Raw genomic sequence first — 106,813 nt, forward strand, 5'->3', positions numbered from 1 at the left:
TTAGCAGTCCATCCCCCAGCCTGCTTATTTACCGTCTAATACCGATAAGTGTCACGAACTCCATTAATCAGTCCAATGCCAACTGCTGACATTTCATCTGCAATGTCAATTTTTATACAGTTGAACAGTCTGAGTTTCAGATAATCAGGCTTAAGCATTTTAATGATCAAAGACTATAGGTTTATTCTCGAAAGTAATATACATCACCAAGCTAGAGAAATGGTAGCAGATCACCAAGACTTACACATCACCGATATCACTGTAGAGCGTTCATACTGGTCATATACTACTGTGAAATCAGTCTTGCACCTTTGGGGTTTTATTGCGTACAATTGTCTCATTTGCTATTAAGTTTTAATAGTAAAGCCTAACTGTAAAATCAAGTGCTGTGTTGCAGGACAATTTCAGCTACTGGAATACAAGCTTCTGCCCAGCTGATGTGACCATGGGTAATACACTTCTTAGCTACAGGCAAAAGAGAAAGTACTTCACCCCATTGTACAATATACAAGTACCTAAATTTTGTTGAGTCCATCCCAAGTTAAAGAATTTCCTTCTCATCTTCCTCCTTAAAAACGGGTCCTAACACCATTTTAACAGCAGGTCCCAAATCGCTAACACACACTGCCATCTTTGCTTCTTGAAACCTTTTTTGAAACCACTTTCAACACAAATACGTGTGTACAATGCAAGAAAAAACTGCACGGTGTTACGCTCAGTTCCTACTCTACTGCAGTTTAAAGTGTTTAAACATCACAAATCACACATCAATCCCTGATTGCTCATAGTCTGTCTCTGTAAGCAGCAAACCAAATCCGCCCCTTCAGCAACTGCTACTACTTGCTCATAGTATTTTCCCTAAAGCTGCTAAAATACACACTTCCATCCACCTACGCTCCAACAGCCGCATACAGAAAAAACTGTAGCCACAAATAAATGAGCCCTCAGCAGACAGATAGAAGCATTTCCAATTACACAGGAAACAAGGAAACAGTCAGCTGTGTTATATATCGCACTCCTTTTATTTAGATAAATCTAACTGAAGTGTGATACAACTTTTTTATTATAGAAGTGTGTAATAAAAATAAAGTCTTTGCTGCTGCAATCCTGCAGTTGGGATTCCAAACTTATTCCCACTGGGGTCTTCCAGCTACTGTTGAGGTACACTGGCACATGATTTAGCATCTTCTTTCCTAAAAAAAACCCCAAAAAACCCTGTACAAAGATTTTGCCAGTTGGAGAATAAAACAATACTGAAAAATCATATCTATTATTCCTCCCAGCAAGATTTTGATTATTATCACCTAGTAGTCTCACATAATCCCAAACCATCTTTATTGCCTTCCCCAAATCACACGAAACAACAGAATCCAATTTTGTCGTGAGTCTCCATATCCCAGTGCAGCAAAAACATCCAAACAGTACTATCTCAAATCTAGGCAAACTTAACATATTCTTCTGTGTGTGTATACATACACAAATCCAGGAGTTCACCACTTCTAGATATTTAGGAACAGTTCAATCTAACATTTAAATTTAACATTTCCACAAGTTATATGCACAGAATTTTCACTGAAGGCTGTACGTCTGCTGTGCGTCCTTCACTGAAAGGGTTATAAAAAGTGACCGTGGATCCTTCCTGTTTTTGCGGACTGTTATCTTTCCTCTCAGGGCCTCTCCTGCAAAAGTAAAAAGGAAATTACTAAGCTGGCAATATTGAATTATGCACAGTAACAGCAAAGGTGTATTACATACCGCTGTGTTGCATGAGAAGCTGTTTCCAGCAGTCTTGACAACAAATAAATGTCAAACTAATTGCAATTAAAGCTGGTAAGGTGCCGAGTTGTGTGACATCTTACTTCTCAGGTGACCCACTCAAACAGCTAACATGCCAGTTATTTTCATTGTGATTGGGGAAAAACACTGTACTCCTTGGACACGTTGCCCTCTTATCTATCAGGTTGAGTTGGCTCTCCACATCCGTACCTAGCATCTCCAGGCACACAGACGTCTTCGCTGGAGAGGGACTAAGTGCCATTGTACTATTTCGCCCTCACTCCCAAGCTTAGAAAATATAAGCTATTTTCTAATCAAATTATATACAGTATATTTCAGTTCTTGAACATAGATTTCCATCCTTGAAGCAAATTATTACCAGAAATAAAAGAGTATGGAAAAAGGAAAACTGCTAGTCCAAAAAATTTAGTATTGCATTATTCCTTTGCCAAGCTCCCTCACTTAAATGCATCACTGCTACGACTTTGAGTAAAACCAAATAACCACAAAAACCTATTCCACTTCCTACTGCATATGCCACGTCATTTAATTTTCATTTAAGCATTTCATTTAAGCTGCAATTTTTTAGGTGATGTTTTTATCTGGCAGGAAACATTAACACAGAAACCTCCATGGCATTTCAAGTTTGTACATCCTTTACAAACTACCAGGCTTTCTTGACCATAACACTTGATATATACGTGTGCTTCAGCCAAAACCAGAGAGAACACTTTTCGACACAGAAGGAAAGTGCTGAGAGACATCTAGAGAGGCACAACTCTCGCTTTTGGTGTTCCTAAGTTTAAGTAAAAGCTTTTGTCCTAGAGGAATTCCAGGCCTCAAAGTCTGTTTTTAACATTTTGTCTTTGCCTGCACTGATCAAGCCTGGTTCCGTCCCAACAGCAGCTACAGTTCCACAGTACATCAAGTTCTTCCACATTTATTCTTTATGTAATTCAAACATCTGTTCTAGCTTTTAGAAGCACTTTCAGATTCTAGAAATAAATGAGGAGAAAAAGTAAACTTGCTGTGCCAGCTTCAGAACTTGTATATGTTCGCTAAGAAGAGACGTTTTAATTTCACACAAAGACTAAACATTATTTGTGGACCTGTCAGTCCAATGTCATGATCTAACAGTCCATTTTATCATCACGCAAACATACTCAATGGATACTACGTGAAAAGCCTTTACAGCTATGCGACTTTCTGAATCTTTATACAGGACTAAATGATGGGACGATGATGTTCTCTATGGGCACAGCTGTACCTCACTTCTTTTTTCCCCACATCTAAGATCCTTACAGGACGACAGCAGAAAGCTAGATTTACAGATATTGGGAGCTCCAGGAACTGACTCATGCTATATAAACTTAAGACAAGAGTTACAAGTCTCTGTCCATCACATAACAGTCACACAAACTGAAATCCACAGCCAATTTCAACCAGTCACAGGGTTTACTACTCGCTTATTTGAAAGCTTTATTTAAAAAGCACATTTGAGAGACTAAGCTTTCAACAAGGTTCTTGATTTCTAGATGCTTAAGGAGCTACTTTCATTAAAAATATTCCCAGTTTTGAATATTAAGCCCAAATTCACTGAGAAGGTGTTAGAGGAGGACATTAAAGAGGATTTAGTTTTCTTTTTAGCTTTTACCTGCTTCTCCCCACCCCCATCCCAACAAAAAGCCAACACATTGCTTATTTCCTGGGTTGTGCCACAAGGTTCTTCCCGACTTGCGTGCCTGGCTGGGAAAGCAGGGGGGTAACAAAAAAAAAAAGCCTCAAGTCTCTACAGAGCAAAGATACGGGACAGAGTTTCATAGATTTCCCTTAATCACTTGGGCTACACTGCCCCCCCCTAAAAACTGGAAAGAAGTTAATAAATTTCAAAAACATTAGTGTGGCTATGAATCTAGTACTTGAAAGTTTTGGCTTCGTACCTTCAGTTTCATGGAAAGAGGATAACAGAGATAAAAGACGTGGAAGCAAACTGCAGACATATGCAAACTGAAATTTCTTTGTTCATACAGACATACATGACCATGTAGCAGTGTCAATTATGTACGAAAAGATTACTTTTTCAATACCTCAGTGTTTGAAATATATACACGGCTATTTCAGTAAGTCCGTATGAAGAATGGCTTCACAGTTTTGGCTTCTAGACTAAAAGCCTGAAGTCAGAATGTAGCAACAACCCTTTAAATAGAAATGGCTAAATTTGTACGCGTTTTGAACTACCTGAAATACTTCTAGTACACCATGCAGCAGAGATTGCATCAAACTCAGATTAGCACAGGCATCATTTCAGACTTGTCACATAAAGAGCTCGGGATACAACTAGAAGCTGAACCCAAATACTTTCAGGTTAGTATTTTATATTTTGTTTCTTTACAGACAAGTGAATTTCAACAGCCTGGACCACAGACAGGCAGAACAGATTTTTACTTTTTACATCTGACAATGTGTGAGGTTTTTAAATAATACCAAATTTATATTAGAAAAAAATCCCACCTTTAGGCTAATAGCATTAACATTTTCAAGTGAGGTGTCTGAAATGACGTTCCCCAGCAAAAGGCTGATTTTGAAGTTGGAGGATCTTTGTCTTCTATGACCAGTTGGGGGACCACACAAGAATCAGGCTATCGTCTTTGGTGGCCTTCAGTCTAATACTCAAAAGGTCAGTTACAGCACAAATTCTTATGCAACTTCTATGTCATTGCAAAAACTCTGGAATGACAAATTCTGTTCCCATAGCCTGGCTCTGGCTTGATGATCAACATACACACTACATTCTTTTTATCTTTACGAAACTACACGCTCAGTGAATATTCTAATATCTGAAGAAAAAATAATCCACAAATACCGATGTTGCCTCATATTGCAAGGAAATATTACCTATACAGACTTATTAGTCTCGGTTTTAATGAGCTTATTGGGCAGATGTGTCTTTATTTCACTACGCTTTTGTGAAGACTGCTGCTTGTGGTTACTAGAAAACACTCATCTCTATCTCCAGTCCTTAGTAAGACCTGTAATTTAAGCTGAAGTTTTCAATATTGCAAGAATGAAAACAATTAGTAATCTTCAAACTAAGCTGGTTTCAAATTCAGTAAGAATTTTACAATTCTGCATTTGAGACAAATCTCAGTGGCATCCACAAACAGTAAATTGATAGAAGACCCACATTCTAAATAATAAATGCAGGACATTTTGTCAAAGGCTGCAGTATAAACATTAAAGAAAACTTTTCAAAAAGAATGACTGTGGTACCAATACTGTACAAAACATCAAAAAATATATGTATTCTTTGCTAATTTTGTATTTTTTTTTCATTATTTAACAGTTCATTGGAGATTCCACTTCAATTCTGATGCAGCTTTATTATTAGGTCACAAATGACTCACATAAAACAACATGTTTTGCAAAGAAATGCAAAAATTAAATAATCTGTGAACCCAGAGACGGGTTTGCCAGGTAGAAGGCCAAAGTGAAGATGAAAGGGTGCTATAGCTTCTCTCCTACTAGGAAATATAGTCTAGTTTGTACATTCAGATTTTCAGAACTGCTACAAAATGAATTATTTGATCTATTTTAACATCCTACGACAACAATTTTTAAAACATTCAATAAGCCTAAAGAGCCTCTGAGAACTAAAATTCCACAATCTCACTTAATCCATACTTCAATCTTACCATTTAGAAGATTAAATACAAACCAATAAATGAAGTAAAAAAAAAAAATCTAATTTCATAAATTACAGCTGACTTCATACAACGGAACCCTCAGATTCTGTTTGCAAAGGCAGTTAATGAAACAAAACATTCCATTTTGCTCAGCAATTTCTTGTGCAGTAACCACATTAAATTTGCCTTTCTAAACAGTCTTTTCTGAGGGCCAAAGCAAACAACAGCAGTGCAACCAAGTAACAGAAAGGCAGTTCTGAACAATTAATCAATGTCATGTAGATGGAAGAAGACTGATGTTTTTTCACCATTCTGCTGTCCTGTGAGCTGTCTGGAGGAAGCCACTTCTGGGACTCAGCTGCATCACCTTGCTCTTATCACGCTCAGCTGAATCCGAGTAAACTGCACAGTGCCATTGCAGTTTGATTAGGACAAAACCGAATCCATTACAAACCCCTTCCTGCATTTTTATTACCCCTTAGGGAGTCCTGGAATTTGTGCCCCCAAGAAAAAACAAACTAATTCAGCAGAAGTGCTGCACAAGCTTGCTAGCCACTGGAAAAAATGCATCCCTATGTCCATACTGACCCACTGCCAAATAATACATGTCTGATTACCTGCTCTACAGTACACGCTGTATAGGTGGTTTGTAGTTAATTTTCATTCTAACTTTTACCATCAGTGGAACTATAAGCAGTTTTTCACTTACGTTTGTGCAGTACAATCACCCATACCTCCAGCCTGCCATCTGTGAGCTAAGGTGCCTCTCAGTGCAAAAGCTCTATTGCTACAAATGCTGAGGCCCAACAAATCCAATATTCTCAGTCTATAACCTGATTCACCTAAAAGGATTTGACTGAACCCAAAGATTCCACGCAGTCTCCTGCATACATACTCATAGCATCTACTTAAAGCTCAAAATGATGCGTGGCAATGAGTTTGTGATGTGAAGAACTACGCTGCCTTTCAGTACAACTCTGTGTCCCCTCCCTCTTTGATTACAGAGGAGACTGAAAGAGTTAATGAAGGTAGCCAGCAATCAAGGTCTTCCACGTTTCCTTCTTTTCTTCCACTTACGAAGTTAACAGTGAGACAAGCAAGAACATGGTACTCAAAGCATTCTGTATCCAGAACCCCATAAAAATGTTAAAACCTTATAAATGATCTCACAAGAGTTGTTTCAAAGGGAGCTGCTAGAAAACCGCAGTGGATTTGGGCTAAAGGCACCTTAACCACTGAACTGCTGGTGAGAAATACCTTTAAAAATCCCCTAGACTGAGAGCCACAAACTTCTAGGTGGTAGTCATGCATGCGTTCAGTTACACAACAGTAAGCTTTGACACCACTCTTCACTATAACGTTGTCCTCGTTTGTGGCTGACAACTGAAACATTATCTCGTTTTCCACTCTGCTTTAGATGAGCTGGACCCACTCCCTTACGCACCACTGAGGGCTAGCGTGCAACTAAACCCAGCGAGTCTTTTCTAAAGCATTACTCCAGAAGAGTTGGTTAGTGAGTAGTTTCCATACCCCATCTACCTTCTGAAAATGAAAAGGAAAAATCAAAGACAAACAATTCGTGGTGGGACCAAGAGCATTTCCCTGAAACTTAGTAATTTATCCTTAATCCTCCCATTCATCATCTTAAACTGCAGGCACCTGCAGCTGTACATGGACTGCCACCTTCCCATTTGGCCACTTCTCTTACTGAATCCCCAGCCCAACGAGGTCCAATGAGCAGTTTCTGTACCCAGCAGTAATCACTGCCTGTCTGCATTGCCCATCTGATCTGTGACACCCTTCTTCCACCAGCTGGCTACTTTTATTAATTAAGAAAGGAATGGCAAACAGCTGCCGTTAGACCACTGTTCACCCTCCTCTGAAACTATGGTAAGGTTCTGTCTTTTCCTTTCGTGCTCCAAGTATATTCTATGAAGAGTTTTTGTACCCAATTAGCATGTTTCAACTCCCCGAGACAAACTATGAACCAGCTACCGCAAAGAAGTCTACACAGCCAACGAGCGAGGCAAGAGCACCGTATGGCTGCCTGAGGTAACGTGCACACACAGCAAGTGACCAAAATTCCCAAGATAGCTCAAGTACCAGAAACAGTTGCGCTACAGGGAACGGTGAAGGTCAGACATGTGGTCCTCCAAAACGTTTAGCTGCAGCAGCCAAACTCTCTCACCTAGAATTAGTCTTAATTTACTACTGTCTGTAGTAGAGATGCTAAACCGTATAGCCTTGTCCCAATCTTTCTCAGCAGTTGTGACAAAATTCTGAGAAAGCTGGGGTTTTGTTGCTGTATGAGCCACATCCCCTTGCAGTCGCAAGACTTGGGGGGGGGGGGGGGGGGCGGGGCACAGAACGCCACAAAAAATGCAAGTTTTCCTGCCTAGGTATAGAACTTCTATTATATTCCAATGATATAAAACAGCCATGGGAAGAGATTCTCTCAATTTAGTACCTGAAATACAAACTTAGAAACGCTTCCAAAAAGTCAGCAGGATAATTTTAAATCACCTATTTCCAATGATACAGCATAAGACATGAATGATTTAGTGTGACCTCAAAGTTCAAGTTTTAACCATTCCTACATTTTAAAAGCAAGCACCATTTTTGGATGTACCACTTCTAAGTAAACAAGTGACAGCATTCTATAGACACCATGTTGCAGCTGTAGACACACAGAACATACACTAAAATCTCAATTAGGAACCAAATTATCCTATTGGGACGCACAATGTTGAAGTATTTCAGTGTAAGATCACAACATTCAGACAGATTAACTGTGCCTGTGTTGTTTTCCTACTTTTAAGAAAGCTCTCTAGGTAAACAAATTAAAATTTTTCAGTTTGTAAATTTACCAACAGCTACCCAATTATGGAGGCTGGGGAGCTAAAGATAATCAAGGATTTTACAGGGGCTTAGTCATGTGAATTCTACTTCAGTTTTGCTGTGCTAGTCCCTTTTAGCACCACAGAAAAACAAATCAAGGTTTTATTTCCACTGCAAGGCAATATCAAGAACACAGAACACTGGCAATATGCTGGTTTATTGCTAATGGAATTTGCTTGCATACAGATCTGGGTTTTAACTTAATGCACTGTTACTGAAAATATTCTGTAGCCCCTTTAAAATACTTTTAATAAAAAATTTATTTATATAATATATATTATATATATTATATATATCATATAGATTTATATTATATAAATATTTAGTAAATGCTTGAGACAACCAAATGAGAATGATATTCTGTATGTAATTTTTTGTTTATGAAACTTAGCAGGAATATTTCAACAAACAACCTAAGTGAAAGACTTACATTTGGACTGTTAACAAGAACAAGGTACTGCTTTGCATCTCAATTTCAGTTTTCAAAATAAAGACATTTTCAAACTATTAAAAGGGCTGCTAACTGAAGCCTTGTACTCTGTAGGGAGTCTACAACACAATACCCTTTTGTCTGAGAAACCCCAGTTGTTCTGGCAATAAAATTATCATCTGGCTTCTTTCTCCAGTTTCTTTAATTTCACTGCTTGCTAAGCAGTTAAAGCACATGCAACACACTGACGCCGTTTTGTTTTCCTTCATCGTACATCCGCTTCAAGTCTCTTTGTCAGAGGCTGGGAGGAGGAAAACCAGCTTTTCAGAATATAAGAGGAGTAAGAGTCTATCCCCCACTCACACATTAAATTGAAACCAAATCATCCATCACACCTATAGACCAAGCTGTCTATCATAGTTAGGTATCAAGATGAAATTCAGTGGTAACTCCGAAGTATTAATTAGGTGTAATTTCTATTGCCTCACTTTCCAGATCTCTGGACCTAGATTAAACCTCTCCCATTTCATCCCAGAGAATTTGTAAACATTGCACATGTAGCACAGGCTGCAGAGGGAATGGCAAAGGAGGAAGGATTAGTTGCCAGCCACATCTTTTGGCCCGTGACGGCTTGATTCTGTTATCATTAGAATAGAGGTCAAAACATTAAATCTTTTTTATGGCTGAGAAACTAGATCTATTTTTACAACAAATAACCTGGCATCAAAGAGCTGAGAAAATCAGCTAGTTCACGCTGCTGGAGTAAACTATTTTGCCATGGCTAAAGGAGCCTTTTCCTGTTAAACACCCAACAGGTTCAGATATCTGTAAGCTCAACCTCTTTCACAGAGCAAATCCAAATACAATCAGCGCTTTATAATGACTTCAGGCATATCCCCAAAAGCCATAAAGCATCTCATAAGAGATTTTCTGTCAGCCTCACTGTTTTACTCGAACTAGAAATCTAAGGGAATCATTTTCCTTTATGAAGGGAAAAACCCCACTGCCCTGTATGAAAGATGCTTTCAAAACAAGAAAACATTTTCAATGCACGTTACACGACCAAATCTTTCTTTCACAGCCTATTAAAATACTGAAAGCAAATGCCACCACGGGTACACTGGTCAGATTACTGCAAGACTCAAATCATACTATTTTCTATTTATTTTCCAATACTTACCATGAAAAGCGTGTGGCCAGCAGGGCCAGTGCCCGTCCCCCTGCGCTGGGCACTGGGGCGGCCGCCCCTCGAGCCCTGGGCTCAGCTCTGGGCCCCTCATGCCAGGGGTCATGGAGGGGCTGGAGCGTGTCCAGAGAGGGAGAACAAAGCTGGGGAAGGGGCTGGGGGTCAGGGGGGAACCTGATGGCTCCCGACAGCTGCCTGGCGGGGGCTGTGGGCAGGGGGGGTCGGTCTCTGCTCCCAGGGAACAGCGACAGGACAAGAGGGAACGGCCTCAGGTGGCACCAGGGGAGGTTCAGGGAAAATGTCTTCACTGGGAGGGTGGCCAGGCACTGGGACAGGCTGCCCAGGGGGGTCACCATCCCTGGAAGTGTTCAAAAAAACCATGTAGATGAGATGCTTAGAGGCATGGTTTAGTGATGGACTTAGTGTTAGGTTTACAGTAGCACTCAAAGATCTTAAAGCTCTTTTCCAACCTAAATGATTCTATGAATACATTTAGTCACAAGTGGTTTTTCTTCGTTTTATCTCCCAGTGCCATATATACATTTCTTATTTTAAGTATTCATACACCAGGTTGATGAATATTGCGTAACATAGGATATAAAGGCTGAAGCCTTCAAACAATGTATAAGTGTTTAATCTTTTCTTGAGGAAAAAAGATCTGGGGAACAACAAAGGAGAAGGATCAGAAATAATATGTTGTTTTGTTTTTTTCTTTTTTTTTTTTTTTTTTTAAATCCCATACGTTCAGAAACATTCCTATGTAGGTACCAGGAAACACATTCTGCCCTGATAGGCTTGTGTCATCCATGAATAACTGAGATCCCACAGAAATTAAAACTGGGATTACAAAGGAAAAGGAAATTACATGAAGAGTTTCTCTCAGAACCTTCTCTAACACGAGAAATAACAGGTAGAGAATCCCAGATTAAAGTGATAATTATATGTAAGATAAAACCAGACAGAATGGGTAAAAGGATGGGAAAGGGGAACTTAAATTAACTACAAAAAGGAGACAGGTATAAAGAGAAGAAAAACATAGCTGTAACAAGGTTTGTTACAGAAATAACTTTAAGTAATGTGAGCTGATAAAGAGAAAGGAGTTACAGCAAAAATGATCTTCAAGGTCAACTAAGTTGCGTTCACTGCCGCAAAGACACTGTTTCTGCAGTTGTCTTCAGAAAGTCACTGCACTTAAGACTAGAATTCTTAAGCCAGGCACACCTCCCAGTAATTTCACACATTTGCTAAGTGTCAAATGATCTATGTAATATTAAATAATGTGCATATTCTAACAAATGTCACTGCACTTAAAAAAATTTCACTTCACACTCTATGACACTGAAATTTAATGAGTTGCAGCAAGGAGACCTTAGCCAGCCTTGTCTAGAAAGAGAAGCAGAACAGAACACAAGCCAAGTACAAATGCAGCAATGCGTATGTGCATCCCAAGAATTAACAGATACTAAGAGTATGTAAATAAAAAAATATTTAGGAATATAAATAATTTCGCTGCTTTGACTTAATCAGGTAACATAGACCATAGTGCTGTTAGGAAAGAAGCTTCTGGGAAAAAGTTGTCATGGCGCTTAGCTGGAAAAGGCAACAGTAGAAGCAATTTAATTAAGCGCATACACTGCTTTCACCACTGTACATTCATAATTAGGTCTGTTGAAAGAGACAATATTCCATCTACATCAATACATCTCTATAGCATCTCTAAGCCTCTTGATGTCAGGTTTTATTGCAGCATCCCCCTAAGTTTTTGTATGCTTTCCCCCCATCTGTGCAATCTATTTACAAACTGTTCAGGTCAGGGTCATGTATTACCATGAATTTACTAAGTAATGAGCAGAAATGAGCCCCATTCTGGGGTTCCGCCCGTGGTCCTGCTAGCATGTGAAGAAAAATGGCCCTCAATGACAACTATTTCACCACTGGGTAAGAGCTCAACAGGACTGAATAAATATCTAGTGCTTAACTGGACAAAAATAAAAAATAATAGAACAGCATAAAAAATTTACTTCATCTCCTTTGATTACAAAAGGAGCAGAAGAGTTTGAAAGAAAAAGTGCAGTTCTACAGGAATAAGAGGGCACGACTTAGAATTCTTGACCTGTTGTATGCCCATCCTCTTGCATGACTGTCCTGCAACAGTCATGGACCTATTTCTATGTCTATAAAGCACGGAATATTTGACTATTGCATAGAAACATATTTTCAAGACCTACCAAACAGAACTAATCAAACCCACTAACAAGCATCACCTGAGTCTTCAAAGCCTTACTTGAACAATTTAGCACCTGCATTTTGGGTTATCCCTAATGACAACAAAAGCCTTTTTTACTTGCATCACATTCGAGGTGCAACTTATAAAAATTTACAGCGCATCAAATTAACTTCTTCCATACTTTTTCAAAACCGTTTTCAATTTACATAGTAATCCCACAGTGCCAGGTACAACACCCATGCATATATTCATGACTCATTTAACAAAGACAGCGTAGTTCAGGTGCACTACAAAAAAAAAATCGTATACAATCACTTGAAAAATGCAATACTTGAGAACATTCGTAATGTTACAGAGTATAGTAGAGTTCTGATCTTACATTTTTCTGCCTCAGAAATGCTTTGATACAAAAATTCTCGTCAAAATTACAGTATGGAGCTACGCAAGTATAAGACATATGCCCACTTACAACGTGTACCTATGCAGATATTTGTAAGTATTTTTTAACATGAACCTTGTATAGACAGATATATCCCAGTGCTTTGCCAAGACAAAAAATTTAACAGCAGCTGAAAGATTTACTTGCTAGTTCATTTTCACACATCATTTCTAAGGTATTTTAGATTTAAATTTTAGGACAACAGCAGTGTAACACAACCACTGTTGCATCACAACTGAATTTAAACATACCTGCTTCTACAGGAATTGGTTTCTCCAGGAGAAAAACTGTCTGTTTCCAGTGTGTTCTGGTACACTGGGGACCAGTTGAAAACAAGACCTGCAATGGAAGAGTTCAAGAGTTTGATTAAGAACAACATTTTTGATATCACACCACATCAATCAATTACTGAACACACATGCACATGAAGTGTTTGCTACAGCGAAACAGACTCACTGCCAAACACCTTGAGGCAGAATAAAACACAAAACCACCCTCATTTCTCAAAGAAGTTTTTAAAGTGCATAAACCCCAAATACTCACCTTGTTGTGACAGTTTTTCTCAAAAAATATATCAAAATAACCAGCAACTGCCTATAAAAAACAGAGGAAAATGCAAATAAGATAAAGGAATAAGAGTGACAGTAAAGAAAAAGTATCACTAATATATACATTTTTTGGGATTTCTTCTCTCTTTCAAGCTTTTACCAAGAGCAACACGCTTAGAGACTTAGGATTTCTAGCATGCTAGAGATCCTAAGTCAAAAAATAAGCTGCCATCACACCTTTGACCTACTCAAGAATACTCAGCACACTAACTGCATTTTATTACATAACAAATATTAGTCTGACTTTCCAAAATAACCCACACCCCCTATCTGCAACTAGAATTAAATACAAGCAAACAAACTTTTGGCTGTGAAACCCACAAACATAAAATTCCATCCTTGTCTTCTATGGCTCCCCCACCCTCCCTGAGTACGCACGCAACACAAGGGATGCTGCGTGACGTGTTCACTCTTGGTGGGGATGAACACCGTTGGCCACAAAAGCTCCCTCTGAACAGAGGCAGAGCATAACCAGGCAGGGAATATATTTCTCCCTCTACTACACACACAGATAAGGAAAATGATTCCCAAATGCTTCATGCTGACCTTTCCAGCAGTTAATAGTTTCCAATAGTAACTCTCCATGAGATTCCTTGCAGCACTTCTGCCTCTCCTGCCATCTCACTCCTAACCTCAAAGACAGCCTCTCTCTTCCAAGTTCAGTAATTCACTAGTGGTACTCCTCGTTCAGCTTGAAGAGAAGAAGAAATACAAAACGTTCGCAGACAGAACAGCATACTGACACTACTAGTTACACAGTCTTTTAATACCAGCCTGCTTTTCTGACAAAAAAAGCCTTGTGAGAGTCCCGGAAAGGTAAAGAATTCAAGAACTGGAAGATGCTAATAAAAGACCATCCACTCCACAGTTTCACCTCTGAAATCCTGTCCGTGATCACGTTTATTTGCTTCCTACTGTCTCCTACAAATAGGCTGAGGAAACCAGACCACAGGCCCAAGGCAGTCATGCTTTTCTATTACATGTCAGCCTGAAGAAATGACCCAGAATGGAGCTGTTGAGTAACTTCAACTACAGCAGCTGAGGGCTCTATCCCTGTGACAGCAGGAAGAGATTCTCCCCACGTCAGCTATAGCACATTCGAACAAGAGAAGTACCAATTCAAAGATGGCAGGCCCGTTGCATGAAAACTCATCGCCAGCATCTGATTATAAACCTCCTCTCACAGAGCGTGTTTTTCTCTAAGTTTAGGAAACTGGTGGCTCTGAATAGTTACCAAGGACAAGTTCTGCAGCACGCCCTTCGTACTGACTCAAGAGGTAAGAGTGAAGGAAAAAAATAAAGTCAAACACGCTTATAAAATTAAGGTAACAAAATGAACGGCATAGGGCTTAATCATGATGAAATACATCATCTGAATGATAGCTGAACTATTCTGGTCTTTTTCCTCTCTAGCCTACATCCAGAACAGATTTCAGCAACGTGGTAGAGAATACAATGTGTTAAAACAAGTAAGCGTAGATCACGCTTTTCATCAAACGTAACTTTTTCAGATAAGGGCGCTCCAGAGAAGCCTGGCAAGTTCCAAATTCTGATGTGCGCAGATATTCTTAAAAAAAATGATCCAAGGACACACGGGGGACCTTCGTGACAAATGAACACCAGATCTTGTAAACTGTGACTCTTCCATCCCTTAAGTCCTATCACTCAATGCTGAGAATGTCGTTCTTAAGTAAATTACAGCCTTGTCTCTAATATGCCTTTTGGAGTAAAGATTGAGAAGCTTTTGACAAAGTTTTATTGACCCATCAGACTACTTTTGTTGACGCACAACCTCTTCTGGACATTAGTCAGAGATCTACTATGTCATAAACATATGGTCAATCATCAGGTCAATACTGTTGATATACTTACAAGACAGACCTAGGATACAATCATAGGAGAAAGGAGAAAGGCTGCAACAACAAAAATACATTAAGTAACGAGGGGGAAAAAATTGGCTTACAGAGAATACGGGACTATCAAGCTGTATTTTGGACTAGAAAGCTAAAAGCTCTATGCAGATGTACCATAGCTAAGGTGGATGCAGTTATCTATATAACAGAAACACTCTACGCGCTACCCTGAGAAGACAATCCCCAGAGCTGCATTTTTTGGGGGACTGGATCAAGTTCAGGCTGAAAAGAAACTGCAGTTACAAGCAAGAAACTGTCCCTCGCTGTCTGCTGCCTCCTGTGCTCAGAGAAACACGATTTGTACACATCTTCTGTAAACAGCTAGGATAAATACCCACCTCATGCCTTACAGCATCAATCATTTCCCTAACTGAAACAACCCGAAACACTGACTTCGAATATCTAAATCAAGAAATAGTAACAGTAATTATTACACATCACGAAGACCACCTTATGCAGAGCTCCAGCGACTACAGAGAACAACAAGTTCTACATCAATACAATACACTCCTTTTGTTACATTCTAAAATGGATTTATGTCCTTTAATATTGATACTGAAATAACTGTTGATCCAGAAGGATAAAAAAATATCAAGAAATATTCTAACAAGATAAATTCCTCACATCCCTAAGGATAGGCTCCTGTGAACAGCTTCAGGTGTTCCCAAAAATTTGGTCAGAACTGGGACAGCAGGAGCACCCCAAAACCAAAACACTCTCTAGTCAGCTATGTCCGCAGGCAACTCCAGCCCTGCGTAGCTAAATAGAGGTTGTATGCCTAAATACACACAGCACAGAGTTTGAATGATGTTTTGAAAATTACCTGTAAGAGCACAGAGTGCAATTTAGAAATCTATTAAGTGTCTTTCATTAATACATTTCCAAACCATTTTTAAGCCAACTAACCCCCTCCGCCCTCAAACACACACACTTGGTTTAACAATTTTTCTTTGTTAAATTGGTTACAACTATGTAATTTGTTTTTAATAAACATTTTTAGACAACCTGCCACCACTTACCAACACTGTGTTTAATCTCCAGAAAGAAACCTCTCCCCTCCTATTTCTCATCTTTGGGAAAACAAGACGAGTAATACCAAACCCAGGAGCTACAGACCAGCTGCAAAATTTGTTTAATAGACTGTTGGCTTTTTGAGATCTTTCTGCTTTTGAGCTTGTTTGTCATTTGATCTGCCCCAGGCCTAAGGGATCTCGAGCCAGCTACACAGATACCTACAGACTAATTAATAATGAGCACACCCAGCCTTCCTAAAAACCCACCAGGCGATTTTGTAGAACAAGAAAAGCAGTCAGTAAGGACAGGCGTAATGAGTTTCAAGGCTGAGGTGGTCCCAGGCTCATATTCAATTGTTAAGAAGTTCGCTACCGATACCATTCTTTATTTCTTTCAACATTCCTTCCCATCCATTCCCATCTGTGCATGGAACTGATCACTCAGAAGTATCATCACAAGAAACAGGCTGGGTTTTCTCTGTGCTAAAATACAGGGAGGGCACACAGGGATGGGACCTCAGCATCGCGCTCAGACCTTTTGTAGAAGCCAGGCAAGGAAGGAACCCAAGAGAAAACGAAGCCTCAAATTTGCAGTGAATCTAGTAAACCTTAGCCTAAAGAGTGGGCAGGTCTATGTCAAAGAGGAATCTTACTCTTTACATCCAACTAAACACTTTCTTCATATCAGAAAACAAGTTGACAGCTTCTTACAACCACTCAAACTTGGCTTTAAACAATCGAGTAATTTGAAGAATAGACCATTACAGCCTTACTATGACGGTCTGGTTTTATTCATCTAGCACAGAACAAGTACACATGTTAACAATTAATTCCTACCTTGACATTTTAAATCCAGAGTGTAGCTTTTTTTGTTAAAACTCAATTTCGTAGATCTTTTCACATTCAAAAAAATCAGCTATTCTAGGAGTAGCAAAACAATAATTTTTAAAAAAAGATAAAGGTAGTGTCATTCACTGATTTTAATACACAAAGAAAGTTTTCTTTGCCATGTCAAAGAATTTAATTAAATAGAGTTTACAAATCTAGCTATAAAATTGTGGGTTTGGTTACTAGCTTCTTTTTAGGAATTTATATCTTCCCTTAAATCAAATTTTTTTTAATTCATTACTTGGTACTGGTTTTATACTGAAATGCACAATACTTATCTTTTATATTCAGGCACACTGCAGTAGAATAATTCTGTAGAAGTGATGTTCAAAATGTTTTTCCTTTCATTTCACTTTTGAACACTACCACAAATTGCAGTAGCTGTGACAGTCGATCACAAACTTCTATTAAAATGCAATACTATAAAGACAGACACTTCCAATGTTTACAGCTGGGAGAAATATTAAGTCTTCCCCTCTTGTTGTAAAGTTTAACACATGCAGCTAAGGAGCAAAACATAAAGAAAAACAAACAATCACTTACAAGTGGCATACAAAAAGCAATCACAGGCACAAGCCTATTAAAATGGAATATAGCGCTGGCCAGATTTTTATTAAAGGTGGCATCTTCTTCATGACAAGTCAAACTACAGAAAAAGAACAAGCAAATAATGCCCCCATAAATTCTAGATGATGTTTTACAACTGCTGCCTTGGGTGATTTGTTTTGCTTTTTTGGTTGGTTGTTGTTTTTTTTTTAAAGCATAACAATAACAGTTACTTCTACTGCAGTTTTCCTCATCTTTTTGCTCCACCTTTGACAGCTCATTTACAACTTCACCAGCAACTAATCTGCAAGAACTTAAGACTTCTCTGGAAGAATCTTTCAAGTGCCAGTCTCTTGACTAGCATGAAAAAGGAAAACAAAAATAATGACTTCTAAACCGGTAATAAATAACTGCAACTGCAGCCTGACACATCCTCTAGCCTCAAAGGATGTTAAATATTGGGAAACACTACAGAAATATTATTCTTCCTGCTCTCAAATAAACTGCCAGGAGAAAAGCAGAGCTATGAAGACTAAAACTCCAACCCCAGAACAAAGCCTTCATGTTTACTGAGGGAACTAAGAAGCTTAAATAAAGAACTAAGGAAACATTTAGGAATATATGTACCTTAATGGGAATGCAAAGCATCATCTTACAAAGGTTAAAGAGTTCACTCAACTAAGAGTAAAATATTCCTGAAATTAAAACAGCAGCTGCTAACTTCTACCTGGTTTTGTCAAACACAGGTTTTGATTAAGAGTTCGTGTAAAGTAGCTTAAAGTTTTCATTCATCACCAAGGGTTTCTAAGGTGTTCATACAAACACACAAAAAAACCTGTAAATGAAACACGTCCTCCCAGTAAGGTTCACTGGTCTTCAACATTTTTCTTCCCTATCAGATAAATTATTTGAGTCTATTTTTCCCCTGTTCATTCATGTAACATGTACCAAATACATAAAGATCACAAAAAGCTGTAATATATGTAGTAGATCAACATTAGTACATATTATCTGTTCTTTTCCACTTAGAGCCCTTAGCTGAAATGGCAAGAGGAGTTTAAATTTTAATTCAAATCTATCTGAATATTGAGGCTGTTTTCTAAAGAAAATGGCTGCTCGTACATGCAGCATTTTAACAGGATAAAACAAATGAGACCGCTCGACTCCTTATGAGAACTCATAAAGGCAACCTTACCAATTCACTTAGGAAGAAGGAAATTAAAAATTATCATCATCGCTATCACCTACAGTGAGCAATTTATCATTCTTGCTCTTCACTAGTATCATGTTCCAACAGTGAGTGGCTACAACAAATACAATTAGACAGCTGGCCACAGAAGTGGGAGATAATGTGCTTTTGATGGAGTTTATCCAAGCATGGAGATGGAATGTTTGTCATCCATGCAGCAGAGTTGCTACGTTTTTGTCACAGGGAAACGAAACCCCTTGCTATTAAAACCCAGTAGTTTTGTATTTTAAAAGGACTACGAATCTGGAGACCAGTGTATAGGAGGCTACCAATAACCAAGTAGATCTGAAGGAGAAATCCTGTTTCGTAACATGACAGAGTAGTCTTTCCTTTGAACAGAAATGGGGTATTCAAGGTGTGTTTAATCATGGTACCCAAAGCCAGATTTCCAACTTTACCTTAAAAAAAAAATAATAATCTAGTTTCTCACCTAAGGTTGGAATTAAAGGCTTATATGTTAATACTTATTGCTGGCTCCCAAGTGGAAGATTGGACATTAGGAAATGAAACTGTTGACCATTTAGGAAGATTTTAACAAGCACAGATTTTTCCTTAGTGAAAATAATTTTCTCCAGTCAACTCAACTTCCTTTTTCCTCCTTAAGGTTTTAATACATCAGTCACGTCCTCTGGTTCATTATCCCTCTTTCACCCCCTTCCTCCCTCCCTCCCTCCCTCCCACTTTTTATATACATCCCCTGCTCTTTGACAAGATCTCCTGGGAGCAATGAAGAGATACTGCCATTTTCCTCCCAGGGGATATTATTATTCAGCTAGAACAGATCAACCTTGATGGACTCACAGGGGAAACGCTTGCAAACAAAAGAGAAAGTTTGTCAATTGATTTCTACACTGAGGGTAATCACCATTATATTTTATCTCTAAAGCTCACACAGTGATCAACTTAGAATACAATTAATGGTATATTTTCCTAGCAGCATCTACTAACTGTTATTAGCCAGATGTCTAATTAAAATCAGCAGTGACAAACTGTAGCTCTTTATTAGGAAAATGCACTTTTGCAGGCTAATTAAATTTATTTTTGACCATTATCTTTGTAAGACTGAAATCAAGGCAACTTGCACTAAAAGTGCTTTGAAACAATTTCATATAATGATTCCATGCAACCATTTCATGCTTTGAAAATCTTTGATCTTTGAAAGCTAAAATAATGATAAACTTAGTGCTAAAACACACTACTTTGTGGTAAACAACAGGAGAAATAAAATTAAAAAAAAATCACAGAAAGAATACATGCTTTGAAAAAAGCCTTGACACACGTTCCCCTCCCCAATAACTTCTGAAAGACTAAACACTACATACAAGGTCACATTTAGAATTATTATTTTTGCTCACTCTTTCCATATTTCTCAGTTTTATTAGGATTTTTTTCCTTGAAGAGTTATTTAATTGCTTGAATACCTGGAAGGAAACCTATTTAGAGCATTAAGCATTTTTTTTAAGGATATGGCTCAATAAAGGCATTACAGGATCACCTGCAATACAGTCAGGATGCATTTACAGAGTCACATCAGGCTGATCTGATGTTACCAGCATGAGTTAATACTCTGCTAGGGTTTTTTTTCTGGTCATACAAAAATATGAGAGTAATTTAAAGTAATTTACAGGTGGAAGAACAGACAAATCAGGTACATGTCAATTAATACTATGCTCTTAGGTTATAGGAACTGCATTGGTTTTCTGTTTTGCACAAGCACAAGCTCATCACTAAGTCTGGGCGTTTACGTCCTTAGTCCATTTATCTAAAAACCAGAAAACAGTCAGCCTATTGCCTGCTGAACTGCTATGGTTTTCAAACAACCTCTAGTACAATTAAGTGGCCCTATCATACAACCAGATAATTAGCCAAGAGGTCAGCAAGAAGGCCTTCCAAGAGCAAGAACAGTGAGAATATTTAGGAAGATGAGAAAGAGATATTTCAGCACTCGCATTATCAGTTTCAGGAAGCAAAAGATTTGTACTAAAAAGCAACAAAGCAAAATGGAGTGGAGTTACAAAAAATCAAAGGATGATAAAGAGGTGGGTGGCAAGTCCCAAAGGTTAACATTAGGCTTAAGAGACTAATCTTTCTGTGCTCCCACCAGCCAGAGAACAGGGAAAAAAAGCTCTGTTCCTAACTCTCTCCTAGGTGAAGCTTTCCTGCAGCGTTTATGACATCCTCCCAGAAACATTTACCAGAACAATTTACAAGAAAGAAATAAAGCCTGGGGAAATCATGAAGCGGTCAGCTTCTTTGTTGAGACTGAAAATAAACACAGAATTTCAAACAGTATCTACAAAGAAAGGGGGAGGAAGAGAGACTGCGGAAAAAGCAAGGTCAGATTTTAGAGGTATGTAACATCTTGCCACAGAAACAAGCGCAGCCTCTACTGCCCAAGGCATCCAAACAGGTTGATCAGAGGAAACAACCGACCCCAACGTATAATGCCTCCAGAGTCCTCAGCTCAGAAGACCTCAGCTTTGAGCTCTTCAACAATTAACGCTATGCTGCATCCTACAAACAGCCGAGGCCACAACTCCTTCTCCAAGTACTTGCTAAACTACTTCCCACCAGTTTCAAGCTTCTGTGAAAACAAGTTCAGCAACCACACATTCTGTGATGCTGCTATTTTCCTCTAAGAACACCTACCATATACTCCTCTGCACTCATGCGGTGCCTTGGAGAGAAGCTGCATGGAAACCCACTCCCCACAATGCAATGACACTGTGCAAACTGGTAGCTGATCTGCAGTAAGATCCACAAAGCAACTCACATACCGCCCAGCACCTCAGTTTGGTTTTTGAAGACAGACCACGTAAGAGAGCGAGTCCTAGTTCTCATGGTAACACTGGTCTGAACTTACCTTTGCTGTTGATAGCAACACGAGGAATAGAACAACTAAATCTGTTTTCCCAGTTTTATGGCACAGAAAGGGCTCAGGAAAAAGCTGCTCTGAAATGAACTTTAGGTTGTGAGCTAAACACCCCCGATACATACAGACATAAAAGGATGGATTTCCAAGCTGTTACTTCTGTGATTTTTTTTTTGTAATTAAACCAGAAGTATTTTAAAATGTTTGTATTTTAAAAAGACAAACATCAGAACAAACAAGTACAAAAAGCTAGAATTTTGGGTAAGCACCTTTCTCTTTGGGCGAGAAAATGAAAAACCAGTAGAACAAGAAAGCACGGATGCAAACAAGAAAAACATCAAATGTTATTTTCAGAGGCCAAATTGCAATCTTAAAGCATCTCCGCAAAAATTCTCAATATAAATAATGGACTTTTATTGTTCATTTACTGCAAGGTTAGGCAGCCTGATATGATGGATGAACTGTCAACCCCCAACTAAACTTCTACAATCCATCATGGAAAGAGTGGAAATTTCACTCAAAGTGTCAATAAACCTAAATGATGAAGTGCAAAATAGTTTACAGAGTTCTGATCATTTTTTAAAACCTGCATTCACTGCAAAGTTTCAGAAACACCGCTCTTCCCCCATTTCCTTCCCCTTCTCCTTGCAAGTCATAAAATGAAGGTGTACATCTTGGTTTGTAAGTCAATGATACCAAAGAATCATAGAATGGAAATGAGGTTTTCTTAAAGCTCTAGTGCTAGGGAAAACAACAATTACAAAATAAGCTATTTTACCCAAATATCAAAAAGATAGCCAAGATTTTGTAAACATTTCTGTTTAACTAATCAGTTATTCAAAAGTGGCCACATTTAGAAAATTAACCCAGGGCTGCACTGGAGCTTCGTCTGAAATCAAAGGTGACCCTGCCCTGAGGCAAGTAGAATTCTTCTATGATTCTATGACAACTAAAGCCAAGAGGTTTGGCCAAGAGGTTTGGGTTTTTTGTGAATGCACAATAAGCCACATAGATTTCCATTTAATAAAAACCAAGAGGTTACTGCGTCTTTACTTAATTTGGTGATAACTGATAAATAATGACAAAGTATTTGTACACAGCTACTAACTCACATTAATGACAATGGGAAAACTGCACTTTATAACACCAACAAGTTCTTTTGCATCCAAAATGCAGCAGAAGTGGTGGCAAATGCAGCATCCTGGACTGACACACAGGTCCATCCAAAACCAGGTATCCAAGATTGTTACCAGCTCAAGTGTTTACATTACACAGCCACATATTCTCCGTGCCTGTATCAAAGGAAGCCTTTGTCTCACATGTAGACATGCAAAAGCCAAATAAACCACTTGTAGCAGACTTATCACAAGCTATTAAAAATCAGCTACTTTGGACTTGATTCTGTGATGTGTTGTGAATTAAAGCTAAGCATGAAATTCCCAGCAGAAGTATCACAATACGCTAGGCTACAAAGACTTCAGGTTTTACGACAGATCTCAGAGCCTAACAAACTTTTGTCAAATTTGATGAGGGTATTTAAATAAATTGGTGGAAAGCATTTGTAATTGATGTTGAATGTGAAAGCATAGCACTGCAATCGTAAAATCCGTAACAATTAAGGTCATCCTGCCTTTGCTTATCATTTAGTGTTTAAAAACTCAGTGCATTACTTCAGTCTACACCACCATCAGACTTCCTCATCTGTACCTCATTTTTACCCCACTGCCCTGCCTAGTGCTAACATTTCAAACACTCTTGTATTCAATTCTTTTCTTCCGTATTCCAACAAAGCAAGCAAGCAGCACACCACAACTCAGTCAAATCGGAAAGGTATCCTTACATAGGTACCAATCTAAACACTCTAAATATTTATGTTGGAATACCTGATTTGTTTTAGCTTTAAACACATTTGTAACATCTTTATTTCAGAAGTCACTCACATCCTTACATGAAGTATGTTAAATAAAAATATTCAGTTATCTTCCTTGACTTATACTTCCAAAACACAACACAAAACACAAATTGCATGGGCCTTTGCAGAAAAAAATAAATAGGGGATACTTTCCATTAATCCAAAAATCAGTGCTTCTGTTTTCTTATAACTACCAGATACCATAATGATCACCAAAAAAGAGCCACAAAATGAATGTGTATTTATGTAAATTCATACTGAGCAACATAGGCACAACTTCAAAGAAGCGTTTGAAAGATGCCCTAGTACTGAGTTTTCATTTAACTCTAAAGCTTTGACTGAAAACTTCTTTTTTCCTTCTTTTTTCTTTTTTTTTTTTTCATATTAAAGAGTGTTTGATAGACAAATAATACTCAATTGAGTGAGATCGCCAACTCAGATTTGCTGGAGAGTCTTCACTCAATTTGATGCAGCATAGTCTGTAATACTAAGATGAATAAGCTTCCATTTGCTGTAATTATAACTCCCCTCCAATCATATTCCACAGCCTTTCTAGAATTAGTGTTCTTTTGAATAAAAATCACATGAACTTACAGAAAGTAAAAATATTATCTTGCATGCAATAAATATAACTGATGCAGTAAGCCCCCAGTTATTCAGATTCGAATGTTGTATTTGTTCCCCCTCAGCCTTCACATGGAAAGTTCAAGAACTTCCCTACATGAGAACCTGTTTGCCATACGAGCCACCATATGTTTATTGCACGAGCTATAGCCTACCTTTCCCACATCTGTCTTGTTTTTCACTTTTTTTACTGAACTCAGAAGAGCTCTTCCGAGAACACTGACTGCTGCATTATTCTTGAGCACAGTGGTCACAACTCATCTGAACAGAAAACTCATTTCAGCAAACGGGCTAGTGAACACAACAGAATGAGCCCAGTGCTCAGGCTCCTTCTCTCTCCCTTGCCTCATCTACCTGTATTACACTAACACCATTAGCGGGGTTTCACATCCATCTCTCTTTGCAAAGAGGGTTCATTTGACACCTCTGTACTGCAGAAATGAATGTTTCAAGGTAAGGACTGATGATAAATGAAGCATAATTAATGCATTGTCGATTAGTCCAATGCGATATTGACCATATATGAAGAGACTAAAATTGTCTTACCGTACACTTTGTGCTCATTGTAATGGTCAGGGTGAAATCCGAAGAGAATTCTAACTCTGGAGTGGATGCGGTATTACAGTCGATACGCTATGAAAAAGAATAATACAATTCCATCAGTAACAGAGCTGAATTTAAATCAAGATCTTCCTTTGGATGAAGGTTGTTCAGTTGCTCTCGTAATAAGACTGCCTTTCTAGGGCAATATTCATTCAGTTCTCCAAAGATGTGAAGAGACTTAAAACCCAATTAATCCTATCTGCACACTGAAAACACACTTAAGCCCTCTCTTCCCCAAATGCCAAAATAAACAGACACCTTGACTCGCAGAGGTAAGGAACCAGACGTAGTAGCTAATGCTGGTCAGAAAAGTTGCTCTTGATGATAGCTGCCTGTTGTTGAAATTGAAGTAGCTTTCACAGGCATCATCACCTGTTTTACCTCTTGTTCATTTAGTTCATGCTAAACGACAGTATGAAACTGATATAGGTTACAACTGGGCCTTTTTGATTTGGCAGGTTATTTTTATATTGATCATAGAATAATTAATGGTTGAATGGGACCTCTGGAGACCATTTAGTCCAACCCCTGCTCAAAGCAGGGTCCACTGAAGCCAGTTGCTCAGGACCACGTCCAAATGGCTTCTGAGTATCTCCAGGGCTACAGACTCTCCGGGCAACCTGTGCCACTGCTCCATTGCCCTCACAGTAAAAAAACAGCGTTTACTCATCTTTAAAGGCAATTTTGCTATTTTGAAATGAACGTAAAATAACAGCATCCAGGATAACAGTGGTAACATTGTCAACTTAAATTGCAGCTTGCATTTCAATATTCTGATTTATTATTTCTATATATATAAAATGAGAGTTTTTAAGAGCAGTAAGCTTCAGTTTTCAGTTGGTCTTAAAAATTCCACCACATTTTTTCACTCTATGAAATTCTTTAGTTTATGTATTCAGTTAAAATGCTTTATTGAAGAATGTCATATACCGCTGAAGTTTAACGTCCTATACATCATTCATCAATATTTCTTGATGCTGTCTCCTCCTTCTTTAGGCAATGTTTTCCTTCATGAAAAGTTATAATATAAACTATACAAAACAAGCAGCAGCTCATTTGAGCCGACATGCTAAAATATCTTCTATAATAACCATATGATAAATAGGAAGATTTTTAAACTTTCCCTCAAAAACATAATCCATTTGTTCCGTGGAGTGGCTATCGATGGAAACAATTTACCTATAATGCTACTGTTACCAAACTCATTAATTTTAGCACTTTGAACTGTAACTTTAGCAAACGAGCTCAGGCACTGACTTTAGGTTATTTTTAAAAACCACGACTGCTACTGAGAACAAATAAGTATAAAACCATTAACCACAACCATAATGGAAAATGCTGTGTGATGACAAAACTGGCTAGGCATGTACAGCTCAGCTGGACAGAGATCGCTCATGACATATATTCAAGGGGCACATACAGTACTGTACACTGTAAAGACCAGCAAAGCATTTTCCTTCTAAAACTGCAGCAGCTTACAGACTGCATTGGGCACCTTTTACTGTAGTTATTGATATCACTTTCCAGGTTAAGATGCTGTTTAAATTTGTTTGCCTAACAAACTGACAGAGCTCAACTTATCCATGCAGCTGTTAATTTAGATCACATTATCTGTTATTTGTTTTCTGTATAACAAACTTGACCTATTTGCAAGAAGTATTCAGCTGCATTTCCACTTGAATCGGAACATGCAAAATGTTATTAGAGAATGGAGGTGGGAAGAGCACCCACGCCTCCGCTCACTGTGCGATCAGACCTGTCAGACTGCTAACAACTACGGCCTCCAGTTCCTGACCTCAGTACCTCTGGTTTGTGCACATTCATTCACTAGGGGTGGAATTCACCCTCCCCTACAATGACAAGTGTACAAGGTATATTTCAGCAACTGAGTCGATTCACTACCCTCTCCTTACACCCCAGGAAAACAGAGATTTCTAGGCCTCAAGGCACACAAATTATTATAGGTGTCCTTAGTGGTTTTATTTCACTGACTCTAGAAGTCTACTCAACAAGCTCAAAATAAAAACCTAAGACATCTGTAATGACTCCATCATCTTTGCTGCTATTCCCCATCACGAAGCTGCAATAAACAACCAAGACAACACAGAAAAGCATGCATAAAATTAATTCAATGAGTACTGGAGAAACTACTGTTGCCTTTTCAGACATGGTCATTCTGTTGGATGAAGCTATGGGTGATAGTGAGTGACCCTCCAGTCAATTTTAATCTTTAAAGCCAGCTATCTTGGCACAGAAAGAAGTAAGAAGTCCCCCCGTGACTCAGTAGGCTGACTGCGGTGAAGAGGGAAGCAAAGTAGAAGAAAAGACTCCAAGGGTTTGGGTTTTTTTGGTACAGTTTAAATTTCATTTACGGAACTTTTAACTTACTGGAATACAAGTAAATTTGGGTTTGGATACAAACAAATGTACAACAGAACAATCTAAATACGGACCAATTACTTTAAGAGCTCAAACTTGATAAAAAAAGGCAATAAATACAATCAATACAAGTCTTACAGTCTTAACGCCAAGAACCTTACTGCAGTCATATAATTTTGAAGATGTCTAAGTTTGTGTATGCATGCTTGTGTGTATTTTTTTCCCCATCCTCCATAAAATAATGAAACTTCTAATCCGACTGTTAAAGTATGTAAGTACCACCGTACCTTAATGACACTGGCTGTAGATATCAGTGTGTTTGGGTCCAGCACCTCCACAACAGCTTCTGGAATTACAGCCTTCTTCATGCAAGACATGTCAAAGCCATATACATTTTCCCAGAAAAGCAGCTTGTCCACATGTTTATTCATATCCCCAACAGCTACTAGACTAATGGTGCAAATGTCAGGATAAACTGTAACAAGAGAAACAGAGTAGTGAAATCTTATTTTAGACATGCATAAAGAGGACTTTTTTTTGCCCCCTCTTTAAGATTAACATCTTAGAAGAAGAAATAACTTTCTTCAGCTCTAAACTCAGAAGTATCTATCTAGGACAAGATACTTCTTCTGCCGCTTTATTTTCTGGTGTCTCATTTGTCCACAGAAGAGACTAGACATTGGAACTTAATTTTTCCACACTACCCTGGTAGCATGTTTATGTTCTTGACAAAGTATCTTTGCAGTTGAATCCCACTGCCAGGAAATGACTGGAAACTTGGTGCCTGAAGAAAATTATTTGGAACAGCTTATTCTGGCTTCTGTCAAAAACTGACTTAAAATGTATTAAATAACTGTAGACACCCATCCAAAGGAAAATTCAGGTGAGGGTTTTGCAGTAAGAAAAAACCTCTGTGAAAAGAGGTTATTTCCAGATAGCGGCAAATATTCTTACTCAAGAGTTGTACTCCTGTTTCTTAACAGCTCTGACTGGTACTTGCCTTAAAACCTACAAAAATATTATTGAGTACTGGCGAGAATAACCACTCTTCTATCTGCATCTTAAAAGTATGGAAGTCACCCAACAGACAGAAGAGAACTTCCTCATTGATTGCTTCCACAGTTTCAGGAAGACAGCTATCATTTGCATACTGTCTTCACACTCGTGCTTTCCCCTCTCCCAAGAATATCTTCAGAGCAAGTACCTATTTACAGGTTTTCCAAATTGTAGTGGAAAACTGGCATTTGCCTTTTTAACAGCTGCCTACAGCCAAGCCAGCCAATCTCTTGGCTATCTCTATCCACTATGAGTTGGAAAAGACATAAAGAACAGCTGCTATGAACATGGCTGTCTACAGCAATATCAAATAGTAAGAGAAACTCAGTTTCTATTTAGCTAGACTTCTTTCCACATAAAAATTCCCATATTTTGTTTTTAAGAGTTTCAAGCCACATACATTGAATCCTTGATTTGGCTTCAGAGCAAAACACCGACTAATAAACACCTTATTTTATTTTTTAGTGATACATGAAGGTGCCAGCATCTATAAAACTGAAGCTAAGTTTCTCTTTTCTTCTCCAAAATCTGGTGAACTGTAAAATTCATATTGTCTTCAGCTCTGCTTGAAATTGTAGCTTATCAAAATGAGTATGAAGAAATCATTGGTATAGCATGGTAAGTCAGAACAGCTGAATTTTTTGCCTTGTAAAATACCAAAGATAGAAACAAGAAATTGAAATTAGACCTTTTATATAGAGAGTCCTTCATCCTAAAGGAAATCATCTTATACATATTAATGATAAAGAAGAGTCTCTCCTAAAGCAGCACTGTTTTTTTTTTTTCCCCCCATATGAAGGCATTAAGCAGCCACCTCTACTTTTAGAAGGAGTAGTTCATACAAAATATGAACACATTGTCATTTTTCTCCTTTGACTGTTTAAACCAGAAAAAAATAAATATCAGCAAGCTTAAACTGGAATCCCATGGGTAAATTATCATTCCTGCTTTGCAGATGAGGAACTCAAACCAGAAGGTTTCTCCAGGAACAGCCTACAAATAACTCAGCAGTAAAAAAGGCAGTTTGATGAGTATCCAAACAGACAGGCATCAAACTGTCTTGTCTGAAACAAATCATTTGGTTCCAAGTACACCTGAAAGCTGTCACACACGCAGCAACGCCCCCCCCCCCCAAACCAAAATCCAAACAAAACCCCAACATCTGGTGGTAGGAGTATTTGCAAGTAGTTTCCGGAGCCACCAATAAGAGATTTCCATTTTTTGAAGATTTCATATTGCTGTTTACTAACTAGTGTGACAACTGCACTGTATTTGGCTTTACCTCCCAGCATTTCAAACCTTCAAGAGCCACCACTGATGCTCCAAAAATTAATGGACAGTGTGAAACAGACAACAAAAGCAAGCAACTACAGCCTCTGAGGCAATATTTTTCAGGTAAGGCTCTTCATAGGATGCAAGGAGTATGGTGAGAAAAGGGATAAAAAAAAAAAAAAAAGACTGAAAGACCCCAGTTACAAAATACACTTAGAGAAGCGAGCTAGCAATGCTGCAATCAAAAAAATTCAAAGGAGAAAGTAATCAACTAGTTCATATCCTTCCTTCCCCAGACTAGCGTGCGTTTCTGCAACCGTCTTAACAGGAAAAAATTTACCATGTCTATCGAGTGTGAAATATTTGAGCAGGATCAAAATCAGTCTTTCTTTAGTCTTTTCGTCCTCACAGCAAATCCTTAAATCAGCAGCAAAGCTCACAATCAATTATACAAAACATTAAGAACATGCAAAAATGTAAACATTAATGCTCTAATCTAATCTGCATTTTTAGTTTAGCCTATCAATAGCAGTAAAAAAGTAGACAATGCCTTGTTCAGACTTCACAAAGAAATTTGTGGTCCACCAACAGGGTGCAGGCGAAAGGCTACCGCAATACATTAAATTCCAAATTTACAGACCCACCCGTGGCCAGAAGCATATGCTATGCCTAAGTTTGACTGGCAAAGTAAGCATCTTATCTAAATATCAACCTAAATCATCTAAACTCTGTAGTGTTTAAGTGTTTAAAAGCATCTGCTTAAAACTGCATTTGCCATTTCACCCGTTATCCTCGATTCCCCTGGAAATCCTCTGCTCCTTCTGGAGCATCCCATAACACTTCCCTGTGTGATTCTGACAGACTTGTCGTCTTTTTCTCATTAAGCCTATAATTTAATAATTATTCCTTCTCACAGGTGAAATGAACAAAATGCTGATTGGACAAAAGCACATACTCCTCCATGCTCTCACAGATTCATTGTTTTGACCATCTGTGTCCTTCTCGACTCAGTGCCCACAAGTCATCTGTCACTAGTAACAGCTCACGTGGTGGACAGAATACGATGGGAAATCCTTTATCTATCTCTTAGCAATGCCTCACAAACTTCAGGACACTGAAGGGTAAGGCAGCAATCCTCCAGATACACGGAAATAATTCCAAGTGAATACCATCCTCATTTTGACATGAACAAGCAAAAAGTATTATGCCTTGAACGATGCCTTCCTCACCTATGTTGCTCCTCTTCAATGTGCACGGCGCTCAAGTGCATGCAAAAATCTATACTCTAGCAACTAATAGCTGTAAAGAACAAACAGATGGGTCCTGGACAGCAAGAATTTTATGTTCCCAAATAAAGCTATTATATACTGTACACATTCCCCTAGACAGTTTTGATATAATCCACTTCAGCATGCCAATAGGCTAAATTTAAATAATGATGAAATGACTGACTGAACGCGTATCTAGAAATTTGGATTCTATTCCCGGCTCAGACACTGGAAGATTTGGCCAAATGGCAGCCGCTTCTATTGCTTTTTTCAGCTTTCACACAGTCCTTGTAATAATGATCTTGAGCTCAATAGTATGGAGTGGCTTGAGATAAAAATCAAACTTAGTGGCAGATCCAGGAGTTTCTCTGGTAAGACTGTGCCTCAGAACAAGCTGTTTTGGCTCACCCAAATTTGAATGCGACCACAGTTCTGCTGCTTTTCACCCACACTGCAGAAGTGTCTGCCTGGCTAAGCTGATTGCTGAGCAAGTTGTCACCAGTCTTCGGCACAACCACGTACAGGCTATACAAGCTGGCAGCAGAGCAGTAATTGTAAGCGCCTTAAGGAAGCAGCGTTCCATTTAAAATCTGGCCATACCAATGGGCAGCCGTGCAATACTCAAACCTCCAAGGATAAGTGTACTGCAGAACCAGCACACACTGTCAGAGCAAATGTTGGGAGGCAAGGGGCCCTAGCAAACGTACCAACCTACAAATAGAGAACAAGATACTACTGCAGTTTCAACAGCAGTCCAAAATTTCCGGCCCTTTTCAGGTGGCTTTGGAAATCGTAGCTGAATATGAAATGATTCCTTACTATTTTACGGGATGTCCCCAGATCTAATTATATTGCAACACAAAGTTATCAGCATCTATCTATATAAAGTACACCACAACTGCGTTCCAGATCTGACCAGACTATTCTACATTACTGAAAACAAAAAAAAAAAAGCTCTTAAATCTGTCACATTGTTCAAGTGGATTCTGAATATGAACTGCAGTCTTTTGCCTGTATATTTGGCTTTGTGACCAAATGTTGAACAATTGCACAAACCCCCTTTTTTTCTGCTGTGCTCTGTGGCATACAGAGCTCACTGCAATCAAAGGGAAGCACTGCAGCGAGCAGTGTTACACAGCCATTAATCCAATCATTAAGTCAGCGTAGTGAAACTAACTATGTGCACAGTTAGCACAAAAGAGGAAAAAAACCCCAGACTGATGACTATGATTGAAAAGGTCAATATGAAATACAATACTGACAAAGGAATTAAGGACAAGGAATAAAGCATATGCAGAACTCATACAGGAAACCACACCACATGAGGAATAATATTTACAGGCATTTAAAGACTACTTAAGATGACACTATCCAAGCTACTTAAAAGGATAAAACAATTCTACTTCAAAATAAAACCTTTTTGTCCTGTCACTTCTCTGCCCTCCAACCACAAATAAGTCCCACTGGGACAGAATAAACATGCTTAACTGAAACAATGCAATTGCATTAATTACTTCATGTGGTTTGTTGTGTTTTAAACTATGTCCTCCCCAGAAAACTTCCCTCCTCCAGGAAAACATCCTCTCCACTTCTCCTTTTAATTCACAGTAGCTTACTCAAACAGTATCACATCTTACAAAATAGAACTGATTTTCCTTTGTTTGTAGCTAGGCAGAAACTGGGATTTTGAGAAGGGAAAACAAATACCCACATGTATGGGAAGAAGTAGGGAGGAAAAATTTAGACTGTATTTAAGCATAAATAACCCCCTTTATTCTTAAAAACACCATTAACTTGAGACCTTGATACCCCATCAAATGTTCTTCTATTACCCATACAGTAAATTAATGCCTTCAAGCTCCAACTAATGGAAACATTTTTCATTTAGACTGGCAACTTTCTCATCCATGCATAGCTTATTCTATATCTCTAAGATCATTTAGTTTCCCCCCAGAGCTAAATTTATTAAGAGAATTATGGACACCAACCTGAGCCTCCCTCTGCCAGGTATTTGTCCTTTGCATAGATGACAGAATCCAGCATTGACTCAAAGAGGAGGAAATAACCCTGTTTATAGAAAAGGGAAAGAATTTAGAAATAGTTATGCTTCTTGTGTAGCCTATTTAATGAATCTACTGATAGACTTCATCAACACAGTTTAAGAACTTTATGTGGCCATACACCTCTGTAAGAGCCAGCACCCAGTGAATTTCTCTACAATAGCATTGTCACTTCAAAACTTTAGTTACATAAAGCATCATCTTTAACGTCCCAAATTGCAATTATCTAGCACATATTAATTTAATAAATTATAGGCAACAAACATCCAACAGATATCAGCAATTAACTGATAGAGTCCTACTACATCCAAAGAAATCAAATTCAACTCAAAGTGAAAACCTATATGTACTGATTTTTTACTAATAACTCTGACGGACTATGCAGAAAAAAACCCAAAGAACAAAAAATCCCCAAGAAAATCCCTTCCCACTTAGAACTGCAAGTTCTGACCATGAAAATCATTGTTAGAGGAACACCAAATGGAATACATCTCTGCTACTTCACATTTGCGACCTCGTGGTGCCCAGTCCCAGCTTGGGCAATGCTAAGACAAGTGGAAATTAATCATACACCTAAGACGCTGGTTCTCTGGATGTTCTGTCATTTAGCAGCACCTGAACATAACTTCTCAGGATAAAAATAGTTCGAACTAGATTTATGTAGTTTTTCTGGTGCTGAGATTAATTTTATAGCAGGTTATTCATACTGCTATAGATGCTTAGAACAACTTCTTGCAACCTCAACCGAGTCAGCCATTTTCTGAAATGGAAATATTTCCTTAAACATTTCTGAGATATAAAAAACATACAGTAGTATTACATACAATAAGCATTTTATATAAAACCTCTGGTTTCACAACTACTTTTAAGTCATATGCAGATTTCTAAGAGATACACAAGTTCTTTGGTTTAGGATTTACTGATTTTACACCCCTTTGTATCTTCCCAGTTTGAGTACAACCTGTATTCTTACTGAATTTTGCATCACATTTCACCCACATATACATTCTTACGACAACAAATCAATTCAGTTCAGACAAATCATACCAGCGTACATTTTGGTTTTCCACTTAGCGTTCTAATTCTTATTTTGCCTAAAATGCAATTTATCCACCTGCCTTGACTTACACACTGATTGCCACTAGGGAAGGACAAAAAAGACAACTGGCAGTCCAGAGTTTGGACCTGCAGTCCTACAGGTCCAGTCAGCAGTAACCAAACACGGCAAAACTATGAAGATTTTTTCCTTCATCTTTCCTACACTTCCACATTTGCGCAGTCGTAGGGATTTCTTTAAATTTTTTTTTATTTTTATGTCTTCACACCACACTACTGAAGATAAGACAGCATTGCATGGGAACTGCACTCCTAAGACCACCGAGTTTACTTCAAGTTTACGCAGTCTTGGATGTTTATTTTGCCTAAGGCTCTTGGAACAAAAAGTGCCTCAAGTTCAGAATTGCTTATAAGTGTCACTGTCCACACTGCAGCCTTCAGAACGGAAAACAAAGCTAGAAACCGGAAACTTGAAGCACAATGTATTTGTTTTCAATAAGAACATGGTCTGGCAGTAATGAAAATGCCCTTTTTTCAGCCTTTTCTTTGGCTAACAGGACAGTGCTCTGCTGGACACTTTTCTTCCAAACACTGCCTGTTCTCCCACCTCACTGTTTTAACTTTTGTGAAGTCCTTAGAGCAAGTCCCAGAATGAAGGCTACTGGTCTGTGAGCAATATGATTTTTAGTAAGCTTTGCAAAATGGTTGGACAAGCCAGGAGCTCCAGTCGCACCAGGCAGAGATGATTTTATGCCTACCGCAAGACAAAAGCACAGAATGAAACCAGAGTGTTCTTTTTTTTTATTCTTATTCTTGCCATTTTTAAAAAAGAAAATGGTTAGTTCATACAAATAATTTTGCTACGCTTTTATCTCCAAGTGAGTTGTTTTCACAGTGTTTTAAAATATAACTTCTAGGACTATCTTAAGACTAGTTACCAGCAAGAGTCAGTAAATTATAAAGCGATCACCTCTTATTTCTTCCTGCCCAAAATGCCCATCACCTACAACATCTACCAAACAAGTGGAAGAAATACAGCTGGAAGATGCACCTTCTCATGAGAAATACAGTGAAATTCTCACCGTCCTTTCCTCAACCTTTCCACTCTGGCACTGTTGGTTCCCCCCCACACTCCAAGTTCTATCTTCCCCCCTAATTCATTACAGCATTCCTGTAAGTTACATAAACCGTCAATGGTACTGAATCAAGTCATTTATTACTTATACCAAAGCGTTTTGCTCAGTGTGCTCTGCTCATCTGTAGTGTAATTTAGAATGTAATTTCACAGGCTGCTGCCTCACCTGTAGGGGTGCCATCTGGAAAGAGAATTATACCTGACTTCTTTTCCCCATGATGCTGTGGGGCACTCCTGCTTCCACCCCAATAACGTTCAGGGTTGTTTTTTCTTAAGCACGCATTAGCATCCTCAGAATTAATTACTGTGAAGAGATCTCTAGGATACAAATCTGTGAGCCGCATATTAATAATTCAATCTTGCTAGTGGCTAAACTATGACACATTAAAGGTGACACATTCTCTGTTAGAGACAAACTGAATCCAACCCGCATCTTAAATGTTACAGTGTCATATTATGCGTTTTCAACTAAGAAGCTGGACATTTCTTTCTCAAAATGAACGTCAAGTTTCTTATTTTTGTATTTTCAAAGCTGAAACAAATTGGTTGCTCTCCAGCTAATGACAAAAAGACATATAAAACAGATTTGGGCAGGAACAGAAATACACAGCAGAAACACACAGCCCTATTGAGTTAACTCTGTTCAAGCATACGTCTGTCCTACGTCATGTCTGGCAAGAATTCAGCTATCAAAAATGCATGAGCACACTGACAAATCTGAATCCAGAAGAATGTGAATATCACTACAATTCTTATATATCCCTTATATTTTTATTTTGTGTTTGTAACAGAATTGTAAAAGGCTCACAGAAGTCTGACAGCTTAATATCCTGCATTGTTTCGTTTTCCTCTGGTACTCAAATACAACAGTACTCCAATATTTATTTTCATTTTAATTCAAATCTACATAAAAATATTTTACCAATTGATCAAAATGTAAGTATAGGAAGCTCTTTGAACATTAGTGCTTCAGTATTCATCATGATATTTTTCATGGAGAAAAAGAGATTAAGCCTTCTATTAAATAGATATTTTATTATTTTCTGTAACATAACTGAACCTGGTCTGGTACTCCAGATTCCTAAGGCCCAACACTGAATATTTGATCAATCAAAGGCAGCTATGAAGTCAGTGGCCCAAAGAGTGGACTTTTTTTGGTACATTATTTTCTTAAACTGAAGTTTCTAACTACAAGGTTTCTACTGGACTACAGAGTAAAAGAAGCCTGACTTGTAAGAACTTATGTAAAAGACTGGACAGCGTATTCTAATTTAAAAAACAATAAAATGTAATCTTGATGCACAAGCAGATGCACAAAACTGATGTAGCCCCTATTTTGTGAAAAATTACTTTTACTTGAGAAAATCCCCCCAAAACCTGTGGTGCCTTTAAGTGAGAAGCAGCAGCTACATATAAAGTCCTCTGCATGCTCTGCTGCAGCACCATTTCCCTCACGCTAAAGTCAGTCTCCGTGCAGATCTCTCATGTATGATTCAATTTTAAAGAAAAAGGAAATAATTCATTACTGACAGAGCAAGCCCACACATTTCAAAAACACAGCTTGATTTTGTTATTATGCACACCCTGTTGTGTCCTTAAACAAGTATAAGGTGACTGAGAACACAAAATGGGAAGATCTGAACAGCAGAAAGCAAATACTCATTATTAGTGTTGGCAAAAAAATTAAAAAGTCATGCAAGGAAATAATATTCCTTTATAAAAACCATTTTTCTGTGAAGAAGTTAAAGCATTCAGCTATATAGTATGTTCTTTACACAACATTAACCACACAAAAAAAAAAAGCTCGATTCTTATGTAGAAGTATAAATAATTACTCTATTATAGGTATAGAAACTTGTATTACTGTATCTCCTCTTCCTAATAGGAACAATAGAGAATATTAAGATTACAGAGAGACTAGCAAGTGTTAAAGCAGCACCATCACTGTAGAGCCGTCGAAGGAATAGGGGAAGGAGGAAGGAGAGAAAAGATGGTTTCCAGGGTTTCTGACATGCTCACTTCCTATTTCTTTTCCCTAAATCCTGAACATCTCCATTCATAGCCTACCCTGGTATCACTTCAAGATCATCTAACAAAAAAAAAAAAAAAAAAAAAAGACAAGGGGAGGGAGGAAAAATACTGGCTACCTGAGCAACGATACAGTTAGACAGGAGCACTGGATTCTGTCCTTGGTTTATTTTAATTTGAGAGTCCATCTCTTGACCAGTTTTTCCTTGTGAAAAGCTCTATTGCATATTCAGTATCATAAAGCACTGCATAAACCACAATTTATGAGAACACACTGTACTCTAACACTGTATTTGAGACAGCCATCTCAGACAATCACCTCCCGCAGTAAAACCACTTATAAACAAGAAATGCGGATATTTTTCAAGTGAATATAATCCTTAACATCTAGCTTTATAGTCTTAGCTATAAGTAAAAATGTACAGAGAGAAAAAAGATCTGCACACAGACACAGCTGCATAAGAACATTCCGGAAAAACGTTAGATGCATTTTGTTTCTTTCTGCATTCACCCTTTCAATAAGTAACCTGTGGCGTTTACAATTACACTACTAAAAATCCATGTGCAATCATACAACCACCTTTGTATGTTCACAGTAAATCTTTTCCTGCCCAACATCCAATTTAACGAAAAACTAGCACTTCACATAGCAGCTTATTTCAAACAAATATACTGTATATAAAATTACTGTGTTTACAGTAAAACATCATCCTTTCTTAAAATTCAGTATTGCTAGGGAGAACACACAAATGTGATCCTGACTGACAGCAAGTCTATGGTGTATACAACTCAAAAAGTTTCCCACCACCTGTACAAACAGCAGCACATTCAAGTCAAAATTCTGAGCTTGCAATGAAATTTGAGAATTTGCAAACCATTTTCAGATCAAGCCACCAACTGACAAGTGTCTTCAGTCATTACACCAAGGTGAAAGCAAATCACTGATGTGTGTTCAGAAATGATTTGCATCAGATTGCCACTAGGCAGTGTATACAAATACTCAACTAAATGTACCTTTGCTTAGAAACATAATTCATCTAAGTCTACGGTTCAAATAAGAAGCTAAGAGATCTGCTTTTAAGTGCCCTGTGGTACAAGCAGAGAAGTAAAAAAAAAAGAAAAAAAAAAAAGCTAGAGGTTGGTACCCATAACCACTAATAGTTTGTAGTTTCACAAATTAAGGCTTTGGGAAGTTCCACACATCAGAGCTCCAGGCCACCAAGTAGGCTGGGTCACCAGAAGCTTACAGCCCCGCTACAGAGTATCACCTGATCCTGGGCAGGGAAACCTCTGCAAAACCAAGACCAGCACTGAGATCTTGATGCAATTCACCCATTCTTACATTTAAATAGCCTTGTAGGTTTAAATGAGATATATGGCAGAACTTCTTCCCTGTGAGGGTGGTGGGACACTGGCAGAGGCTGCCCAGAGCAGCTGTGGGTGCCCCATCCCTGGCAGTGCTCAAGGCCAGGCTGGATGGAGCTGGGAGCAGCCTGGGCTGGTGGGGGGTGTCCCTGCCCCTGGCAGGGGGCTGGAACGTGCTGATCTTTAAAGGTCCCTTCCAACCCAAACCATTCTATGATTGTCCAAGGACTGCAAGACTTCCTACTTACAGAATCAGTTTGGTTAGCAGAACAGTTATTACTTGGCTATTCTTGCGTTATTTCTTAAGACAATGTGGTTTATTGGGGAAGCGGCTCCTCAGTCCGCCTGTTCTCCCTTGTGCTCCTGGTTCACAGCACACGAGCTTCTTGTGCCAGGCTGCATACTTGACCAGTTTTGCTTAAAGGAATGCATAGCTGGCTTCAGACTGAAAAGGTCTGCACAGATGTTTTTTTCTGGGTCTTCAGTAGCCTGACAGACCCTCAGTCTTCAGCACTCTGCCTTTTGGACACTGGCTTATGGTCTGATTTTAACTATGTCAAACACGCATACTTCAGATGTCACAAACAATGCATTTAGTCTCTTTATTAAAAGCAAGATCACTGTTTATTTCTTTCATAGGCTTAAATAAAGCCACTGAAGTTGCTCATCACTCAGCCTCTAAACCTACAATTTGGCAAAACCAGATCCAGATGAATTTAAGTAGATGGCAAATACACATTTGAAATATTGTTTGAGATATATACACACACACTCACACACCCCTACTCACCATGTAATATTTAGGATGCTTCTCCCATTTTTGCATATTTTAAGGGAACAAATTTAGAAATGAAAGAAGAAGGAACAGCAAGCAGTTTGTGGAAGTCATAGGTCACTTACACAATGAAGAGAATGATCATCAGAAACCATTATGGTGGAGATGCTTATAACGCAACACCACCTTCTACAATACCCTGTTTTATGTAACATCTTTCTCACGAAAGACTGTTCTAGAAATGTTCCTGGGGGTGCAGTATTTTTCCTCTGCTGCCTCAGGCTTGTTTTTAAATTTTCTAATGCTCCAGTCACAGCTCAAAAAAAAAAAAAGCTTACAGCATACTGGTCTTAAGCACTGTTTTGTACCAAGCAAAACAACGCTATGGCTCCACAAAAGGGTTTAATGTTTACTAGTCTAAAAGCAGCTTGTTTTCTGAACAGAACAGCAACTTCTCATATTTTTGTTACTGGAAAAAACAGTTCCCATGATAGTTTTCCTGCTAGTCCATACAGATTCTCTAAATGAAGAGCTGAAAACTGGCATATATTTAATATCTTTTTGCTCTCATGCTTCGCATTTGCAACGTTTTCAAGCACTTACATTCACATATTAACAAAAGATTTCACACTGGTCAGTATCACGTAGTGAAGGAAAATAAAAAGCAAATTCACACAAGCCAGCCAGACAAAGAAGAATCTTCATTTGCATCGAGGCAACATAATGTTCCTTTTTGGACAGTGTTGAACAGTGCGTACACTGTTCGGCTATCAATCTTCCACAGCATTGTCCTCTTTATCTCTGTATTGCAGCAACCTATAAAAATGCTAACATTCCTAAATATTTAGAATACCTAATTAAGTGGAATGCACATGGCTATATAATTATGACATTAAAAGGTATTTACCTTTTTTAGCACACAAATGGGAAACACGGAAAGTTCAATACTTTGTTTCTTAAAAGAGCTGCTTTTCAAAATCTTTTACTTCACCTTAGAGGCACTGATTTACAACATGACTTAAGCTCTCAAGTGCCCAAGTTGCTTTTAAAACCAAATCCCAGACTCCAAAATGAGACAAGTGATTTTGGGAACATTATTCGTGGCGCACATATTAGGCAACTGATCAGAAGATTCCCTGAAAGAACTATAATTACTTCTCTAGTGAAGTCATGACACTCTCACAAATCACCAACCATAACGCACTGGTTTTAAACTGCTAGTTTAAGCCAATGGCTTAAACCTTCCTTGAAACTAGTGACGTCAACTCTAAATTAAGCTCATGCTTCAAACAGCGTTCATTACAGCAGTGGAGGAAAACCTTTTGCAGATTTCCAGCTCACTGAAGTATGTAATACAAAAAAACCCACACAGAAACCCAAACAATTTATTTCCACCTTTACCTGGAAACCAGTTAGATACATACGGATCCATTGTGACCATGTGACCTCTCTCCCAAAGGCCCTTGGATATAGCAGAATAGCCACAGTTTGTAAAAAATACACCACAACCAAAAAACCAACCACCACCAAAAAACCCAGAACAAGTAACTTATATTCAAAGTTTTCATTATTGATCTGAAATTTGAAGGGCAAAAGAATTTTTCTTTAAGTGCAAACAGCGGGAACTAACATGAAGAAAACCTGTACTTCGAAATGTTTTTTGAAGGTCTGAGATACGAGGAGACTGAACAGAAGTCCACAAAGAAGTCACAAGGGGTGTTTCCTACCACATTTTTGACAAGGAACAGACTTCCTCAGTTCTTACGAAGTTCAGCCTGGCACTGGGTCTGTCACACGGATTTCTTTATTAGGATCAGCGGCAGGTAGCAAGCACAACTGTGTGACAGTCATCAGCCAGCACATGAAAGAAAGGTAACAGGCCAACAGCTGAAATCCAATGGATTCCAGAAAATGGCTCATTTACACACTGCATTTCCTGCTGGGTATCATCTTTATTACATACTTTTCATATCAGCTATTTTATTCTTACACTAAAAAGCTGCAATGAACAGTAACACTGTTTTCAAGCTCTACACATTTTTGCTGATTTCCTGGTGTGCTCTTCACCTCCTTATCGTCTTTTCTGCACAGTCAGGATAGTCTTTAGCTGCCTTTGCAGACTATGGGTATTCTACTTATCAGAATCATCTAGCTAGATGACTAAGACAGTATTTCTCCATTACTTTCACCTGAGCAGCTACAAAAGCTTTACTGAGTAATAGAGTACATCTGTGGATTTGCATAATAACTACGTAACAGAAACTTACTGCTGTACCCAAAACAGCTCAACTGCACTTAGAGTACCTTGACTTGAAAGAGCATGAACAAGGCGGCTCAGGAATTGTACCCCGGTACCACATAAATCAGGACTGTCATCCCATCTCCCACATTGTCAAAGACACTGTTGCAAGCACGATAGCTTTTTGGTTAAAAAAATAGCATTGTTTAAAGAATAATTTTTCTAATGAAACAACACATTTTTTTCCTGAATATAACTGTCTTGAAAAGAACATTCGTGCACCTTACCATCCATTCAGATATAATTACATCCACTTTTTCCAAAGGCAGATCTACTTCTTCAATTCTTCCTTTGACCAATGTAATGATATTTTCAAGTTTATTTAATCTGCAAGTCACAACATAAATAAATTAGTTTATATTTCTGATTTATGCTGTCAAGAGAAATATACTGATGTCTTTATTTTGCATTCTTACCCCCAATAACTTTTTTAACTTATCAAGAAAGCACTACAATGTAATATTCCTCTTCTCAGTTATACTTCAAAGGGAATGCTTCTGAGTAGCCAAAAATTGGAGCAGATCAAGTGCCAGGCAAAGACGGAGGAGAATAGATCTGTGTACCTCCAACGCGCTGTGCATGCACATATGTAAAGCTTCAGAAACCAGGAAAACAGAGACGAGGACAATTTAAAATGACGCTCCTCTTTACTCAGAGTTGCTTGCTCTCAGTTCTCCTTCTTTGACCCCTGAAGCACAAGTCTATAGTGATTAGAGCCTACTCATCACACTAGGAGAGCAATGGAAATAAACTTCCTTACAAAGCTGTTTTGCACGACTTGTTTTTTTATTTAACAACACTAGCTGCAAAGTCACTGAGAACAAACATTCCCCCTAGATCAGGGGGAATGTGATTATTACTGTGATTTTGGCCAAAATCATCTGCAATGGTTAATAACTGCAGTAACCAGGTATTACCCCATACGCAAGTAACAGTATAACCATCCTGTGTAAGGAGGAAAGTACTGTGACGTGACTAGTTTTTGAAAGAAAAACTGCACGACAGTGAAATTCCTGAATAGGTAAATGCTTGAAACATAGCAGTTTTCAGTTTTTCTTGCACATACCATTATTAGGATAACTATTCTTATAGAGGGCAGAAAAGCATTCCCACCAAAGAAATTTATCTTTCCACTGCAGTTCTTATCTCTGTCCCCTCCCTTCCTATCCTGATATCTTACTCTTACATTCTGTCTGGCTTTCAATGCACACAAGTAATCACATTAAAAAAAAAAAAATCTATCTAAAAGACAATGGGAGAACAATCAGAATGAAGAGAGGGAAAGGTCAAAAGGTTACTTGAACATGTTGGCTGTTGGAAAGGTATAAAAAACACAAACCAACCAATCTAGTTTACTGATTGCAGGAAAAACTGCTGAGATACTATTTAGGAAGTATTCTTCAAATTTCTGTTCTAGCATAACAGTAATGAATAACAAAAATCAAGCTAGTTACTGCACTAGAAATTTTATGAGCAGCTATTCACAGTAAGAAAATGAGAAAGCAAGTGTTTAATTAAAAATGAGTTTACTATGTAACCTTGGGAAAGAAATATGTCATTCAGGCCACTTATTCCAATTTACTTACACACATGGATTCCACTGTTTCCAGTAATTAGCATGCTAGAAATGAACCTGAACTCTGGGAGGGACAAAAGCTCTTGAGCGCATGCTTGAGTCACAGGTGGAAGCACACTGCAGCAGTCATTGTTAGGCTACACAATGCTGCTTAGTATTCCAATAAATATCTGTTACTCCATTACAAGTTTGTCAGCTTTATTCCTTCAGGAAAAGTAGGTTTAACAAGACAAATATATATTGCTTTGAGGTGAACCGAAGACTTCAGTGTGAATTGAACGCGTTATAGCAGAAGGTACCTATAAACGTGTAGCCTTACTGACGGTTCAGTGTACTTCAAGTGGCAATTCGTCACTCTTAAGAGTTTAACAGTTTTGATTTGTTGTTTTTCTTAAAGGCCTGCCCTTCTCCTCATCAAAGGTAATACATGTTGGCTGATACTTCTATCCTCCTCCAAGTATAAATAACACATAAAGGACTTTGTGCACTTGTTGAAAGATATGAACTATGTTTGTCATCCTAGTACATCCGAAATAAAACACTATTTCACATTTGTAACCACTCTGAAGATGTCAAGGTCTCTCAGGAAAGGTTCTTTAGAGAATGATTTCTTGTGCCATAACAGCATTTTAGTTTCAGTTGCATCTACTGTTTAACACTGTACTTTCCTGAAACAGGCATTTGTTTAACAGAATAATTTTACAGCATCCAAGTGTGCAGTGTTGCGTCTCCAACGGGCAAAGTGGTATCTAACCTAAAAATTCTGCCTAGACAACCTTATTTCTGTGCAACTTAAGTCTGCATATAAACTGTCGCTCCCAAGTTCCTCAGTATCTACCTGGACTTTCTTTTCCACCGTTGCTCCTACAAAACGGTGCAATCAACAGTACACATTTATACCTGCATTTCTCCTACCTCATGCTAAGAAATCCTTTTTACCTTTTCAGATGCCGTTGTTTCATTTTTACATATACTCACAGTCTTCCTTAATACCCCTATAGGTAAATTAGTGAAATGTGGAGTGGATAAATTTATTTGACAGGTAGAGAGCTGTCTAGACCATGAGGTTGAAGAGGTGAGAGGACGAGTACAGAGTGTAACTGGTAGCCGGGTACCAGCAGCATCCTTCAGGGTTCAATATAGCTCTGATACTAATTAACACCTTTATTTGTGACCTGATGGGACAGAATGCACCCTCAACAAGCCTGTGGATTATGCTGAACTAGGGGGGTCCAGTTGATATGCCAGAGGGTAGGGCTGTTGTGTAGAGGGACCTCAGACTGCAGATATGAGCTGATGGAAACTCAGAGATCCAGCAAAGATAAAAGTGAAGACCTGTGTGTCAGATGGAATAACCCCAGGAAGCCAGTGGTTCCTGCTGGTCAGCCATCAGCTCCGCTTGCTGTTCCCCAACCTGCCCTGACCCAGGGGTTGGTGAACAAGTTGACAGAAGTCAGCAGCAGGCCCTTGTAGCAAAAGTGGCCAACTGCCTACTGCGTCACATATGCAGGAGGGTAGCAGCAGGTCAAGGGAAGTCATTTTCCCTCTCCATGTGACACTCGCAAAACTGTGAGTATGGCATCCAGTTGTGGGCTCCCCAGCTGACAAGAGAGTTGTCAGTTGACAAGATACAAGAAGAAGAGAGACTGACATACCACCAGAGCAAGTCTGGTGAAGGGGCCGCCGAGATGATGGGGGACTGGGGCAGATGACATACGGCGAGAAGCTGAGAGAACTGGGTTTGTTCAGCTTCAAGAAGGGATGGGTTTCTGACGCCTACCTCTGTCTAGCAGAGGGGTGAAGAGATGACTGAGCCAAGCTCTTACCTTGTATCACAGGGACTGGATGACAGACAACAGAGAAACTGAAACAATGGACGCTACAATTCGATATTTCAAAAATAAGAGTGAGGCTAGTCTAGCAGGACATTTTCCAGAGAAATTCAGACAGAAGTGCAGTGTTCAGAACTTGACTAGTCAAGCCCTAGGCCACTCATTGCAGCTGATTCTGCTCTGATAAGGAGCACTAGACCAGACACTCCCCACACTCCCCCAGGATCCTGTACTACTCCATGATGGTTTACATGGCATGACACATCTTTGCAGTTCTCCTGGAAACAACTGTTCTCAGTGACTCTGCAGACTGTGCACGTATCTGTACGCGTGCTCTTCTTGGGTTTGTGGTTTGGTAGTTTTTCTTTTGGTTGGTTTGCTTCCCACCACCCCTACCTGCAGGAAAAATACTGCAGTGCAATGGTAATCACTTTCCAACTAGCATGAAAACCAGAAGTCAGTAGATTTCTAAAGGAACAAAACGCGGGGTAATATACATTTACTATTCCTTAAACATACCAATGTACAGAGAACCTTACTAAAGAACAGTTTTCCACAAGTTGAAACTAAAATACCACATAGTTACAGGGTCTGATTGCCAAAGAAAGCTGCATTACATGTCTCCTTTTTATGTGCTAAAATTGGTAAAAACTGAAGCATGACAAACCTTTGTTTAAAACAGTTCCAACAAGATCTAAAATGTATCTGCTTTTAGATGAATTGAGTAGAAGTTAAACAGAACATTTTTCTCTAAAAATAAAATGTCTCTTTCTATAGTCCTAATTTCTATACTTCTGCAAAATACTTACTATAAAATTAATTTTAAGTTAACATAGAATATTAAATTCTAGAAATTGTATTGTTATTTAAAATTCCTATACAGAAATAGAAAATTAAACAACTATATATACACACAATTAAACAACTTTTATCAGGTTTATCTAAATTGGAATGTTTCTTTAATTCAAAATAGTGCTGCCAGGAAAAGCTTCTTACATCCTTTTGGAACACGTCTCAACTCTCCTGTTTGTTGTCTGAAAACTTACAATTTTATCAGTACTGACTTTAAAGTGCAAGAATGGAAACCAGACTGGCAGCAGTCAGTTAGAACCTCTGCAGCCAGGCAGCAGTGGCCCTGTGCTAACATTAGGAGGAAGGTCTGAGAAACATCCTGCCTTAACTACAGCCCTGTTTTAATTACCCCTACCAGAGGAGCAAACAGCTTTAGTGCACATCAAAACTTGTGTTAATTCTTAGGACAAAGAAGGACTTCAATGAAACACATACTATGTGATAGGGGATCGTTAACTACTAACAGCATTTTAATAACTTTTTACAGCAACATTTACCATACTTCCCTGGAAACTTTTCTTACCTAATGATGTCCATGGCCTGATAGACAATTTCGGATTGGTCTACTCCAATCACTTTCTTTGCACCTGCTTTGGCAGCAAACATGGAGAGTATTCCCGTTCCACAGCCAACATCCAAAACCACCTGAAACAAATACACAGAGGTAAAAATAAACACCTTATTCCCCTTGCTAGGATTTTTCTACTTGTTCTGCTGCTACAGTGAGATACCATATACAACAAATGGTTGCATATTCAAAGATATTCAAGTCAAACCGCAGTTCTAACTCCACACCCTCGACTACTTTTCACAGGTAGACAACAAAACAGACTAGCTCCAGCTGCAGATTAATTCAGTGAATATTACAAGCAATTATTTGGGCAACAACTAAGAAGTTACATGAATAGGAGAAACAGGAAATTGTAACCTTAGCAATTTAACTTACTGAATCACTAATAACTGAATTTAGCACTGAAAAAACATACTCTAACTGCAGTTTCTCATTAACAGTCTATTCTGAAACTTATCCAGGAATCCTCCGCTGGAAATGGCCACAGTCCCTCCAAATGGCTATGGCTCAAAATGACTGAATTCCAAAATGGTAACTGGCACAGTTTTAACATCTGGAAATATCTTCTGCCCAACACCATTTATAATCAAAATAGGACGAAGAAAAAAAAAAAAATCCAAGAAGATGGGATCCCCAAGTTTCCATGAAAAAAGACTGAACTTCATCACTATGCTTGAAAAAAGTACACCCAACATAGCAACAAGACTCATGCGAATGCTTGGTTATGACATCTCACATATTAACATATTAGCTACTGTAGGAAGACAGGAAAGTTTAAAAATGCACAGCGCTTAAGAAATAGTACCAAATATATTAACAAGTGGAGTTGAGCTGCCAGCAGTGTTCATAAAGCAGAGATTTTACAAAGTAGCCTTGTTCAGGCCTCAATATCATTAATATTTCTTCTAACTGCTGGAAACTTCTCAACAGCTTAAAACCAGACACTTTTAATCTTGAACGTGTTACAGTAGATTTTCAGGCTATGAGTTTCATATTGTATGTTTTCACATAAACACAGAATTGTTGAGGTTGAACAGGACCTCTGGAGACCACTTAGTCCAACCCCCTGCTCAAAGCAGGGTCCACTGAAGCCAGTTGCTCAGGACCACGTCCAAATGGCTTCTGAGTACGTCCAGGGCTACAGACTCTCCGGGCAACCTATGCCACTGCGCCACTGCCCTCACAGTAAAAAAAACAGCGTTTACTCATCTTCAAAGGCAACTGCCTGGAGTTCATCCTGTGCCTGTCACTTCTTGTCCAGTCCCTGCGAGCCACTGAGAACAGTCTGGCTCCACCTCCTGTCCTCCCCACCACCACCAGGCAGGTACACACCCCGAGATGATGTCCCCTGAGCCTTCTCTTCCCCAGACAAAACCACCCCATCTCTTTCAGCCTCTCCCTGTATCACAAATGCTCCAGTCCCTTCATCACCTTTGTGGTCTTTCACTGGACTCGTACTGGGGTACCCAGGATTGGGCACAGCACCCTAGAAGTCATCTCCCTGGGGGACAAGAGAGGGTGCATCTCTCTTGACTTGCTGATGACAAGCCTTCTTCCCAACCCAGCCCAGGAAGCTGGTTGGCTGCCTTTGCCACAGCAGTGCATGCTGCTGGCTCGTGGTCAACGCCTGGTGTTGACCAGACCCCCAAATTCTTCTCTGCAAAGCTGCTTGCCAGGCAGCAGGCCCTCAGCCTCTGTGGGTGCGCGGGGTTGTTCTTCCCTCCCCTCTGCAGGGTTCTGCATTGCCCTTTGACTGCCCCAAGCCCTCCGCACAGCAGCCCCGTTGGCCCATTTCTCCAGCCTGTGGAGGTCCTGCTGAATGGCAGCACAACCACATGGTGGTTGTGCACTCTTCCCAGTTTTGCATCACCTGCACATCTGCTGAGGATGCATTTTGTTGCACTGGCCAGATCATCTTACTGTTAAGACTTCCACTTCATATAATTAAGCTTTACTAATGGCATTAAAATATTCTAAGCACTAAACCCAAAAATGTTCTGAAACCAGAAAAATCAAAATAAAATCCCTAAGCATTAAGTACATTCACTCATATCCTGCATAGCATTCAAGCATTAACAGAATCAGAACTGGAAAGACAGACTTCCTTTCTCACACCACAAACCTAAACAACAGAGTAAGCACAATTTACTAGAACACTTGTAAGATAACAAGAACATTGAGTCAGAAGTACTAATCATAAAAATCAATTATTAGAAAGGAAAACTTATTTCACCGTCTCTCCTTACAACGCTGGATGCTGTGCTAAAACCTGTCCTCACAGCTTTCATGTCATGAATTTTTTTTTCCACAGGCAGCATCACTCAGTAATCAACCCCATACTTGAGAATTATAACCCCATCTTAGAAAATGTTTCAAGGCAATAATGAACCCTACTAACAAACCTTCTAGCGCATCAGCTGTAGAGCATTCTTGCTTTGGCACAACAAAAAATTGCATGCGGACTTTTAAATTTCACCTGACAAACAGCACGAAAGTAAATACTTGAATGCTCTGCACATTAAGTCTGCTTGCCTTCCCTGGCACACAATTCTCTATGTTCCAATGATGGATACAGAACAGTGATTCTGGAGCCAGCATGAACAAAAAAAGCTATTTATCCTTAGTGTGAGTTTCTGCTCTGGTGTACTGGGAAGCAGTGACTGAGGAGTTGACTGCCACCTGTCTTCACAGAGCAATTTCCAATCTGGAATCAGACTGAGAAACCCCCACATTAGTGTGATGAATATTTTTACAGCATCTTGCTTAGAGGCTGGCTGTGGAAGTTGCAGACAGTTACTAGTTCTGCTTGCAACTCTTTGCAGCTACGTTCCAATAGCAGTCAATTCTACAACTCATTCACGAGTTATATATGAGTACGCAATGGCTACAGAAATCCCTAGAGTGAAGTCTTCTAGATCCAGGAAAAAAAAAATTAAAAAAAAAAAAATCAATGTTCTTACAGCTGCTGAAATCTCACCCCCCCCAACATCATCTATTCTAACACTTTACCCGTGGTAGTTAACAAAATTGCTGAGCCATGAAAACTGAAAGTTCGAGCCAAAAAAAAAAAAAGCTGTGAAAGAATGATCTTGATGTGCAGTTGTATGAAAGAGAGCAATCACCAGAAATTGGAAAAAAATCAAAACAGACACCACTTTGGACAACTGCCCTGGTCACTTAAAAACCCAGATGGAACACATCTAGCCTTCGGCAGGGGATGGGGTGGAGAAAAAGGCAAGGGAGAGAAAATGTACAAGCTGGAACACATCTGAGGAACAAAAAGACAAGCAGAATGATCGCCAATTAGCCTAAGGACAAGGGTCTACAGCTAACGGACTCTTGCGGTGATCGCATATGGCCTCTCACCAGAGATCTGGAGCAGCTGGACTGGCGATTTGACTATACCATAATACACTGCAGTATCACATCTTTCTCTGCAGTCTAATCAAAACTGATATTCTAACTTTTATTAACAGAAAAAAATTACTTCAAATTCAAAAAAACAGGAGGTCAGGTAATTTAGCTCATTAAGTCCATCAATGAATTTCTAGGAGGAACAATGTTTAAAAACTCATTTCCCCCCCTCAACATGACAGTGATGCCTGCCTCAGACGTCTATTCTACAACAAAAGCTAAGCATGGCAATAGCGCTTTAGTAACCAATTATTTTTCCACCAAAACACTGCTCTTGCTGTAAAACTGATCGTATTTCCTTTTACTGATTAAGGCCACCTTAACTACTCCTGCCAGGTAATCTGAATTGTCCTGTTCCCAACTCAAGTATATCTGACAGGCTGAAAATGAAGGCAGCCATCAGAACTTATTCAAGTTTTAAGAATTTCTTTTCAAAGCTGAGAGAGAACAAACAGATCTACTGGTTCTAAATAAAGTATGTACAATAAACCTACATATTCTGTCACCATCTCTTACCATGCAATCATACTCTTTTGGATACTGCAGATATGCATCAAAAGATAGTACAACCAATTAAGCTATCTGAACAAGCTCCTCCCAGCCCACATCACAAATGTCCTTTCAGGAAAAAAAGAGCATCACTATGTATTTTCTAGGGAGGAATACCATATGGGAGTTCTAGTAAATATGGTATCAGAGTCATGCTTGTTGGTGTTTTTTTTTAAAGTGTAATCAGACATTAAGGGAAAACAGCTAATTTCCTCAATTTGGAAGTTTCACTCATCAATATGGTTCTGAGACCATTATATAATATATAAATTAAGCAAAACATCTTAATAGTTCCTTCAGCAGAAGTCTAACACGTCACTTCAAAGCTATATCTCTGAAAGAAACCCCATATATCCTCCATAACAGCGTGCCAAGTGAAAGCTACATCAACATTTCGTCAGACACAGGAAGTTAAGTGGTGGTTAAGTTAAGAAGTTAGTAACCTGGATGGAAGCAGGTGAGATGGGATGTCAAAGCAATTGAGAATCTTCCCTTCCACTGAACTTCAACACACTATGACAGGCTTGAATACACTATGAATTTGAGGTAATCTTGATCAAGACACTGCTGTAATAACACCAAGTTCAGAAACCACTTTGTAGATGTTGCAATAATAGACAAGCTTTTCTTTAGAAGTGGAATGCTTTCATGTGAAATAATAGAGAGTAAGCACACACATCTCCCGTTTCCTCAGCAAATGCATCTACAGTTGGGGCTGAAGCAACACTGTCTGTAACAGTTCATCCATGTTTTGTTTTGAATATTACCAGTATACCCATACAGCAGAGGGGAAGTACAAAAAATGCTGAAAAAAGTTACTGTTCCACTAGGACAGTCATTCTACGTAACTTGAGAACGGCCCTGCCCTGCAAAAACCAGCAGTTATCAATTTTAGGGGCAGCTGTGAGACTATAAATTTCTCCTACAGAAGTTTTTTCCTTTATTGATCTTTCTGCTTTGTTGGATGTGCCACCCACCTATGCAGTCACCTTCATCTTTTAAGTACCTGGCAGCATTATGTTTCTACAACACTTGCTTGTTCTCTCATAATTCAAGAGCTTATAAGTGTTCAGTAGAAACAGGCTTATGACATGGATTAAAGCAAAAAAAAGAAGAAAGCTCTTTTCTTAGTATCTTTTCTGCTGTAGTCACCAACAGAAAACCAAGACAAGACATGCAAGGACCATGCACCATATCTAGCAAAATTTCCAGCTGAAGAGTTAGCAGATGGGTGCACTTTAATTACTTCCACAACCATTCTGAAGCCTTCTACTACCTCTTACTAGCAAAGTCTCAATCAAAACCAAATTAAAAAAATCAACATCGATTGCCTTCCATCCTGATTTCACCTTAAAAAATCTCCATACACAGCTTAAGAACAGTAAACACTAAGCAGAGGAAAGCTAACCCAGCACAGAAGGCTGCACAGCATAACTCAAAACAACAAACTCATCAGAAATAGCCAGCAGAAATACAGAAGACAAGTAGAGCATCATAACTGTGCAGGGGTCATAACCATAGTAAGATCATAAAGAAACGTCAGTGCCATCTCCCCTCGCCACAAGTGAAACACTCATTCCTGGTTCGAAGTCCCTTAATAATAATAACCGCCTCGTCTGGAGAGACGAAACATTAATTCAGTAAAGATCAGTTGCGTATGAATTCTTCCCCAGTTCCAATCACACAGTGTTTCTAGGATGTTTTTACTGTATCGGGCACAAATTAAAATCCACTTAAATTCTGGTAATAAGGCCCTCTAAGATAGATTCCACTTCATATACTGGACAAGCAAGGCTCATCCCCACCAACATAATTAATGAGCATCCCGACATGGCACACAGAACAATGACAATAGCCATCAGCACTGCTGTTATCAGCACTTCACACCCTCCAGCAGTTGAATAGCACTCTAGCACCTAATAAAGCCGGAGTACCTTAAATCAAATCTTGTCAATGTGATACTCTGTTACCAAAGCTACAAAGCAGCCAACCTGAAGGATTTCTACCACCTGAGAAAAAAAATAAAGCACAGAAATTATTGTATTTTCTGAGCTGTTTTACCTACCTTGTCCTTGAAGATATGTGGGTTTTGATAGATGAAGTCACGATAGCTTTCGGTACGCACTTTATCCTATTATTTAAAGAATAAAAAAAAAGCATTCACTTTTTCTACTTAGGTAAAGCATACTGTTCAAAAAATGCTCAAAAAATTGCTTTTTAACTTGGCCTAAAGGTATTTTTGTGGCTACTGCACTTAGAAGGGCTCTGCAATCACAACACTTCCTGTACAATATTCTTTCAGAATTTATTGTCTTTGCAAGTGAAGCCAGTTAAAACCTCTGAAGCAAAAATAAGAAAGCAGCTTACAGTTCCCTGATCTGCTGCACTTGATTTTGGATGTTTCAAAGTTCTTAATACCTCTATCACCACTTTCCAGGAACAGCAGTAATAGAGCGGCAACAGGGCATCAGCTCTACATAGCAACCTTCTATACCATGGTAAAAATTCGAGTCACGAGCTCAGAATGTTTTGTATCATCTCATTCTCTGACACTCCTGTGACACACAGATTCCTTCAAAAAAAGTTATGGATCAAATTAACTTTTCCTATTTCTAAACCAACTGCAAATTTGCAAACCTGATAACAAGCTAGTAATTGAAGCTGTACAGCCTATTCTATGAAAGTCTGCTATAATAAACAAACTTAACTGTAATACAACACAACCTGAGAAGCTGGAATGTTTTCAGGTGTTTAACTAAACATTTATAGCATCTTAGTATATGAAAGCAAGCAATATAGCTCAATCTACCAGCAAGGTAATCTATTAAAGCATCTATTATTTTAATATGCATCAGGAGGTACACAAATTGAGAGTCAAGTATATGTTTTGGAATTGCAACAGCAATTCCAAATACAACCAAATGCAATTCAAGTGTTAAAGCAAAGTAAAATAAAAATTTTAAGCCATTTTTATCTAGTAGAGACAAGTCTATAAATAATACTGTATAGTATAAAATCCAACTGCTTATATTTAGTTACTGATTTTCTACTATGGCAGGTAAAAATTTTTAGAAACAATACAGACACTAAAGAAATTTTCTCTAGTGAGAAATAACAAAGTCTTTGTTATTATAAAAAAGACGACCAAACCCAGAGACTGAGAACAAAGGATATGTTCATAAAAATTCTGGGGACAAATTATTTTGAGGCTGGAAAATTCTGAAATTCAGTTTCAAGTTTAGTAGAATTATCACACACAGTGACTCCAAAGAAATATTTAGGGATAACTTCTGATAACTGTGCTTTAAAAGTACACATAACTTAAATGAATTAAAAAATTGAGGATCCTTTAAAAACATACTGGCTTACTATGATGCTATATTCAGAACAACTATTTTTAGTACTTCACCTCTATTGCAGTATGTAACAGGATTTGCTGAAACAACCAAAAAAAGTTTTTTAAAAAATAAAAGATTTGGAATATTCAGCATCAATCGAGAAAGCAGTCAGCTGCAAAGCTTTCATCCTGCCCACTCATACTGCCTCAGCACTGCCCCAACTTAATCAATACAATTCTAGCTGCTGTCACTACTATATGCACTGCTGCTCGAGTAAGGCACCGTTGCTCACTTCAGGCATCTCTAGCCATTCTCTCACTAGCCATTTCAACGTAATGCTTTTTTTGTTTTGTTTTTAAATAAAATGGTAAGGAAACTTATGAGGTTGATAGTCAAGAAATTCTTGAACAATAAAAATAGAGCAAGGGAAACACGAGCCATTCGGCCAGTGTAAAGTAACAATACCGTTCACCCTCTCAAGTGTTTGCAGCAAAAGAAAATCAAATTGAAACTTTACTGTACCACTACCAGGCATAAAGAAAAAAAGGTTTCAAAACTGTCAGAAACAGACTTAAAAATCAGACAGCAAGACTGCTTCCTTAAAAATTCCAATGTAATTAAAAAAAGTGAATACCTAGCATATAGGAAAAAACTCAATGCACACATGATAAAAAGCAATTGTTTTCGTATGTTTGGAACATTAAAAGGCTTCTTAAAAGCATTCTGACAAACAACCCCTGAAAACAATAAAATATTCTTCTCTACCAATCTCCTTGTTCAGAGATGCAGAATTATTATAAGCTTTACTAGGAAACTGAAAGGTTTTTTCATCCTATAGCATCTCAAATGACACCTTTATACAACCGCAAAACCAAACTTTTATAATTTTTATTTATCTTCAGGACTTAAATTATATTTCTCTAGATTACACATTTTGGAAAACGTACTGCTGCAGACATCTCTGTGCTTCTTTAAAATCCTTCCTCTTCAAACTGACCTCATGCTTATAACTACTCTTACAACAGATTCATGCATATTTCTACATTGGGGCGACTAGATTATTTACAAAGCATAAATTCTACCTCTATGGATAAAGTCACTTCAGAACTCCATATTCTATCTCCATATTAGGCAGGAATTTTATTTATTTATGCCTTAAAATGATAAAACTCTCTTTTCTGATTGTCACAACTATGACACTTTCTCCAAAAGGAAGCATTAAGCAATTTTGATTTACATGTCAATTATAAGCTGTAAGGTTTTGTGGTGGGGTTTTTTTTTGTTTTGTTGGCTTTTTTTTAAGTTAAAAGGGCACACACAGGTTTGCCTTTGAAGAGTTTTAAGCATTTATTTTTTATCTCATGATATAAAAGGAGCATACAATTTTTCCAGCTGTTCAATGTCACGTTATCAACACGCTGCACTGTACACAAATATCAATAACTTCTGTTTACCTAGTGCAATAGGAAACCACAATATTTGAGAAATGTGTTTGCCTATGGAAAATATAAACTCAAGAAAAATATTCACTGTCTGGACCATGTTTTATCCTTTCTCTTAAGCACCCAGGGAAAAGCTGCTTTTGGCAAAGTAAGGTTGGGGTACAGATACTGTAATATATCTTCAAGCATATCTGTAGATTAAATGATTTTATGTTCCTAATGCTTCCTGTAAACAGAATTTATACAAAGGAAACACAACTGAAAAAAAGATCTCTCAAACCAACACCTAAGAAAAAACTATCGTGTACAGAAAGGGTTAAAAATGCAGCTGCTCTGCAGTATATTTATGGGCACACAGCCCATTTCATTCCATCTCTCCTCTTTAGTCCTACTAAGATGCAGTTGACTTTCTAACCTTTAGCATCTCTTCGTGTATCCCATAATGCCCATAGGAGCCGAAGTAAACACCATCCTCATCCTCCTGAAGGTCTGCAATGGCGCTGGATGACGAGCTGCTCCTGACATCTGCGTTCATCACAAAATCCTGTGCAAATTGTCTGTAATCAATTTGAAATATGCCCTTGAGACATGTTTATGGGACCGTGAAAAAGAGGCGGGGGGAGGGGGGGAGAAGGGGCTTGAAGGGGTGAGGAATCCAGCCTGCACGGGGGCTCGGACAACAATGGGGCTGGATTTAAGCGTGCACATCTTCCCTCTGCCGGCTCCTCCCGGCTGCTGCACTGCCGTTCTCCTTCCCTCACCCTCCTGCAATACCTACTGTCTGCCTTCAGCCAGCAAATACCGGCAGTGCAACATTTGGACTGGGTTTCTCGTTTCAAAGAGGAGTTACTAATGTTGCACTTGCTCGTACAAAAGCTAGTACCGCAGCGGTCAAAACAACACGTGGTTTAGGCTGCGTGATGCACCGAGCACAACAAACAGCCTAAGACTAACAAACCACACCATTCTGCGTGACTAGCGGAAGGTACAAGACAGCGCTTTGCAGCGGAGGCGTTTGGGTGGAAACAAACCAGAGCTAAATTTCAATTCCTTGAATTTCATGGTGCTTATTTTTCCACCTCCACGGCCTTGCATTCCTAGTACGCATGTTCACTTCTCGTTTTTCAAAGCCGTTTTGATGACAAACTACACAAATCAAGGGGTTTATCATGAAAACGCAATTAAAAGTTGGCAAGCAAACAGCTCATACTATAGCCATAATGAAATGAAAAAGCATACATGCTTCAACCAGACAGTATTTCTCCATGGTCTACAGTGCAACGTCAACACCACTTGCATCCTAGATAGCTCCAAGACAGCCAAAGCTGACCTTCAGGGGCCGCCATACTTTCTTAAATAGGAACCTAATTATAGAAGCCGTCAGTAACATCTCATCACCAATACTATCCTTATAGAACAACAAAACCAAAAATACTATTTCAGTTCTGACACCTCAAACACACCTCTGCTTAACTAGTTTGGATGGGGAGGAGAAGGCGGTAAAGGAATTCGTATTAGAAGTTTGTCAACATTAGTCTGTCAATTCATATTGTAAGTCAGTCAATAAGTCTGGATCTTATTTTTAATATTGCTTTTGACCACAGCAGTTTGCATTTTCCTTACCTTTAAATAAGTATCAAAATTATATTAAAACTTACATGAAATAGATACAATTAAGTATAATGAGCCTTCTGTAACATTTAAACCCAATTTTAAATGTAAAATCAGTTAAAAAGGATTCAAGCAGTAGTTCCCCCAGTCTATGAGTGCAGCACAAGTACCAAACAAACTCTAGAGATGTTAAGTAAAACCAAAAGCCATAACCTCTAACCAGGGGGATTAAAAAATTCAGGATGTACAAGCCATGCTCTTAAATCTAGGCCTCCAACTACCTGCCTTTGCTTTGTACCCCTTCCAATTCTCATAATTCTACAAGTCTACTCAGTCTAGCAAACTTGGAAAAATGTTTCTGCAAAAATTATTTCATATTCAGCTAGTGAGTATCCTCACACTATTATTCCCAGGCTCAGGAGGCAACAACCTCTAGGGTGCTGCATGACTGATCCTGAACAGGTAGTCATTAAAAAACCTAAAATATTTTTTCCACATCTTAGAGATCAGGACCTGCATAATGCAACCACGTTGTAACTCAAGTAAGTTACAGTTCCTTAGTCTCCCAAGAAGGCTCTGCAGATGGGTATAGCATGAGAAACTTCCTGGATCTAGCTTTTTGACTCCAGAAGCTGAAGTCAGCTGATAAATACCAGTACAAACCTATTTCCATGACAGAAAACAAAACAGGTTACCACAGATTAAGGTCCTGTACAACATTCTTGCCCCACATCAGACTTCCAAGCTATCTTTATTTCACAGAGGTTTACCTGAAATAAAACATCTATAGATGGTCTCTTTCAGTGGAGTAACCTCCAGCACAGATCAGTATCGCTATGATTACATACAGCATGTAGACTACTACAATGCGACTGGTTCATCTGTCCATAATTTAAAACTGTGCTACTTCATCAGGTCTGTATCTGGCTATTTTTGCTGCCAGCCAATCCCTGCTGAATTGAAAAGCCTGCACTGATGAAGAAAAATTAAAGGCTCCCTTTTACAACAGCAGACAATTTGATATACCAACCTCAAAAAGAAATCTATACAAGCCTGATTAAAGTTTAGAGAGCTGAAAAGAAATTACTACTGATGACCTGAAAAGATCTTTCTTTTAAATGAAAATAAGCATAAGAATAAGACAAGACAACACACAGGAAAAAAATCCAAGTTTTCCAAGTAGGGTCACAAAACTCTTTCTTTCTTATTATCTATGATGAACTAATGCATAATGTACACATATCAGAAAAGTGCTGTCCACTATAAAGTACAATTTGCAGTAAGCTAAATCCAACTGAAGACAAAACTGTTTGGTTTTGACATGCGTAGTTGTTCACAGCCAATAGGACTGGAATGCATGAATTTATTTTGGTACACTTAGTTACTACTAACATAAAGTATGTACTCTCAAAACATAGAATGAGCCCTCAAATCTGTTGCACAAAACAAGGTTTTTGCTGCTTTACATTTCCACAAAAGAACGCAATTTTTTGCAATTCACTTAAACACAGTTTCAGTTACTTGATGCCCGATCAGTGTGATCTTGACATGACACGTTTGTACAAGATTTCATCCTGTGTGGCCCAGATGAGAAGTTTATGTTCCCATTTTATCCAGCATCATCAATCCCTATTTTGAAGACTTCAAGATTTATAAGTAGCATGTACAGCTATGGGGATGTCCTGATTCCTGATTGTGATGCACTGAATAACCTAACTAACAGAACCCGCACTTGAGACTGAGAAGTTGTTTTATTAATTTCATTGAGGGTTTCTGCAAACTGTAAGTTGATCTGCCACTAACAACCACTGTTTGCAGGCATCTCTGAACACATTTAAAGTCCTGTATTTAATGTCAACACCTCTCTCTTCTCCATTGTGTACGTCTTCAATGTTTAAATTCATATCTAAAAGGACTAGTAGAAAAAAGTGTCTGAAAAACAAAGAGTGGTCTGAAGCAGAATACATGTTTCCAGGCCATGTGCTTATTTAGTATTCCTTAAGCATACTTTGCTCTTTCAATTTGTGCAGTTTCTATTAATCAGCTACAAGACATTTACTAATCATCTACAAGATAAAAGTCAAACCTGCAGTCCCAACACAAGTCATGAGTTTCCTTCCATAGTTATGTTCTACCTCTCCTCTGAATTCGTATTGGTCTTTAAACATCAACATCTCACCTCACCTAGAACACATCAAATAAAAAACCCCAAAACTTCAGTTTAAACACTTACTTCATTTTTTGAAGATCATCGTGTGCTCTAGCCAAGGCTGCTTCTGCAAGTCTTGCTCTGTGTTCTGCACGTTTTAATTGTTCAAGGAGCATTGTGCTATCATTTATACCATTACAAGGCAAAATGTTTGCAGGTTCACAAAGGTCTTCTATATCTGATGAAATGGGGAGGAAAAAAAAACCACAAACCTACCAGTCACATACTGCTTCAAAGCAGCTCATAAACATATGGTGGCTTCAGTGTTGCCACTTCTGTGTTTGGATGATTTGTACAAGTCTGTTTCACAAGTAGCATCACTGAATTTGATGACTAACTGCAGAATCCAACACCACTCAGTAAAAGCAAGTATGCTAGAAGCAAGCTATAAATTAACAAAGCAAAGCAATCAGGCTTCTTTAAATACCAGTGTTTGATTATCAATAAAACATTATGTTTAGACTGTCATTAAGTTAATTACAGTCCTATACTCTACTTTTCCAGTTATGTTATTCTGAGGCCAAAAATAATGCTGATGGTAGAAAGCAAGACAGTATAGAAATTTAACATTTTTTTAAATAATTAGACTAACTCTTAATTTTTAAACTAATTCTTCAGGGTTTTATAAAGCTTTTGAACACACAAAAGTCACAAGAGCATGAGTAGAGTAAATCTAGATGAAACATTGCTTTTTAACTACCAAATCTCAGACTCAGCACTATTTCCCATTCATCTCTTGCTCAATCCAACTGGTGATTTCAATATATGTCAGCAGATTAAAAAAAAAGGGTGCTACTGTGGTTTTGGCTATAATAAGAAGTTACTGACAGCTTACTGGGTAAAAGACTTCATTTAAAAAACATATATCTACTCCTTTTAATCGTGGAAGACTATTTGGCCCATGGTACTGAAACAAAGCACAGATACTTAAGATTTCAGAGGTTCAGATCACCCCCATAACACTTCAGCAACTGTGATGGTGCCTCAAAGCATCTCAAAAGCCTATAGCTTGGGCAAAAAGCACACATTAGGCAGGAGCTGATACAGTGAAATTCCTCAACTAACCAACCAATGTCCTCTACCATTTTATTTCTGCTATCATGCAGCAGGGCTCACTTAGAACCACTGTAGAAGCAGAATTCTATGCACATGCAGCATGTTACACCAGGTTGGTCCAAAATAGAACCTGTATAAAAGACCAAGATTATTTTCAACATGGCAGATAACTTGCTCCTTACTTATACATCGTGGTTTAACCCCTGCCGGCAAGCAAGTACTACACAGCTGCTCGGGACAGGGAGAATAATCAGGAAAAATAGGTAAAACTCAAGTGCTGAGATAAGAACAATTTAATAAAATAAATAATATGAAAAAATAAAATAATAATAATGAAAAGGAGAGGGAAGGAGAGGAATAAAATCCAAAGAGAAGCGAAAAAATAAAATAAAATTAAGTTACGCACAATACAATTGCTCACCCCCTGGTGACTGATGCCCAGCCAGTCCCTGAGCAGCAATCGGCAGGCCCCAGCCAGCTCCCCCCTGTTTATAAACTCAGCATGACATTTTCTGGTATGGAATATCCCTTTGGCTAGTTCCATCAGTATGTTACCAAAACCATCCTCACACCAAATCCAAAACACGGCACTGCACCAGCTACCAAGAAGAAAGCCAACTCTGTCCCAGCTAAAACCAGGACATTATAGTATACATTTTTAAATGAATGCATCTGATTTTAAATACCTACATTTAAAAGCTGCATAAATCTTCTAATGAGGCTTAGGTGGAGAGCCTCTTCAACCTGCTTCATTACTACATACAGCATCTCTGCTGTGAACACCGTATCTACAACAAGTTAATGCAGATAACAAGACAGGGCTATGGAAATTTCAGTCATGAAAAACCAACCCAGAGTAAAAATTTCAGAGCATGACTTTGTGTCATTATTTCAGCTAGCATGCGGACCTTCTCATGTATGTAAGCCAACTGAATAATAGTGATGATGCTTCATATGACAAACTCTGTCAATATGACATTCAACCCAGAATTCTGCACAGTCATACTGAAATGTATTTATTTATTTACCAAACTGAAGGAGGAGATCATCTTCTAACTCCGGTTTCAAATATTCCTCTCCTTCCCAAGGCAGCGGGCTGCTGAGAGAACTCAAATATGCTCCTGTTGGTTTCTAGACAGAATGGGAAGAGCGTATAAGCTACGCTTCTTTAAGAACACCAGCCTTTCGTTTTCATTCAAGAAAATAAGGCAAAGATCTGTTCTTCCACCTATTGAAATAAACAGGGTAGCATCAAAGAAGTTTTGTAGCAAAGGGTGAAAAAGCCTACTACTTTTCTTAACTAGCAAGAACAGTGAAGAAATGAGCTTCTGGCTTCCGTCCTGGCTCTGACAGCAAGTACCCTTCTTAGCGTACTGACGCTGCAACCACGGTGACCAGAGAACAGCATCAAACTACGCCTGTGAGCTCGTCTGGGTCCCAAAGCCCAGGGAGCTACAGGATCAAGGAATTCAGTACAAGCAGCAAAGCACAGCAGATAAGACAGACATTGAAAAACACTTTTAGGATTACACTGCTATTAGGAACTAAGTTTAGCCAGATGCTTAACTATCAGACTCATAGCTTACAACAGGGCTAATCAACAAAACCAAGACACGAATCATGCTAAGTATTTTTACACAAACAGCGCTGTAGAGGCAAATGTCAAGAATGCTATATTCTTTCCAGTTTGCATCCAGCCAGTAAATACTTTGTCAGGAAAGGAGAGGTCATGTTGTGGACTTCAGTTTTTCTATTTCTGCATTTACTTTGCATAGCTAGTGATGCCCTATCTATTTGAGGATTCAGGATTTGAAAATTTAAGTAAAAAATTATTAATTAGGTAAGATGATATTAAGTCTAAACCTGAACAACCAAAGAACATTATTTCAAAGTCACGTAATATAAAAAATATGTCTAGGTCTAACAACTGTAGGTTCCCATCAGCTTTCTACAATCTGGTGTCATTTTAGCCGAGATTAATTTTAGGTTCTGTGACCTAAGGGAGCAGGTGTAGACCTTACTAACAGCACAGTAGGGGTCTGGCCAGCTCACATCCCCAGTAAAGAGTCTTTTATACCAACACGCTGGCAAGGACTGAGAAACTTCAGTTATCAAGAAGTGAACCCATTGCTGGAGTAAGACAGCAGAGTCAAAGGCAGAGATGAATTAACAGAACATGATACTACATAGCACAGGCTTTTTGCAAGTCTAAACATCCTCTTCTGGAAACAATATAACTCATGTTAATTAAATACATTTAAAATGAAAACAACTTCACATTTAAATAAACCAATCAACAGCTATTTCAATTCCCATGTATTTTATTTCTAGAAATAAGAAATCAAGATTTCATATAGTTACTAAAAACGGGCAAATTGGAAGCACAGCATCTTGATTTCTCATTCTCCAAACACTGATCGTAAAAGCAACATGGCACACCTACCTTTAATCTAATAAAGTTTATTAGTTTAATGTATCCATAAAAATCAAGTCCTGAAAAGAAAGAGAGAGTGCCTGCGTTACAGCAAACCACACACATTTTAAAATTACTTGAATACTAATTACTTGTTCAGCTGGGAAGCTTCTCCTTGGAGTGTACATCATTATCTAGTGCAGTCTTCCTATCTTGAGTTTGCCATGCACATTTCTCTTCTTAGGATTCAACTAGGAAATTCTCATCCTCAGGACAAACACATTTGCCACAGATTAAGAATGGAACACATGCCAACATGGTTATGAACAAGGATTTAATTCATCTGGCAAGTAACTACACCAGGACTTGCTGATGTTTTAGGCTGCTGTGCTCCTTTATTCATATTTTTAGCTTTCTACTTACTAAATTTTAAACTTACCCTACTCATCAAGAATACACACCAATATGGGTCTAGAACTGCCACCTTGCTCAGCAGTAACAGTAATTTAAATATAATTATGTAGCCTCCTCAAGAACGGTGACTCAAAATGTCTTCCATTGGATTTTAGACAGAAACCAGAGCAAATCTTACAATTTTACATACAGATTTTTAAATGCCTCACATAATTCCCATCCTCTTCTCTCTCTCTCCTTTTTAGCGCGCACTCTTAAAACAGCAGTTCTCCAACACTGTTTCCATTCACCTGCTTTCCAGTTTTCTTCTATGTGCTATAAGATATGGATTTCAGGCTCAGCAGTTCAGTACTTACCTTAGTCTTTCAAAGCCCCCTCCCACTTCACATACATCCTCCTATATGTACCTTTCTTCAGTCACCACCTTGACCTAAATATACGACAGCTTCAAGTGAAAGCCAACCTTAAGCTCCACTTGGAAAGAAGGAAACAGACACTGTAGGGTATGCCTTCCTATGATCACCTGAGGGTAAAAAAGCCAGACTACCAACAGCCGTTTAAAGGACACCAGCCGTATAGCCCAGTTACTTGACCTCTTGGTCTCTGTTAAGCTACTGACCCAACACTACAACTAGTCAGACAGGAGTTCCCAACTGATCAGGTAAGTAGCTCTTACTCCAGCCTGCAGTAGGCTGGCTCAGGTTGATCAAATAGGCAGTGGGGACTCAGCACAAGCCAGCAGAGATCAATCTTACTTTTGCTACTAGTCAAGCGCTTTACCAGTACATAAAGCACATGGGAAACGGTCCATGTAAAGATAACACATAAGTGTTTTTCTACAATAGCTTATCTTTTTTAATCTTGGAATCTTCAACTACAACCAGGAAATCAGAAACAAGCTGATCTTCACAATTTTTTTTAAACAAAATGCCGATACGCAAATGGAAGTGGCAAGTTGTGAAAAAAACTTACCATGTTTCTTGACCACATCACAAATACTGAACTGATGCTCTGTTTTGCAGTGAGAGAACACGCATTCGGCAGAACTAAAGAGCCTGTAAGTAACAATTAAATACACAGCATTAACGTGTTTAGAAGCCATAACACTCTTAAGCATTTTACATGCTCTTTTCCAGCCCACTAAGCAACACATTCAGAACACATCATTTTTACCTTTAAGAAAGCGCCAACGGGCACCTGTTTACTCTCATGCCTCACACAGAAGCTGCTACCTTGTTTGCAAACTGTTTTGTAGCAACAGGTAACAAACAGAAATTTTGATGGAAAAAACTACAAACGAGGTTAACTTTCATGAACTCTTTGAAAGCAACGACAGCATTAAACCTGAAATCTACAGGCCACACATATAGGAGGGGAGCTGGCCAGCTACACCTGCTGCATGAAAATAAAAATTCACAGCAAGTTACTAACGATGGGAGAAGATGACAGAGAACTCGAGAGGAGCTTCAGGGCGAGGAGAGGAGGATTATCTGCTTTCTGCTTTACTCCCTCCTTTAGTCTGGATGTAACAGACCTCTTGGGCTCTAGAGGCCCTGCACCAGACCAGGCTGGAGAGCGCTGTTGCACACCACGCGTTACTGCCTCCCCGCGGCGGCCCCGCCCGCAGGCCCGGCCCGGGCCCCGCCCCCCTTCCCCGCGGGGCTGCGCGGGTGGGACCGTGCCCCGGGAGGGCCCCGCATCGGGCGGGGAGCGCAGGGCCAGGGCCAGCACGCCGCGGCAGGGGGGCTGCCCCCGCCGCCCTACCTGTCACAGAAGAGGCAGCGGGTCTGCAGGCCCTCGGCAGCACCTTCCTCCTCCTCCCAGGCCCCCTCGCCGTCGGACAGCTCGGGCATCTCCTCCTCGGCGGGCGGCCCGCTGGGCCCTGTGGAGGCCACAGCAGGGGACCGTTACTGACCAGCGCAGCTGGGTGGGTGGGGGAAGAGAGACAGGGGAAGGGAGAAAGAGGAGGAGGCGGCAGCCGCCCCGGTACCCACCTGCAGAAGCCGCGCCGGCCGCCCGAGAGCCCATGGCCCCGCCGCCGCCCCACATGCGCCGCTTCCGGGTGCCCGCCCCGCCCACTACATCAACGCGCAGGGGCGGGCCCGAGGGCGTTAGCGCGCGCCCTGGCGGTTCCCGCCAGCGGCGGCACGTAATCGTTCACACCGCTGTGAGGGGCTGAGGCGGCGCCATCTTGTGGGGGCTGCGCTGAGGGGCACGGCGAGCTCGCAGCGTCCCCGCCGGCCCCGCTGCCACCCGCCGGCCCCTCGCCGAGGCGGCCTCCGCTGTTCATTCGGTGCCCTGCTAGCCTCACAGAAGCGAAAACCAGGGGAATGGTTAAAAGGGTCACACCCTCCGCCAGCCGAAAATACAAGAGATTATTTCTCCTCGGAGCTCAAAATCATAATTTGAGTGCTCGACAGGTGGCTGGCCAGACAGCCGGGTGTCTCTTCCTTCCAAATAGCGTGGTTGCAGTGGGGGAGTTAAAAGAAACGACACATGCATATCAGCTTTTAAACAAAGTTTAGCCACGGCCTTTTGTAACGGAGGGCCTCATTTGGATGCAGAGGTTAAGAAATGGTTTTAAACAAAAAATATGTAGAAAAACTAAGCTTGAGGGTCATCATCTGAAAAAGGTATTGGTTGCCATTCTAGATGGGTTATCAAATCTCCCTCGTTCTCTTCATTTTGTGCCTGACAGAAGGCCCCATCTCTGCAGAACCAAACAGTGCCTTTCCACAGATTCGCAAGGTGATCCTAAGTGGGATGAGATGGAAAAAATGTCAGAGCCAGAATTTTTCCAATTTGTACCCTCAAAGTACAGATACATTCACATTTGTGCTACTACAAATATTTCCGAAACTACTGAAACAGCTGTTTTGCCTTGAACCTGACTACCTTACGTAACTGTGAGAACAGAGGCCTGCTGTCCATCCTGCAAGCGCTGGCCTGAATCAGATGGCTAAATACCGTATTCGTGCAGTGTCTTATAACCAAACAAATACAGTTTATTTCCTAATATGACATACATAAGAAATCTATTTATCCTCACTGCTGTTAGATAACTGCATCTGCTTAGGCGTCATACATGAATTAATGTATGTCAAATTAACAAAACAAATGATCCAGCCTTGCAAAGAGTTACAGTCATTTTTAAATAGCATCTTGTACTTTTAGATCAAATCAGGTATTTGTGAGTAAGTTAAAAATAATCCTTTTTTCTTCACCCATTCAGTTAGCAAAGTGAGGGTGCCTCTGACTTGGCACTTCAGGAGATCCAAAGTGTCCTTTAGAAGCCGATAAACAAAACTCCCCAATCCCCATGCTTTGCTTCACATCACACCATAGTCTCAGAATGCATCGAGTGAGTCCCTTTTTCAAAAGAAACTACCAGGCTGCTCCAGGACTGCAGGCCACGGGGCAAAACTGCAGCTGCTGGCCCAAAGTTAAAATCTTGAAGCACCCAGGTACTGGGTTTTCAGCACCAAATATTTTGCTACACTTGCTGGACCACACTACATGCCAGAGCAGACATGGCACTAGTCTCCTCCATTTTCATCTCCAGTCTTGTTTTTCATAAGAAGCTGTTCTACATTAGATTCATTTTACAAAGGCTTAATCTGGAACAGCACTCAGTCTTGGTTGTAGCACTCAGCATAAATGGATATAGCAAGTGCTGGTTAGTACAAGACAGATAATTGCAGAGGGACCACCAGCATTATCATCATCATCGCAGTTTTTGGTCATTTCTAGAGGGGTGGAACAAAGAGTCAGATTCTAGTCTCATTTTTAGAGTGCAAATTCAGTGGTCTTTGCTGAATATAAAAATACAGATATTAGAATTGACTGGTAAGAAAAAAAAAAAGGAGGGGGTTGCAGAATGCAAGAAGGAGCCCTGAAAGTCTGAGTTTGCTTGTCTGGATTACAATCTCTGATTTCTAATCTGTACTTGTAAACCTGTCCCGTGTAGCTTAATTTTCCCGTTCATTTACCCTCCTATCTCTCAAAGCTAACAAAGATGGCTTTTAAGTATGGTACTAATTAAACAGATTAGTCTTGCCTAGTTATCAGCAAATCCAAAGGGACATGAAAACTCTAAATACAGAAGCTGGTGTTAGAGAAGACCAGAATGACAGATTTGAAAAAGGATCTAAGAGCTACTAAATCAGATACCTTCACAAATTCTTATTCGTGGTTTGCTTTTAAATTCCATATCCATTCAGAATTACTTCTACAGGTAGAACAATATAACACTGATTCTGCAAATGCTACTTGTGGTATAAACCAATGCGCTGCATGAATTTTTTCCCCTTACATAGTGACTCAGTGCTATTCATTGTATTAGTGCAGAATGCTGGCAAAATGCTGCACACCCTTAGTGTACAGAAGAAATCCAGGCAAGTCAGATGCTTCTGACTTATTCTCCTAAAGCAGGGTCTGGTCCTGTGGAAGAAACAGAAGCAATGCAGAAGGATGAAATACGCTTTTCCTCTACCGTTGTTCAAGTGGCTATTCGCAGAAATAGATTTAACAGCCACAGCTCTGTGAGTAGTGCCTGGGCTGATAGGAGCAAAAGCAGAAACAGCAGCTTCTTTGTGTTTTACTGAAATTCTCCCCCACTGAAGGGGCAAGGGGTCACTGATTGCATAGTCTTTGCTCCATTGCACACCCTTGGCTATTGTTGAGTCCACGCAGAGAGCAACAGACTGAATGTGCCGCACAGACTTGGAACCAAATCTTCTTTTTTATTATTGTGTGAACTAAGATTCTCACTAAATGTAAAGCACCTGTTCATTTGGGTCAGTGTACGTAACATGTTGGGTGAAGACTGTATGAAATCCTGCAGCAGAAGTGTATAACTGGTAGCTCTTGAAATATGATCATCTTTGTTACCATCTCCTAATCCTTGTAAAGGGATTTGCATGGTACAGGAAGATTTACAATGTAATGGATTACTATTTCATAATCCGGGCCAAGGGGAAGAAACTTCAAATATTTACCATTTTGTACTGCATTTTCAAACTTTTTTTCCAGATCTGCAAACACAACACTGGGGAGGCTGTTCAATATGGTATCAACATATCGTTTGTGGGCTTTGTTTCATCTGGCTTTCCAAGCCAACTTTACTCTCTACCTGCGTCACTCTTTTGTGACCACAGTGCTTGTCATTATTCAAAATCAAAGAGAGTACGTTAATAGCAGTTGTGTAGGAAGCAAATGAAACATTTTTTTAGCAAACTATTATTAAATGGCTGTGACTTTACCCATGTAAAATATATTAGAGAACAGAGAAAAAAAAACTTTAAAAATTAATATTAAGAAACCAAATAACTTCTTAATCAGTCATGTAGTTGGAGTTACTTTTTTCTTTTTTTTCACTTCTAACCACTCAAGGTCACCAATAGAACAGAAAACTGTACAGAACCGTGAAACACAAGACTGAAGACACTTTTTCAAAAGTGTTTTCTATCTAAAAGTCCAAACCATCTGAAATTTTACACTACACTCCTTGGATACTAATCCCAGCCTGCTACATGTGAGTGCCGAGAATGACACTCCCAAAAGCACAGAGTAAGATCGCAAATACCCTGTTACGCGCAGTCCTCCCAGCCCAGCTTGCTGCATTTTTTATTAAATTAATGATGCAAACTCTTTGTAGCAATCTGAAAGCAGATAGTGGCTTTTTCGTTAAGTCTTTCAGATGTGCAGCGATGAGGAGGTTCTCTCAAAGCTGTCACTGCCTAACATCACGCAGCAATGAAAAGCATAGCTGCAAGTGACGGGTGCAACAGAGATGGTACACAAGCCACACATTTTGCAGAGGGGCATCACTGCAAGTAAAACATTGTTAATGCCAGTGATCGATCTCCTTTACGACCTTCTCAGCTGAAGGGTGAATTTGGACTCCATTAAAATAATTAAGGGCTTGGAAAGATATAAATGAAACATAAATCAGAAAATTTGAGTGCCAGTTAGTGTACAGAGGGAACAAGATATAGTCAAAAAACATTTTCTATTCCTATCACCAGGAAAAATAAGTCATTAAAAGCAGAATTTACAGGCTTAGTCATCACGCTCAGTCAGCTTAAAAGTTTCATACAATGATGGCCATTTTCCCTGTAATGTAATTCTGAACTGACTGAGGTATTTTTTGTCACGGCAAAGCCCAGGAGACCCTGTGTAGGGCTCACCCTGAAGGGAGATTTAGGTTTAAGCCTGAGAGAGAAAGCAAGCCTAGATCTGCAGCTGATAGCTGGTGTGAGGCTGGCAGGGGCTGTCAAAGGAAAGCATGGGCTGCAAAACAACTTTTTCACGTGGGCAGGGGCGGGTTGTGGTTGGTTGCGATTTTTGGTTATTTGGGGGTTTTGGTTTTTCCTTTTTGTTGTTTGGTTCAGTTTGGGGATTTGTTGGTTTTTATTTTTGTTTTTTGGTTTTGTTTTGTTTTGTTTTGTTTTTTTTGTTTTTAACAAAAGCTCACCCTCAAACTAGGGTTAGGGTTACATTCTGAAGTATGGGACTCTATGTTACACAGATAATTTTTAGTCCCCTCCATTCTTTCTCTGTTTTCTCTGCTTTAACATTAAAACAGCATTTCTCAACCTGTCAGAAAGGCAAAGGAAATACAAACACCATGTACTCCCCCACTTTCTTGCATCTGAATAGCAAACTGATTAGGTGGGCTGTTTTCTTTCTGCTGATGTTTCATCCCTATCAGACAGCCCAGTTAAACTAGCGCGCTTCAGCACTGCTCACTCAGCAGCTTTGAGGAACAGCAAATAGCAGGAATGTCCAGCCAGAAATGTGGCACTGCTGGTGCAAATGCTGTGAGTGACCATTTTCAATGAAGGATTGAGCAAAAGCGATCTCTGCAATTAGGGTCAATCTACAGTGCAGAAAAAGGAGTGATAGCACCTTGAGATAGAAGATATTTATGCACCTACAGAAGTGCCTCCCTAAAATGTGCATTGTGCAGCAGCTTGAAGAACACGGGACAATGTCAGGAGCTACAGAGCCCTAGGATCCCAACTGAGAAAATTCCAATCACATAACGTTAAAAAAAATAATAAAATACTAAGAGCTTAGAAAATCACTGATCTTCAGAGTTACTTGCACTGTTGATGCCCAAAAGGTAAATGCAAATAAAAGAATTCATAAGCATCTTAAGGGTAAACCAGTGTTCACAGAGAAAACATCTGTAATTCATTCAGAGCGTTCTCTATCTGTTAATATCTGTGTTTCTACAGGGAAAAAATATCTGGACTTGAAGTAAATGATAAAAATTGTAAAGATAAACTACAAAAGCAATCCTATCCCCATGTGAAGTAAAATGAAATGTTTGACTTAGACTATGTCTTTACCATGAAAATATATGATCTCTAGTCATTCACAGTAAGAAAACAAGGAAGGACAGGCAGCATACAGATCAGCTAACAGGTCAAACTAGTGGTACAGGAGGGCTGTGCATTAAAAACAAACCCTCAAAAGCAACTGTTTGGCACATACTGTTTTTTAAAGGTGTACAAGATATTTAGTGTCACACCAGTGGGTGTCAAGCATTTAGTAAACCCGGTGTAAATACCTGGATGAGTTACTTTGAAACCAAAGCCTGTCTTGTTGGGGGGCTGAGCATCTGAGAACATTTCAGTCCACCGGAACCAGCTCTGATCTGTGTTCACCAGTAGTAACAGTCTGAAGACAGTGGAAACGAAGTGTGCCAGAAAAAGCAAGGGTCAAATTGAGCTCGAAATAGTTGTATCATAGCTGAAGCAAAATCTAGAAATCATAAATGAAAAGAGCATTAGCAGATGTTTTTATAGCTATTTAAGGAATCTGGTGCATAGTGCCTAGATTTCCAAGAGCTTGATGAGCGTGTCTTTAAGAACAGAACTGAAATGCAAGCAGAGGAAGAATATGAAATTTTTTAGATTACAGAATAATATGGACCAACAGAAGACAGTCATACTTCTCAAGTCTGTTACATGTGCAGTGTAAATGGTTTACCTCTAGCATGCATTAGATCACAGCCCAGACCAGTGTCTCCATTTTGATGGATGTAACAAAAATACAAGTCTTTCTTTGTTCGGCTCCACTCTCTCTAAGTTAGGACGTCCCCAGCTAAATGAGGAACCATACTGATGACCACGAACAGACCTAAGTTAGAAGTCAGAGATAAAAATCAGAAAGTAGAATCAGGCTTAGGACCACATCCATTGACAGTGGTTTTCTTGCAAAATTATTTTTACTTTTTCCAACAAAGATGGAAGGGAGTATCCATCACATTTAATTTTCTAAAAATAAATTTCATAGTAAAGAATTCAGTTAGTTGCTTGCAGCAAAGGATGTACTATTTTACTTTTGTTTATTTAGCAATCTGGAGACACTTACACAATGATTTTGACAATGTACATACTGGGAATATTTCAGGAGTCCAATGTTTTAAAAGATTCATTGCAGCAATTCAGTTAAATCTGTAGAGGATCTATAAACAGAGGATTTCTACATATTATGAGCATTGCAAAGATAGTTACCATCTCTTGCTGTAAACTTCTAACGAAAGCACTTTGCAGGAGAAGATACCAGACTACTTGGGAAAATTTTTTTGTCAGAGGTGATCTAGCTAACCCAAAGTCTTCTCCAAGAGGTCTGAAGAATGTAGGAAGAAGGCAAAATAATGACTTACCCTGCACAAATAATCCAAGTAAACCACAGCAAAGCATAAATGTGCAATCAAAAGATTTTTAAAGCAGGTAAAACCATCTATTGTGAATCAAACAAGAAGTCACTAAGTAGCATTAGGCGAGTGTTTCGATTTTTGTGCCAGCTTGTAACAAGTTCTCTCGGTTTAGCTTTTTAGTTGACAGATTTTTGCCTCATTGTCAATTCATTTCACTGAACAAAACTAACGTAAAAATGGAAATATCCTTCACTAAAACTGCAAATTGTCCTGATAAATATTAATCCCCACTTCTTTAAAAGGTGCTTGTTTGAGGTATTATGAGTAGTAGCTATGTGTGTTAAATCTCCCATTCTTTGTACCAGCTTCTTTAAAAAAAAAAAAAAATAAATCAGCCAATCAAAAGTGCCTAGACCGACGCTGTCTCCCTCAGTTAATCCAAGGCCAGTAGAGGGATAATTTGATTAAACTGAGACCCTAATTTATTTAGCTTTAGTTCTGGATCAACCTCTTCTTAATAGAGTGCTGTCGTCTCCAATTGTTTGATGAAAATTAAAGTGACATAAATACCATGGGACTTTTTCAATCTGATTAGTCAGCTAACTTGCATCAATACTACCCCAGCCATCAGGCACTGGCGTCCTTCCTTTCACCAGCCTTACTAACAACTGACAAGTTCTCCTTGAAGACCGGGCACTCACGCTGCCACTCAGACCCCCACACTTAACCCATCATCCGTCCTCAATGGGTCTTGTTTGACAAGGTGCCCACACCTTTTTCCATTGCTGTTCATCAGACAAAGCTAAATATTGTTTTATTAGCAATCAATAGCCTGTTAATCCCAAACGATTTCACAAATCCACTGAGCTCTCAAGCTGATTATAAACGTTTGGTGTTTTTTTTTTTTTTTTTAAGCTGCTAAATTTCAGATGGATTTTCTCCTCTCCTCCCAACCCTCCTGCTCCGATATGGGACATTGTAGCTGGTAAGCAAAGCCACAAAAGTGAAAGAGCTCTGTTGTCTTTAATGTTGCCTTTAACTGGACACTTAAAAATGTCAAAGTTTTGCCGTTTAAACATGATCAAACCTATGCCACCACACCCTCAGCAGATTTACTAGCTCCTCCACTTTCAATCCATCAGTTTGAAACTTAAGAATAAGAAAGCTTCTGAGCCTTCCCTTTTTTTTTTTTCACAGCCATATGGTAAATTCTTTCTTAGTCTGTAGGCTGGGGCACTACAGAGTGAGGGAGAAAAGTAAGCTTCTTTGATTTGCAATATATAAAATGCTAACAAAGCTAGCTGTTGCACTATTGAACGATGTACCATTCATGTCCAAGTCACAGACACAGATTTGGGCAAGCCTGGTACACTCTGATGATCCCTTTGTTTGCACATTGGGTCATGGAGAGATCTCCTGTGAGGCACAAGGAGAAGAGCATTACAAACGTGCTTCCTCTTGGATTTATCCATCCTCTCTTATGCCTACTTGTCTGCCTGCCTTTGCCCTGGAGATGTGATCATGTTAGCTGGAAATATAGTGATAATTCACTTATGTGATGTAGTATAAATCACCAGGTCAAGGCAGACAGGCAGTATCGATAGGCACACGCAGAGTGTATGAAGCTCCCAGAAACAAGATGCTGCCTTTCGAGGCCTGGTGTGCCAGCTTTGCAACTCTGGGTTTATTCTCTGCACGTCCCCGCCAAATTGTTGTTCCTGTAAGATGTGCTCCCTCTGCAACAATATGGGAAGAAGAGTTGCTGGCAAGCTGATGCCTCAGCAATGTTGAAGATACCCTGCCTGAAACAAATCTTGACATGGGTGGCCTTGACTCTTCAGTACAAGACAACTCTAGTAAAAGTTCTTGTTGACACTGAAGGTGTTAACTAAAACCCAAAATGAAACTAAACACACATTTTATGTTTTCTTTGCATGGATTAACATACCTAAATTGTATGTTAAGTAGAAGAGGAAAAGTTATTTCAGCTGATAAAATCCTCTGAGATGTCTATTGAAACAAAACATAGGTTTCCTAAGTCATCAGCCTTGACAATAGAGTACCAGTTCAGAAACAGAAAAAGTTTCAGAGGCAACATTTCAAATCAGTAATTCCCAAAAGTTGGCACAATTAGTGTGAACGTATCTGCTTGGAGCACAGTGTTAAAATAACTCCAAATGTGACTGTTCAGCATCTGTTTTAAATGGCCCTTTCATATAAGCTCAGATCTTTTATGGGCTTATTTCAAACTCTTCTTACAACAGGTTTTTGCATTAGAAGAAATATTTATCCTATCAAAAATATTCATCAAAACACTGGAACATACTGACAAAAAATACACCTACTCAGAATTTTCAAAAAAGCTTGACCTTTTAAGTCTCAGACATTTTAAATGAAACATGCAAGTTTCTGCCAAATCAAATAAAACAGCAACCTTTTGTTACCCTTTCTTTGGCTACTGTGCATGACTCTGTTGCATTTGTCAGGGGCAAAACTAGGGCCTAAAATGTTGAAAAGTGGTTTTCAGTTTTGTATTCTTAACAGTAAGAATTAACAAGAAACAACAGTAAAATTAATACTCGCTAGCTCTAGTAAGTACTTAGCGTAGATCACAATTCCTCTCCATAGCTACATTTCTAAGGCCAACGATGGTAAACTTTAGAAAACGATTGCTGATTTAAGATTTGAACACTCTCTACTACACTTGAATTCTAGGATAAAGCAATACATATTTTATGTCCAATTTCTTACAAGGTTTCAAAGCTGTCTATTCTGCACAGCAGCAATAGTGTGGTTCTTTTTTAAAGAATCATAATTAAATCAGCTGTTGCATTGTGCAATAGCATGCACTGCTTGAAACAGACAAAGAGTTTGCTGGTTTTTCATACAATCATTTTTGTGTAATAACAAAGAAAAAAATGCCATTGATATCTTAATCTTCACCTAGTCATTCTGTAAGGAAAATTAGAATATCTAAGACCACACAGGGAATCAAACCTGGAAGATTTTCTTTGCCAGCACAGTAAGAAATGCACCATCATCATAAAGAGGTGCTAAAGACTGAAAATGAGAAGGCGTTCTTGCTGCACTGTGAGGTCTGGGTATGTCCAGACTGCAGCAGTCTCTACAAGCCAGCTCGGGTATTGAAAAGGAGTCTGTCCAGAGCTGCACAAAACTCTACACTCTTTAATCTACCCTAAAACACCAAGGACAGATAGCTTTTCAGTTCTTGCTCAGAATACTTGTCTTAAAAGTCCTTAAATTGTTTGCTTTTAACGCAATGTTATCTACAGGAAAAAAAACTTAATTCATTTATTCCAGAAAGCAGAAGATACAAATTTGCAAGTACTGTTTTTGTCCAGCCTATTTTAATGCCAGGTTGCAGCCTCAACTGTATGTCAAGACTGCAGTGGCTGCATCTACCAAAGAGTTTTGTTTTGTGTTGGAGCAGCATTATGGTTTTGAAGCGATTCCCATTTCTGATTTGTCATTTGGATCTGCAGATGACTTTTGGTGGACACACACTAGATTCTTTTCAGAAGACACTAAACCAGAGTCTGCCTGCTGGGTGCACACCAAATATACTCCACGGCAGAACAGAGGGTCTGAACCGATGACTGCTTGTTCAGACAGCTCCACAAGTGTGGTGCAGGTAGTGAATCCAAGGGACCAGACTACATCTGATCTGCTGCATAAACTTCTTCAACTCAGAATCATCGAATGGATTGGGTCGGAAGGGATCACAAAAGATCATCCAGTCCAACCCCCCTGCAATGAGCAGGGCCATCTTCAACTAGATCGGGTTGCTCAGAGCCCCGTCCACCCTGATCTTGAACATTTGCAGGGATGGGGCATCTGCAGCTTCTCTGGGCAACCTGGGCCAGTGTTTCATCACCCTCATTGTAAAAAAATGTCTTCATTATATCTAGTTTGAATCTACCCTCTTTTTAGTTCAAAACCATTAGCCCTTGTCCTGGCGCTACAGGTCCTATTAAAATGTCTGTCCACATCTTTCTTATAAGCTCCCTTGTAAGTATTGAAAGGCCAAACTTGATGTGGTAAGAGCTTCTGCATCTCTTGCTTCTGTTTATTGATCTGCTCCTAAAAAATCACTGACTGATGCAAACACACATTTTTTGTTGTCAGGCTGAGCACACTATTATTCCAGAGTTATTCCCCAGAGGAATAATCCCTGTGAATCATTACAAATTGTCACAATTTAGAGTATTTCCTCTAACATTTCATTTGGTACTAGGGGTCAGCTGTCTCTGCAAACTGAGCATTAGTGTTCATTGGTGCTCACACACACTGGTACAAAATTCAGGTCACCCAACTTGTTTACTGGAACTCTTTGACTGGTAGCCAAATCATACAGCTGAAAGTTGAGGCAGATTCTCAGCAGCTGTTGCCCAAGTTACACGAGCAAGAAGGGGGTTTAATGCTTTGCTCAAGTTCCCCAAACCACTGGTTCATTTCTTTGGCATCACACAGAGCACACAGAAAATAGCAGTTAGGCAGTTTTGGGTTTAAGTGATCAGGCATTTTTGTTTCTTGACCATGGGTTCAGGCAGATATGACTTGGTTTCTGTAATGGCCATGTCATCTGGTTGCTGAAGTTTTGTCTTCTGAGCTTTAAAACCCCAGAACTGAATAACATGACACTCAGAGAAACTTGAGACCAAATCTAGACCCAGATCCAAGGTAGAATTTGAGCCAACAGAGAATGTAATTCCCAAGCAGATTCATCTGGATATACAGTAATTCAATAAAATTAAAATTGAGTCTCAGTGGCTTTAAAGATAGTAGCTTATTTTGACTTTCAGCTTCCATGCTGAGGAATATCTGACAAGAAATAATTCTATTACTATTACTTTCACTTTCATCCCCTAGAAGAAACCTGTGATTGCAAAAACATGAAAGATTATGTCTTCAAAATACTTCAGAAAATTATAATTAACACATTTCTGTTGCCGTTGCCATTTCAGTAAACCTGGTACAACTCTGTTGACCTAATATTGTCCTATTTTATCCAAAATCTGCCCTGCCCAGCAGCTGTCCGGTTTATCCCTTAGGAACACAGGACAAAGTTTTGTACTCAGTCTCCTGTTTCCCACTTTCATTGCCTGCACGCTTTGTTTCTGTGCTGTTTGGTGCAGGTCTCTGTTCCTGCCTTCTAGGAACCAACTCATTTTGAAGAGACATTACCAAAATACAGTGGCATAGTAGAAGGAGGGAAACCCTACTCAATGCGTGTCTTGAACAACTTAAATGAGAAAGTGACTGACCCTCCAGTGAACCCCTGATTTGTGTACAGCACCAGAGGGCACTCCATAACAAGCAACAACTTTCTATATAGTCGCATAGATTTCCCCGTACTACTTGCTCTTGCAGGTCACTGTGTTCCCTTTTAAGTGCACCAACCCTCATTTTAAAGTGAGTTGCTCTTCTTAGTCCTAGTCTTTCATGAAAATATTGGCCTCAACCTCGTTTTTCTGATGCTCAGGAACCATTTTATTTCTAAACTAGCAGGTGGCTGGAGCTGCCGTGCGGGTACAGAGGCAGAGGACAGGACACTTCCCAGATAGTGCTGCCGTGGGAGCCCGCAAGCCCGCTCCGCTGCGAGCAGGACGAGGGGAAGGGGCTGCTGGCACACCCACCGGCACACCAGCCCACCCAGCCGTGACCCGGGACACACTTGGCTACCCAGCATTTCATGTCCCTGGCCAGCTTGGCCAAGCCCTTCGAATTAGCCTCCAGGCTGTTTCATGTAGCCATAGCTGACACAGCCAATGCCATTGCCATGCGTCGGCTAAACCCTGCAAGCTGGTGGTGCCAGCTCTGGACAGGTGATACGAAGGCTGCTTGGGTGTCTTGGTGTTGTACATCCTCGTTTTCAGAGGTTTCAGCCTGAGCCCCTCCTTTCTGCTTTCTAGAAATTTCTGAATTTGCTGAACCTAGCATTTGGGGTGGTGAAAAGAAATAACTGGGCAACCTCTTTTGTTAGGAGCTTTCTACCACTGGATGTATTGTCAGCGATGGCTTTGGAAGGTGAAGAGCTATAAAATGGTCAGAACCCTTAACATCTTCACACACTGGCACCTGTGCTGGCTGCCTGTAAAAGCAGAGCATCTTGCAAAACTTCCAAAATGTTCAGGCTATGAATGCATTGTTGGAAAAAACACTCCAAACTTTTTGGACTTTCTCTGTATGTTTTGGGTAAAACTGAGAGCATAATCTGCCCTGAGCAGGCAAAATTAATTTGATTATATGCTTTTCTAAGTAGCCAGGCACAGAATAGTATTTTTTTTCTTTTTGTTTAACGTTCATGGTACAAAACTAGACGCTTCCTCTGTAATGGGGATGTGTTTCCCAAAACCTTTTCCTTTCCACACGCGATTTTTCTGCTGTGGACACAGGAGGGCAGTGCAGTTCTGATTTGGGTCCAAACATCTAATAAGCCGCAGCCCAAGTCCAAGCAAAGCCTCCATTCCAGTTAAGGGATAGTTTCTACTCTTTCTACACTTGGCAACCCACTTGTAGTTGCACTTTTATAAATATATCTTCCTTAACCACTGCATATGCAGCAAACATCTGTACAGCCAAAGAAAGGCGGGGGGGGGGGGGGGGGAGGGTAGGGGCGGGGAAGGGGACGAGAAAGGGGGCGAGAAAGGGGGAATGCAGCAAATATTCCCTAACTGTAAGGAAGTGGATCTACCCGTGCTACTGGGGACTAAGTTCTGGAAGGTGCTGATTTCCCATAATTGCTCTGGAGACCTGTGCCATTTGTAAGTGCTCAGGCTTCCCTGGGTTGAACTCCAAAGCAGACCAAGCGTGTCTAAAACTGGTCTTTCCAACGGCACCAAGTAGTGGCTCTGAAAGCTCTTCACACTTCTTCCGGACTGCAGTCAGTATTAATGTGTAATAAATGGGCTGAATACCAACTTCAACTAGGCAGGGGGTTAGCGCGGTAGCCTTTCACCTGTAGCAAAAGTAGCCCAACCTGGGTTTGAGATTAAAATAAAATAAACTGAGTTGCTTTCTTACATGTCTCAGTCTTTTCCAAAATCTTAAGAACGACTGTATAAGCAATGCTAGGCAGAGCCTTTCGAGAGACTAAGTTTGTAGTAAAAAGGCAGTGCTAGAGGAAGCAAATGTACTGATTTTTTTTTTGGGGGGGACCAAAACCTCATTGCTAATGGAATTAATTGCTTAATGAAAACAAAGACTAAAAGTTCCACCCACAATTTAACATCATCTTCAACAGGGAATTGAAAGATCCTGTTATGAATAAAAAACCAAAACGGCAACTTGTAAACTAAACTGAAAAAGAGGGCAAATTTCCACAGGCAAAAGCTGGTTTCACACATTTTGTTTCTCCCATCAGTGCAGACTTTTGGTTTCCCCCTGTAATGCTCTCCTCAAGCTTTGTGAATCCGTCTTGCTCTGCAAGTGTGAGCGTGCTCGTTTGGTGCATTGCCCTTCTTTGTACCGCACGTGAACAAGCTGCTGGACTCAAAGGCATCACAAAAAAGTCGTCAGGATGCCAACTCATGTACACCTCTAAATATGTCTTAGACATTTTACTTGAGGTAGAAACAGTAGCTGCATAGTTTTAAAATGTGTGAAATAGGTCAAAGAAGTAACCACTTAGAAAAAGAATTGGTGATTACTTTTTCCTGGTAACCCTTTCAGGAGATTTGTTTGGATCCCTTCTGAGGGGCCAGCCTCCTTGTCCTTCCAACCAGATACCCTACTGAAAAGGCATTTTGCAAGGTAAATGACTAATACCACCCAAACAAAATAGTCACTGAAGTAAATAAGTAGCTTGGGGCAATAAAGATTTCCCTGTTTGGTGCAATAATTATGGGTTTCTTAAGCACATTTTCCCCCCTGCACGCTGAGGCGAAGTCAGCTATTTAGCATGAACAAAAGTCTACTGTTAGCAGGACAGTGATTTTAACCAGGCTCCTGCCTTGTGCAGAACCTGCGGAGCAGGGTGTTCTTGAAACCTCCCCAGCACTGCTAAGGGTCTGGATCCCATCACGAACCACACTGCCAAGAAACACGTAGAGCATACGGCTACACAAGATGGGTGATATTTTACCAACAGTCCCGTTTAGCATGCACAGAGTATGGGGCATTACACAAGGTCTCACAGAATCTGTTGTAGCCACATCAGCAGAGAAGATCCTCTGCTAAAATATTATTCATTAGGAAAACATTACATTTGGTGGCTCATCCATTTGTGGCACTCCCTAGTCTTTTTCTGTTTGATCCTTTTCATGGGTGATTTTGTTCCTTAGGAATATATATACTCATAGGGAGATGTACAGAAATTGTAGAAATCATTGATGGTATCTGTGGCCATCATTTTATACTGCTGTTTTATGAGTATTTCTAGCTAACATTTAAGTGAGCTGCATTCTATCTTAACATGTATGTCTGCATTTACTTTTTCTGTATTTCAAGTTTCAGCTTACTATGTATTAAGACTGAAGTGTTGTCAAGAAATCACATGATCATGTAGCATGATTCATTTTGGCTCCTTGGTTCATCTCCAGCATGAAATAATGTTATGATTCCTTAAAGGCAGACAAAAAAATAAATCAAGTAGTTTCAAGTAGTTCATTCAATCAGTTAAAAAATGAAATAGAAGACATACTTGTAGAATAACCACCTTTACAAACACCTCATAAGTTAAAATAATAATAATATTAATATTATTATTAATAATAATATTAATAATAATATAATTCAAGTTTCTGACAAAAGAGGAGGTACCCTGCTTCTGTTTCTCATTTCCTGTTCGGACCACACCCTAACACATTCTTAAATGAATGAAAACCTAATTCATCTGAAAAGTAAACCTGCAAAAAATGCATCAGCCAGGTTGTTATTTGCACTGTCTCAACATGTGGCTAAAAACATCTTGGTAAAAGGAGCAGAGGTAGGGGGGTGCTGGTAAGGGCAGGGAGGGAGGGGGGAACTGCTCTTACAAGCAACATCTTAGATTTGGACTGGTGTAAACCTGAGACCAACTTCCACTGAATTCAAGTGAGTTGCAGCATTCTGAGGGCCTTTCACTGGGGCTGCTGTCCTATAAAGTCTTTCAAGACAATACTACATCCATCAAAAAGACCCACCCCAATTTGAAAATATCAAAGTAATAACACAGTGTATATACCTTATTCTGATGGCATATTTTGCCAGTGAAGGTATATGTGACATAAAAAAGGGAAGAAATGGCTAAAAGTGAAGTGGTAAAAGAAAAATCACAGCAAAATCAAGAACCTAAAAAAAAAAAAAAAAAAAAAGACGACTAAAATTGAGAAGATCCACTTCAAAAAGAAAAACTTCAAGGAACAACCGAAAAGCAGTCATGGAGCCAATACTTTGAAACTCAGTTGCACTGGTAGAAAAATATGAAGCAGCTCCCTCTGCCTTTCCTTTTCTAACAGGCTTGTCACACAGAATCTAACAAAATAATCAAAGCAGTCACTGGAAAATTGTAAATTAATTTTGAAAAGGAAGGAGCCACAAAATATTAGTAGTTTGAAACATTGACATCCTGCAGTTTAAAATATTATTTTAAAATATTTAATTATTTAAATATAAATTTAAATTTTTTTAAAAATAAAGCATTTTTAATCTGCTTTCCTATCAATATATGTGTTACGACTGCAATATATGCTGCTAATTAATGTAACCTATATAGCTATTTACATAACCAATACCATTGCAATTAATAAGTACTAACCTATGAAATCTGTGATTCCTTTTGAATTTTGACTAAAAGCATCTTGCCAAAGAGAAAAACGATACAAGGACTTACAGCAAAAAGCGTACAGCAAACCATTTGAAATGTGGTTACCTCAGGACTGTATTTTTCCAGCAAATTAAGTTTTTGTTTTTTCTCAGAGAAAAGAATAATGATGCCTCTGGGCTCCCCCCCCCCCCCCCCCCCCCCCCAAATAGCAAGCATAAAAGTAGAGGAAATTTGATCGAGTTCACATAGAATCTTCATCAACATTTACTTCAGTTGCAATTATCTACTAAACTATTTTCTTTTCTTCTGTATTAATGCAGCTAACTATGAAAAATTAGTGTGTTCAGTATTACTGGGTTGGTTTTGGAAAACTGTAAAGACGCCAGGGTGGCAGGACTAGGTTTTGGGTTAAATCACCTTTATGTAACATCTACTTTTACTGTGAAAAATTTTTTTAATAGACAAATGCACTTATTTGTGCAATTAAAGAGCAGAAATCTTCAGGGGGATGCAATGGGCAACGAATCACTGCAAATAGTTTTCCCCAAGAAAGTTCCTGAACTGTATAAAACATTCAGTACATTCAGTAGTACTAAAGGATAGAAAATTATTTGAGCTTTTACAGTGAGACTACATTCATACTTTTTTATTGGTTTCTGTCATTCTGTTACAGAATTAACAACATTTTAAATTGTTAATCAGATTTGGAGAGTTGTTCTTTTTTTGTAAAAAGAAATGTGAAAACTAATTTTTCACTCCTTCCCTATTACACTGGCCTAATTCTGCTTTCATTTGCAGTCTCTGTGAAACCCTTCCTGACATGTAGGAACACATCAGAAAAACTCAAATTCATAGAGCCTGTTTTATTAAAGTACTCTTCTAAGAGATTATTCAAAATGACAGGATGGGATTTTTCTTTTGGTGTTTCAGGCAAAGCATTCCTGAAACATCCATGCCCTCCCACCATCTTCAGGAAGCTGGTTGGACAACTGTGAAGGTTAGCAAATAATAAATGTCAAGCATATTAAAATCATGAGATCATTGCCTGGCAGACAAACTGTTTTGAAAACTAAGATTCAAGATATGTCTCTTGCGCAGCCATAGAATATGACTGGGATAAAGGGATGACCATCCAGAAATATACTCCAAAATCCGAAAATCCATTTCTCCATAACTATTTCCAGCCACCAGAATCAAGAACAAACAAAGCAGTCTGTCCTTGGTAGAAAAGATAAAGTGAACTGCAAACAAATCTCAAATTCCATCTCCCTCATCAACATGCTCAAAATGCCCACTGCAGCCTGTGCCGAGAGGAGCGGGAGAGCCCAGCCAGCGAGCCAGCTCTGCAAAAACACCCTTGGGACCAAAACAAAGTCTCAACAGAGGGATGAAAGAAAGTGCCATATCAATTTCATTTCCATTCATCATTGTTAAGCTTCAAGTTTAAGAAAGTTTCATTGCCCATAAATACTCAGATCATAAGCAGCTGCACATGATATCATTTAGAGCCCAGTTGCATAACACGTATTTCCCCCGAGCTTTGTCCCTAAGCTGCAGCCTGACAGGCATCAGCGAGATCCAGCTTGCTTTTTTAAAAAAGCCTGCGCAGCGTTTTCACATTTAGCAGCTGAACCAAACTTCACAAAAGCAGCCGAAAAGAATTGGTAAAAGGTTAGGATAGATTGACTGTTTCCAAATTGGAATACTAATGATGATCTTTAATGAAGCCTGACAGTACAATCTGTTTCTTATTGTTCCCTAAGTGCTGGCTACTGATCATATTCACTGGCTTTAGGTGACGGGGACAGACAGGGACAAATGGGCCCCACTGGTGAGCAGGACTGTGCACAGCTGATCTTCCAACAAGGATTAAATTAATTAAAATTATTCTCCCATCAGAAGAATCAATCTTTTGATTTGTTATTATCATAGTGGTTATTAATTTTGAATGATGTCTAATTGGTACCACTGCTGTTTGGGTCAGCTGGCTTAGTAATCTTCTTAGAAAGCAGTAAAGAATACATAATTTTAGTAGCTCTGCCAGGGAGCAGGGGAGCCAAAGGAGGAAAAAAAATCCCCAACTTGATTTAATACCTCTCATAATGTGGAAGAACAACAGAGAAAGCAAGCAAAATACCTGCAAGACCCAGCTGGTGAAAACTGACTTGCTTTATTTATTTCACTGCTTTTAGTACAAAATGAAGGCACTTTCTTACAACGGTAGCCTTAAAGAAATGTTTTATTACACTGTCGTAACAAGCACAATTGGAAATACTTCATTTTCTGGACAAATACAGTATGCTCAGGGCTGGACAGGACTTGGGGAAGTTCAGTGTGATCGAGGAGGCCACCACTAGACTTCAGAGACAGAACCTGGCACGAGTTGCGAGGTGTCTGGCCCAACCGTGTCAGGATTTGGCCCTAGCTCCACAATGTCTCCCATTTCTTCACACACTGAAACCAATGTCATAGACCACAAGATTAGGACCAGGAGGATCTGGTCTCCTATTCAAGTTTTTAAGGTGTTTAAGCACTTTAAAACATCAGTGGGAGCATAGAAGCAATCACAGAAGCACCTGCATGTCGAGCAGGGTTGCCCATTGTGTGGGTTTGAAGTTTGGGCTGGATGTGTCAACCCCACAGCTGTAGGCTCCAATGATGCCAAGATCATCCCTGCAAGTGGCTGTGGGGCTTCTTGTGTGTTGTTTAGATTAAAGTGACAGAGTAAGAGAAAGGCCACATTCTGTGCCTTATAATGACAAATTTCTTCATGACGTGAGGACAAAACTGCTCCTGACAGAACTGCTATACTGCAGCCCTTTTCCTTTTGTTCACTTTTGAAACATAAATATATGACTGCCGTGGGCAATCAGGAGAGCTAAATGCTGAATCTTGAATGATATTCACACAAATTAAAGCCCAGGAGATTTCTATTGAAGCAAATGATACATAAATCTCACTCAGATGAGAACAGGGACATAATTCTTACTTTTTGTTAGTTTGTCTTCTACACATGCAAAATTGTTTTTGTCTTGTCACTGTAAATGTACAACAGCAATAGCATTACTTTATGAACGGAGCAGTTCATCTGGGAAGGCATCTATTTCAGCAGTGGAATAGGTGTTTAGATGATACAGATCTCTGTGTTACCTCCCTCTTCCCTGCAGCTGGCAACAGGAGGCGTCACCCTCTTTGCAAATCCACGGTTCCACTGGACCTTCCTCTGACCACACTTCTCCAGTTCCACAACTGGCTGTCTTATAGGAAAAGAAAATACATTGCAAGACAAATAAGAGCGGTCCAATCCTGATTTCTCTTGGAGCGATCTCTTCTCCTCTAGGAGGATGCACAATTGTTGTAATTCACATGTTTTATCTAAAACCTCAGGCTGGCATGATAACACTTGGGTAAAAATTATTTCATGCACATGAGCTCTTTGAAGCGAAGAGCAAAACCCAGGAGCATCCATCCACTGCATTAGATGAAAACCAGACCTTTTACAATCTTAGCTACGTTTTGCAAGAAATTCTGCTTAACTTGTCAGGCTTTACTACAGGCCACAATTCCCACCAAACCATCTTCATAACTCAAATAGTAAAAAGATGTTTTAAAACCCTGGGTTTAATTCTTCATCCTCCAGATGGCCATTCTTCAGCCATAAGAAAGAAAGAAAAACCTAAACCAAATTACAGGTCATCATAACAGAAGACATAAAAAGCTTTTATATGATAGACCCCAAATCTTCATCCAAGTTTAGGGAGCTGGAATATCCAGACCCGGGTCCTGTTTCACAGGTTAAAAGCATTAATGCTTGTTAGATGAAGTTCCTTTTTATCTTTTCTCCAGACACATTCCCCCTCCTTGTTCTGCTGTGTTTGGTTAGACTGGGCGCACTGATCTTATTTGTCACAATTAATAGCTGTTTAGACAAGGAGTATGTTACTGATTGTAAAATCTAGCTATTGCTCCTGGCCCCAGCACTGATTTGAGATAGATAGATAGATAGATATAAAGTATATGTGTATTTGAGGTATATATATATATAGATACATATACATGACTGTGTAAATAACACCTCTGCCATTCCTTTGTTTCTTTCAATGTCCTCCTCTGCAAAATATTTTTAAGTAAATGAAGATAAATATCATTAGTAGTGCTCCTACAAATACACGTTTTTTAAACAATCACTCTAGCTTTTTTTTTTTAATTAATCTGTTGAAAATGGACAGCATGCATTTCAAAATTGGATGAAACCAAAGGCTACTGAGGAATGCCCAGTGGGACAATACCAGCTCTTAAATGTCATATCTAAGACTGGTGTTCTATCAATTTTTTCACATCTGCAGTCAGAAGAGATAAGCAGGTTAAAAGAATCTCATTGAAACGCATATTGGGAATTTTATTTCCACAATGAGAAGAGTCTGAGACAAAAAAAAAAAAAAAAAAGAGAGAGATTAAAATGTTTTAAAAGCTACACAAGGCTGCCATTGTTTAGTTAGTCTTTGAATCATGTGTGAGCTCAAATCGTCTTCTTATATTCTGTTTAGAGACACAGCTGTCTTGACTGGGGTTTCAAAATTCCTCCAAGTACAAAAGCGTGCATTAAAGCAAGCACATTAAAAAATCCACCCAATTCTAAATTCAGTTCTCCAAAAGGTATGTGTTGCATTGCTATCAAGTATTGCTTTCTGTCCAAACATATCTAAACTAACGCTTCCTCCTCTTCCTTACAAACATGATGCCTTTAATTTAAGCCTCATAATTGCCTTGGAGCTAAAAGCTATTTTACACACCAGGAGGCTATGGCATAGATCCACCACAGAGAAGGCAAAATGCAACCAGTAGGACACCAGCTGTTTATCTCCCTGAATCAAACCAGGGATTTAGCAGAAGGTGGAATGTACATCTCCCCCCACCCCGCATGACAGTAGTGGAATGCAATATTTACATTTTTGTAAATGTATTACTGGAATCCAGTATGTTCACCTTTATACACACACACAGTTGTAGTCCTGAGAACTGTATGAGTCCCTTAAGGCTGCAAGAGTGCCTGCCTTTTCTTTAAATCTCACTCAAACCCACTGTGGATGCTTTCATATCCAATGAAGAGGACAGCTGCATTGTGCATAACAGTCAATCGCTCCAAAAGCCAGAAGATCCAGGAACACACACAAAAAATTTAGAAAAGAAACCCTGCAACCCAGAACAGAAAGGAGATCTGACAGCTGCACTCACTGCTTCAATAATACAAATATTTCTGGCTACCTACACTATAAACTCTTCTTCAATATAGGACAGTGCAACCTAGAGAGTTTTTGTTATTTCAGGATTCCCCCAAGTAAACTCCAGTCCCCAATGAGATATGGCTTCAAACAGTGCAAGATCAGGAGCCTCCAACAGCTCTTCCTTTGATTCAGATCTGACTGTAAAATTATCACTTACTTTACAAGCTCTAAAAAAGAAGCCAGATAGATCTTGAGAGGCATAACTACATCAAAGGAAAGCAACATGGGAAGAGAAAAGTCGCGTATACATTGACAACAGAGCTTAAATAGAGCCAAGCTAAAGTATTTGTGGAGAATGCTCTCATCTTTTTCTAGCAACCACAATTTCCATACAACGTATTTGGATACTGTCAGATTTTTGTAAAGAAAACTCAGCTTCTAATAGTGGTTTGTAGTTTATATGGAGACAGGCTTTCTGGAATTCCCCATCTCCCACACTCTTTTTGTTCCCCTAAATACTTTCCCTGCTGGAAAATGCACTGATTTCAAACAGCTATAATGGCTAAGTCCTCTAGCAAATGTCTTAAGGACCTGATTTTGAATAACACCTTGTCCAAGGAATTGGTCAGTTGTTAACCTTTAACCCTATGTACTGCCATGCAGGAGGAATCCGCTTAAAATTCTCATTGTAAAGATACACAAGGAGTAGCATTAAGGCTATTTGACTTCAGGATTTTCTGAAGGTAACTTTTTGAGGTAATTTTCTCACATCTTTTTGCATTTGCAAATAACTCCTTAAACAACAATCCAAACAAACTTACTTTTCATGGTACATTTTTTTTTTCCATTTTCTGATCCCCTTTAGCAGTGAGAGAAACTGAGAATTCTTTCCAGAAAAAACTTGCAAACAGTTTAGGATTCAGAAGGGCTTAAGAAAGAAGCCATATTTACTTTCCCTGGCATGGGGGACGTAAGCTCTCTTTGGCAACTGGTCTTTCTGATAATAGTTTTCCCAAGAGACCAGAAACCATTCACTGGGAAAGGTGAAAAGCTAGGTATAGACCTCCCTTATGCAGGGAACTAAAAAGAAACTTATATAATGCAGACAGATGCAGTAATACTTTTATGTAACAGAAAATGGCCATCTAGAGTACAGAATATAGCTGCTGTAGACAGACAAGGAAATGTGCTTGAAAAAAAAAGCAATCATAATTCTACCGTACCACTTGAGGCTCTCTGAATAAGAAAAGTCAGACTTATCAGTTATCTTGCATCTAGGCTGCAAAAGTGAAAGTGCTGAGAGGGGCTGTGAACCGTACATGAACTAAGTTACTATGTAGGCTGCAGAGTTACAACTTTCCTCCAGTGGTACTGGAAAATACCATCAACACTGCAATATATTTTGGTCTCACCTTCTCACGAACTGTATTTCCAACTGCTCTGTTGAAACCACAACATGGAATGAGGCCAAAGCAAGTGGGGCAGCTGGAAGCGTGGAAGTTCCCAGAGCAGGTGAGCTGCTCTGCTGATCCCTCTCTGCCACCTGCTTACGGGCCGCATCAAGAGACAGTTCAGGACAAAACGCAGCTGGCTCAGGCAGGACTCTTTGTCAGGATCTCCAACGTTATCTTAATCTCATCTCTTCATTTTTTGTCTTTTGTCAGAACTATTTTACTGTGTTAGTGAGCAGACCATAAGATATCTTTAAGCAACATACAATCGCTTCTGATGGTCCTACAAAGTAGATGTTCTTAAAGACATTCTGGTAGCCTGGGAATAATATATTCCCCTTAGCATGGTGGAGTTAGTAACCTCCAAAGTTAAGGAGGGCAAAAATGGATTATCTTTTCTATGAATATGTCTGTTTCCATGAAATAATTTTAAAATTACTCGCAGAAAAGCCAGCAGCCATAGACAGATCCCAGCATCTGAAACTCAAACTGAAACTCTCAGGGAGTCCAATTCATACAAAGCTAAGTCTCCTATTTATAAGGGTGGTTTGTGTTTTGGTTTTTACTATTATTTACTCTGCATATATGGGAAATAAATGTTATACAGTGAGTTCCTGAAAAAAGATGGATGATTCATCTAACCACCAACTTCTATGGGCAACAAATATGACTTCAGGGGTGACCAAGGAGAGACCTATAATCTAAAGCATAAGTAAAATGGCAGGCTGAAAAACTTACTTCACTGAAATCTAGAAAAGGATGCTCTTTAAATGAAAACTTCTACAAAGCCTGGCAATATCACTGTGCCGTTTCTGTTTTAGAGCCAAAGAAGCAGATTTCAAAGAGCATTTGCAGTAAAGCAGGATAAAATTAAATACTTGAAGCTGCAGTATCACTGTCCATTGGTTACAACGTATGTGGCAGTCAAGGATGCTTAGCATTTAAAGGGTTCATTTCCATAAAACAAATGAACATTACCTGGCAAATTAAACTGCTGCTAGGCTGATGGCGGGGCCTGGACAGAAGCTGAGGCATATACTCCTTTCTCTTCCAGCCTCTAAGACTTACTCTTCTGGTGGGCAAGACTGGCAGCTGCCTAAGTTCCCAGTACCATATTGGGTTTGTTTGCAAAGTATGGTTACTAACTTCTTTACTGCAAGCGATTGCTACGTGTCAAATCATAAAGATAATCCGAGGAGCCTCATCGTGGGGAAAGTCTCAAGGGCTTAACTGCAGTGGAAAACAGACCCTGCTGTGGAACACATATAACAGCAAGCTGGAGTCATACCTTCTATAACAAAATGTCTCTATCTCCTATTTGAATAGACCTATACATATTCAGCAAACAAGAAACACTGCATGGCAGTAATTATTTTGTCCCTTAATGACTCTGAGTGAAATTCTGATCCCAGCAAAGTCAAACCGATTTTTTTGCAAAAGACTTCCACAGGGGCCAGCATTCATCTTTCAAGCCTGATGGTCCTTTTGTTTGGACCAGCCTCAGAACCTCACAGACTCAAATTGTTTGTCTTTGCCAGCGGTGCACTGCTGGCTGCACATCACCTGGCAGCTGGTTTTGTCATCCAGTGGAAATCAGCATGGATTTCTTCCTAATTTAATTTAATTACACTTTAATTTAATATTTACTGCCACTGTTTCATCCCTCAACACGTATACATTCTTAGTCCATGCGTTCCTCTCTACAAGACACATTTTCACACACACATTCATTTTTGAACACCATATTGGTATACTTTCTTGACCAAAGCAAGGAATAACCTTTTTCTTGGATGCAGTGTGTATTTCCTCAAAGTGCTAGAAGTAGTCAAGTAATCATCCTGGTTTTTAAAAAAAGAAAAAAAGAAAAAAAAAAAACCAAACGGAAAATTTATTGTTTAACTGCACTCTTAGAAACACCTCTTTTGCTCCCACTTGTGGCAACTATTACGAATGCTATTACCAAATTAGATATTTTTCTTTAAAGTTTCAGTAATATTTCTGACCTGGTCTGTTCAAGTACAAACAGGCTTTTTTTCTGCCATGTCTTTCGCACTCACTTAAGTACATTGCATTTCATAAATTAGGTATCCTTCACCCTCTAGCTCTCAAGTAGAACAGTCGTCAGCACCCAGAGATGCAGTTGTTTCACTGAAATATCTATTAAAAGATAAATATTTTTCCCTTGTTCTAAAGGGTTCCTTAATCTTTCTGCAGATTTATGTCCTTTGTGAACATTCAGGGATTCTGGCTCCTGGGATTTTGAATAGGTCCAAACCTGATAAACTTTCCTCACCTTCTCAATATTTGAAGCAACTGCATGCAGATATAGAGCATAAGGATAAACAGAGAGTGGTCCCTTTGTTATCTACAGAAGGCACAACAACATTCTGTGGGCAGGACTCTACTGGGCTGTGAGCAATGTGATTCAAATTCTCCTTATCATTTCCTCCACGATATTTCAAAGGATGAAGGATGAGCAGGATGGAAGAATGATAAATAATTCAAAAAGACATGCTCCATTTAAACCATTCCACTACGCCTGGCTTTTCCCCATCCATCAATTGGTGCCTTTTAGCTTATAGAAGATCCAGGTCACCATTTGCAAATTCATTACACACAGCAACAGGTTATCCCAAGCACAACCTGAACAAGACAGTGTCCACAGGCCACCTCAGGTTCCAGTTTACAGACCAGGAGAGCAAGGCGACTTTAATGTAAGTGCCATATAAGCAAACGAGCCAGCCTCATTTAGACAGAATCCTTAGGTTAAAGAGATTGATCACTGATCTAATTTTGAAAATTTTGGACCTGTGTTTGATTTTCAAACATCTTAAAGTAGAAAGGCACAAGAAAAGTTCAGATGCAGAACCTTCCTTTAAAGATACACATTTAGTTAGGGTCAGTCAGAGCAAATAGATGAACAATAGGTATGTATGCAGTAAATCTAAGAGGCTTTACGTATTTACATTTGTGGACCCACTTTTGAACACTTTACCCTTTAAACCTTTGTCTCAATCTCCCCACATAAAGTGATGACAATTCCAACTCAGTCATTTTGAAGATGAAATCAAACCTTTGAACTCATTAAAGACTACCTGGGCCCCTGAATTTCTGGCTTCTCCTGGGACAGCTCAACACTCTAGTGAGGTCCTTGAATTGTAAGTAATATTTAAATGAAGGAAAGAGTCATTGGAGGTATTACTATTGTAATAAAACCAAAATCCCACAACATCCCATCTTTTTCGGCAAAATCTTCAAATGGGCCTTACACTGAGATTTACTTTAAAATACCTCCTTTATCTGCTGACAGGAGAAAAGCTGTCCTTCATTGGGCATCTTCTATTTAATTTTGGCACTTCTCAGATGATGTGTTTGTGGATTTCTGCTATATTCTGGGTCCCTGGTACATGGAAGCAGCTATGCTTCTGTACCTCATTGCTCATAAAGCAGAGATTTTAAATTAATTTGCTAATCCTATCTTAATTTCTACTGTAGGCTTGTATAAACTGGCACCAAAGCCCTTTGGGGGAATATTGAAAATTGCTGTAGACTTGGCAACACATATTTATGCATATGGAATATTTGCTGTTTATAAAATGAGTATAATTAAGCAAATTTTAGACAACCGCATATATGGAGTATGAGCTAACAAATTGTTGACATCACATGCTGTGGTCTGTGAACACCTTACTGGTGTCACACCACTTTTCTCCACTGACACAGCGAGTAAATACACAGCAATGTAGAATTGCTTGCATGGTGAAGGAACTTTTTGAAGTAATATCACCAAATAAGAAAAACTAAAAAGCAGAAAGTTGTTCTGAACCACTGCAACAACCAAAGCCCCGGAGAGATCTCTTATCCCCAGAAGCAGTGTGTTTTGTTCCCACCATATATTTCCAGGCTGCATGTTTTTTTTCAGGGAAGAGAGTGTTGGCTAGTTGCGACCAAGAGAAAATATAGGTTAATCATACTGCTATGCTTTACATTTTATTCAAAAGTATGTGAAAAGTTCATATAAATGTTAGCTGTTAATTAAACTCCCCCTTTGCCCTCCTGTGGCAATTTCCCAGGCAGCTGGGGTAGAGGGGGAAATCCCCATTGCGGTCATGAGTTGTTGTGTATGGCTAAAGACCAAACCAACCGGATTTATTAACTTCATATCTAGCAGCGAGGAGTTTGTCAGACCCACCACAGCCCTAATAGATCTCCTACTGGGCCACAAACACCAGTACAAATGACAGGGCTGCCAGCACAATCCCAGCATGAATGGGCCTAAATTAGCCAGCGCCTAATAACCAGTTTACTAACACCTGTATTAGTACTGTATCACTGTGAGGAGGGCTGCTGTTAGACAAGGCATAATCCCATAAGCTTGTCATTTGCATATCCCTCATTAGCTGATTAAAACCTGAAGGAGGCAGGTTTTTGCAGCCGGTGGGTCCATTCCGATGCTCCGGCTGCCTGGGTGGCTCGATAATGAAGTAACGGTGGTGAATGTGAGGTTTATATGTATGGAAGGGATTAAGAGTATTAGAGTTTGTGTGAACCGATGTTGCCATATTCTCTCTACTGGATCACAGTAATTGGATGGGAGGAGCAAGAGTGGATCCATTAGTTTTGTCTGTTTGCCCAGGAGCTGGGTGCTAGAGATTCAATTTTGCTTCCTTTTGCTCCTTCGCCTTTGTGAAGCATGGCTGCTTTGTCTAGGCGAGCCCTTAGCACCTCTGTACACTACCCACGCTAAGGCGATTCAGCCACAAAGAAGAAACCTCGGAGACAGCCAGCATAAAATGCAGCCTAGGCTCAAGTACTACTTGAGGGCAGCACAATCCTGCCTAGCCCAATCCTGGGAGAGAAAGCAAGAGATAATTGAAATCTATAAACACCTCTGGAGCCTTTTTATTATTTTATTAGTTCTCCACATTTGGGCTTAACAAACCTCATCATCAAAGAAGCCGTGAGCTCCTTACAAGAAAACTGAATGGCTTGAAATTTCACTGACTTAAGGAGCAATTGTTGAGAGTATTTGCTGGGCTTGCATAGTTCTAATGCAAAAAAAAAAAAAAAATCCATTTCCTACATTATTTGTACAGCTGGAGTAATTACTCTATGTGACCAATGATGTAAAAAAAAAAAAAAAAAAAAAAATTTGCAAGATTGTTTCTCCCATAGCACCAACACTGCACCTTCAATGGCAGCACAGAAGAAAACACACTGAACAGTCCAGGAAAGCCTGATGCCAAAGACAGGCTTGGCGGGATATGAAGGCACAATTATACACAACAGACATTAATTAGAGACACAATGGTTTTTGGGGGGGAATATTTGAGATGTTCTAACATGGTCGCATCATTTCAGCAAAAACTTGGAGAACACTTTCTTCTGCTCTTGATAGTTTAACATTTGAAAAATTACTACATACATGAAGCTGTGGGGCACAGAGGAGATGGGACTATTAAAACATAATAATAACAACAGAAGCGATACCCACAGGTACCATGTTTTTCTGATTTTTTTTAAATATCGTTTTGTCTCCAAAGCTTAACACCATCATTCTATTAATCACACTTCCTTGAATTTTGGTAGTAAAATCTCAATTTGTTTTACATCACCTTTTTATTATGTGTTTTTATCCTAAACAATGGCAGTTAGTTATGAAATAAGACAAACTAGAAGTTCGTTTAGTTAGAGATGTGAGAAAACTGAAAATATTCTAGTCTTTATGACTAAATAAGTTTTAGAACCACCAAATGCACAGCGGCAGTGCAACGTTAAGGAATAATGTGTGATTTGTCCTTTGTGATACTCCAGGATTTCCTCATTGGAACAGTTTTATCAGCATGAAACTATAATGACACAGACCCTATTAATTAAGCAGCAGTTGAATCTGTATTACTGACTCCATGTATGGTCAGTATAGTGACACACATTTTAATGAACCTGTGATCATTTATTGCCTTTCACCTGAATTTTACAAAGCCAGAAAACTCTACCGTATTTCTAATTGGATGCAGAGGGGAACGTTTAAATCAGACACAGCCCAACGGCTGTGCCTTTCCAGAAAATAAAAACTCAGACTTCATGGAGTTAGGAAAACTATGTAAATTAATGAAATGACTTTGGGGAAAACAAGTGTTCTTTGTGTCCCAAAGTGAAGGAAGTTCAGCCCCTCTTCATCATTTTTTGTTAAGAATTTACAATGACTTTGGAGTAGCTTAGTATTATTACTATTTAGGATCACACACTTTATTCGTGGGATACATCTTACTATCAAGCTGATTTTCTATGGAAAAAGACCCACAGCCTTCTAAAATGACTGCAACAAGCTGCAGGAGAAGGCTGCCAAATAAATCAAGCTGTGGCTGCACTGTGGTAAATTCCAGAGCACATAATAATGCTCCCAGTTGTTTGTTTGAATCATCATATGATGCTGCATGCACATTTAGCTGATGTACCAACACTAATGTACCGTGCCATTCTTGGAGTTGGAATTATAAAATGTCTCATAAAAATAAACAGCTTTATTGCTGGGCTCATGAATGATAATCCCACAGACGCAAATCATTAATCACAGAATGTATCAAGGTAATTAACAAACCAAGGATCTGGTTTATGGAGTTTGTGTGTATGTGGTTAGATTATCGTCTTTTTGCACAAAGCAGACAGCAGCTGCCTGCTGCTGAAATTCCTCTGTACCCACAAGGATCAGGTCCTAATAAAACAAGAGTGTTCAGCCAACTCACGTTCATCACAGCGCTATCAATGTACCGCCTGCAAAGAACATTTTCCTGTCATTTTTGCTTAGCATACATGCAGACATCTCAACATCGATGATGATTTGAAAGAGAACCAAAAAGAATCCTGATTGCATGCTTGTACTTAACAAGGCCTGGTTCTGAAATCGGGAGAAGACCCTGACTCACGTGGAGTTGTTACCTATTTGTCCAATTTGTTCCCTGTGAATAATGACAGAATAAAGTACAGAATGAGGGCAGTGGGTTGCATTTTTCCTCACTTCAAACCTTTGCGTATGAAGACTGGAATCACTTTTAAAAGTGGAAAAATTTAGCACTAAGTTATTTGCTAACATTTTTAATTTCTACCAGCTTTGACAATTTATTTTGATTCCAGTCAGCCTCACCATCCCATTTTCAAGCACTACTGTGGCATGGGGTTTAACAACACTGCAAAAAGCCATTCATACCCCTCAGTCCCAGTCCACTTCATACCTTCTTCTCCCTTTACCTCCACGCAAAAAATACCCCATTAAAAACAGAAGTGGGGAAATACTGTGAAAAACTCTAGCCTAGGCATGTCTCCAAAGCACTGCTGAGCCCAGGGATTCTGGGCAGCCAAGAAACACACATTGGAAGAAAGCTCCACTGTCTCAGTAAGGGGGGGGGGGGAAGCTGCGTAAAGATGAAGGACTAACATCAAGGACATTGGTCCAGAATCATTAACTCCCACACTGTTGGAGTAATTCCAAGCATTTATCTGGCTTTCCATCACTAATGTATATAGCCAGGTATCTCTACGGTGGCCTGTGGCTGACATCTAAACGTGGGCAGAAGGCTCTTTCTCCAGGTTACCCTCATTTTCCATTCTTATCCTGGAATTCTCATGATCAATAAAACTGGCATACAGCAAAAGTAAAGGGATCCTGCACCACGCAGGCCCCCAGCAAGCTCCCCCTGGAGCCTGTACCCCTTGGTGTGGCCATCAGAGAAGGGCTGCAGAGCACTGCCTGGAGCACAGGAAACCTCCCAGTCTGAGCTAGCCAGCATTGCCACAGCCCTGCAGGTTTTCCCGTGAATGGCTTGCTGTGGAACAGGCAAGGCGGCTGGAGGCATGTGTGGCAACCTGAATTGCTGGAATGGTGTATGGAGGGCACCTCTGTCTTCACAGTGGTGAGAACCACCCGACCCGCACAGCTGTCTCCGTGCAGCTGTTGCTGGCCCCTCTCCCCTTAGGAAATGGGCTCCCACTGCTCAAGTCCCCACAGCTGCACGAGATCAGCTGTGGAGGACACTCAGTGAGAATCATTTGAGCTCTAAAAGGAAAATCAAAGTGTCAGTCCAGGATGACACTAGAGAGAACAGCTGAGGCTCAGCTGCACTTACAAACCACCATCAAGTCACCAAAGCTGATTGAATTCTTTGGGTTGACTGTTTCTCCCTGTCCCTTTAGTCTACCTACCAGTGACTTCTAAGGGTCTGCGTTTCCTTTTGCCTAGTGAAAAGGAATAGACTTTTATACACCTTTATAACACAGAAGTAGATTCTATGCCCCATTGCACCACTGCAATTTATTTCTCATACCCTGGGACATTTTGGTTAGTGACGCCTTAAAAACTCAGAGCACTTTACTGTTTATTGTACAGCACCATTGTTTTAATATTAGGCAACAAGTACAGGAAATAGTGGAAAGGATGGGAGCTGAGGCCATAGGACCTATGTGATCTACTAGACTAAATGCAATCAGGAGAGCCTATTTGATGAGGTCTGGCAATTACCCATTTAAACAGAATTACAATGTCTTTAATCATATTGCAACAACAACTAGCAGAAAATAAGGTTAATCAACTTAATGGACTGGAACAGGCAATTCATATTCTTTGGTTTTTGAACCATAATGCGAGCTGAGAGTGCCACAAGGTCCTAGCCCACTGAACATGTGGCTTGCTGACACTTAAGCAGTTAAACTGCATGATTGTTGTAGGTCCCTTCCAACAGAACTATTCTAAGACTAGTAATACTTCAAGTGAAATTTCCCAAAAGAGTGGGCAATTCTGGTGGCCTAAACACAAGAACAAGGGGCCTTAGCAAAGTTATAAACTTACAATGCATTGTATCACCTTCCTCTATACCAGAGGTCCTCAAACTTTTTAAACAGGGGGCCGGCACGTGGATGAAGTGGCAGGCAGTCATCTGCGGCTGCTTGGTTTCCCCCTCAACCCCTCGTGGGCGGGGGGGGGGGGCGCGGGGGGGTTCTGTAAATACCGGGGGCCGGATTGAGGACCCTGGGGGGCCCTATCCGGCCCATGGGCTGTAGTTTGAGGACCCCTGCTCTATACCTATGTTTACTCCGGGGTTTCCTATTGCTAAACACCGCGTAACTTCTCACTTGTATGCTGCTACCATAGACCAGTTGAAGCACAGTAAGACACATCACCACTGGTATTGCAGTAATGGTTTTACCTGCCTCAACCTCAAATCTCCCAGAGAGAAAAGCACCTCTTTTTTGGGGCATTAGAGGAGAGCAATAGACATACTGGTATTAAAAAAAATAATTCTTATTTCGTCTGGGCTTGATCAATTACATCAGTAGCTTCTTTTGCAGCCGTCAACAGGTAGAAGAACCTTCTTCGTGGCGCAGCCTACTGATACATAAACCTGCACAATCTTTCTGCAGCAACTCAGCCATGAGCTTTTTTACACTGAATGTGAAGCAAGACTGTAGATTGATTTTTAAATCTTCTTATTGAAATATAGCAGGGTTAGAAGTCTAAGCCTGAAGTCAAGACTTCTGCTAAGCTAGGCAGAAGGACAGCACAAAAAAGAACGCCCTTGAGATGAAAAGTGTGATAGCCAGCTAAAATAAGCCCACAGTTTTGGATCACTTAACTATCAGTCAGCTGTCAAAGTGCTTCTACTTATTCTCTATCAGAACTTCATTGCTCCTTACTGTGCTTTGCCTTATACCACAAAGGCGGGAGGTACAAATGGGTCACCGACTCAGCCCCAGACACAGACCCCTTTCTCTTCCCCTTCCTCACACTCCCGCCAAGTACCAACCAGCACAGCTGACTCTCAAGTTCCTTATACTGGGGAGCCTGTATGTGTCTACAGACACTTCATATCTACCTAAAACACAATCAATGAACGCTGGGGAAAAAAGGCTCTTTGGGGAACAGTACATGGATTTGAAAGTTTGAGTTTAGCTGAACACACACTTGCATTATTTAACACACGTTCGCTCCTTGTTCTGTCTGCTCTGTCCTCACCATTTACTGCTAAACAGGTCCCTTATCTTTATTGATCACTTAATTTATCTTTTCTTAACTCCCCTTGCTCCGTCTGGTGCTGTGTGTCCAAGGTATTGAGGCTAAACATCCGTCTGTTCATACTGTCATGACTGGTTTGCCTTTGAAAGAATAGGGGGAGCAGGTGGTGTGACTAAGTAGACCCTCGACAGAATAGGGGCACCATTGCTGTGTCCTGTCCCAACCTGCCAGCGATTCCCCACCCTCCCAACTGTTCCACATTAAAGCAGTCAACTGTGGCTTTACAGTCCAAGTTTTACACAACTGTTTTACAAACCAGGAAGAATTTCTTTTGTTGAAAACCCTTTGTTAGGCAGCACAGAATGGGGGGGGGGGGAAGCGGGGTAGAGGGAGTGGAGAAAGCCCGTTCTGAGACCAAGTGCATTTTAATGTGTATGTAGATATACACCACGCGATGTGCCAAGCCACTGAGCTCACTCACTCTCTGTTTCTGTGCTGCTTTTAAGCTCTCTTTGAAAGCAGTTGCGCAACCTATCTTTCAAATACATCCATCTTTTTCCATTTTCTTGACGTCTTCTAGTCATTTTCCTTTCCTGCTGTTTATAGTACAATTTTGGTTTATTAGAGCGAGTAAGACTGAAAACAACCAAATAACATCAACTCTTACATGCTTTTTCTCAGTAAGAATAAATATCCATTTTTCAGTGTTGCAAAATTATTATAAACCCATCTAATTGGGTCGACATCGCCAAAGAAAAGTCCAGATGATGCTTCAACCACATCCCAGTCTCTGAGCGACCCCGCTACAGGAACCATGCTGCTTCTGATGTCATGTACCATTTATTTCTTCACAGCGGTGCGTATTTCAACCCAGGTGAAGGAACACCCTGGTACACATGGGTTACCTCTGAGATAACATACCCTGAAGAAATTCAGTCCATAAGAGATAGAACATTCAGAAACTCACAAAACAGAACCCCGAAAGAGCAAATATTTGTTACAGCTGTGAAACTAACTGGTATCACCACCAGAGTGCCACAAACAGTTGCATACAAAAACCGAACCTACCAAATTCTGATTTCCTTCTTTTCCTACTCGCTGTGATAAGTAACACACTTTAGATCAATCACAGATTTTTCAAAGGCAAACACAAGATTTGAGTATTTTCCATATGTTCAAAGAAAAATGACAAGTTATGCATATTCACATCTTGTACCATAAGCTTTTTTCCACAGGCAAAAATGTATTGAAAGCTCTGTTTCAGGCTAAATTTCAAACCAAGAAACAGAGATCCTGCCCCTTTTGTAAAGATATTTCAGCCAATCACTCAAATCTTATAACTGGACACACCACCTCCCCACACCCCTCAAAAAAAAAAAAAAAAAAGAATTGGTGTTGTTTTTCTCTCCTTCAGAGACTGTCTGCCTTCCTGCCCTCCCCCTCCCCATCAGACTGCAGAGGAAAGACAGAAGCCGAGACCCTGCTCCTGGAGCAGTCAATGGCAAAATTTCTGTGAGGGCTGAATTTCACCCAAACTGCCGAGTCCCGCAGCAAACACAGAAATCAGTGACTGCTGCATAAAGATGGAAGGATCCACATTTGGTACTAGATGGTTGGAAAGGTGCTGAGAATTAATCCTACTAAAAGCACCATTCACTGTTAGGAGCCTGATCCTCTCAAATACACAAGTAATTGACTTTTCAGTTTAACTGATACAAAGATACAGTTCAGATTCATGGGGTTTTCTAGCTTCCTGCTGAAAAATAAAGCATAAAAATATCAAAAACATTAACAGCTAAATGATTTGCAATGAAGCATATGTAAGAAGGAAGAAAATAGGAAAGAGAATGAATCTGTTCAGAGAAATCCTGACTGACAAACATCTGCAGCCCCTTCAGGAGCCTAGTAGGTCATTTACACAGAAAACTTGGTTTTAGTCCTTCCCTTTCTTCAGAAGAACCTGAAGGGCTTCTACAGAACGCACTAAACACACCAGAATATACGACGACATGGGTGCTATATGATTGCCAGTGTCTCATATTGCTGCAGTTCCATTGTGCACGGAGTCAGAAGTATCTTTTCTCTGAGATCAGTGCCCTAATCATGAGGTTCTTCAAGTCTTATTTTACATTTCCTATCTCACTGAATATTTAACACATAGTGAAGCACCACCTGCAAGAAACAAGGGAAGCTCAGCTCACCTCACCCTCTCCATCGCTTTATGCTGTGGTGCTTAGGGCATAAGCACCTTCCTTCCTCTGCAGAAGGAAGACAAATACTTGATTTTTTCCAGATTGAGGAAACTCCGAAACCAGCACTCCAGAAATATGCTATTACTACAATATTGAATAAAAAGGAATCACTATAGCTTAATTTTCAGTCTAAACTTCTCAAATGCAGCAGCCTTTTCAAATATTTTCTTGACAACCAAGCCTATTCTACAGCCAAATTTGTAGACAGTAATACACCCCCAAATGTTTATCCAGACCTAGAAGTGATTACCAAGGAGATGAGGATCAGCATCACCAAGAATGAGACATTCTCAGTGTTTTCCTCAAAAATTTGTGTAACGTTCACAGCAGAAAAGAGAGATCAATATTCTAGTATTGTAGATAAGCAGAGAGAGGAGATCTACAGACATTGACAAATCTAGAGTTTCTGTAATTTAAAAAGCGTACCTAGCCATTTTCTCAACACTAAATTAAAATTATATTAAAACTTCAGGGGAAAGAAAATGTCTTATATCTCTGTTCATTTTAAAAGTATTGCAGCTACATAGCTGCTTCAGAGCTCTGTCACATACACTGCATTACTTGTAAATTACCAAGCTGCCTTCCAACTGTAAAATCACAAAATCTATTCATAGATTAGAAATCCTTCTGGACTGTTCATTTTGAATATTGTATATGATCTCTCTACTACCATGTTTAACAATACTGTATTGTTCCTAACTAACTTCTTAAATGCTAACCTTTCTCCAATTTGTATACAAAACATCCATACATTTGATGTATTTGAATGTATGACATTCCAAAGGTAGGCGCAAAAGGTGTGAAGTCCACACCCATTCTATTTTATCTGCTTGTGCAGGTTAGTTTGTGTGTCTAGAATCCTTTTTTCTACAGAAATACTTGGCGAATTACTGAATCAGTTATAAATTTAGTCATATTATACTAAGGAGAGACAGAACCAAATAGATAGATAGAAAAAATGTGAAACTAGACAGGAGATGACATGGTGCAGCTAGCAACCTGTAATGCAAATCTGAACTAGATCACAAATGATCTAATTAGGTCTGAAATGAGTCCTGTGGTCTTTCCAGTCCTTGATGGATGTTTGTCTACATCACAAAGGTTTGGCACAGTTTGACAGAACAGACATTTTCAGAAGCGTATGACTGGCAAGGCACAGATATTGTAGGTCAGAATAAGTTGTGTTGGCTGATCTGCTGTAGCAAGGTTACACGGCAACTGTCAAAAGCTGTCCAGAATCAACAGTGCTTCCTTCCCAAGAAAAACTGAATTAAATTAATAAAACATCCCAGCATACAGATAAACAAAAGGTAGTTTTACAGGACAGTCAGCCGTGTGTGCTTGTTTATTCAGAGGCAAGAACAAGCTTTCTGCACTGGTATATACAACCCTCAAAATATTTCATGTAGATTTTGCTGCTTCTGTGAACCAACGTTGTCACTTGCTGCACACAACAAACTCAGTTTAACTGGCATAAGAGTCACATACTGGTATCCTTAATATATATAATACCTTCATTTTATTTTCCAAATGGATGAACAAAATTAAAAAAGGAGAGGGGGGGAAAAATAATATCAGCTTCAACTTATCCCATTGCAAATGCAATATCTGTGTAATTGTGTATAATCGTTTAAAGTATAATTTAATACATCCCTTTAACAACCCACAAATTATCACTTGACAACTTGAAATAATAGGTCTTTTTGTTAAAAACAGAAAGCATGTGAAGACTAAAGGTTAAACAGGTCTTTTCATCATGATAAATCACTGGTTAATGAGCCTGGTATTGTTGGGTATTATACTTGCTCACTTTAACGCCATTACCTTCTGGTTGTAAAGCTGACACTACTAATGATCTTCATTCTTTGAACTTTTCCACAATATTGACTGGTTGCATAGAGCAGATGTTACTTGGATTTGACTGCAAAAGTGGCAATTCTTCTAAGGCTTGGAGTGGCCCTGAAAAGAATGATACTGAGCACAATGTATTTTGATATCTCTAAGTCAAAAGAGATACTTCTCTACGTGTCAACTATTGCTCTTGCAGTCTCTCACTTTCACGCAAAAATCAACCACAGGTAAGAGATAAATATTCTTTATCTATTTTCCACAGTTCCTTTTTTTATAAAAAAGTCGTAATGATGTAAGGGACCAACACAAGAAAGTTCATATCTGCTCTCTGTTGTTGCACCTGTAACTTCTCCTGCATTACAGCACGCACAAGTTAAAAACCCCATTCCATTCTGTATTTCACAGCTTTTTGTGGTCTTGATTGAAGGACGCCGAGGTCACCAGGAGATGTATGAGCGAGCCAAGTGCTGACAAAGCAGGATGCAGAAGGCCTGCATGCATATGTTTGTGTACCCACATCCATCACTTTTTATTCCAGAGGGAAGGAGGCCCAGCAACCTTCCAAAGTAGGCAGTTAGGAGAAGCAAGTAGTTACTTGACACCTCTTTAACATAAGGGCAGTCTTTTTTTGTGTGCGGGACTAGGTTCAAATGAACTCACAGGTCCTTGGGAGTGGTGAGATGGAAAGACTTCAGGGTAAGAAAGCAGGGATTGCTCAGTTTAATTTAAAACTGAAGTGTTGTGGAAGCTTTGTGTTTATTCCCATTCCTTTCTCTTCCTGACCTTGCCCTTTTCTTGTACCTCTTCTTGCTCTGTTCCTGTCACCACTGGATTCTAGAAAATGTGGACCATTGGGCAAAATTCAAACCTTAAGGCGGCAGGGGTAGTTTTATCTCAATTTACATCAAGTTGTGGACCAGCAGGATTTTGCTGCATCATAGAACAGAAATGAGGACAACTGAACTCATGACCTCAAAAGTCAAACCTCAGACCACCACACTCTCCACACACACATTCTTTGTATACTTCTGTGCAGTGGCAAGCACAAAAACTGCAGTTTAGTTTATATAAAGGCCCATATTCTGCTCTCTTGAAGGACTTCTAGATGCTTTTCTACTTTTTCTTAAGTAAGGGGTTTGGGATTTTTTCTTTCAGTGAGTTTGGGGAGAATGAGGATGTGACTGATTTTATAAATACCGTTCTGGTTACGGTCTTAAATATCATGTGAGGTGAAGGAAAAAAAACCTGAGCAATTTCTCAAAAGAAAATAAATACGAACATGTCCATACTAAAAAATCCAGGCTCCAAAAGGCATTTTGCATGTGCTGCTAACAACTCAGTGGTATATAAAAATTATTAAACTCTTTTCTTAAGCAATCCATGAAGTTTAATTCTGAAGGTTTAATCCTTAACCTGCATGGGTAGCTTAAGAAAATTTTCAGTAATATTAATCTCACAATATAAAAATGTAAGCACTAACATATATCCTGCCTGTCACCTCTGATCCTACTGAACTCAGCTGGACTGAGAGAAACATTTTCCATATAACAATGATACCACATCAGCTCCCAGGGCTATCTGAGCTGCAAAGAAGGTCTCTCACTTAAAGAACTTAGTGCTACTCACATACAGGTTAAAAATCCTGAACAAGTCAACCAAAGCATCAACAAAATAAAGATTTCACAGAAGAAGTAAATAGGTAGACGCAATTCATTGATTTAATGGAGGGGTGAGGCATGTGACATCGTCTTTAATAACCACACAGGCTGCAACCTAAGTATTTCTCATCTGAAAGATGTCATCTCCAACGTATGTAATACACCCGTGCCTACTATGGGCCCTGTCCTAGTGTCAGAGGAAAACTGTCACTTGTCCCAGCTTGCAGTTAGGAGAAAAGTTTTTAAAATAATTTCCAAAGTTGCTGTTAGATATATCTAAATACCTATTTACCTATCTATATGTCTTTACACAATCAGAACTGCAGTCTTGCAAAATACAGGTTGGCTTACATTGCAGAGAGATAAATCCTCTTGTACTCAGAGTTTATCAAACACACCAAACAAGAATTTTAATTTAAAGAATATTTACTTGTTAATGCAGCCAATTGTTTTCTATCTTTTGTCTATCAAGTGTGTTTTTCATCATGTACAAAGTAGTCAAAAGTACTTTGAATGGTCTGTTTCTGTTAAAATAGCCTTTAAAAAAATCATTTTTACTGTGGATAGTATCAACATTTTTTTCCCCTTTTCCTTATCAGTGTCAGCGTTTCCCATTTTACTGATCAAGCAATAAAAAGAATAGTGACTATTGCCATGAAAAAATCCCTTTGAATCTTGTGGACCACACACAAGTGCTCTGTGTATTTTAAGATTCTTTTTCAACTGACTCCACTCATATTCTTTGACGCCAGTATTGCAGACTGCACTCCCACTCTCTGCGCTGTGTTCTCGGACAGCCTTTATTTTTGCCATAAAAACCCTTCCATTTTTAAGAGCCATTTCTGATTTTTTTTCTTGGATGAGATGCAATGCTAGTCAATGAGCATCTATATTCATTTGGACATTCAGATATAGCTTATTACCATGTAATAAGAGCATTTCTACAGTATTTGGGCCACTAAGAGTCACTAGCAGTAAACACTTCAGCACAAGCTAATGCAAATTATCCAAGAAAGGCTTTGTTAGACAAACCGTATTTACTGCAGAGGCAGACCCAGACCCATTGGTGGTATTGGTTTCACAGAAGGTCGGTAACTTCTTTAATCAAAGATGTTAGCTCATTCCATATTTCTGCCTCGACATTCCAACTCCATGGTTCAATTTACACATCTTGATACTGAAAAGCAGAAGTGTGCACCAGGTAATTTCCCTGAAGCTGTCTATCTTGGCTTCAGGGCCTGCTCTCTCTTGACAAAAACCTTCTTTCACAGAATGCTCATTTTCTACCGGCTGAGTTAGGATTTAAACAACAGTGTCTGACTTCATTCATGCTCCCATTTCAATGCATCTAGCCCATGCTTCCCACTTACCTTGCTTCCCAACATCATAAATCCCAATTAGAGTAGTATGCTTATAAGAATCTTAACAAGTAATACCTTAATGTACTTATTTCACTATTTCTTTAAGCAGAAGTTTTGTTGCACAGAAAAAAAGTCTATATGAATTTCTGCATGTGTCTACAGTGTTCAATGTGCAACATGGCATGATAATGTATAATATTCATTTAATGTACTTTCACATGTGTTAGCTAGGATTTAACTATAAAAGTCCAGGAAAAGCTCTGGTCCAGCAGCAGAATTTGCTGAAAAGACTTACAGATGATCCAACAGAAAGTTTTCCCCACACATACATTCATTCATGCAGACTCCTCTGCCTATCACCCCCTTTTACTTGACCACTCTCAACTCCACTGGCCCTTTGCCTTTGACCTCTCTCTGCCACTGCCTCTGATTTTGTATTTGTTTTCTGAGGACCTATTATCAATCACTTTTAAGTACCCTTAAGGAGGGCGTTTAACCTAGGCATGTGAAAGTAGTAGATCCTTCCATCCAAAGAAGAAATAAGTTATTGTAAGCAAGCCATAGTTTGCATCCTTTAAGATAGTAAAGCCAGAAAGAAAAACATAAATAGGGAAAACAAAGAAGTTGCACATGTTCTTGTTGCCAAAAAAAAAAAAAAAAAGGGTGGGTGGGTGGAGGGGTGTTTAAAGAAGTTGTACATGTTCCAGTTGCCAGAACTTGTGTTAGGTTTGAAGTGCCTCACACTGTTATCCACTTAGATAACCTACAAACCAAGACTTCTGCTTAGAAAAGTTCAAGTGCTGGTGTCAGTTAATTTCTCTTGTACCAAAATGTTGCATTTTATTTCCACTGATTAGCATAAAATTGTTCCCATTGTCTCAGCCACAGAGGCACACAATGGTGCCAAAGATCCCTGCAGTGGGGAGTTTCTGCGTATTTCCAGCTCCTGGCTTTGCTTTAGAATTCATTAGCCATAGGAACACCACATGCTCTGTGCTGGATTTCCATATGTACGTCAAGAAAAATATTACTTTTCACTGGCAGCTCCCTGAAAATTTCAATTATCTGTTCTCAGCAGCCAGAGAAATTATTTTTCATCATTGAATGATGTGGCTGAAGCCATAATTTGCCTGTGTAACAGGTTTTTTCCTGTTTCCCTTTTTTTTCTGCCAATACACTGTATACATGTGACTTTCTATAATGTGGCTATCACCAAATTAATCTCGGTCATAAGAAAATTGCACATACGTGCAAGAAGTCAAAACAAAAAAAGGCCAAATTTCCCCTGAAAACTGCTGTGAAGCATTCAAAAGGGTTTAAAAACTGACTGCCAATAGCTATTATTTCACTCCCTTTCCTTTCTTCTCTTTCATTTTTCTCATACTACATTTCCATCTACCTACTTGGGGTTATTTTTGCTTTCAGTATTATGGAAAAACTATTGACAACAACAACAAAAAATGAAGAAGGGTTTTACTTCTGGCTGGGTGTGATGAGCTCTACAGCCAGTCCTGTGTCCCCCAAGGGAGATGGGGAGAAGGAGGAGCTCCTTGCATGGCATTAGCGACTGAGAAGTCCCGTTTTTCTGCCCTAACAAACCTTGTTCTTGGCTCTGTTAACTCCCGCTGGCTGCAGCTGTCCTGGCAGGTCACCCTCCCGGAGACCTTGATACAGCCAGAGAAGACAGGGGGAAACAAGCAGGGGCGGGGTGGGGGGGGCTGGGGAAATCTCCTCC

General features: G+C 39.4%; 1 protein-coding gene across 4 annotated transcripts; it reads right to left on the reverse strand.

Moving 5' to 3' along the window:
- Nucleotides 1-999: 999 nt before the first annotated feature.
- On the reverse strand, nt 1,000-64,941 carry PRMT3 (protein arginine methyltransferase 3). 4 transcript variants are annotated; one of them, XM_037402237.1, is made up of 16 exons: nt 64,832-64,941; nt 64,602-64,719; nt 63,810-63,892; nt 62,454-62,503; nt 61,039-61,141; nt 58,979-59,132; nt 55,550-55,691; nt 52,420-52,485; nt 46,344-46,465; nt 41,788-41,887; nt 32,831-32,909; nt 27,534-27,721; nt 24,811-24,897; nt 13,183-13,233; nt 12,891-12,978; nt 1,000-1,679 (listed from the first exon to the last, which is right to left on the reverse strand). In XM_037402237.1, the coding sequence occupies exons 1-16, from the start codon at nt 64,884-64,886 to the stop codon at nt 1,570-1,572; spliced, it is 1,596 nt and encodes a 531-aa protein (XP_037258134.1). In that variant the 5' UTR covers nt 64,887-64,941; the 3' UTR covers nt 1,000-1,569. The 4 variants fall into 4 exon arrangements, 3 of the variants coding, with proteins under 3 accessions (XP_037258134.1, XP_037258136.1, XP_037258135.1); XR_005106489.1 differs by lacking the exons at nt 1,000-1,679; nt 12,891-12,978 and adding an exon at nt 13,794-13,938; XM_037402239.1 differs by lacking the exons at nt 62,454-62,503; nt 64,832-64,941 and having other exon boundaries at nt 64,602-64,700.
- Nucleotides 64,942-106,813: the final 41,872 nt, after the last annotated feature.

This window comes from Falco rusticolus, chromosome 10 (genome assembly GCF_015220075.1).
Source record: "Falco rusticolus isolate bFalRus1 chromosome 10, bFalRus1.pri, whole genome shotgun sequence".
Taxonomy (NCBI): domain Eukaryota; kingdom Metazoa; phylum Chordata; class Aves; order Falconiformes; family Falconidae; genus Falco; species Falco rusticolus.

Coding starts and splice junctions, on each gene's coding strand:
- PRMT3 (XM_037402237.1), bottom strand. CDS start 64,886: ATGTGGGGCGGCGGCGGGGCCATGGGCTCTCGGGCGGCCGGCGCGGCT. Junction 62,504..63,809: donor TGATGTGGTCAAGAAACATG/GTAAGTTTTTTT, acceptor CTTTCTTTTCAG/GACTTGATTTTTATGGATAC. Junction 12,979..13,182: donor AGAAAAACTGTCACAACAAG/GTGAGTATTTGG, acceptor CTTCCATTGCAG/GTCTTGTTTTCAACTGGTCC.